The sequence below is a fragment of the Pteronotus mesoamericanus genome, unplaced genomic scaffold (assembly GCF_021234165.1).
Source record: "Pteronotus mesoamericanus isolate MK-2021 breed Mesoamerican mustached bat unplaced genomic scaffold, CSHL_Meso_final contig_347, whole genome shotgun sequence".
Lineage (NCBI taxonomy): Eukaryota > Metazoa > Chordata > Mammalia > Chiroptera > Mormoopidae > Pteronotus > Pteronotus mesoamericanus.
The window spans coordinates 13,163,458-13,307,636 of record NW_026555137.1 but is presented as its reverse complement, the minus strand read 5'-3'; the positions used below and the strand labels follow the sequence as shown (position 1 = coordinate 13,307,636).

The window sequence follows — 144,179 nt, the reverse complement described above, 5'->3', positions numbered from 1 at the left end:
TCCCCCCACACGCAAGTCTAACCCAGCGCACCTCCCCTGGATGGCGGCAGAACCCGAATCCCTCTCTCTCCGCTCCTTCAGGCTCCTCCTGAGGATGAGCTGAGATGGGCTCCCGAATGAAGCCCAGGTGCAAGGACGACCCTGAGTGTTCCTCCTGATGCCACCAAAACAAAGGGAAGTCCTGCACCTGAGAGCTCAGGCCTGCTGGCCGAGCCAATGCGGGACAGGAGCGGACAGTTATTCTTAAGGAAAACACTAGAAAATAATTTTACAATTGGAAGATCTTGTCATTTCATCAAATACTCATTTAACACTCAACAAACGTTTCTTGGGCACTGACCAATGGCGCAGGAGATAAGCACAGGCAGATTAGTAACACGCCCTCCTCGCCCCGGACCAGGGGACTATTCCTGAGAACTGAGCACTCTGTGTGGTACAGGGGAACTCTGCTGCTTACTCCAGCAAGACTTGAGCACATTACGTCATCCTTCTGAGCATCTATAAAATTGGCATCAAAAATCTCCCGGGAGCTTGTGAGGATTAAATGAGATGATATAGGAGGGGGCTGGGCATCGCCTCGCCTCGAGCACGCTGTAGAGGTCCTAGGCAGTCAGAACGGCGTTGGATTCCAGCCCCGGCTCCCCCCACACCTTGGATTTCCTCATCTGGAAGGCTGGCTATCGTGCCGGCTTTATCTACCTGCCTCACAGGCTCCAATCACATAATATGCACACACAAGAGCATCACTCAGATAACTCGCCTTATTAGGGCTGTCAAGTCGCCAATGGAAAGACATTAAGAATTCTTTTTTTTTTTTTTTTTTGCAGTGGGCAGAGACAACTGAATGTAAATACACTCTGCCCTTTGCTGAGATCTGGAATGTGCTGGAGAAGAACAAATCGGAGGCCGGAGACCGAGGTGTCTCTTGCAGAGGTCAGCAAACTTCGGCCCAAGGGCCAAGTCCAATCCTCCTCTTGCCCGTTTTTGGGAGTGAAGTTATATAAGCCCGTTCATCTCTATGTTCTCCGTGACTGTTGTCATGCTAGAAGCACAAAACTGAGTCGTTATGAAAGAGACTACATGGCCCACAAAGCCTAAAATATTTACTACCTACCCCTTTTACAGAAGAAAATGTGTCATCTTCTGCTCTACTGGATACCTCTACTCCTCTGTCATAAATATCCATAAGTCTGAAGCCAAATGCTGGAAGTTAAACTTTGCAGTCCTTGAGTCCTTTGAGGTTTTCAAGGCCTGATGGTTGGAAATGAGACACAAGTGAATCTGAATATTGGAAATAAGAGGCCTCCTTTCAGTCGCCCTGAACATATTGCTGTGGAGTCCCAAAGCAAACTGTCGATGAAAATAAGGCTTTAATAAAAATATGAGTGTTTTTAAAAGCAAGGAAGCAAGACCGAGTTGAAGCAGCGCTAGCCCGAGTTAACGGCCCTGTACCAGTCCCTGGTCGGCCGCCAATTAGAGGTCTGACTGAGACGATCGCTTCATTTCCCGGGAGCTGTAACTTTATTTGTAATATAAGGGGCTCGTCCATTCGTTGAACATCTCTCAAATGGCTCCTTTGAGGAGCTGGCTGACTCAGGAAAGTTTTGGACCAGATCATCTCTTTAGAGCTCAATTTAAATGTCTGGCGATGCTGTGGCCTCGGAGAGGGTGATGTGAGGAGCAGTGAGTTTGGAGCATCATCCTGTAAACCGAAAGGTCACGGGTTCAAATCCCGGTCAGGGTGCATGCCTAAGGTAAGAGTTTGGTCCCTGCTCAGGGTGCATTCAAGAAGCAACTGGTTGACATTTCTCTCTCACATAGATGTTTCTCTCCCTCCCTTCCCCGCTGTCTAAAATCAATAAGCATGTCCCTGGGTGAGATTAAAAAAAAAAAAAATTCCTGGAGTTCTGTCAGTTGGACCATGTGTTAATGATATTCAGCATGGTAGTCCTTCATCACGCTCTTTCCTTTCCCAATAGATACCACATTAGTGTAAATCCAGTCCGTCAAGCGAGATTCTCCCATCTGCAGAGGGAAGAGGCAGCCCCCGGACAGCTTTGGACAGGCCCTTGAACTTGAATCATGTAACAGTAGCAGGAATCCGTAGACTGGCCTTCTGAATTATGCCTTCTAGGCTGGCGTGAACGTGCGTTTACTGCCCAAGACTCTCCCCAGCAGATACCGCAAGGGCGGGCTTATCCCTAGAGTCATCCACCATGTGCCCAAAGGATCCTAAAGGCGCTGCCAACAATCTTGCAGTAACTGAGACCTGACAGCAAATAAATCCTGCAAGAACGGGACCGCTTTTGCTCTCCCAAAGCCCCGAAGTGAGGACCACCTTCCAAAAGCTCAGAATCCAAAGCCTGCTGATCCCCTTTTTGGAGAGCCCGTCGCGTCCTGGACCGCGCGCCCGCGCTCCTGCCCCGCGACACCCAGTCAGGGCAGTGGCCCCAGCTGGCAAGGCAGAGCCTGGCGGAAGGCAGGCAGACGACACCCAGATGAGGACTGCAGCCGATGGCCCGGCCTTTCGGGTCACTGGCCGCTGCGCTCAGCTCGCTCCCTGCCTCCTGAAGTTCACGTGCCAGCCCGATTTCTATCTGGAAGAGTCCCAGCCCAAACATGGAACAAAAGTTCCCTCTGACAAGCCCATTCCGGGCTCCAAAGTATGTTTTTATGTTTGTTGGCAAATAGAACTGTCACCAGCAACAATGACAACACTGTTCCCCCTCCGCTGGAGCTACTTCATTTCTTCGCGTTTGTTCCAGGGCTGGAGCTGGACAGATGAATAATGTAGGCCAGGCGGCTGGCCCAAGTCCTGACCTCCTGCCTCCGAAAACAAACACAGTGGTGAAAATGGAGACTTGTTTGAACTTTCAGGGCCTAATTTGAAAAAGAAAAAGCAGAAAGAAAAACAAACCTCCCACCACCCTATTTCATCAGTGCAGACACTGAAGTTTTATTGTTTTGTTTTGTTTTTCTTTTTTTTCTCTCTCTCTTTTCTTTTTGTTTGCATGTCTCACTTTTTGGAACAAGGAACGACAGCCCTCTACTGGTGTGCAGAATAGAGCCCGTGTCTCCATCGCCGAGGTTATCCTGCCATCTAGTGGCCATACGATAGATGCGCAGCTTTCGCTCAAGTCTCCCACGTCTAAGCATCATAAAACACAGGTTGTTTGAAGCACTCTTCAAAATATTTTGACAGCCTTTCACTGAAGACATCTCAAGGAGATAGATTGGACTGTTTGGGCGAAAACATAGATTGCATTTGGAGTCAGAATGCTATGTTCTATATTTAAGGCAATTATTGATGGTTTGAGCAAATTGTTTCACTTTTACAAACCTGTCTTCTGTAAAATGGAGGTCATAATAAACATTTGATCCCTAGGGTTTTGTGAAGCCTAAATAACATAACGCATATAAAAAGTGACCTTATAAACTTTATACATGACACACATAAATATATTATAAAACCTCTGGAGAAGTAGATTCCTTCATCATACGTGGTAAAAAATTTTCAGACTCAAAACCTGTTTGGCCGCCCAGGTCTCCTACAGTACAAAGCCCTGGCCTTCAGATAAGAAACGAGAAAGACTTCATCCTGTCACCTGCTTTTCTAAATGCACAGACCATCTGGGGTTTTTGCTGTTGTTTTTACACTTAAGTAAAAGCAGATTCTCCCGCCAATTTCCATAGGGCCCCTGAATGAATAAGGAACACAGGTGAGCCTTTGGAGGTTACAGTGTCCTCACGTAGAACCTCCAAGGGTCCACAGAGTCAGCGCTTGGGGACTTGGCCGCCTCATCTTCTAGAAGAAGCTGAGGCCAGAGGCAGCAGCTAAGGAGCCGCTCACCGTAGGACACCTGGGCCACACCCACTGGCGCGGGAGACTCATCAAACCCAAGCCGGGCGTGGCCGCTGCTTCTGCGCAGCTGTTTGGAGGGAGCCGAGACTGTCTGGTGCCACGCGCTGGACCTGGTGAACAAACCCAAATGTTGCTCAGTTCCAATCCTGCCTGGGTTGGCGGGCCAGCCAGCTCTGGGCCTACAGTGAAGCCTGCAAGGCACTCGTCTGAGCTCAGAGGCTTCCCACTCACCGGCTGGCCCTCTCTGTGGCCTCCAGGTACTCAGTTTGTCATGTGTCGCTGATGCAGGTGGCAGGCTTAGGGTATATTTGGAAGTAAGATCGATAGTTTTGCAAAGAGAAAGTAGCACGGCAGCCAAAGGGACGTCGCGTCCTTGGGTGAGTGCTGAGGAGGTACGACTCCGGTCGCCAGGCCAGCCTCCCCCGAGGCTGGCTCTGCCACATCCACACTCACTCTTTCCCAGTTGGCTCACCCAGGCCACTGCTAAGGAAGCTTCCTTTAGGATCCTGGGTATCAGGTGGGCATGTGTGTTTTAGCAGGTGAGGGAAACAGAAGCAGGCAGCAGGCTGTGTGTCCTGGAGGGTCGAGCAGCAGGGCAGCGGGGCAAAAGGGAAAAGTTACTCCCTGCCCTGCGGAATGAATACTTTATTTTGCCATGTATGATGCACACTTGTTGCCCAAATTTTTGAGGGAAAAATAAGGGTGTGCATTATACATGGGTATGATGCTTACATAATCCTGTGTATAATGCGCACCAAATGTGGGTGCACATTATACACCGCAAACCATGGTAGCTCCCTCCCAAGTGCCTGGAGACACACCTGAACTCCAAAACCAGGTAAGCCGCTTGCACCTAACTCTCAAAGGCTGCTCCAGAATCTTCCAGAAAGACAGCCTGTGGGAGGAGCCCTGATGCCTTCTCCTCCTCAGGCTACCTCCAAAGTCGCTGGTCTTCCATTCATCACTGGGTCTTTCTTCAGGAAGACACAAGAGGGTGAGGTTTTCCTTCCGAGCTTTTCCGTACCTTAGGACTACTTACATCAGCCAGAGCAGCGACCGAAGTTATGGGGCCAGCGCCTCTGAGCAGAAGTGCGTGCAGTCTGACAAGGCCAAGGGGATTGTGGGCACAAGAAGAGTGACAAAATCATTCCTTTTCTGGAATGTGTTGAAAAAGATAAGCTTTGGAAATTCAAGCAACTGAAGCTGAGTGCCAGCCAAATGGCCCAGACCGTGAGGAGGGTCCGAGGGTGGAGGGCGTCTCGGGCTGTGGTGCCAACCTGGGTGCTTCACTTCTGCAAAGTCCCCTGTGACTGGCAGGTGGACACAATGGAAGGCGGGGCAAGCCAGCTTTAAATACGGGCCAGAGAATTCATTTATTGGGATGAAAAGCTTTTGGGATAATTAGCTTTTGGGATAATTGGGATAATTTTTTGGGGGATAATTAGCTTTAGGATAATTTTTTTAGATTTATTTCGGGTACACAGGTTAATATAACCCAGTAGTTAAAATACTTATTCTATATATCTGATCTCGCAAAGGTTTAAGGAAACAGAGGAAATGTATTAAAAGTTGGTAATATGGTATGTGTTCGATAACAAAGATTGTGACCCTCGTTTGTCCACGATTGCCGGGAGAGAGCCCCTAGACACTTCACTTCCGGGGTGACGGGAGTTGTTGTTGTCCCCGGCGGGGTCCTGAGATGCCAGAGAGGCGCTGCACGCGGGCTCCGGACACGTTCGGAATGGGGACATGCCTTGTTGGAAAGACCAACCACGTGATTTCAGAGAGCTGGGACTGGGAGCCACATGCTGTCAGCCCAGCCTCTGGGGAGGGGGGCCTGGATTCAGGGACTGCGGTCAATGATTCCATTAATCACGCTGACATAACTAAACCCCAATAAAAAGTTCAGTCCCCCAAAGCTCGGGCGAGCTCCTCGGCTGGTCATCGCACTTCGACACGCCCACATGGTAACACGTCCTCAAGACACCAGAGCTGCACATTCAGGGCCCTCCGCGGCCTCGCCCTGTGCATCAGTCGCCTCATTTGGCCAGTCCTCAAGTGTATTCTCTACAATAAAACTGTCCCACCTGTAGTACTTCCCTGAGTTCTGTGAGCCATTCTAGCAATCACGGAACCTGGGGGTGCAGTGGGAACCCCCAAGTTTCAGCCAGTTGGTCAGACGTGCAGGGCCCAGGAAGCCCCCAACCTGCGGCCGGGGTCTGGAGCGCGGGGAGCCTCATGGAGGGGTGCGCCTTTACCTGTGAAACTGTCCACGGTCCAGGGAGTCCGTGTCAGGATGGCGTTGCTCCGTGCCCCCAATCATGGAGAATCCGGGGAACTCCCCGGAGTGTGCTCTGCTGCGGGCGGCGTGTTCACGTTTGCCTCCCAGTCCTGTGCACTGGTTGAATGAATGAGTTGGTCGTGTAGCAGAGGGTTCCATCCCGTGCTGGGAAAACATGCCCCAATTCGGGCGTGGGTAGAAGCTGCGCCGCTGTGAAGGGCCAGGTGTCAGGTGGCCTCACACCTGCCCAGGACAAGGTGGAGGCACTGCGAAAGCAAGGGGGAGGCCGGGACAGGGAGGAGCAGAGAGGGGAGGGAGGGAGGGAGGGAGGGAGGGGACTCCCCAGTGGCACCATCCCAGGACCCCAAAATCTTCAGCTACGTCTTCTAAACACGTGACTGCTTTGTGTGAGTGATTTTCTACTGCGATAGCCAAGGAAAGAGCTGAATCTCGTATCAAGGGGAACATGGCCCTGGGCTGAGATGGCCCAGGGTCGGCCAGACCCAGGACAAGGGGAGGCCAGGGACCCTGTCAAGTAGAGGAAACCTTCAAGATGTCTTGGGTTTCCACTGACCTTGGAATTGGGAGTTTTGAGACTATTTCACCCAGACAATCTCAGTTCACATCTGGCTTAATCGAAGATGTGAAGAGGATGCTAATTACAGAATTGCATATAACATTGGAAAATTGGAAACCTAAAGGTGCAACAATAGGAATCTGGTTAAATAAATTAAGGGAGAGTGAAATAAAGAAATAATATGCAGCTATTAAAAATTAGGTTTTCGAAGTCTACTTAATGACATGGGAAAAGCACCTGCGATAATGTCAAGACAAGAAAAAGATTCCAAATGTTACTGTTGGTACTAGTTCTTTTTAAAAAATAATAAGTGGTCTTTTCTTAAAGAAAAAAGACTAGAATTTTAACGCAGACCACTCCAGGCTTGGTAGGAGTATATGACTGTCTTTTCTTTGTTTTCCTTCCCTGCGATTTTCAGTTTCACCATAATGAGCAAAGTAATATTAAAGTCAGGGAAAAACAACGTCACCTTTGGCGCCTTGGAGTGAAACGTGTTTGTGTTGGTTGGTTACTTGGCAGAGACGCCGGAGAGACGAGCAAGAAGGATGTTGCCCTCAAGTGATGTCTGGTAATGATTCATTTGCACCAGTTTAGGGGGAGACAGCATTTGTTTAGCAGAGATGAGAAAGAATCTGACCATTTTTAGGGGATCTCCAGCGTTGTCAGGAAAAATAAAGAAAAAAGAAAGCAAGAAAATAACAGAGGGGAGAGACAGGAAATAGAGGAAAAAATATACCTAGGCTTCCTTCTGAAAAGTGCTTTGCTGGTAGGAGATTTCTTTCTATTTCACATTCGTGTGTTCCTGCTTCCCTTTTACCCAATGAAAGAGAAGAGAGTCGGCTGATGGAGTGCGGACAATCGTGCTAGCATGTGCAGGTGTGTGTGCACCCGTGTGTGCAGAGTGAGGACACTCCTTCGTCCCGCGTCCTACAGGAATTGTCTGGTACGAGCAACGACCATTCTCAGTGAGATCCTGACTCCCTCCCGCCTCTCCCAACCCCCACAAAATTGAGGCACCCTTGGCCATGGGGCACAGAAGATTGTGACGTTACAGTTTTCAAATCCCTGCTGCCTGGCTGAGTTGCATGAGGCCAGGCTGGACACACTATGGTCTCAAAAACATTGGAGGAAGAAGTGGAATCAGATGTTCCGGGTCTGCCAGATAATGCACCAGCCTCAGGTCCCATCCCTGAAAGACACAGCTCATCCTCTTGACCTTGACCCCAAGGCATGAGATGACACTCCCAAAGCATGTCACAACTCCCCATGGACACCATGACGTGACTTAGAACAGAGTACAAGTTATGTCACTTGTGCCTGCAGCAGGCCAGCCAAACCTCGTCAGCTCCCGGGGCCTCACACACCTCACCTGTGTAAGAACTCAGGCCGGGGGCATTTTCCAGGTGCCTTGAAGAGCCAGTGATTCTTTGATTGTAGAATTTGTGTACAAGAGTGTAAGTGTGAGCGCGCGCACGTGTGTGTGTGTGTGTGTGTGATGCTCATTTGCTCAAATGGAAGACAACAAAGAGCATAGATGACAATTTCAATGATATCTAACCCCAAGGGGGAAATGGAAGAAAATGTCATTTGTTAAGCAGCTTCTGAGACCCCGGGACTCCACTGGGTGTTTTTACCGCGTTATCTCATTTGATCCTTACAGTAACCCCAGAGTCTCCGTGACATCGAGCCACACCACGGAGCCACCTTGTGGTTCTGGAAACGGAAGCTCAGATGTGAAATGCCTTGCTCAAGATCACGCAGCCATCAAGATCCACACGTGAGAAATAGCGCCCTGGCTTTCCATCTCCAAAGCTGTGAATTGATCAGTGAATACGGTTCGGGGACCCCTTCCCTCCATGAGGGGCCACCAGTGTTGTGGGCATGGGTGGGACCTTGTCCCTGGGGGCCTTCTAGGTGCTGATGCAGCACGGCTCAGCTCTCGCCACTTCTGCCACTGGGCTGTCCCCGCAGCTCCTGACAAGGGCCGGCAGCCCGGCGGTAGCTACCCAGGGGGCCTTGAGGTTGTAGGGAGAGATTGCTGGCCAGGGACTCCCCGGAGAAGCACCTTATTTTGCTTGTAAAATGTGTGCTCCCGAGACTGGGCCGAAGGGCAGTTACCTGAAGTCACAGCACAGGACTAGATTAATCACAGCCTTCCCCACGCCTGACTCGGTCCCACTCACGGTGAGCTCTCTGCTTCCCCAGGGGACACGCCCCTCCCCAGTCCCCTCCCACCCCAAGGGGCAGGAGAGACTTCGTGACCCAGCCAGGCATTTCATTATTACACTGACAACCATCTTCTGGGGGAGAGCAGAGAACATCTTCTGGGGGAGAGCAGAGAATGGGCAAGGACCCAAAGACCAGGGCTCCAGTTCCTTGTTCTGTCCACCGCGCCGCGTCGCCTCTTTAAGCTACTTCTGTTTGCGGCAAAAAAGCACATTCCAAGAGTTTGTCATAGGATGTATCATGTAGGGAGAGTAAGTTAGAGAGTAGGAAATGACTAGTTGTCCTTTGCCCTTTAGCTGTGAGATTTGGGCATGCCACCAGCACTCTTTGAGCTGAGTTCCCACCGGTACAAAATTAAGGCATTAATTCCTTAATTTTATACCTCTTCCATCCTAAGAGTCCATGGTTTGCCCCAGACTGGCAGCTTTAAAATGGTGCACCCTGGCCCTGGCCAGTGTGGCTCCGTGGGTTGGGCATCATCCTGCAGACCGAAAGGTGGTTGTGGGTTCAATTCCCGGCCAGGGCACAGGCCTGGGTTGCAGGTTCAGTCCTCAGTCTGGGCACATGCAGGAGGCAACCAGTCCATGTTTCTCTCTCACATCCAGGTTTCTCTCCCTCTCTTTCTTTCTCCTTTCCCCTCTCTCTGGAATCAATAAAAGAAAAGAAATGTAAATAAAAGGGTGCATCCAAATTTAAGAGATTGCGTTCTGTTGAGTGATCCTGCGTTCACTGTTCCTGACTTTCCGAGCTTCCGCCCTCCTGGCATTAGCGAGCGCTGGCCTCCTCCTGGCGGTCCGTGAGGCTCAGGGACTGCAGCAGAGGTGGGACAGAGCCCACCCCAGCCACCACTTGCAGTAGGCACCCTGCGCCTGACACCGGGGCCGCCTGCTGACCTGTCCCCGCAGCTCCCGCCATTCTGCGGTCCTCCCTGGCAGCCCTCAGCAACGACTGGCAGGCGTTGCCTGCCGCCGACTCGCCCCCCATGGGCCTCCCAGACGCCACCTGAAGCATCAGCTGGCCCTGGTCCCTTTGCCGTTGGGAATACTGGCGCCAATCCTTCCGAGTGCGCCAAGCTGCTGTACCCTGGGGCCTTCGAAGGCGCCTCGCGCAGACGAGTCCCCACAGGGCTGACAATTTCACCGCATTTCACAGACGGGAACTGTGGCCCCAGGCCTGCCTCGTCTTCCCAGAAGGAACAAAGGCACGGCTTCAGCCAGGGCAGAAATGGAAGCCCCCGCTCTCCCCCGGAGCACTGTAGGCTTTCGTAATCGGTCATGCGTCTTTTACCTTTTGAAACTTTGTGGGATTTATATATAGCCTCCACCTTGTCCCTCTGAACTCGGCAGGGCGCATAATCAGTCACTGGGCTGAACACCTGGAACTCTGTGGGGACCATCATTAGAGGGATGCGAGGCCAGGTGTGGTTTTGGACCGGAGACCTATTGGAATAGGGAGGATTTCTCACTTTCCAAGTTTCCTCTGCTCAAGTTAAAACAATTAACCTCCTTTCCCCTTCAAACAACTGCTCTCCCCAGCCTTCCGCTAACAGCCTCCAACCCGAAGAGACAGATCAAAGCAGAGGCCCTTCGGACTCGCCGATGAAAAGGCCGTTGCACTGTCCGTGGGGCGCCTTTCTGCCGGTTACTCCCTCTTCGCTCCCCGGACTTCCCCGCCTCCCCCTGGACAGGGAACGTCCTGAGAGCCGGGGTTTTCCCGGGGCCGGGTCAGAAGAGATTGTAGCCAGAGGGGCCTGGCCTCACTGAGGCCTCACATTAGGCCCACGCTCGCCTCTGGAGGGAAGGACAGATGGCAAGGTTATTCCCAGCCCCTTGGGGTCTCAGTTCTCCTGACCCGTTGGCTGTCTGCCTGCTCCCCGTCTCAGGCCGCTGCGTCCCCAGAGATGTGCACCTACACACACACACACACACACACACACACACACTCACACCTTCACACCCGCCGTCTCTCAAAAGCATACTATGCACACGATACACACACACTCACATACTCTCTCGCACACTCATACATACTCACAAGCACTCTTCACACACACATATTCACAGTCTCTCACACACTATACACACTCACACACCCACATACACTCTCACACACTCACACATATAAGCACACACACTCTCTCACATGCGTATACTATACACACTCACACACTCTCTCACACACACACACTTACTCTTGATGACATTAATATTCTTAGGCTATTCCCACATCTCCTTACATAACACAATACCCAGCATGAATTGAAAGCTTGTTCCGCCCCGGGCGCTGCACAAGGTGGCTTTCACGCACTGATGGCCCGCGCCATCCTCACAGAAGCCTCAGAGGACGCGCCCAGGACAAGCCTGAGGCTCCAGCACTGCAGTGGATACCCAGCGAGTGAGTGGCAGAGCAAGGGCCTGGGACCCAGTCTCACCTGACAAGTGACGTCGCTGGCTGTCACCTGCGGTCCTTTCCATGATGTGGGGTATCCACAGCAGTTGTCAAGGAGTTGCTGGTCTGTGTGGAGCAGCTCCAGCGGCTCGTAGCACCGACATGCCCGAAAGGAAAGCTCACCCTGGTCCGCCTCACACAGACTGGTCTTTCCTGCGCGGACAGGGAGCGACGGCGACGGAAAATAAGTCGCCCTCTGAAACACGCCCGTGCCGGCTTCCCAAGTGATGGGAAGTCATTCATCATAGAAAATGAACTGATTATCTCGCAGAAATGATCTAACCCTGCGGTTTCCAAACTCATCCACCCACGAGGGAGAGTTTAAATCCTGAAGACCAGGCTACACCCCGTACCAATTAAACCAATATGTAATTGGGAGTCAACAATCCAAATTTTTAACAATTTTTTAAACAATTACAAATTGACAGAGAAGTTGCAAGCTGCTATGAACTGAACATTTGTGATCCCCAAAACGTATATGTTGAAACCCTAAACCCAAATGCGATGGTATCAGGAGATAGGCCTTTGGGAGGCGCTTAGTTCTTGAGGGTGGCACCCTCGTGAATGGGATTTGGGCCCTTGTAAGAAGAGACAAACACAAGAAACAAAGAATCACCCATGGTGATGGGCTGTGTGAGGCCACCCAAGGATGCTGGGAGGAAAAGCAAAAGTAGGGTTTAATTTACACCGTGGGTGGCGGGGAAAGGCTTTGACATGGAGATAGAAGCTGCGTCTATATTGGAGGGGAAAGGAGAGAGAAAACCAAGTGCAAGGGCCAGACCCACAGGGCCGGTTAAGACCAGGTGAAGTGTCTTGGGTTTCATCCTGAGGGAAGGAAAGCCACGGAGGGGCACTAAGCTGAAGAAAGGGAGAAACGTTATCTGGTCTGTATTTTACAAAAATCGCAGGGCCTGCTGAGGGCAAGGAGGCTGGAGGCGGGCCATCACGCACGCAGCGTCTCTCCTTGTAGCCCCAGAACAATAGAAAAGGTCCTTATGGCTGCACTTGTGAGTTTTGCACCTTCATCTGTCTTCACCTGGCTTTGCAAGAGTGTTGAAAATGTCTCCGTTTTTTTCCCAGGTTTAAAAAAGCAGCAGGGACAGAAGTATTAACGCGGCTCCCACTAATGGCCTGAACAGATGCTGAAAGACCTCTGGGTGCAATAAAGATTCCGAGCAGGACGGGAACAGGTGCGGCCATCTTCTCTGACCCCGTGAATAGTGACTTCAGGGCTTTGACGCCGCCCCTCTAACTGGCAAGAAGCCAGCTGGGATCTTCTGCTGAATGGACAACAGGCCCAAGGGCCAAACGAGGGCTTGAGGAGAGAAGCCGGCACGGTGCCAGCGCTCTTAACCAGTGAATTTATTCTGCTGCCCTCACGACTCTATCTGTTTTACACACGGGAGCCTCTTAAACGCCACGGAATCCCACTCAGGTCTGAGAAGCACTTTCTTTACCCTTTTCCAGGACTTGCCTGTGACCTGCTGGCCTCCTCATCGAAGAGACTGAGAACTGCGTGGCACTTCGGCCTGGGCTTCACCCTCGGGGTCTTTCTTCTCTCACGAAGCCACCCACCCACAGCCACACCAGTTCCTCAAGTGCAACAACCAACCGCCCGACAAACAAGGGGTACGACCTGGAGATACAAACCCCCTCTCGCCGGTGAGTCAGGACACCCAGACAGCACCGGTGGAGACCGGCGTTGCCAGGCAGAGGCGCAGGCTGGCTCTGCGGGCCCATCCACGTCCACCGCCGAGCCCGGCAGTTCCTAATCGTGGCTGCAAATACGACTTTCAAGTTATTCACAGTGTGACATTCTGTAAACGGCAAAACTATGGAACCAGTAAATAGATCAGTGGTTGCCAGCGGCAGAGAGGGAGGGATGAATAGGCAAAACGGAAAAGATTTGTAGAGTAAAATGACTCTGAATGATACCGTAATGATGAATCCGTGTCGTTACACATTCGTCCAAACCCACAGAATGAACAACACCGAGAGAGCCCCCTAGTGCAAACCTCAGACTCTGGGTAACGATGGCTGACAGTGCGGGTCCACGGGCTGTAACAAAGGCCCCGCGCGGGGGAAGGCTGATGGCAGTGCGGAAGGCTGCTCCTGCGTGGGGACGGGGGGACGTGGGAAATCTGTGTACCAGCCTCTCAATGTTGCTGGGAGTCTGAAACCGATCTAAAAAAATAAAGTCTATTTTTTTTTTAAATTATCCATTCTTAATCGATGTTATATCCATACAACGGAATATTTTTAGGACATAAAAAGGAATGAAGTGCTAACGCGTGCTACGCCGTGGAGGCACCTTGAATCCATCGTGCCAAGGGAAAGGAGCTGGTCTCGAAGGGCCACATTTATGAAATGGCGTCGCTCCCCTCCTCTAGGTAAAGAAGGCAGGACTCCAGGAGGAAGCAGGATTTGCCCACAGTCACGCAGGAGGAGAGATACAGAGCTAAGGGGACATCCCCTAGATAAACAATGTCCCAGCCTAGTGTCTTCACATTTTATCACACAGCTTCCCAAGGACGCAAGGACGCCTGGGAGAGCTGGAGAGGGGGGGAGAGGTCGTCCGCCTGGGCCCAAACACTGGAACAGCAGCATGATGACAAATAAGGCTACAAAATACGGGTAGGGCCTAGCCACGCAGGTTCTGAAGGACGGCTTTGCACCCATCTGGGGGACAGTGTTCCGGCTATGCCAGCTGCCTCAGCGCAGTTATTACTAGCGTCCTTGTCTCTCTCAGAGGGTCGCATTGTGCTCTCATCCCTTCCCCCACCCAACAATGCAAAGCCCAAAAGGAGCAAGATGAGTGGAGGACTTAGACCAAGAACTGTGACCTGCTGCTGCTGCTGCTGCTGGTCGGACTGCTGCTTTGAATCAGCTGCAAGACTAATGCTCCGGCTTTAGATTCAAAAGTGAGACTATTCCAGGTACCTGAAAACTTGGAGCTTTTGTGTCTGAAGGAGCTATAGGCAGTGCTCAGGACATTGTCCAGGAGTAGAGAAAGAGTATCTGGCCAAATACATTCAAAGGCAGTGGTAGAAAAAGCAAGTGTTTTCTAGTCACAAAAAGCAAGTATCCGGGAGGGACTGGTTTGCAAGAAGGAGGTTCTTGAGTTATTCAGCCATAAAACTGTGCAGGATGCTAAAGTACACAGCTGCTCCTATGGTCCAAATGTCTGTGTCCTTCTGAACACGTATGTCCAAACCCTAAACCTCCATGTGATGGATTAGGAGGTAGAGTCTTTGAGAGGCGATTAGGTCATGAGGGCGGAGCCCTCGTGAATGAGGTTGGTGCCCTTGTAAATGAGAGAGATGCTAGTGAGTTCCCTCACCCCTTCCACCATGTGAAGCCACAGCAAGAAGGCATCAGCCAGGAACCAGGAAGTGAGTCCTCCCCAGCACCCGACTACAGGATCTTGGATTTCCAGCCTCCAGAAGTGTGAACAACAAACTTCTTTTATGTATAAGCCCCCCATCTGTGGTATAGGACCCCCCTATGCTGAAACCGCCCCTCTGTCTCTCAGCTTCCAGGCGCTCATGGCATCCCAGCCTCCGCCCTTACCCTGTGTCATTGGCTCCTGCCCTGAAACTCTTCATTAAGGGCTTTTTGACGTTGCAAAGCCCTCTCAAGTGTTTGCGGGGCCCTGGGGTTTGTTTTGCATGTGCACAGAGTGCCCACACGGTCTGTGGCCCGGGGCCCTTCACTGTGGCCCACAAAGCCACTACAGGCAGCGCTAGCAGCTGCTGAGGCGTGCCTGGGGCCATCTGTGTTCCACCTAGAGGACAGGAGACAGTCCTCTCCCTCCCTCCCTCCCTCCCTCTATGTCAGCTTTTATCACTTGTGCAGCGAGCACCGAAGCATGAGCCCCCCTGTCCCTGTCCCGAGTGTCCCTCTAAAGAGGAGCAGGGATCAAGGAGACCTCCTCAGGCTTTGTTGTTTCAACTGAAACAATGGGCCAAAATGGAGTCACTTCTGCTAAAGCCATGTCACCAGACCAAAACTTAACAACTCTCTGGAGTGCAGTTTTAGCCTCTCCAGAGAGTGAGCCTGTAAACAAATCATTCTGGAATTCCCTGACCAACGCCTCCTAAGACACCTTGGCTTCCCTTATGGTGTCCTTGCCTGGAGTGACTCGCTGTTTTAACTTCTTAGTCCTACCCTCTTTCTACCTGTGGAAGCTCCTATTTTGTGCAACTCACCCACGGCCCTTCTCCTTGCTAGATGGGATGCTGCCCGATTCAGGAATCCCCTAGTAAAGCCGATTAGGTGTTCAGATTTACTTGGAGGGCTCGGCCCTTTCACACAGCTCTTTGCCCCAGGTGCGAAACCCCTCCTCCCTCTACTCCAACCCCAAGCCCCAGGCTTCCTTGCTCACCCTGTGCCCTCAGGCAAGACTGGATCTCAAGCTGAGGCCTCTGATCCTTCTGGCTTTTTCCAGCAGACTACAGGGAGCCCTCTGAGGACTTCGAGCAGAAAAGAAACCTTGTCATTAGGAAGATGAGTCTTGGCAATGGTTCCTCAAGTGGAATGGGTGGGCGAGAAGCTGATCTTGCTTCTGCCCCAGGGCCAGTTCAGGTGGGGACAATGGCACGCTGGCGCCACCTGGAGGCAGCCTGCCTCAACCGCAGAAGCACCTGCACAGAGCCGCGGGCTTCCCTTCGGCAGCCCAGTCTGCAAATGGGCAAGTCACAGGGTGAATGTTGAGCGCTGTTGGAAATCCGCCTGTTTGTTTGGTCTAGGCCAGCAGGAGCTAAGCCGCAGGGAGGCGGCTTTGCGGGAGGCATCAGCGCTAGAGGCGCCGGGGGCGGCCTGGGTCTGCACGCCTGCCCCCCGGGGAGCCTAGTTTAAAAGGGATTCTTCAGTTACTTCAATACTAAAACCTCCCTTGGTGGGCTGGAGCGACGCCCCACCAATTCCGCCTGAAACCTGCCCTGCAGCAGATTTGCAAATCGGCGTTTTGCCAAAAGAAAGTGTAGTCCTTGCTCAGAGTTGGTCCTGCTTCAAGTGACGCGTCCCAGGGGACTGGCTGGCTGGTCTCACTTCCTGAACAGTCCTCACCCACACTGGAAAGAGAGGGCGTCCCTGGGACAGGATGGGAGAGAGAGCCTGTCGCGAGGAGGATGCTGGGCCAAGCCTGTCCAGGGGCCTGAGCAGGTTTCCCCAGGAACCGTTTTTGTCTTCTTGGCTCTGTGACCCTCAGCTCGACCCAGGAAGTAAGCTACAAATCAGAAATACTAAAAATTACAGTGAAGCTTTTTTGAGAGTCAGGATAGACCTGTCTTTGAACTCTAGGGCCAGAATTCACCTAAGCACATATTTCAGGATATAATTCTTGTACCTCTGCACAATTTGTTTTTTCTTTGTTTCAAAACAGGAGGCAACTATTCTTATCAATTTTCTCCAGCTCAGCCACTCACCAGGAAGTTTATTATGGCTAAATTTCTCTTTGCCATTAGCTCTATCTCCTTCCCAGTTAAGGTTGTTGTTTTGTTTTGTTTTTGCTTAGTGTAGACAAATAAGGTCATTTCTCTGAGGCTTTGGCAAGCCTGCACTGGCCCTTTGCTTCTGAATGGATGGAACTTACCAGCCACCCAAGGTCAGCCCTCCTGATGCACACGGGAAGAAAGGAAAAGCTGCTTTAGTCCCTTAAAGCTCAGGCAGCCCTGGGAGTTTTCTGTTGTTATGTACTTTTTTAAAAAGTGAGAAAAGTAGGGCTTAACATCCTCAAGTTGCCTGCCTCCACATCCATCTTGCTTCCTACAGCATAGGAATTTATGAAGAGGCTGGAAGGAGACTTGACTTTGGCGGGTGGACATGCAGTGCACTATATAGATGATGTGTCATAGACTTGTACACTTGACACCTATATAATTTTATGAACCAATGTCACACCAGTGAATTTAACTTTAAAAAAATTTTTTTAAAAAATCATTTAGGAAGAGGAGACTCTAAGGCGTTCAAGATGGTCGGGGGAGCCCTGAGGGTAAGGGAAAGTGGGCTGGGTCTTAGGGGCTAGGGAGCAGGGCCTACGTTGAGGGTACCCCCCAACGGAGGGGCAGGGGCAGGGGGCATGTGCTGGGGAAAAGGAAAGGCTTGGCCAGGAGGGGTAAGCGTCAGAGTTGGCATGGGAAAACACTGGCTCCAATATCAGAGGGTTAGGAGGGGGTCCTAGGAAGGAATTTGCTTCCAGGACTTTCTGAAAAGCCTTCTCTCTGCCCCGGTGGTGTTTGAATTATGGAATACCTTTCGCTTCCCCCTCCCCTAAGAGCAGAACGTGTTCTCAAATCAAAGTTCACTTTCTGCAGTTGGCTCCCCAGAGAACTGAGCCAACTTGACTCTGTCTTTTCCACGTTTTCCTTTTAAACGGCGTTTCAGTTTTCCCTTCTTTTCCCTTATCCCCTGAGTGGTATCAGTGTCCAGGGGCTGAGCCACATGGAGGTGACAATGGGAGGTGTCCCCACAGAGGCAGCAATGAGCATGGGAGTTGGTTACACGGAGCAAATAAGTGATGAGCAAGTAAGTAAATGTAGATCCAGGGAGAAAGGAAAGGAAAGGACAGAAAGAACCTTGAGGTATTGGATTATAATTGGAAGTATAGTATGAACTCATCATTTTTAAATATATAACAATGAAAACATAAATATATACAAGGTCTGTCTGGAAAAAGTCAAGCCATTGTTAATATAACAAGAATGGTTTGCACGACATCGATGTAACCTGGCAGCCAGAGAGAGTGGACTGGAATGCACATGCGTGAACAAGGACGACTTCACTTCATAGTTAAGGGGGACAGTAGATGCTGTTGAGCGAGTATGTGTACTGTGTGGCCATGTATTCAAAATGAATGAGCGAGTAGAGCAACGAATCTGCATCAAATTTGCGGTCAGCTTGAACATTCCCCCGCAGAAACTATTTGGATGATTTAGAAGGCCGCAGCTATGGACAACTGGTGATTGTCAGCTTCATGACAATGCACCCACTCATGCATCGCACCTGGCTGCCAGGTACATCAATGTCATGCAAACCGTTCTCATATTAACAATGGCTGGGTTTTCCTTGGCTCTGAGAATGATCAATGCCATCATCTAAGAAAATCACTGTAAGGATCAATGGAGAAAGACCAGGAAAAACATTATCATATATAATTGTGATGGTACAGGTCTTTTCTCATGAAGACCCAGCCTCTCCTTTAATCATTGAGTTCCGGGTCTGACAACAACCTCAGGTCCAGAAAATGGACCAGGCATGGCACACAGATCTCCTGCCCTGCCCTATCCCTACTCTCCGACGAGGCAAGGACATCATGGGGAAGGACCAGGGATGGTCAGGAGTCAGAAATAGACGATGGAGAGCGCAACCCAGAGCCTTTATTGGGGTTTTTGTAGCACAGAATGGACGAGGCAGCCTAGGCACACTGAGGAGGTGTGAGATTGGAAAGTCTGAGTGACTCCAGCACCCTCGGGGCTGTGGGAGTGGTCCGCCGTGGTCTGGTATCTGGCCCTGGGAGCCTGATAAAGGAGTCTGGGTTTGAGATCGGCTGGTCTGCGCAGAAAGGCATGCTTGCAGGGGAATCATTTGCTCTCTAGGAATTGGCTGGCCCTCGGATCAAGGCCCCAATGCCAGAGCATTAAGAATACAGAAAACATGGTCAACACAAGCACCGGTCTCCTGCCCTATCCCCACTCCCCGAGTCAGCACTCTCAGAGCCCCGTCCTGGATGTCTGCCACGGGCTCCCTCCGATAGACGCTCGCCAGGTCCCGCAGCTCCTTCCCCACCTGGGTTAGAGTGTGACCCACGCTAGTTATAGGCAGGCGAGCACAGACCCTGAGAAGGGTGCCTGCTGCCTTGCAGAGAATGGCTTCTGCTGCGTCTTCAAGCAAGTGAGGTGAAGGCCAGCCCTTCCTGTGGAGGAGGAAGCCAACTCTGCAGGCTCAGAGCGTTCAGGTTATTGGGATTTTCAAGTACATCGACCCAGATGTTCCCACTTCATGTCTCCAGATGCCATTCTTCACTAATCAGGGGTCTGAACTGGGCAGAGCAGACCTCTCAAAGCTCGGCTACTCCTGGTCAAATGCTGGGGGGATCCTTAGCCGTTTCCGCCGCTGTGGCCGCAGGTGCTGGCGAGTCTTCTCTGTGCAGCCAAGCAGGCCTCTGACTCTCGTAACCACCTTGTAATATGTGCAATCGCTGCCCACCTTTCATTTCTCAAAATTGCCTCCTGCAACAGTTACCCAGTTCCATTGGCCTTCTGATTTCTCTTCCCCCCATTTTCCTCAAACACCTCATGCATTTCACCTACTGGTACACTTCCTCCCACCGGCATGCTATCCAAACTTACTACCAGCCAAAGTTTGAACAACGGCACTGCTCCTTTTACCAGAGCTAAGCTCTGCCCCAATCCAGCAGCCTGTGGTCGACAGTGCCAGCCAGACAGCAGGTGGTTCAGCTGCAGAGCCCTGTCTGAACGTCTGCCTCTTGGACTATTCCTGGTAGCAACAGGTACACGTTGAATCCCGGGGAAACAAAGTCTGAGACGGAGATGTGCATGCAGGAAGCTTGTCAGAGGTGCTCGTAGGATTAACACCCCTGGAGGCAGGGAAAGAAATGATGGGGAGAAGCTGGGCTGTGCTGTGGTCTCAACAAAAGCCTCAGCTCACCCCCACGGGGAGCTCTAATCCTAAGACTGCCCTCCAGAGTCATCATGATTTGAGCCTTTCACCCCTATGAAGAAGTTATTGAATACAGGCTGCCCCATGACAAGGAGACCTCTGCAACCAAGGGCAGTTTCTGGAGAGGACTGATGGCTCGAGGCTCCCAGCCAGCAGCACCCCCGAGTCCCTCCGATCTGCAGGGGACCTGGATGCAGACCATACCATCCTGCGCCTTGCAATCTGGACATGATTTATCTTAATGTGCTCAGTCCCCTATCAAGGCGCATTCTATCAGCTTGGGCATATGGTCTCTCGTCTATAATTATTTAACTTATATTTCTATGGCATGCTCCGTGACAGAATTATTTAACTTCAGGGCCTTAAATGCCAGGATCTGTGATGGGTCCAAAAGGCAATGAACGCAATGCGAACATCGTTTTCCCATGGGGGATATTTTGGAGGCAGATACACTAACCTAAATGGAATATTTTTTCACAGGGGATCTAGAAGTTCAGAATACATGAGGCTAATTAGTTGGCTTTGAAGTACTTGAGAGAGATCTTTGGACAACTCTTCCCGCCAGGATTCTGTTATCAGCCGAAAACAAAGGCACTGAACTTGTGGACTTTGATATTAGCCCTGTTTTGGTGAATTTGAATTCCAAAGACAAGGAAAACAAAATCAAAAGTTAACAACTGGTATTTCCCTCTTGAAACAGAATTCATTAGCAAACATTGCTCAATACAAGAGGGTCATTGGCTAGGCCCCAAAGGTATTTTTCACAGGAAGTCTTTGCCACAGAGGAATTCGGCCTGGGTTTTCATGGCCACCCAGCAGAGTGTCAAAGTTGCTTAGGTTTCCTGGAGCTAGGTCTTCTGCTGTGGATCAAAAGGGGCCGTCTCACGTTCAGCCTAAACCCAAGGGCGGGGAGGCCAGCAGGGGTTATTCTGATTCCAAGACTGAGGTGATGTCACATGGATATGGTATGGACCATGGCATGTGCGTGGTTAGGCTGATGTTGCCTGGGTGCTTGCTTTTAAGTCAGAAGAGCCCTAGCTGGTGTGACTCAGTGGGTTGAGCGCCGGCCTGCGAACCAAAAAGGTAGATCACTTTTTCAATTAAATGCTATTATAAATATCAACAGCGTAATCATAAGATGTTTGGGTTTATCTTGTCATCTCTCCCACCCCAGTATTCTTACCAGCCAAAGGACATTGATTTTTGAAGACAGAGAAGTGAAGGGAAACACAGGCCATGAGTTGGTCATGGGTCCCCTTTGCACATTACTTTACCTCTCGGGCAAAGAGGCACTTGTATGTCACAGTGACAAGATTTATCAAATAAAATTATGGATGCCCAGTTAAATTTTAATTTCACATACACAATATATAATTTTTTAGTGTATCCCAAGTATTATATGGCATCCTATAAAGTATGTCTCAAATAGTGCATAATATCCTGTGATTTACCCAGCAAGTTTATTGTATTTTGAGTGAACACTGTTAGATTATGCCAAGGGATGCCAACAATGCGGCTGCAGGTGACAATAACAATAAGGGTAGTGAGTCCAAGAAGTGACAAAGAGGCAACGAAAACTGAGTGAGACAGTGACACGAAATTGGACTGCCCAATTAAATAGAAATAAAGTTTAAGTGGAGCTTACACGCCAAAATAGGCCAGTAGGTTTGGCTTGGCGGACGGCTGAGACGAAGTGCAAATAACTGCTACAGTGAACATGTCCCGATTTGCAGTCCAAGAGGAAGTGGAGACATGGAGTAATAGCGTTGCCATGTTTTTTCCCAGTGGAAATGGAGAATGTTAATGTTGACCTGTGGTTTTAGAATTTTAAAAGGCAGGGCAAGGCTTCACAGTGATTGACTTACTCTCCGTGAAGAGGTTGGGAGGAAGATCTATTGGTCTTGGTCAAGCCAGCGCAACAAAATTTCCCCAGGGCCTTTTGTGGGTCCCTGTGTCCCAGGATCAGCACCAAGGGGCAAGTGCCCACAGGTCTCTCAGGGCAATAAATTCTGTCCATCCAGGTAATGAGGAGGCTTTGTCCTATAAAGCTGCAATAATTAAACCAGTGTGCAATAGTTACAGGACTGACAGATCAAAGAAATTGTATTGAAAGTCTCTTTCCACTTCCTGTGATAGAATCATATAAAAAGAAGTAAAACCTAAAGTATTCCATCAATGATAGTGGGATAAGCGGCTCACCATTTGGAGAAAAATCATGAAGCTGTCCCTTAAGGAGGATTAACGTAATGGTCTTTCCACTTGGTCATCTGAATGGGCAGAGCAGCGATCCTCCGGGAGCTCCAAGCTGCCGGCTGGCTCCTGGGAGTGATTCCTAGAAGGCCTGCTCTCCCCACTCTTTCTTTCTAACTAGATCCAAGGCCCCTTCTAGAGTGATGCTTCAGGAGCCGGGCACTGGCTCAGTGAGGTGGGGAGATGAAGAAGAGAACATAAAAGAAACATGTAGAGCCCTGGTTGGTGTGGATCACTGGACTGAGCACCAGCCTGTGAACCAAAGGGTCGCCAGTTCGATTCCCAGTCAGGGCACATGCCTGGGTTGCAGGCCAGGTCCCTAGTGGGGGGCCCGAGAGAAGCAACCACACACTGATGTTTCTCTCCCTCTCCTTCTCCCTCCCTTCCTCTCTCTCTAAAAATAAATAAATAATATCTTTTTTAAAAATAAATAAAAGAAACATGTAGAAATGACAGCCTACATTTGTCAGAAACCTTGAACTTACCTTCCTGGGCAAGCATATAAACCAACATATATACATTCAAACACATCAAGGGGTTCCCTGATTCCTAAGTCCTTGAAAAGCCTCGACGGTATCCCTAGCTCTACATGTGACCTGAAAAATTTCTAATGAGAAAATGAGATATGAAAGTGTTATTTCTTTTAAAAACTGTTACACCTCACCTTTTATTAGCTGCAAGGCTCCATGTCACTGTCACATTTAATCACAGAAATCCGATGCATAAAACAGTTTGGAATCTGACTCAGAAGACCAAGCTCTTTGACCTTGGCAAGCACCTGCTGTTTTCCTGGCTTCCATCTCTTCTCCTGGAGGGAGGGAGTGGGGGGCGGGGGCAGGGGGAGGCATCCAGGCTCCAGGGCTGACTCTGAGGTTTGCTTTTGTGAGTCTATGGTCACTAAAAATGCACTGTCTGATGACCCAGTCAAAAGACAGTCAGGCGACGCTGTTCGATCTCTATTTAAAAGAGAGCCACTATTGCCATGGCCAGTGTGGCTCAGTGGGCTGGGCGTCATTCTGCAAAGCGAAGGGTCGCTGGTTCAATTCCCAGTCAGGGCATGTGCCTGTGTTGAGGGCCTGGTCCCTGTGGTTGGGGCGTGGGAGAGGCGACTGATCGGTGTGTCTCACACTGATGTTTCTCTCCCTCTCTTTCTCCCACACTTTCCCTTTCTCTAAATAAATCAATCAGTTCCGCTATCATTAACATCTCAGGTTACCATGCCTGGGTCTGGGAAAACAGAAACAAAAACCTAGACAGAAACGAATCTTCTCTCCTCCTTCACTGGATTTCTCTTTCCCTGGACCTGGCTGGACTTTTTGGTTTTTAGGAGCAATTCAGAAAGACCAGGGGTGGTATTTCTACAAGACAACAGATTTTATAGCAATAATCGGGGCGGGGCGGGGGGGAATCATCTCCCACTCAGTTCTCCTCTTTGCTTCCTCTTGCACTGAGGGCCATCAAACGGGTTTGCTCAGCTTCAAAATTATTATAAAATTTTGACTGGTTTTTGAAAGGATGTTCAAAGAGCAGCGCCAGGACAGACTGCGAGAGAGGGCAGAGGACACCTGTCAGTGCAAGGGATGCCCAGTGAGCAAGCTCTGCCGTCACCCAGAGGTGACAAATAACCTCAGAAGCAATTTCCTTCGTTCAAACATTTCCTTGGTGGCTTAAAAAATAAAGTCTGTTTTCGGGTGGGAGAACATACCACAGGTATGACTCAGTCCTGACTCAAAACTCCCTGACCAGTCGACTTTCAGGAGAGAAAAAACAATCCAGGCTGTTTCCTGCGGAGTCACATCAACCAGCTCCCAAAGACTTGGATGGACCAGCTTCCCCGCGCCACAGAAAATGTGACTTCTTCATCATTTCCTCTTTTCTTTTTCCTGGCTCTTTTTTCAATTACAATTTACATTCAATAGTATCATTTCCTCTTTTCTTTTTTTAATAAACCCATTTTGGGGGAATTTGAGGACAGTTTCAAAGTTGAGCAAAGTGTGCTCCCTGTTTCCCTATCTATAAAAATGGTAAGAATTTAGTATCCTGTGTGAGGTACTGAGAATAGTGCCTGGAATAAAACAGCTGTTCAACCAGTACATGCCATTCTTATCATTATCAATATTTTAATGAAAATCTTGCCCAGTGTCTCTCTGCAGTCTCGTGTCCCTCCACATGTGACACTATAGGACCTCCATCCTGGTTGTTATGGGTTGAATTGTGCCCCCACCCCCAATTTATTTGTTAAAGTCTTAACCCTCAGTATTTCAGATTGTGGCCTTACTTGGAATGAGGTCATTATAGGCATCTTAAGCTAAGATGAGGTCAACAGGACAAATCCCTAATCCATATGACTGGGGTTCCTAATTTTTTTTAAAGTTAAATTGTATACAGAGACATCAGTAGAGAGAGAACAATTTGTGAAAATGAAGAGAGAGGGTTGATGTTCCTACAAGCTAAAGAACACCCAAGATCTCCAGCAAACCACCAGAAGAGAGAAGAGAAGCATGGAGCACATTCTGAACTGGCCCTGCCACACCTTGGTCTTGAACTTCTGGCCTCCAAAACTGTGAAACAATAAATCCCTGTTGCTTAAGCCACTCAGTGTGTCATATTTGTTACAGGGACCCCACCAAACTCCGAACACTAGCACATGGCTTAAGCTTTGTCTCCTCCATAACCTTTAATTAAAAAAGCCTCCCCCATCACTGCCGGTGGACAGTCAATCTATTGCTGTATCTCAAATACCACAGCTGCCCACTCAGATATCTGCCATCAGAATGAACCCATTTCCTGCTGTTCTTCTCTCTATATGTTCTTCCTCCTGAGTGACGAGGCCACACCTGTTCCCCAGGGATTGGCGGGGGCGCCAGTCTCCAGAGAGGCTGAGAGGCAGATCTGAATCAGCTGGAGTTCCCTTTCCTACTTAAGGGTATAGTTTTCTTGGATACTTTCTTGTTCCCTGGAGACAACGCGGGAGCCGCAGGAGAGAAGAGCAGGGATGGGCAACGCTACTCCCACGACTATGCGTCAGGGCCAGGCACCCGGACGTACTCCCTGGAGTGGATTCTGCGCATGGGATTCTACCACTAAGTTAAAATTTTCAACTGCCTCACCATGAATAATTCACTCAGGCCCTTTCTCAAAGCAAAGAATAACTCTGCAGGAAAGGCAGGAAGGGATTAGAGAAGAGGAAAGGAACAGTCTGCTTACCTTTGAGTCATCTAAGACGGGTTTTAATTTTGAAATCCACAGGCGTGAGAAAGACGGCTGATAGGACAGACTCAACTGCCTGCTTTCTCCTGCTTGCTCAGTGCACTGCGAGTCAGGAAAGTCCCCGTTAAAAAGGTTCTCTCTTGAAAGGAAGAGGAGACCATTTCCCCACAATAGCAACAACAGGTTGGAGCTTAGGAGCGGCTGGTCCTTCACAGGGGCTTGGACACCACCCCCTCCCCCGCCCCGATCCACAGGACACCTCGTTGCTGTCCTCTGACCACTTCCACTCACACACACACACACTGGCCCGGCTCCTCATTCAAGGCATGTGAGTTTTCTGACTCCTTAGAAAGGGGTTTCAAAGATGCCTTAATTCTTTTCAAGTCTTCTCTCTTTCCTCTCCTGGTCTCTTTCCAGGCTCCTCGTAGACATTGGGTAAACATGTTTTTTCTGTCCTGAGAATCTCATTCAATTGCTTTTTTAAAAAAATTTTATTGGTTGATTATAGAGAGACAGAGAGGAAGGCGGGGTGGGGAAAGGGGGGAAGAGAGAGAGACATGAATTTGTTGTTCCACGTATTTGTGCAGTCATTGTTGCTTCTCGTATGTGCCCTGACCAGGGATCAAACCCGCAACCTTCCTCATTTCCATCCTTCTTCAAACTCACCCTCTACCAAACGAATGCACGCTTCTGGGGCATGGTGCCAGAGCTGCTCAGAGCCCAGCATTTGAGCAGAAAGGAAAAAGCCTGCCTCTTTCTTTAAAGAAAAAAAGGTGAACGGGTTAAGAGTTGCAACCCAGCAGTGGATTTTCCTAGCACGTCTTTATCTGTCGGTCAACAATTCTTTATCCGTGTTCCCACCTGGCACACAGATACCATCTGATGGTGGGCAGCACCCCTGGGGCACAGAGGTTGAGTTGCTTGTTGACCTCTGGGGGTCAGTTAGGTCAGGCACTCCTGGAATACCAGCGTTAAGCACTTAAGCCTATCAACTATGACTGAAGCTAAGGTCTTTAACTCTTGGGTTCCCCTGTCAGCTGTATAGATGCAAATCAGACTACCCGCTAAAACCCTGACTTTAAAAGCTTATTTCTTTGTCCAGGAGCCTGGACTGATGGTTTAAATATCTTTGTTCTAAAGATGAGTTTAAAAAAAAAAACAACAAAACAACGAGATGGCCTTCGCAGAGGGCTGCACAGACGATACTGCTATTGAAATCACTCAGTTGCATTGTATACAAAATAGGCAATACTGGTGTCACTCTGCCGTCTATGAAGAACGCAGCCATTCGGCAACAGAGGCGCAGGAAATCGTGGCTTTCCGAACGGCCATCTCATCACATTGTCTCTTTCGGGGGGGCCAGGGGGGCGCCTCGCAACCACTACTGACAATTTTCTTCAGGCTCCATCACTGTTTTTCGTTGTTTAAAGACACACATTAATTTAAAGTCTCCTCCCATTCTCTCTGTAAATTACAGCATTCAGATGAAGTGGCAGCTGCGGTAATTAAGACACAGTTAATTGCCTATCTCCTTAATTGCAATGATAGGATTTTGACAGTTTGGTAAATAAGAATTGTTTGGTTTCCTCTGGCAATCTCAGCCTGGGTGGGGGGAGGGGAGCCCACCCTCACAAGTGCTGAGTCACCCAATTCCGAGACAAAGGGCTGCGTCTCTATGGGAGACGGGATGGGGGAGGGACTGTGAGTTACCTGAAGTCCCCTCCCTTTCCACAAGAAACTCCCTGATATCACCTATTCTTTCCCCCAATAAACTCCTCCCAAGAATTTTCTCCACATTAATCAGCCATCACATGAGATGACAAAATGGGAAGCCACAGAAGCAGAAGGCCTGGGCCCTGGGGCACTGATGTACGCGGCTGATGGGCACGGGGCTGTCACGCTGTCAGACGAGGAAACGGAAGCCCCGTGTCGACTCGCTCCGAGGCAGGGAGCTGCACACTGAGCGCCAGCCCAGCCCTCGGCCACGGCCACACGAAGGCTGCTCCGCACGGGCCGAGAAAAATGGCGGTTCAAAGCAAGGCCTTTGGGGCCACACAGACCCGGGTTCGTGTAACAACAGACAAGTGACTGAATGATTGCAGGTCTCATGTGCTTCCGTTGCAAAGTAGATTTTGCAGTGCCCACCCCATCAGATTGTGAGAATTAAGACAAATCATCTTAGAGACTGCTTTAGGACCATGCCAGGCTGGTGGTAAGAGCTCAGCAACTGGAAGTGATATAGCAAGTATGACCCTTGTTCCAAACTTATGTAAATAACTTTTAATATTTCTTTATCTTCTTATATAACTTTATCTTTAAGTTTTATGATGATCCACGTTCTAGGTTTCCATCTCAGGCAATTTTCTCTGGAGTCTTGCACATCCCCGTGACGCCATGTGAAGGAGTCAAGAGTCCAAGTGAAAAACTACACTCCGGCTCCACCAGAGCCCGTCGGGAAAACTGGACCGACTAGTTGGTAATGAGGAAAAGTGCAGTGAAGATTAAATGAAAACAAAAAGAGAAAAGAAAAACTGGACCTAATTTTCAAAGCCTCCTGGGAGGCAAGGAGAAATGTTTGCACTTGCCTGCCATTCCATATGTGCTGCAAAGAAAGGGAAGAGAAACAAACAAGTTCCCAACCGTAACACAGTACAAATGCTCACACCCTACCGCGGTTATTATTAGCGCTGAAGCATGGCTGCAAACTCCGGTTGCATTGGGACATCCATGTTGTCAGTCAGTCCTTGCCTCTCAGAGGCCACATTGGGCTTGGGGATTTAAAAAGGGCGTTAGTGACAATGACTTTTGACTCTTCAGTGCCCCTGGTTTTGTTCTCAAATTCCTGTCCATTCCTAAGTAAAAAGGGAAGGCACATTGGTATACGATACTTAACTTTTTTTTTTTCCAACAGAGGAATGAAGGAAGGCAAGTAGGTGGAAAAGTCCTATTTAAAAACAAGATTGCCCTTCAGAAAGGTAGATCTCGTCCTGCTCAGCACACATGTGGGTTTGGCTCTGCAGAGGCGGCTTCAACAAGATACAATCTCACTGCAGTTTTATTGAAACAAAGTCCAAAGGAGAACAGCCAAGGTTGTTCTGGTGGCTCCACAATCAGGAGGGAGCCAGCCCCCTTCAAACTCACCCTTCTACCAACCTAATGCACGCTTCAGAGCTGCTCAGATCCCAGCAGGGAGGAGAAGGCCATGCCGCTTTCTTTAAAGATACTTCCCAGAGACAGCACAAAACGCCTGCGGCTGCATTTACTTGGCCAGGATTAGATACAGAGCCACAGGCAGGTGTGACAAACGCTGGTCTGGCCACCCAGCCTGCTGCCACTCGTGCAAACCTCGCCGGGCATTGTAACCGGCAAGCCCTGGAGGCCAGCATCCCAGGCAAGGACCCCAGCACAGGCCTGCTCCCTGCCTGTTCCAGGCTCACCCGACTGCGGCGCTGGCAGAACCAAACGCCAGACGCCAAGATTGCAACAGAGAAATGCTGGCTGTTTCATTATGAATGGCGCCACCCAGGAGAACGGGAAGCTGATGCCAAAAGCCTTACTTCCCTGATAGCGTGTAGGTTGCAGAGTCTATAAGGCAAAATCACAAGACATCGTGAGTTAGAATCCGAGGTCGTGCTGGGAGCCGATTGGTCGGAGGTGAGGTCAGGCTGGTGAATCACCCGTTCAGGCCTTGAAGACGGCTCTGAGGTCCATCCCCGCATCCCTCTGCCTGGTCTCATGGGAAAGTAGCCAGGTGGTCGGTCCACCTTAGGGCTCGGGAGCTGAAATCTAACTTAGGTCCAGGTGGCCCCTCGAACCTGCCAGAAGTCCGGCCCCTGTCTCCTGCTCTCTCGGGCGGGGTTGGGGGGCAGGGGAGGGGCCGTTGATGAGGGGAAGGCTAGGTCTCTGAGGGGTGTGCACAGAGAGGGAAACGAAGTCCAGAGCTGGGATTTAAAACTAAATTTAATCAAAGTCATAAGGACACTCGGTTTCATGAGCAGCCAGCCTAGATGTCACTAGCCAATCAGCAGCCTCACACACCAATTAGTTCCAGCCCTACTTCCTCAATTCCAACTTGCCAAGGGCAGAACGCGCCAATCCAGCACTGTCCGGATTGTTGACCTTCCGTGTCCTTGGAATAATCTTCGTAGAAAAGGAAGCGCTAGTGATTAAATCATCTGGATTATTTGTCCACCTGGTTTTTCTTTCCACTCTGATTTCCACCTTTTCTTTCATGTGCAGCTGGGTTTTCATAGAAACCAAAGGACCCATACTCGTATTAAGCCCAAAGCCTGAAAGGCTTTACCTAGCAGAGCTTTCTTAACCCAGAACGCATCACAATGCCCTCTGAGTGATGTGAAGGGATCAAGTCCCAAAAGCCAGCAGTGTGCCCATGCTGCACAAGGAACACCAGGAGGCGGCCTGCTGTCCTCAGAAGACTGGTTTTTAAAAGCAAGAAGATCTCCACCCCCGGCAGCCCAAGCAGGTAACTGCAGCCCAGCTGCTGTGCCCATACCTTCCTCTCCTCCCACCTCGCGGCTGCATTACTAAGTAGCTGGTTGCATTTTGAATGTTCCAGAGACAGGAGCTCACCATGTCAAGGAATGTCGTGGCAAACCTTTTCTAAAGCCAAGAATTCCTTTACAAAGGGAAGATTCATTCTCAAATTTGAATAATTTGAATAGTTTTAGCTCAACGTTTCTTTTTTCTTAGAAACGGGGTGTACCTACATTAAGGTATCTGGTTCTCTATGATACAAACAGAGCAAAGCCTAAAAACCTTTAACTAGATTACTAAGGTATGGAGTTGATGGATTGATGGGTTTTTTAAATTTATCCATTCGTTCCAAAGGATGCACAGAGCCCTTCCTTGGAAGGGAAACACTTCTCACAATAGTGAGATAGGAAAGAACTGTGGGAGGGAAGCCAGTGATACGCAAACAACACAGGTCCAACATCTAGTTCACGCTGCGGCTGGAGAGGCAAGATACTGCATGAAACTCCTTTCTCCTTCTTTGGAGAAGCTCTAGAGCTTTGACCAAGCCTGGCCCCAAGTTGTCACTCATTAACTAGTTTCTTCAATGATAGAATTAATAAATGAATCCAGAAACCAATGAACCAATGACGAAAGGTCTTAGAAACCACTACGCAAAATACAATAGAATTCATCAAGGGCTCTGGGAATTCAGAGGCAAGCAACAGGCCATGTGGAAATCAAAACAGAGAAGCTGTGGAAGATGATATAGGACTTGAACAAGCACCTAAAAAACAGGTAGACTTTAGACGAGAAGGCGGGACGGGTGGACTTTAGACTAGAGAAGGAGGCAGCAGAATTCATAGTAGGATTGGGGGAGGGCGCAGGGGAGGAAGCGGTGGGTAACCCTCCTGCCTGAGCTGGGAAGATGGGCTTCCTGAGGAAACAGAAGCAATAAAGCGTTTTCAAAGTAACTCAGTTACTGACAACCCTTTTCTAACCACCAGTTCACAACAAAGGCAGCTGGGAAAGTGCCCTGCCCCCAAACCTTCTCAGCCATGTCAGGTCGCTAGGGCGTGGCCCTCCCCACAGGCCCAACTTCCCCAAACTTTGAGTACTGATGCCACACCTTCAAGAAAGGGGGCCCCCCAGGACCCCGGGTCTGTATACATTTACGAAATCAATTGTTTCTTCTCATATACCAGTTGAAATGCCTCTCTCTGATTATACCTCAAATTTTTCCAAAATTACTAAGTAAATAATATGAGAGTCTTGAGACCGTCATTCAGTATCCTGCCTCTGCCCCTTCTTTGGACACATTAAGTAAACGGTAACTTGCTAGTTATCATATCACTGAGGTTCACAAACTGATTACTAGGTAATTACTGTTGGTTCCATCTGATATGGTAGGGGGAGGACCCAACCTTTGATTAAACAAACATTATTTTTAACTCTTTCCTGGCGTAAAAATAGATGCCAATTTTGAAAAATGTTTTCTAAACCTGGGAAAGCCCATCTCCGGGAAGAAAGCTTCCCGTCAGGGACAATGTCCAGGTTTGCAGACACAAAGGTGACATCTGTTAGCAGAGCCTTTTTCTTTATAAGTCTGAAGGGGGCCTGGGGGCGTGCGAGACAGCCCCTCACCTCCCTGAGAGGGAACTTGCTAAAGGATTCTGCGGTAGCAGCTACTGAGCTTGCATGTCGTTGACTTGAGTGACTCTATGAGTAACGTCTGACCTCATCTCTTCCACTACATAAATAACAGGACCACTAAACGCTCTTTTCCCAGAGCCTGGCACAGCGCCACGTAATGGGAGCTGATCAATAAGTATTTGTTGAGTGAATCAATGCATCGGTGGCACTGCAGTGGGCTTTGGCGTCAGACAGCTCTGGCTTTCTTTGTTTACTGTCTGTGTGAGCTTAAATGTGTAATTTCACATCTTCCACAAATTCAGGATAGTAATAAACTCTCAGGACTCTTGTGAGTGTTACATGAAATAACATATAGAAAATGCCCGGTAGGTAACAGAGGTTAGCTGAGGGCTGGTTCTTTCCTATCCCCTACTTGCTGGGTGCAGTTGCTCTCCTTCAAAACTGTTTTAGCTATTTTAGTGTCCTTGCCTGTCCAAGTAAACTTTATTTTATTTTATTTTTAATTAAATTTATTGGTCAATAAAATTGCATTAAGTTTCTTTCAAGTGTACAGTTTTAATACACTTTAGAATAAGTTTATCCTTGTCTACAAAAAGTCATGCTAGAAAGTTGTACTGAGTAAAACAATTGGAGAAGTATCACTTTTACTATGTTGAGTCTTTCAGTCCACGGCATGGCGTCTCTCAGGTCTCCTTTGGTTCCTTTCTTCAGGATTTTGTAGTTTTCAGCGTACAGAGCTGTACACGTCTCATGAGATTTATACTTAATATTTATTTCTTTTAGCCACTGTAAACAGTTGTGTTTTCAATTTTGTTTCCAATGTTTTATTGGAAGTATAGAAATGTAATTATTTTTTATATGTTGCCCTTGTATCCTGTGATCTTATGAATAACAGTTATTAGTTCTAGTTTATTTGTAGATTCCTTAGGACTTTTTACATAGCCAATGATGTCACTTGCAAATAGGGACAATTTTCTTCCTTTCCAGTTGACGTGCCTTTTATTTCCTTTTCTTGTCTAACTGCACTGGACAGGACTTCTAGCGCTACGTTGACTAGGAGTCATGAGAGCAACATCCTTGCTTTTTTCCTCATTTTAAGAAGAAATCAGTCTTTCACCATTAAGTATGATGTTAGCTGTGGGTCTTTTCAGATGTTCCTCATCAGGCTGAGAAAGTTCTTTCATGGTTTCTTAAGAAATTTTCCCATCGATGGGCAGATTTTATCAGGTTTTTGACTATACTCTCGTATTTTATAGAATTCTGGTTTGATCCACAAGATGTTCTGTAATACCAAAAAATTGCTGAGAACATTGACAAAATAAATCTTATATATTTGTTTCTGAAGTCAGCATGTTGAATACTAACTCTGGGGAACTTTGTTGCAATGCATCTGTTACTCATTTACCTTAGTTCACCTTCTGAATCAGCGCAATAAAACATTCTGTTATTACAGTTTAATTTCAGTGCCCTGGGGGGTCTAACCGCAGTGGTTTATGAGCCAGCATTACTTAATGAAAGTGGCTGCAATTTCCCTAAATAAGAGTCAGGAGGATGCCCAAATCTCCCCAAATTGTTTTTTGTTTACTCTAATCATATTATGTTTTCAGGTCTTTTTTTAAAAAAAAGGAAAATGTTTAAGGTTTCCTGGTCTAATCCCACATGGAAGGATTTTACTTGGGGCACATCTGAGGAAGAATTGTCTAAGAAGGCAACTAAAAATGTACATGTATATATTTTCAAGGAGATGGAAGTTTTGGCTGCTCACAGTGGACAGAACAAAGGTTGTGGGGTGTTGGCTGTGGGTGCAGAGGCGATGGCTAGTTTAACGTCGGTTCATAGTTCTCACATTCAGAATTGGTGTGTGAATCTATTTTTTTCTTTTTAAACTGAATGTTTTGGGGTGACATAGGTTAATAAAAGTGGGTACTTGGTGATGCTTATGAATCTATTTTTTCAGCCCAACTTAAATAAAATGCCCAAAATAAAAAAATAAAAAAAAATCTGACTGCAAACTACATTTTCTTAGGTGCTTGAAAGATGGTAACTAATCAGAGGAAGTGAGATTTGGTGTTCCTTACATACGTGGTGGAGGAATTCTGTAAATATGCACAAGGACGGCTCTGGGGCCACTCCCAGACGGCCTTCCGATCCTGCCGGGGGCTCCCGCTTAGACTCTGTGGGCTGTTGTGCGTTCCTCTGAAAATGTTCTTCTGGCGTGGCCAGCGCATGGCGACCTGGGGCTGCGGTGCCGATTCGGAGTTCGTAGCCTCTGAGCAACCACCCTGTCATCAAAGGTACACTTGCTGTTGTCTTGGTCAGGAGCACACGTGTCCCAAATGTCTTGCATTCTTCTCTCCAGCTTGTTGCTGCTGCAGAGCTCCGTCGTGTCGGCTCAGGTTTTCTCTTTGGTTCTTTCTTCCTTTCTTTTTGGTTTATAATCATACCAGTGCTAAAAGCAAAAACACATTACATAATGAACAGGCTCTACTGGATTGCCACACTGTTCTGTTATAATGTAATCTTGTTTGAACTGTTTCCAGTTGCTTAAAAAACAGAGGTGAAATGAAGCAGCTAACTGGCCTGTGCACAATGAGTCCAGTTTGGGCTATAAAAGGGGAGAGAGGGAGGCATCACACCCTTCGTCCAATCCCCTCTTCCTCCTGGTTCCTGCTTCTTTCGGGTCATCCCAGTTTTATTTTGGCTGATGGTCTGGTTGTCCTGTGGTTCTTTCAATACTTTCAATATAACAATTGCAGTTAAGATCAAAGTTTCTGCAGCCAAGTGGTTTCACTCCTGCTTCTTCAGTGGCTTTGTACGGGTTACTTCACTTCTCAGTACTTCCTGTTGGCAAAATAGTGGTAATACTTCGCAAGGTTGCTAGGAGGTCAATGTGCATTAACACACATCACCTAATGCCTAATAGATGCTCACACGTAGAACACCTATCTCTCTTCTCAAAGGCCTTTTTAGATGGCAGAACACTCACATGTACATTATTGCCTCGCTTAACCCTCCAGGCAGGTACTGTGATTGTCAGGGGCCGCAGTACATTTGGGCAGTTATAACAAATCATCATAAATGGGTGTTTTATAAACAACAGGCATTTGTTTCCCATGGCTCTGGAAGATGAACTTCTTGCTGTGACCTTGCACGGTGGGACGAGGGCTAGGGATTCCCCTTAGGTGCCTTTTATAAGGACACTAATCCCATGCAAGACGAGTCCACCCTCATGACCTAATCACCTTTCAAAGGGCCCGCCTCCTAATACCATTCATCACATTGGGGTTAGGGTTTCAGCATATGAATTTCAGAAGGGACATGTACCTGCAGCCACAGGTCATGTGGGTCTCAATCCAGTGTGTTCCTGCTACGCTGTTTGCCCCGTTCATGTTCACCAGAGGCTCAGATATCTTTGTACGATCTTGCACCACACAATGATGTCTTGGTCAATGATGGACTATATACATGATGGTGGTCCCATAAGATCATAATGTCCTACCACCTAGTGACATTGTGGCACAATGCATTACTCACATGGTTGCGACGATGCCTGCTGTGTACAAGTCTAGTTCATACAGTTACAGTGCTGGGCTGTACCATCACGCCTGTATAAGTACACTCTATGATGTTTGTACAACAAAATCACCTCACCATGTGTTTCTCAGAACATATCCCTGTTGTTAGGCTGTGTATAACTGTATATGTATAATACATACACGTACTACGACATTTGTAAGGAGCACAAAAGGTAAACTGCAAGTGAGCAAAAAGTAAGGTTTTCTCCCTCTTTTGTCCCCCAGACACTCAGTTTCCCTCCCTGTTGTTGATGCTTTCAAGCGCATATTTAGAGGTAGTGGTTTTCTGTGACAAGTCTTCTTCTCCAGTAGATAATCATATGCAATATGAAATTTTGTACCAGAAAAAATATATATATTTAAGTTCAGGGTCAGTACAGAAAAGAGGAGGGGTTTGATGTAGATACTGAGATGCTCACAAAATCATTGGGAGGGCTGGAGAGGCAGACTCTGGGGAAGGTCTCCAAGAAGGTTCTAGAACATCTCCATAAACTGAACCATCATGGAAGCAGCTACTTATGCCCTAATCAGGAAGCTGCTTCCAGGACAACTGAATTAAAAAACCTGTTCCCAAAGCCACCACCACTGCCACTGCAGCCACCTCTCCCCACTCACAAACACAGGGCTCAGCTGCCGCCTTCCATGCAATTGTTTCTTGACACTTCCAACGCCGGAGATTGAGCAATGGAGTTCCGCTGCAAAAAAACGCATGCCCTATCTTCACACTCCAGCTTGCCAGTAGAAAAAGTTAAAACAGCAAGAAATGGCCTCAATCTCATTTCCACCTTCCAGGTCTCATTCAAGTATAGCTGATTGGAGAAATCTAATTCATATCAGAACTCTAGCTGCAAGGGAATCTGGAAAATGTAGTGCTCAGCCTGAAAGTTTGTGCAGTGGGAAAGCACCCTAACAAGCATGAGAAGGGAAGCTAAGTGCCCAACTGACACAGTTGTTGTTGTTGTTGTTGTTTTAAAGAAAAGCATATCTGAATGCATTGGCTTATGCTTGCCTTTTTTTTTTTTCCTCCTTTACTAGTCTATTTCTTAAAATAGTCTAGCAGAAGCTATGGATAGATAGTCTGCTACTTCCAAGAAGGTCTTTGTAGTTCTAGATAGCTCACACCTGGGGATGTGTATAAATTTGCTGTGTGACCCTTCGCGTTTTTCCCCCAGAATCCCATGCATCATGTCTGCCATCCAGCTACGAGAATTCGTTGACCGCCGCCCAGAGATCCCACCCAGGTAACGTTCTTCCAGGTGCAGACAGGGCCCTGGGGAACTGGAATCGCTCCCCCTGCTGCTCTGTGATTGGCAGGCGGCTGCTGCCAGAGGGGTCCAGTGATGTTTCTTTGGATTTAGTTGCTAAAAAGAGAAAGACAAATCCCACACTCAAGGCAGAATCCAAGCGAACATGCAACTCCAAATTCCCAAAGGACTGAAGGATATTGGTTTTTCCTGGGAAGGGCTTTAGCAGGAAGAATGGGGGGCCATTTTCACTGCCTAGACTCAAGCAGCTCTAATGCTTCTGCCATGTGGGGGGTAACTGCACAGGCAGAAACTAGGGACGAGTTTCGCCCTTTCTCCAAGTTCATCCATGGCCTAGGAATAACAAGCCCTAGGCATGTTTTATTGCCCTAGATTCATCTTGCTGGGAGAGATTGTATAACAATCTATAAGTTGTTATACACCCTTCCTTCACCACCAGCTATGGGATCTGCAGAGATTTACAAGCTATGAAACTGGGGCACACAGCAAGTGGCTTTGGGGTCAGCCCCCTGCAGTCCCGTTCACTTCATGGGATTGAGCAAGCCTCATGTTTACTCTAGTATTTAGTTCATTTTAACAATATTTAGTCAACAAAGATAAGGTTTTTTTTCTTCCAGAAATTACTGAAGAAGGGAGAGAGGTAAGGGAAGGATGCTTGGTTCCTAGATATTTTTAAGAGTCCCTTTCCCTCTGCGAGGCCACAAGAGGAGGAAGCAGGGTGGATCCCAGTGTCTCCTGATTTCTGTCTCCCACAGGCCTTGGGTCTTTCTATATGTGCGTGAGGTCTGTTTTGTCCACAGTTGGGCGTATTTAACTGTGGTCTCGTCTCCTGGGGAAACGGAAACAAACTTCCCTTTGTGGTTGTTGCCTAGGACTCACGGAACCAAGTCAGTCCCTGGGCCTGGCCTGAGCCAGCCCGTGGGGAGCCTGAGAATTTTGGTGGGACATGGCGTGACAGGCACTGAAGTCCCACGGCTGGGTTCTCTGTGGTCATTCATCAGGGCCCCACAAGGAGGTAGACTGGGCGCCCCGCCTTCAGTATTCCCTTTGGAGCAAGGTCTTGTCTACTTTCTACGTTGGCCACAAGAGTGGGTCCAACCCATCAGCAAGCTCCTCAATCCTGCCACCAGGATAGATCGCCCATGGGAATGACTTTCGCCATCTCCATCGCCACCACGTGGTTGAGACGGCCACACTGATCTATATGAGCCACCATGCCTGTCCCTGCGAGCTACTCTCCAGAGCAAGCTTCGTGAAATGCAAATCAGATCAAAGCCACCGCCTCCTTGCATAAAACCCTCGTAATCATTGCATTTTGCATAAAACCCAAACTCGTTGCCAGGCCTACAAAGCCTTCCATAGGCTGGCCGACCGCTCCCCCAAGTCCCATTGTCTCTCTTCCATTCCTTCAATAGGCCACACGCTTTCATAGCTCAGGGCTTTGGGACGTGTTCCTTCTCCCTGGGTTGCCTGCCCCTACCCTGGCCTGCCCTGTCTTAACCAGCCCCATGGCACCCAGCGGGCCTAGCTCATTGTCAGCTGCTCAGAGAGCTCTTCCTTGACACCCCTGGGCAGAGAAGGTCTTTGTCTGCCCACCTCTCCTCTTCTGTTATTCCCCATCTCACACTCTTTGGAAACAGGACGCCATGGCCATTATCACAACTTACTTTATTTCTTGTTGGTCTCACCCACTGGACTAATAGTTAACATTCATGCAGCTCTATTCTGTGGCAAGCATGGTGCTAAGTGCATATGAGCTTATTTAATCTTCCCAACAACTGTGAGGTACAGACGAGGAGGGACAACTAAGGCACGGAGTGGTTAAGCGACACCCCAAGACCCCATAGCCAGTAAGTAATTGGCAGCGGTAGGATTTGAACCCACCCCTTGTCTCTTTTTTTTTTTTTTTTTTTGGGTGTTCGGGGGCCGGGGTAGGGCCTTTGAGCATTTCATTTTTGTGCTGACCCCAAGCTACAGGCGTGTCACCCAGGGGCAGGGCCGGGTATCATATTGGTGTGTAGAGTCCAGGATGCTCGCAAAAAGATCACTTCTGGTGGAATGCACTCAGGATGGGGTAGAAGAGAAACGAAGAAAGAATCTGCGTGGGTGGTAAAAACATTGATTTTGAAGCTGTCTCTGAGAGGTCCAGAGGCCGCTCCAGGGGCAGCGCAACACCTGACGCAGACGGGGCACCTTGGGCAGCAGGGTGTGCCCAAGTGTCTCGTTGACCCTCTGCAACCACTAGCAAGATGACGACATGGCCGCCATGCTACCGAAGCATGCCCCCTGCTTCCTGAGAGACACCGCGGAGGCGGTTGAGGCGGTTGACTCTGGGAGACGAAGGGCCCCGCGTGGTGGTCTTCATCTTCCATTTTTAGAAGCTCATGACCTTACTGAGCCACTTCTTCCCCCTGAGCCTCAGTTTCCTGACTGGGGCCCCACCAACGACACTGTGTGTGATTAGTTGCCTGAGTACGGCTTTCCTCACCAGATTATAAACTCTGGAGTGGAGAGAAGATATTTATCTTCACTATATCCCTAGCTCCCTGCAAACACACCACAGTATGTGCTTTATTGAATTGAAAAAATGCACAGGTGTTGGTCAAATACATTGAGTGTTTGTTTTATTGAATCGAAAGCAGCTTCCAGCTAACACTATTGTGTCTTTATTTCTTTTCCTTTTCCTTTTGTACAATACATCTACTTCCTGTCTGCCCATAGGTCAGGGAATCACGGAGTTCATACAAAAATAGCGCTGAGCTCTTTGGAAAAAAGTAATCATATATACCTATAGGTGATTCTGGAAGCAATATGGGGTTGAGAGGTTTGATTCGTGGCTCTGGAGTTTATTAGATGGGTAATGTTAGAAAGTCCCCTTAACCTCTCTGAGCCTCAGTCTCCTCTTCCACAACCAGGTGTTAATATTTACCTGGCAAGGTGAGGTCATCTCTGCAGAGACACGTTGTAAAGCAGCAGGAGGCACAGGTAGTAGTGACCATGCAGAATTTTCATAGTAAGAATTATATTAGAATTTTCATAATAAGAATGATATTAGAATTTTCATAATAAGAATTATACTAGAATTCTCATAGTACAAATTACATTAGAATTTTCATAGTAAGAATTATATTGCATAGTCACAGTGACACAGCTACCTTGGGCCATGGGGCCAGGCTGTTGAGGGACAAGCACTCCTGACCGCCCCTGTGGGTATTGAATTTTGTCTGTGGCTGAGCCCAGATCCTGCTCCAGTTACATCCACCCTCCCAGGGGACAGGTTTACTCTTGTCTGAACTGAACACTTCACCTCCCAGAAGCAAGCTGTCCAGGACGGCTAAATAATATATGGTGAAATCAGACACAGGCGGACTCCTGCTCCCATCCAAGCAGAAGCAAAAGCCTTTCTACAACTGATACAAGAATCTTTTTCTTTCTTTTTTATTGAATTTATTGGGGTGACATTGGTTAATGAAATTACATAGGTTTCGGGTTACAATTCTGTAATACGCCATCTGTATGTTGTGTTGTGTCTTTATCACCCCAAGTCAAGTCTCCTCCCATCACTATTTATCCTCCTGTGCCCTCCTCTACTTCCCCCACCTATGATTCAAGAATCCTGAAAGCCAAGTCCATCCTTCGATGGGAGTGCCAGGCAGGGCCCCTTGGCCAGGCCTGGAGAGCCAGCGCGCGCTTTTCTAGTCATTCACCATTTTGGCCACATCCGCTCCACCTTGGGAGAGGGCGGGGGCTGACTGACATTCCCGCTTAGGACATAAAAGTTCTCTTCCAAAAACCTCTTCGTTGGAAGCCTTCTTCCCAACGAGGTGAAGGCCACATAGGAGAGGCTGGAAAGTCGGAGTCGGAGGCGAAGTGCGCCGTTCTTCATTCCCCAGACCTGCTTCCCTGGCCAGCCCCCCACCTGCTTAAACACGCCCCACTCTCTGTTCTGGAGCCAAAACCTGCCAAGAGACTCTCCCAAGGGACGGATGGTGGTGCTGGTGAAAGGTTCTTCCATCCTCAAAACAGCTCGTACAGACGTCTCATAAGGAGCAGTGCGAGGTTACTGCCTCTATTCAGCAGGTGTTTGTTGTGTGCACCCTACTGAAGAATCCGTGGTCTAGGCGGTGTTTGGACAAATAGCCTAGCAACCGTGAGAAGCCAGCGCCGTTTTGGAAATATCTGTTGGAGTCGAATGCACTGCAGCATGGCCCTGGGGTACCCATTGCAACAACAGTGCTCCAGAAACTGGACGGGCGCCTAAGAAAGCGAGGTGTCCACGCCCGTGCATTCAGACATGTCATTTGTTCCCTATTACTGTGCCAGTTCCTCTCTCTTCTTATGACTTAACCCCCCCATGTTATTTACTATCCAGGGCTCGGTCATATTATCCCAACCACTGGACAGGCCCAGACAGCCTGTGGGTTTTCTGAAAATCGGAGCTCCCTGAGGTCCTGCGAGCATAGACAAACAGACGCGCCCTGCTCACAGCACTTGCCTTTCATACCAGTAAACAGCCAGGACTTATTGGTCCCCACACGCTCCGCTCTGATCGTCAGTCTGTGCAAGTCTTGACTTCTGAAATTGCCCTCAGCTGGCACCTCTTCGCCATCCTATTTGCCTGTCCAAACCCTAGACACCTGGCTCTCTTCTCAATCCATTGACCTTTATTTAGATCACGATTTCAACACATAGTGAGCATGTTGAGGACAAGAACTGCTTCTGAGTCAGCCAGAACCTCGCAGGGAGCACAGGGTAGATTGTATGCATTCGATACAGGAAGTTTGGGCTGGAGGCATAGTTTAAGTTTCCATTTATTATCCAACACGTACTGGTGAGCTACTTCATGCAAACCTGTGCGCTGCCTTCCGCTGACTCTCCCTCTTGAATCCTTACGGCGCCCACTGAGTGCTCAAAATCTGCAGGGGGTCTCAAAACACCGCACATGTCACACATTCTACAAAGTCATCCTCCCTACAATGCCGTCTTCCTGTGTGCCCTCTCTTGGGGACGGCAGCATTCTCCCCGGTGCCTGAAGCCTATGCTTGTCTTGGCACCCCAGCTCCCCATCCTTTCCCTCAGCCCTCCCCCCACCCTCCCCAACACAGAGCTCACAGCTCTGCCGTGTCTCACCTCAGTCACTCTAATCGTCTCCTAACCCGTCTTTCTACTTCGAGTCAGATTGTCCTCGAATTTGTTTTCCTCCACCACCTGCAGAAACCGTTCTAAAATAAAACTTGTCTTATGTCATTTATCTTTAAAAATATCCTATAACTCTGACCAGTGTGGCCCAGTAGATTGAGTGCTGGCCTGTGAATCAAAAGGTCATTGGTTTGATTGCCAGTCGGGGCACATGCCTGGGTTGCGGGCCAGGTCCCTGGTTGGGGGAGGGCGAGAGGCAGCCTAATGATGTTTCCCTCACACGTCAGTGTTGCTCTCCCTCTCTTTCTCTCTGCCTTCTCCTCTCTCTAAAAATGAATAAATAAAATATTTACCCAAAAGAAAAAAAATCCTACAAAGATTCCCTATCACCTACATTGGTGCTTGTCAACAGTTCAGATGCAACAGTCCCTTTTTTATATAACAAATATTTCGTGAGTGTCCCTACCGCTCTTCGACATAAAATCTATAAATAACAGAAGGCAAGTACACATAGTTTTAAAACGTCCGTAGAACGCACAACTACAATCTAAAAGGAAGAGTAATTCATCCTAAAATGAGACGTATTTCAAAACGTAAGGCCTGGGCGCCCCTCCCCCAGCCCCCTCTCCCCGCGCGGCTGCGTTTCCGCCCTGCGCACCCGGCCGCCCATCATGCCCCGGAAGCGCTTCCGGCCCTTCTTCACCTGATGGTTCTGGTTTGCGCGTCACGCCTTCCTCCCGACCCAGCCCTTTCGACTCACAAGGCCATCGCAGTGTTTCTTCATTTTTAGCCCCAATATGCTTAAAATGAGCAGATTGCTTTTTAAAAAAAAAAATAACTTGTGAAAATTCGTAAATATATCCAAAGTAGAAAAAATAGTATAAGAAACCCCCATTTTTCTTTTCTTTAAGACACCCCCCATTTTTCAATTCCCACTTTTCAACAATTTTCGACATTTGCCCCACTGGTTTTAAAAACCATCTTTTTATTTTTTTCCTGATATTTTGAACTTCATACCTGAACTGTCAAATATTTCCTTATGATTCCTGAAAATTGAATCCTGAAAAATGGATGAAAAAGGCACTCCTATGAAGAAGGTCCGAGAGTATTCAGCAAAAGGAATATAGTCAATAACATTGTAGTAACTATGAGTGGTGCCCAGTGGGTCCTGGGCTTATCGGGGAGATCATTTCATAACTTATATAAATGTCTAATCACTATGCTAGACGCCTGAAAGTAATATAACATTTAATGTCACCTGTAATGGAAATAAATAGATAAAAGTACATCTTGAAACAAAACATAAATTGATTCATTAAAAGTGGAAAAAGAAATCCAAGGGGTGCTGTGCCAGGCAGTGGGGACAAAGACCAAAGACCGCAGCCGGTGTTCTTTTGTACAGAATGAATTGTAATCGTTGCTCTTCCCCACCCCTTTCCTCCTCCGCCAGCGTGTTCATTGGCCGCCAAGGGAAGGACCTGCAGGGCTACCTCCCTGCGCAGCTGCTGAGGGTCCATCTTGACTACAGTGCGAAGAAACCTCCCAGGTGAGACTCCTCCCGAAGTCTTCATTCTCAAAAATTACACTAAAGTTAGAATGATCAATTTTTTAAAATAGGAATCACATTTTCTAATAATACAAATGAGAACAATAATAATTATTATGTAATGAACACAAAAAGTTTAAAAGGTAATACACTAAATTAACTTACTTGTGAGTGGTGAGATTATTGGTATTTGCATTTTTTTTTTTGTTTATTGTCCAGATTTTCTCTAAAGAACATATATTTTTCTTATAATCAGCACTCAATGTGGGTGTTTATTAAATTATCTAAGACATTTAAACATCACGAGTTTTGAGTTCCAACTTAGCCAAATAAGTTAACCTTTCTGAGTCTCCATTTCCTTCTCAGTAAAATCACAAATTTGGCCTAAATGGTTTCTGCCTTTATGGATGTAATTTTAACAAAAACAAAGGTACTTCAATGCTGTATTCTAGTTTGCAGAGACTGGAAACCACAGTAGTTATAAGTAGCAATTTGAGTAACTTAGGAAATGTTTGATCTTGGACAATTTTCATCCCTTCTCTGGGTCTCAGTTTTCTTATCTGTTAAACAAAATAAATTGATATAAGATCCCAGAGCATAGTAGGCACTGAACATATGATTGCTATTACTTTGAGTTTATCTGGTATATTTACAAATTTCCCTTTCTCTCTTAATTGGGTTCAATATAGTCAACTCCTGGTTATCCTCCATGTAAATAAAGATAAGGGAGCCATGGCATCTGTAAAGCAGCGTAGAGTCCACATTGAATAGATGACCAAACTGGAAGTAGTTCTAAAGGTCATTCTGGTCCAAGTAGATGAGTAAGATGCAGCCCAGGGGAGCAACACATCTCGCTTGAGGTCCAGCTGGTTAGTGTAAAAGCAGGGACTGGAGTCAACCCACATTTTCTGATTTCCAGTTCAAAGCCCTTTGTTTCAACTCAAATATGTACTCTGCCAGAGGGCAGACAAGAAAGGAGGGGACAGACCCCCACTGCCAGGCCGCTCACAGCCAGCTCCACAGGGCACCGTCCACGTGGGTTCTGTGGATTCCGGCGATCCCCCCAACTCCCCACCTTGCACCCAAACGTCAGCCCTCCCACCGCAGGACGGCTCAGCCAAAGGGAAGCTTGACCTACTGTTTCGGCTCTGATGAGACTCGTGCCTGCCCAGGATTAGCCTCAAGGGAAAACTGAGTGCAAATGTCTATCAATGGCTTTATTAAGAACTCTAGGGAAGAATAACAAGGAAAAGCAAAGCCAAAAATAATTTTTTTTTAATTCAAAAAACAGAATACAATGCAGTTCTTTGAACCAATCCTAACTTCAGTTTTTGTAGTCATGGTATAAAACTTGATAGGTCCCTGGTGGCTTACTCTCTCCAGATACATTCCTCTACCAACATAATTTGTTCAGGATTAGAGACTCTCCTTTGAGGGAAAGTCCTGTCTTCAGAAGGACACCAATGGAGAATATTCTGGTTCCACGGAAACACCCAAAGCAAAGGCAGTCTAGCAGGATTAGCTCTATCAGCAAATGCAGCAGGATTAGCTTTAACAGCGATCAGCAGGATCTGGCTCAGAAGCAAGCAGTGAGCACAGAAGTGACTAGACTGATAATGAAGGCCACACAGAACCCAAACTCACAAGATTCTACTGGCAAGTCCATCAGACAACTCCTGTTTTGATTGACAATGGGAGCCAAGCTTTTGTAAGGAAAGGAGTGTTCCCGCCCACCATTTAAACACAGCCACTTGAAAGGACCAAGTACCTATTAAGCATGAAATAAGATAAAGTAGAAGAAGTGGGTGGGAATTCCTGGTGCTTCCCCATGTCTCCCCACCCAGCGCCTGTTCCCCCCTAAACGGCACACATATGGTCGGATTATGTTCTTGCTTTTTCTGAACTTTAGTCAAGCTACTCCACGGCTGCTAATGTCCTCTCTTTAAAGAAGGCTCGTTACAATCAAGCGTTTACCCAAGTGTGTAAACATCATGTGTTCTGACTAAGCAGTTTCAGTCACCTCGTTTAAGTAAGAATCACGGTGATACCGCCAAGCAAGACTATGTCTTACTACCAAATGATTGGATTCTGATGTTCCTAAAGCTCCCCAACATTGACTATTTTTACACCTATTCTAAAGCTCACCTCATCTATTTTATAATTTAAAAATACACATTTATTAAAATATTTAGAAAACATTTATAATCAAAAAATTAAAAACTGAAAAACACTTATAATGTCCTCACCTGGAGACAGATAATCATGCAGAATCTTCCAGATCTACATAAAATAGGATGTGATAGGATTTTGAAACTCCTTTTTTCCAGTTTTATTGAGATATAGTTGACATATTACATTGTATTAGTTTAAGGTATATAACAATGATTTGATATATATGCCATAATGAGTTTAGTTAATATTCGTCACCTCATATAACTACAAATTATCTTTCTTGTCATGAAAAGTTTTAAGATATACTCTCTTAACAGCTTCTTCACCCCCAACTCTACCTCTGGCAACTACTATTTTATTCTCTGTTCCTATGAACTTGATGTTTTTAGGTTCCACATATAAGTGCAATCATACAGTATCTGTCTTTTACTTATTTCACTTACCATAATGCCCTCAAAGTCCATCCAAGTTGTCACAAATGGCAGAATTTTCTCCTTTTTATGGCTGAATAGTATTTCATACTTTTTAATATCTATTTATATCCATTGACAGGTGAATGGATAAAGAAGATGTAGTACATATTTCTATAGCATCACTTTTAACGTTGGCACAGTATCCCTGTATATGTATCATTTTCTAAGTAATTTGAGTGTTTTTTTCCCATGAAGATTGTTTCCACTCCTTTTATTGTCATGGAAATATTTGATGAGCACTGTTAGAGCTGTCTTTGTCGACATCCCTAATTTCTGGAGTTGCTGGGACAAAACATATGTACATTTTGAAGGTAGTAACAGCCATCTCCAATTGTCCTCAAACGAGTTGCACAGTGGATGTATATGTGCACAGAGCTATTTCACATTACATTTTAGTTCTTCTTTACTTTCACTCTCACGGGGTGTTCATCTGAGTCGGGGTACAAGACAGTTACAACTGATCCCAGGTTCATCAGACACCAGTATGCACCAGAGTGGTTGGTCTGCTCAAAAGAAAGCATTGGTTCCTTGAGGAACAAGACAGCAGAGAAAAATTTCAGTAGGAAAGGGCATGGGGAAGACCGAGGGTACGGGGAGCAGACCCAGTGGAAGATTAGGTGCAGGCTGAGAGAGGAGAGGGCTGCAAAGGAGGAACAGGGAATGGATCCCTGAGCCACCTCCTGACAACTCGGGTAGGGCTGGCCCTGGACCTGGGAGTTTGGCCAACACTGTCTTGGTAGCCTCCTGGCTACTTGGTGGGAATGGATTTCAGCCGATGAGAAAATGGAATGCTTTTCTTCAACAGGGTGTTCAGCAAGCTCTTTCTATTTTCACTTAGACCCCTCACAGACTTGGCAATTCCTCCCGAGAGAAGAAGTCAATGTCAGCCTCAACTAGACCAGCAAACCCTCATTCGGTATATTTGTTTCCGAAGACATTCAAAGCCTGCCGAACCGTGGTATAAAGAAACCACTTACCAAAGAGACTATTCTCTCCCGTTTTACAAGATTGGTAAGTCAGGTCATGCTGTTATTCTTTGAAGTCAACCTTGCCTGGGTCACAGAGAAGCAACCGTGTCTGGGACCAGTCAAGATCGGGGGAGGGGCAAGCGTGGGCATGTATGTGTCCAGGCACATGAAGACTCTAGAAGACGGTCCCAAGGGCTGCTTCCTCCTTTCCTAGCTCCCTGTGCCGACTTCAAGAATGAAAATGCATAACCGTCCTTGGTAGAAAGCAGGTGCAAGTCTGCTTGCTCCTCACATATTGTTGAGGAAACTTGATTTCCTCACTCTCCTATTTTAAATGGTTTTATGGCCATGATTTGACATTTGGCAACATCTTTAAAAATTCTAAATTCCCTATGTAGCACTTCTCTGCGCAGCACAATGTGCCAGCGGGATAAGGGACCGGGCAATGGGCCGGAGGAGCAGGATGCAGACCCAGGACATCTCAGACCCAGAATTCAGACACAGGCCAAGCTCTGCACTTGACCTTGAAACAAGATGACCTCTGTCACAACTGAGAGTCTCGTGTACTACTATTTGGCTAGTAATTTTATTTAATCACTTTCTATTCACTTTTAAAAAATTAAAAAAACTTCTAGAAGGAAGGGGAGTTTGAGAAGGAACTTCTCTTCCTTCTTTTGTTGCCTGAGAAAAGATCTCAGCCCCTGACGGATGCCAGTGCGGGGCCGGGACTCAGGTCCCGGGGTCGGGGGGGGGCACAAACAACAGCTATTAGGAAGAGGAGGAACAGAACAGGACCAGGCAGAGTTGGGGGAACTGGGAAGGGACCGGGGTGGCAATAGACGAAGCTGCGTTGGGGACGGCGATTGGCCAGCAGAGTTTGGGATAAGAGGGCCAAGCTGGGTTCTGGGAGGTGATGGAGGGAGCGGCTCGGGGGTGGGGAGGAGGCTGGGGTCTGCGTCGTTTGGGGAAGGAGATCCTGGGAAGAGGTGCAGGGTGGTAGCAGTTGGGGTCCCATCGGAGGCCTCAGGAAGGTGGCCGTCCTAGAAGCTGGGGTGGGGTGTGGGTGGAGGTGTGGAGGAAGGAGGTATGAGGTTTGGGAGAACAGAAGCTGCCAGGGCTGAGGAGCAGGTGGAAAGGAGAGAGGTGGGCAGGGCCGCTCCCTGGAGAGCTCCTGTCCCCACAGGACAGGCTCCGTGGTTTGTCTTTTCAACCCTGACCCAGCGTGAAATCTGCATCCTTGAAATGGGAGCATCTACGCGGGTCTCTGGTTTCCAAAGTGATAGATAGTAAACCGGACCGTTCTTCCTCTACTAGGAGGAAGTCTTGTTAGAAAGACGGACACAAAAGGTTTTTCCCTTCCTTATAATTCTTTCCAAACCTATAGAACCAGGTGAATGGTTAGCAAAGCAGTTAAATATTTACCCTCTACTATGCCCCTGGCATTGGGCCAGGTGCCACGGGAGGAGGCGGAGGGAAGTCCAGGCCATGACCTTGGCCCCAGGGAGCTCACCTTCTAATCGGGAAGGTGAGGCAGCCATGGGCTCATCAGAGGACAGTTAAGCACCAAGTAGGGGAAAAAGGTTCACAGCTGAGATCACTGGGGCCTGCGACACAACAGCCGGGGGAGCAGCAGGCACCCGCGGGGACCGAGCTGGGCCTGACAGGTACGGTGTGCCTGGTGGAGAAGAAACGGGGGCACCGCTCATGGGGACAATGCAACTAGACGCATGGGTGGGAGTAAGGATGGTGAGGTACGGGGAGCCGGGCGGACTCCAGCGTTGAGGACAGCGGCCTGCGGGGCGAGGCAGAAGGCGGAGATGGGAAGTGAGATGCACGTCGGCGGAGTAGGAAATGCCTGGACCGGAGGAAGGCGCACAGCCAGCCGGGAAGCGGTGTGAACGCGGACTGCACAAGGCCCGGACACCGGGCGCGAGAATCGGGGCGGCCACCTTGGAAACTGGCAACCGTCCGGTCACGGTGGGATGCCCCCGTGAGGATCTGGACGCTGGGCCGCCTGCTGGGGGTCCAGGGACCCGGGGAGACAAGCCAGCTGCTGCCCTGGAGCTGGCGCTCTGGTGGGACACATTGAACAGAACCAAGAACATTTTTTAAGAAATTAGAGATGGTAGTGGGGCTGTATGGGAACTGCGCAAGGCGATGAGCATGGTTTAGGGAGGTAACTTTTTTAAAAAATTGTTTTTATTTGTTAATATTTAGAGAAAGAGGAAGGGAGGGAGAAAAAGAGGGAGAGAAGCACTAATGTGAGAGAGAAGCGTCGGTCGGCTGCCTCTCGCAGGTGCCCCTGACCGGAGACCTGGCCCCCTCGGGCAGTCGAACCGGTGACCTTTCCCTCGGTGGACCGGCGCGCAACCAGCCGAGTCACGCAGCGCAGGGCCGGGAGGGAGCTTCTCCCAGTGCCGTCAGGAGGGCCTCCCTGCTACCTCCGCTGAGCCCCGGGAAGGAAGACGGAACCGCCAAAGGCAAGAGGAACGGTTAGGGTGGAAGCTTGAGAGCTGGGGGGGGGTTGGCTTGTGTAAGGGGAGAGAGGAGGTCAGGGTGGCGTGGCGGGCGGTCGGGGACGGCACGGGCACGGTGCTCGGATTCTCTTCTCGGATCAAGGGGAGGGGTTTTGAGCAGAGACACGATGTGTCTGTCGCCCCCCGCTGCTTGGTCAGACGCTGTTTGCAGAGGAACAGGAGGGAGGCCACGCGCCGCGCCAGGAAGCCCTTTCGTCGTTCAGACCAGAGATGATGGCGCTGGGCCCCGCAGGGAAGACGGACAGGAAGGAATGGATTCCAGGCGGATTCTGGAGGCGACAGCCGTTGGCCTCAATGATAGACTTGATGTCGAGCGCATCTGTGTTCCTTCCTCCGTAGTCCTTCCGTGAAGAACGAAAGCCTGCCTGCAGGCCAGTCCGTGTGCCAGGGTCTGGCAGACACGAAACGGCTCCGTGCAGGGCGCTTCGCCGGGAGGCAGCGCAGAAATACATTTCGGCGGCCGTAGAAGCCCTGGGGCCGAGTCGGCCTGAGAGGTCCCGGGCTCCCTGAGGCAGCCGAGGCCAGGGTGGGCGCGCAGGGGCCCCCCGAGAGGAGCACGCGAAAGAACTAAACAGAAATAACAATAAGAGCCTGCTGGCTCCCGCAATCAGCGAGGGCGGAGCAGGGTGTGGCCGGAGCTGGCAAGGTCAAGGGCTTTCCAGGCCATTTTCAGGTTTGGGCCTCCTGTCTGAGGTTAATGGAAAACTACTGAAAGGTTTGAAGGCAAGTGGAGCGGGCAGGATTAAAACTGTGGAGGAGAAAGGGGGGGCACGGGGGAGCGGAGCGAGACCAGGTTGGGTGCGGAGGCAGGAGGCAATGGCCGTGGTCAGGCTAAAGGTTCTCGCCCTCCGCGCCTTCACTTTTAAAAACCCACACGCCCAGGCAGGACGTACCCCGTATGGATTCAGTGAGACTCTCCTGGGGGGCGGGCGGGCGGGGCTGGGGCGGACACAGGCATCCGTAATTTCTAGAACTCCCCAGGTAATTCCACCGCGCAGCCAAGTTTAGCAACCAGTCGGTGGGAGCAGGGTCCGCCAGAGACTTAACAGAGAAATGTTACCAGTCTGGGCATGGACAGAGAAAAGAGCAGGGACCGAACTAAGCATTTGTTTAAATCAAGAAGCTGACTCCTTGGAGTCTCTAGAAGGGCTTTACTATTAAGTTTATGAAGGTGTAAGCTTTTGACTAATCTTTGCGATCAGGTGTAAGGACAAAGCATGTCTAGATGAGCAATGACTTGCTTTTTATGTTCAGTTCTTATTTGGGAATTGTTGAACAGATTATAGATTATTATAATCTATAGACCATAACATAGATTATAATATTATTTTATATATAATACAATCATATTATAACATCATATATTATTATTATCGTGGTGATTGGTTAAGAAATTCTTTCTAGGCACCTACGGACTCATCTATTGATTTGGGAAGCATTTATTAAGCCCCGACTCTGTGAGACACAGCGGAAGATAGGAAGACCGTTCTCTGGGAACTCACACCCTAGGCGGCCCCTCATATGAAGCTGCCCCTCATATGAAGCTGCCCTTGTATCACTAACCCTGGTGCCAAATAATTCAAACAACTCACTCTTCCAAAATAGTTTTATTTTGCACTTGTAGCAATGTGACCCTTATATTCTTTGACCTTCGGTTTTCTCACTTGCAGAAAGAATAAAAACAGCTATGTGCCTTGTACAATTGAGATATTCATATAAATAATTTAGAATTACTGAAGCTTACAATGACTAAACCTTCAAAAATGTTTGCTGTTATTCTTGATCAAGAATGAATGTGTCATAATAAATATATTTTTAAGAAACCTAAAACAACAGAATTGCATTGTATACTGGGATTAAGTTCTAAAATGAATGCATAAGGTAATTATCACATATAATCAAAGTTATCCTTGAAAAATCTCTTAAATGTTCAAAGTGGTAACATTAAATGATAATAAATCATTAAAGTCTTTAGAATACATGGGATTTCTCAGCAAATGGGCTGAGTTTTCTCCATGGTTCTCAATTCATTCATTTTATTTTTCAACGACTTTCAGAGAAGTCACCACCACAAATCCACATGAATGGTAATTTCACTTTGTCAAATGATAAGGGGATTTTTAAAAAATCATTTCACACGTTCTTTCCACCCCCAAACCTGTATAATGTATTTCAGGCTTGATAGCACCCACAGTCTGCAGGCATATATACTCACTAAACAGAGTGTCCGAAGGAACCCTCAGCCCCGAGTTTGTCGTGTGTTCTGAGAACCTTTACCGTTGAGTTCTCCTGGTTAAATATGGGTATAATTCAGCTCCATTGTAACTCCTACAATGAGGGTCACTAAGGCTGTTGGGCAGGATTCCTCTCACTTCTAAGCTACTTTATTGTATTTCCCTGGAATCCTCCGTAATCCTCAAGGTCAGAGTTGCTGTTTAATTAAATCTGCAACAAGCCTTGAGAAGTTGTGTGGTTACTAATGGCAACATAGAGGGTCATGCAATTAAAAGGGATTTTAAAAATCCTCCCGAGATGGTATTTCTGGTCATACTCCCTGGGTTAATGAAATGTTATGCATTCTTCATATCAAGAAATGCTTATTTCTTTAGATGCTTTTGAAGTGCTATGGGAGGTGGAGTAGAACTGTGAACAGATTAGGGATTTAGAGGCTTGATAATCCTGGGTCAGATGTGGGCCCCTCCTCTTCCCAGTCCAGTAAATTTGGGCAAATCAGTTCCTCTCTTTGAGGTGATGGTAATGTCAGTGGGCCTCCCAGGGTTACTGAGAACATTACAGTTAATGTAAGCAAAACACCCAATACAGGGCACGGCGGTGTACATGTAACGTTCTGTTACAATGTTGTCATAGAAACGGTTTGGTCTTGGGTGTAGCATGATCATTGTGATCGACGCAAACACTCCTTGAACCCTGCAGTTTTGATAAGCAGAACTGCTAGCAGTACAAACGAGGATATAAAATATGACAGAACTCCAGTGGGTATGAACTTAGGGATGGTAACGACTGCAGTTTGATACAGAGAGGATGCAAAGTGGCTCATTTAAAATGTAACGCTTAAAGGGTTTTTGGGGGGGGGTGTCTAGAATTTATGTGATTTATTTTATTTATATTTTTGCATAATTCAATAAATATGAATCAGAGATTGAGCCACACCTTTCGACTAACCTTTTTTTCATACCTTTACATCATATTCCTTTCTCGTAAATCCCATCCATTCTTTTGTTATCATACACAATTGTTGAAATGACAGTGGGTTAAAATTTAGAAGAGTCTTAAAATAAATGATTCATTTGTTTCATTCCAGATTGGGACCAGAAATTAGCCACGGTCTCGTCGAATCCTAGACCACTTGCTGCGTCGCTGCCAGAGTTCTGCTGTCACCGAAAGAGGTGGTGCTGACGTGACAGCTTTCAAACCGAGTTACTGTGGCGACCCAACAAAACATGTGGCATCCTTAGGTGACTCTTTCGATTAAAATGATGATAGCAGAACTGCTTTTAATTTAAGTGTGTATCCAGATGGCTCCCACCCTAAAATATTTGCATAAATTGCAAATTCTTTGCAGATTAAGTTCGTTGACCTGGGGCAGGGAATGAAGACCGAGCCGGAAGAGACTCGTTACCTGTTCTCAGCCCCAGTACTAGTCCTACTGCCGGGGCTAGTAAACCGTCGGGCACTCAGTCCAATGGTTTGCGTGGCAGCATAAGAGTATAACTGTGTCTGTTCAATAACTGCATCACTGTTGAGAGAAAGAGACAAAACAGAAAAGCTCTTGGGGCTGTGGCCCAGGAGGAAGGCTCTGCGGGCGCCCTGGGCACAGACACCCAGATACGGCTCTGGGCTGCAGGGAGACACGAGGCCGGTGTCAAGAAATAAAGAGAAATAAAGCCAACAATTCATATATGAAATAGGCCCTCCTCTCCCCTTTGAAATACCTTGTCCTGCAATCCAGAACTTTGGAAGTTAGAGTGTGTGTTTCTGGTTTCAGCATTTTCCTGTGCTCTCATTATGCCTCCTTGAGCCCATGTCTCACGCTTTGGCCTAGTCCTCTCCTTCCACACGAAACAGATTTAGCTGTTGGGTTTAGTCTGCAGCCAATTTCTTGCCATACATCAGCCTCACTAGTCCCTCACTCATTTTGTTCAGTTGCCTCAATTTTCCCAGTTTTTTCCAGCCTCTGGGTCTTGATGTCATGTCCCTCTGACTATGCATCCTTTTGGACTGTTTCCTTTTTTTAATTTTTTTTAATTTTTATTTATTGATGAAAGAGGGAGAGGGAAACATTGATTTGTTATTCCACTTATGTATGCATTCGTTGTTTGATTCTTGTATGTGTCCTAGCCGGGGATCGAACCTGCAACCTTCGCCTGTGGGGGAACACTCTGACCAACTGAGCTCCCCAACCAGGGCTCCTTCTCGACTGTTTCAGTGTATTCTACTAAAGGCCTTCTCTGACCGTCCCCAAATTTAGGTTACGTTCTCCTTCATAACAGCCTGTATGTTTCCACTGTAGCACATAACATCCCTTACCCACGTTTAACATGCCATCTAAGCTACAGTGCATTTCAGGAAGACTGTGTCCTTGTCAAAAGCACCTCCGTCTAGCGGAACCCAGCTTACAGTAGACGCCCCCCTTACTCACTCACAGTTTCACTTTCTGCAGTGTCAGTTTCCCACAGTCAGCTGTGGTCTGAAAATATTACATGGAAAATTCCAGAAATAAACAATTCCTAGGTTGTTACATTGCATGCCGTTCTGGCGCTGTGATGAAACCTCTCACGACCCCACTCCATCCCGGAAGTCAGCCCTTAGGCCAGCGTCTCCTCCTCACTTCATCTCATCGCATAGGCTCCGTGTTCTCACATTGTCGCAAGGAGGCCAAGGTGGGTGCAGTACAGTAAGATAGTTGGTGACGGAGCCCACGCTCACATAAATCTCAATGCGGTATATTGTTATGATCATCCTGTTCTATTATTAGTTATTGTTGATCTCTTCCTGTGCCGAACATGTAAACTAAACTTGCCCATAGCTCTGTATGTATAGGAAAAAAATATAATACATGTAGGGTTTGGTACTACCTGTGGCTTCATGCACCCACGAGGGTCTCAGAACACATCCCCTATGAATAAAGGGGAGACTCCTGTATATACTTGCTCAATAAAGATTTATTAGTTTAATACAGTCCCTTATTATTTTAAAGACCGAATTGTATCTGAAAAACATACCTTCTCTCTTAGTCAATTTAATCAGCAAACAGCTCATCAAGAGAAATGAGAGAGAATCACTCAAACTGGTCCAAAATGAGTAAATAGCAAACAATAGGAAAGTTACATTTTTTGATTACAAAAAAAAAATAGGAGCACTCCTGACTCAAAGAATGGGTTCTTTATAAGTGCTTTTGGGCCAGTGCTAAAAATGTCTCAATAAGGCTATGCTTATAGCCAGATAAGAATGTGGTCTTTCCCATGCTTGCTTCTGGGTGGCTAAAGTCCAAGTAGGAAGATGAAAGAGTAAAAGGAATAAAATCCTATTCAACTCCCATTAGAATAAATAAAAATTATTTATTATATATTAAATATAAATTATTATTTTTAGATGAAGATCATTATTGATCAGTAGAGGGCTTATAAGATCATCTGTACTATTATTTACTGAATTCAACAATGCTGCTCTAATTTTAAATTTTTCCTTGAACTGTTAATAAAAATATGTCCAGTGAAGATAAAAAATATTTAGATGTTTTCAAAGATTCTGCTTTTGATCTCTTCCCACCCTATCCTGACATTCTGCAGGGATAAAGTTCCTTCTTATATGTATATCAGTATTACAGTTATTTCTCTCAGCAGAACAAAAACACAATACACAAAGTATACTAGAAATATCTGGTTCTTTTTAATCAGCTATTGATGGTATAATAAAATAAATTTAAGTGGCACCTAATTTAAACATTTAAAATAGTTCACTGAAGGATAATCTACAACACAATATGTTAAGCCTAATTGTTAAAATAACACCTCTTTTTTCCCCAAGGAAAGAGAAATAAAGGCATGAGCAAGAGTTTGAGTTCATTTGGACACTTACAGATGATTTTGTAGGCATACTGGCAGGCACAATGCTGAAAAATCAATCCACTAGATTTAGAAATAATGGTAAGATAAAATAGGAAAGCTATACATTTCAGAGTTAAAGAAAAATATTCACCAAATATCACAATAGATCTTTTAATGACTATTTTTTAACATTAGGAGTATTGTTTTAGGGAACATCTTTTCCCTTTGAACATTTAATTAAATGCTCAATGTATTAAATAATTTATAGAGAGAAATAAGTTTTGTGTTCTGTACAAATTAAAGGACCCATGAATATATCCCCCCACCCCCGCCAAAGCTCAAATTTGCAACGGTCTTAGCAGAAAATAAACAGTTCACAATTTAAACAGAATTTATAGCATTACAAAGGTTTACAGAACTCCCCTCTTATCATTTTTCCTAAGAGCAAAGATTACAATAACTGAATGATCAGAATGTAAAAATATTTGTGCAAAACTGCATTAATTGTTCTTACCATTTAATAGAGGTAAAACCTATGAACGCACATTGACAATAAGGAAGAAAAACTACATTGAAAGTAATTCTATTTTAGATTTCAAACCACATGGATTATACTATCACTAAACATAAAGAAGATGTGGCACCATGAGCAGCAGGAGCAACAGATGATTCCGGCGATTCTGACAGCTAAGGAAGCTGACACTGGAACATGCCGAAAAGCTTATCCGCACACCAGCCTCCACCGTAAGAGACTGGAAACAACGGTTGGGCTTAGAACTCACGTCAATGTCTTCACACTTGAAATTTGGAGAACATAAATGACATATTGAAGTCCTTTCTCCCCTCTCTCAAGGAGTGTTGCTTGCATCACTGGAAATCCTTAGAAGAGCTGAATCATAGACTCTCTGGATTTCCCTACGCCAATCCATTTAACTGGGAGGGGAAGAGAAAAGGTACAAGGTATTAATTCATTTATAATGTTCAATCTTTGAAATTAACAGATCCCCCACTTTTCTCATTGTCACCCATTAACGTTGCCATGTGTGCCTCTGTTACCTGTTGTTCTATCTGTTACCGACTGTGCCGACTCCTAAACCACGGCGACGTGGGGCTGAGACCCAGCACAGAGTCGTCGCCTCCCATTCCTGATTTAATTGCATGATACTTACAATTCCTCAATTCCTAATAATTAGGATGAAAAAAAATGGGCCCAAGCCAGCAGAGACCTAAAGAACCTTTGATCAGCCTCCTAAATAACTAGACAGGATAAGCACCTTTGATGCGTGGATGATGCTAAGAGGGTGCTGGTGTCACTGGAACCTTTACATTTCATAAAAGTAGGAACATCGGGAAGAGAATGCCGTTTTAACGTGCACAGCCTTAGGACGCGCCTACCATGCCAGCCTATGGACATCACATCTCTCATCATCTGCACCTCACGAGTAAACCTTAGGGCACATCACAGACATCATTGTTAAGTTCACTGTTGTTTATATTTCAAAAAATACTAAGAGGAGTTCACTGACTTGGACATCAAGCAGCTGGCAATATGGAAACCAAGATCCATGTTTGAGATGAACCACAAATAAAATGAAACACAATACAAAATCAGAATAATAATAGATTATATGGAGGATAACCCCCGCCCCCACTTCATTTTCTGTCTCTCAAATCTCCATCAGTGCAAACAGAAGGGAAAAAGCAAAGCGTTAAAAGAAAGACATCACATAACTAGTCACTGAAAAAACTTGGTTATGCCTAATTCCCTGGCCAGCTTACATTTGTTTTTTAATAAAGAAGTTTTATTCTTTATTCTTATGTTTTTACAAACTATATTTCCTATTTTCATTATATTTATTCTAAGGAACAAAAGTATTTTATGTCTTCCTAGGCATCTATGCAAACCATAAGCACTCTATGAGTAATAATCTTTAATCCTATTTCAAAGGTAGACAGTTAAGTCAAAAGTAGAAAAAGTTAAGATAGTTGTTCATAAAGTTTATACATACCTGGAATTTGAAGTTCATCTTCAATAAATCGAACATAATTTTGTGCATTAACAGGTAGTTCTTTAAACGTCCTTGCATTTGATATGTCTGTGTTCCATCCTGGAAGAGTCTTATACTGAACTTCAACTTTATTTAAGACCTCTTGGTTTGCTGAAAGTTAAGGAGTAACATACTTGGTCATGGTGTACACTGCTTATTGCCAAGCAATTTTTAATAGGTCATAGGTTCACAATCTCTCATAAAAAACTTTGAACCCAGACTGCATTTTGGAATTTAGAAAGTTTCCAAGTTTAGACAATCTGGGGTAGCATTTTATAATCAAACATATTTCTACAGCACACAGGATTATTCGCTGTAAGCAGGTAGAGTGTTAGTTTCAACATCAGCTCAAGTCACGTTTTGCTGTCAAATGAGTTTTGGTGCCAAACTTAAAACTTCCGATTCTTAGAGCTTTCTAGATTTCTACACTCTGGAGCCACGTAATGCCAGCAACCTCACAGAAAGAAGGCCTGCGTACTTGTTCTCACCTGGGAAGCCTGTTGTTTTCATGACCATGTACAAAAGCGTACGTGGAATGTTCCTTCATTATCTCAGCGAACCATTTCCCCTGTGACTCCTAACAGAAACTGAAAATGTACTACAACCAGACCAACCCCTTTGACTACAGCTAGGGTGGTAGACGCTGCACTGTGCCTGGATTTCCCTCTTCAGGACTGAGACACCACTCCCCCAGCGGGGGGGCGCTGCTTGCTGACGATTCCTGGTTTCCAGTGTCCCCGGGAACGCCCTCCACTCCAGGGAGCTGCCTGCCTGGAGCAGCCCGTGTCCAGTGGCTTATCCCTGTAAAGATGTCAAGGACCAGGCCACTTTCCTTAATTTGGGACAACTCTGAATGGTCACTGCAGCCTCGGAGCCCCCCATGGGACCGAGGGCTTTTTATGTAACTACTTTGCCACTCAACTTCTCCCTCTGCCTAATCCTGCTTCTCTCACTGCCTCCCAGGCGCTGCTGCTCAAAGCACTTAGAACAAACCGCCTGCACGGGACTCCAGCGGAGTCTGTTTCCCAAGGGACGCCAGGAGGGGTGCGAGGAAGAGGCCCTGACTGGGATCTCCGGGCTGGAGCTCGGCCAGCCGGTGGGGACCCCAGTGGTGGCCGGCAGAGCACGGGCAGTCTCGGCACGTGGCAGCCGCGCAGTTGTTAAAACTTCCCTGGGAGGTGACCTGGGACGCCGAGCTGTAGGCAAGTACAGCGGAGGCCACATCCGAAGCGCTGAGAATTACGCACAGGGGCCCACGGACCAGAGCGCTCCAGGGGAGGGCCAGTCACGAACTGGAGGAAGGTGACGAAGACTCAGTCTCCCTCGTCGGCTTACGGCAAGTGTGCCGGCCAGGACCTCGTGGGCAGCAGCTTCTGGGGAGAATCTCATCTCCACGGCAGAGGGCGGGAAAAGCTGGGGCTCGGCCCGGGGCTCCGCCACACAGGCAGCAGAATCCAGAGAAGCCGAATTCTCACATCTAGCAAATCTGCTCTGAGGGGGCCGGAGCCCTGCTGGGAAAAGGTCGGGCCCGAGACTGCGGATGGGACGTCCGAGCCCACACGCTGACAAATCCCGCACCCCGGTTTGCTGCGGGCCTGCAGACCGGCCTGCCGCTTCCTGCTGGAGGCCAGGGCTTCCCCTTGCTTGGGGGTGCGGAGGAGGCCTCTGCCCTGCACGGCAGCCCGTGCCCCGCTCAGGACCTATCTTTACGTCCCCTCCTGACCAGCAAGCAATACCCGGGGGCAAGTCAAAGCGTAACTTGGCTAAGGGGGTGCTGGACCTGCTGAGGGAGGAAAGAGATGACATTCTGGAAGAATCTGCAGGACTGAGTCAACGATCGCCATTCAGAGCCAAGGAGCATGTGTCAAACTGGAGCCTGGGGGAGGACTGTGAGACACTGCGGGTGCTGGAATATAAGTCCAAGGAGAGAGTGCCCTGCAATAGGGCACGCCCGCCCGTGACTCGGCGCCAGCCAGGTGAGAGCGCATGATAGGAATGTTCCTGGAAGAGGAGAGAAAGTGAGGAGCCACACGAAGGAGATAAGTCAGAACGGCTCGAGGGAGGTGGCAGAAGGAATCAAGACAGCCGGTGGGGCTTCCGCTTCCTGCCACAACGGAGTGCGTGGTTTCAGACGAACTCCCAGCATAAACCGTGAAAGCGGACAAGATACATGACAACCCTTTCCAGGCAACGGATAACAGACGGCCCAAAGCTGCAATTCCTGTGGGAAACCAAATTCACGTGCAAGTGTCGAAGCTACGCAGCCCTCCACCTAGGGACAATTTCCTGACCGCCGGAGGTCGGGACACCGGCGTGACACTGGAGCCAGCAGAGAAGTGGGCCCATTGGCCTGAGCAGGCAGATGTCAGATTTCAGCTATAACCAAAGTCCAGCCTCAGGAAGGAGGGAGCTCCACCCGGGAGGACCCCAGGCCTCCACCCGAGAGGTCCATGTCAAAGTCCCACGGCTCAATTTCAACTGTACATGCAAAGAATGGGACCAGCAGAGGATCACAGGATGGCAGCTGTCACACAGTTGAGTGGGACAGAGGCTCTAGCGGTGCTGGTAGAAGGGAAGGGACAAGGCACATGCCAGCTCCAGCACTGCCCGACGAGAGCTCCTTACCCCTTCTGTGCTCCCCAGACACACAGCTGAGCCACCAGAAAGGTGCTCACTGAAAGTGAAAACCACGCTCACAGGCAAAACCTGCCACGGACGCTGTTAACGGAGCCCAAAACCCAGGTCTCTGCCAAGATCCACAGAAGAGGCGGAATTTGGACACTGGTTCACACTAGGTGAGAGAGGTTTGGAAAACACCTTGGGCTCTTCACATGACTATACTAACAAAGCATAAAACCAAGGTAAAAAAGTCCAAGATGATCAGCCAGTGATACAATTGTCCCCTAAAACGAGAACCAATATTCTTCACAGGAAGTATGTAATAGGATCTGGGTCTCTCCAACATATTATCCACGATGTCCAACACAGAAACAAAGTCATTCAACATTCTGAAACAGTGATTCAGAACCAAGAAAAAGAGTAGCCAAAAGAAACCAAACTGGAGCTGGCCCAGGGGTCGGACAAACAGACAATGACTTACACGTTTCTAAGAACTTGAAGCTATCTTCAATTCCAAGGACTGGTCATCATTAGCAAGTCACAAAACCTACCAGCCTACCGAGCTTCATTAAGCCAGTCGATATTCCTTCACTTGGCTTACTGCCAGCCTTGTAGGATGGCTAAACACATTCAGAGTTCCTGTTTCTGAAAGCTGGAAACATTTACAGAGCTTCTTGCGTAACTGAAGAAATTTTACCTAAAGACATGTCTGAAAAAACATATTTCCTGATGTAATAAATCTCCCTACATCCATCCACTTTAGACAGAGAATAGAGGTTAGAGAAAGTCATTTACGTGGCTTGCAGGACGGGGCGGGCTAATGCACAGAGGGCCTGCCTACCCTAACAAGCAAGGCTCTTTCAGCACACTTCTCAAGGGAGGGAGGGTCGCCTACGTGAACTGAGGAGGATGCGAGAGCTCGCCTCAGAGAAACCAGCTTCTTCGTTTCCATTCCTGAGTCCCGTGCTGTGGCCCTGCCCCCAAATGCATAGCAGCTGTGAACCAAGTGCCCATAAGAAGTGAATGTACTCACACTGTTCACAAGGGGCACAATGACCAAGTGGCCATGTATCGGAAATTATCCAGAGGCGCTCTATGAAACTGCTCTAATGCACAGTCACCTAATAATATTCTTTATACATATCCTTAAAAAAAAAAAATACCTGGGAAATGAGGTATAATTTCACCATCTAACTTGTAAGCAACTCCAACTTTAATTTCTGTAAACATGTCCAAAATATCCAATTTGGTAAGTGCCAGCCTATTTTTGGGGAACAACAAAAAGAAAAAAGAGAGACAATGTTAAAATAGCAAACTCTGATAGGCCCTAACGTAACTTGATGAGGGGCTAAAGGAAGATTCATGCAAAGCTAAAAGTTCCAAAGCCATTCTGAAAACTGGTTAGGATTTTGTTGTAAAGCATCCTACACATGAACCACAAAGGGACAACATGCTGATGAATTTTCCTCGTAACGAAGAAACGACCTGATTCTACAGTAAGTCCCTTTTCTGTACTGATGGTAGCTTTGCAGGGATGGATCCGCACCCTCTTGCGTAACTTTCCTAAGACCCGCACATACTTGTGGGCCGGCTGCCTGCCGTGACCCGGGGACCGTGGGACACAGTGGAACTTGCTGTCCCACGGGGGCGACGCGCATTTATACACGTCATCAACCCTCCTTTCTTCACTCTGGTTACAGTCCCCTCCACCCTTCTGGTCAGAAACTGTCACAGGAGAGTGAAGAAAACACACCCAGGACCTCTTCATGACACATCGAAATCTCCCAATAACAGGACTGGAAAACAGAGCTTCAAGGGAGAATCTGTGGAAACTAGATACAACACTAATTTGGGATTCTCATCCACAAATTATTTTATTACCCTTCACTCTGTTATTTGCTAGAAGTTAAGCCTGACAAATACAAGCATAAATACATTCACTTACATTTGTATGTCTGCGTGTATGAGTAACTTGCCGAGCATGTTCAGGGAGTCAGGCACCGCGCTACATGTTCTCACTATGTGTCTCACCTAATTTTCAAAACTCCCCTGTGAAGTAGGTAATACTAGTATCTAGAGGATGATTTTTTTTAAAAGGCGCAGAAATATTAACTTGCTCGAAGTCATAGAGCATAATGCATAGATCTGAGATTTAAATCCAGAAGTCAGAGAAGAATCAAGCCCAGGCACTAAATCGCTGTTGTATGGCCCCTACTCTGTATATGTACTCTACCCTTGCTCTATTTATCTACCTACCTATCTACCTATCCATCTATCGACCTACCTACCTACCTACCTACCCACCTACTATCTTAACGTCCCCCTATACTGTGCCTGACTCTTTCCTTCTAACCTTGGCCGCCTAGGAACATAGCCTGGGGTCCCTCTCCTTGTGTCCTTTCTCCTATATCTTGGTCCACTTCTACCTTGAACTAAAATTTCACTCAGAGGTTAAAGAGAGAAATTTTTTGATTGGGGTACTCCCTCAAGTTTGCATTTCACAAAATTTAACCTGTGGTCATGAACTGCCCTATTATTTCCCAAAATAAACGTTTCTAAGAATACTCACGCAGTAAATCCATTAATCATGTGAGCGTATTTAAGCAAAACGAGGTCCAACCATCCACACCTTCTTTTCCTTCCAGTAGTTACACCAAACTCTCTCCCCCTTGTTTGCAATAATTCTCCAATTTCCTAGGCAAAAAAGAGAACTTGAGAATTAGAATACCAATGCGGTCAATCTAGTAGAACTATATGTAAGGTCATATAACAAATTAGAGTCCCTTTGAGATAAATGTCTTTCAGGAAATAACTAAGTTGAAGAAAGAGAGGATGGATTCTATGTGAGGAAGGCATTATTTGAAATAGATCCACTTGTGGTTTCATTTTTTTTTTTTACCATATTTTAAAACCAGTATTTTTTATGATGTTATATAGATCATTTCATGAAATTTAGATTAATATATAAAAAAAGAAATGCTACCTAGTAAAAACTGAGTTGTTAGTACTTAGTAAAACAGGCAACTTCAGCCAATCGCTCAAAGAACAACTGTAGTTTGATAATTTTCCTGAAAACCATTAGGCAAGCTTGCATCTAGTAATGACTTACTGATAGCACAATGCCCTTTTGAAAAGATTAAGGTTGAAGACAATGTTCAACAATCTAAGCTACAGCCACTTCCTACAACCTAAGATTCCCATCTAGGAGCTATCTGTTCCATAATTTACACCTTTCTGATTAAAGCCACATTTCCTTACCTCTTATATTGACATTATTACAATTACATTAAATTTTTAAAAATTTGCTCTGCCACGTTGGCTTCCCAGCCCTATGTGTGTGGCCCCGGGCACGTTACCTCAGTTCTCTGTGCCTCGGTTTCCTCACGTGTACAAAGGGGCCAGTGGTACTACCTGAGCCGCAGCGAGGCTCCACAGAGCTTCTGGGTCAGCAGCCCTTCAACAGGGCCTGGCCTGGTCACCGTCACCATGGAAGTGTCGGCTACAATTGCACAATGTCCAGAGATCACTTTCCTCACTCACCCTTGTCTCCTTATAATCTCTCGGTGAAAGGTAGTCGTAATTTTTAACAACTTCCTCCACACTTCAATCCCCTTCATAAACCTACCTTCCTTTAGCCTTGCATGACAACGACCTCTAAATACCCTCTAATCCCTTCTCTTTTGTTGCCAACTTGCTACCAGCAGCCTTAAAGGTGTGCACACTTTTCTAAAAATGTTCCTCTAATCAGTATTGCAAATTAAGTGAAATGCATGGAAGACAAGAATTCATTAAGGAAAAAAACCATGAATTTTAATTTTAAAACTTTTGAGTTAGATTAACTGGGAAAGAGGCTTACATTGTCTTGCTCAGTAGGGAAGGCACCAATACCGACTCTGGTTGTGTACGCTTTCACGACACCATACACTTCCCCAACATTTTGAGGGGGCATACCCAATCCGGTACAAACGCCTCCAACTGTACAGTTTGAGGAGGTTACAAAAGGATAAGTTCCTAAAAATAGAAGCAAATGTTAAATATACACACGTAGATATAGATGCTTTCAAAACAGGACTACTAAGAAAATTCTGCATTGGAATGTATTCCAGGTATCTGACAGGCTTGCCTCTGACCACAAGCACCCTCTCAAGGGCTCCGTGCCTGGGTCCTGCTTCTCTCTGCCTGAGATGTGATGAGGACAGAGGCCATCGGGGCTATACCCGCAGCTCTGATGGGGGCTGGGGTGGGCGGGCAGGGTGGGCAGGCAGATCCCTGGGTGTGAGCCCAGTCGCTCGGCTCTGCATGGCAGGGACAAGCCACATGGATTGCTGAATAATTTAATGCCAAAACCCTGGTGTTATTCTACCCGTGTCGACTTAACATCTACATATTTTAACACACTCCTGTTAGTTTAAACTAAGCCAAATTTCTTTTGTTTCCTTGATACACATAAGGTACAGCAGCAACCTGCAGTGACAACGGTATGCTAAAAAAATTGAGGTATTTTAGCATTTTCTTAGCTTTTGATGCCTATTCAGGGAATAATTCCAGATATGACAAGGGTATAAGCAAAGAGTGGTTACCCCCCGACCCAAGATCCTCTTCATACTCAAAATTATTCACTAATTAGATACTCTGCTTTCTTTCCAGATTGGAAAGGCACCTTATGGTATCAAAAATACATATCTACTACACAGAAATATGCTTTCTTTAATAGGTTTACTTGGAGTTAAAAGCCAATGAAATGTCAATAAGAGTTGAAAACAATCAGACTTATCCTGAGCGATAGTGTTTAGATGGAAAGGCCAAGAAACTAATAAGGCAACAGCCTGAAGGCACTAAGCGCTAACTTTTTCAAGATGGAGAAATGTTCTAAATCCACTCATAATTTCTTGCCCAAGGACTTAAACAGACTTCCATAGATCTTAGAGTAAACATGCTTAATGACAATGCATATTAGTCCCTGATATTAAAAAAAAAAAAAAAAAAAAAGCCTGAATTATAGACAAAGACCTTTCCCTAGCATGCATCTAACCATCTTATGGTTCTAAGAAAATGAGGTCTGGAGTTGAACCATGAACCAAAGAAAAAAAAAATCACAGTTTATAGTATTTCAAACCCACTGATCCAAATATTAATTTGACTTTTCTAATGAACAACAAAACTTTAAGTATGCATTGTGTTTTCCACAATATTCCTTTTAAAACAAAGATGAGTGTAAGATGATGAACTTCCACCACTCCTGAATATGTATACAAGTGAAAAGCCTTGTTTTACAATCCCTTAATGCTAACATTAACAATTTATATCTTAAGTACTTTAGGACTCAGTCAAGCTCCACATAAGTCACATCTCACTTACCAAAATCAATATCTAGCAGCGCTGCGTTTGCACCTTCGACCAAGATTTTCTTTGGTGGTCCATGTAGGGCCTCATATAGGAAGTAGACTCCATCTCTCACCATTGGTTTAACCCTTTCCATATACCCCTATGTACAAAGACAAAGACCAATTTCAATGTATACAAATAAATTTACAATATAACCAGTACGGTAAAAATGACCTGACTTGATGAGAGTGGAAACTGACAAATGCAAAGTAGAGAGGGTATATGACGGCTCCCACCCGACTGTGATTACCTCGTGGAGAATCATGCCGATTCTCCAGAACCAGGGATGAGACACCGGCTCAAGGAAAGCAGACATACAATGAATGCAGAGGCACTACTTTAACCTCCCTGCAAAGGAGGTCACAGACTTCCGGAGAACCAAGCACTCATACTTCACAAACCAGCTTTCAAGAACATTAAAAGAACTGAGTCCATTACATTACAATGTTATATTTTGTGAAGTATTTAAAAAGCTGCATTTATAATCCATGTAACCATGAGTTTTAAAACTTGCATCTCAAAATGGAGTGAGGGCCACCAGCGACACTGCGAAGTATGTAAATGTATCAATAACTGATTACCAAGATTCTTCTTCCATTATATTCCATTACGGTAAAATATCTCAGTGGTATTACTAGTAGACAATGTCCAGTACTATTTACACATGAGCATTATAAACTTTCTCAAAACATACTTAAGTTAATACCACTGCTTAATTTTGGAATTCAATTAAAAATGTAGTTTAAACAAGAGTTGCCCCAATGTCTATAGTATAAGTGCAATAAAACCTAGTTTCAATTATGTTTAAATATTTAGTCAGACCAGTACAGAAATTCCAAGTTCCACTTATGATTCACCAAAGTGGGTTCTACCCACTGATGAAAGTATGGTCCCCTCTTAGAGGGCTCTAGTCTCCAATCTCATGCTTACTCCTGTTTTAGTTCTTTTTTTATGCCTAAAATGACCAACCCACCATGACATCCCTTGTTCCTTAAAGACCTGGTTCACCTATTTTTAATTTTCTTACCCATTTCTGTTCATTATTATTCATCTACTTCCTATTCACATGGAACATGTACAAAATAGAACTGAAAAGCCATATCCATACTTTAGTACATAAATATTTCCAAGTTGCTAATAATAAATTTAAAATGATTGTTGCCATGAGAGAATAAAAAAAAATAGCAATCTATTCTAAGCAACCCATCAATACACTGAAATGCAATTTAGGTTGTTCTTTGGAAGGCATTTTTTTTTAGGAGCTTACTAAGTGGGCAGACCTAAGGTCTGCAACAATTTTAGAATGGCATATTAGGTTTATAAACTTCTATTCAGTTCTGGAATAGATATTTGTACCTATTTATAGAAGAGAAAGGGTAACAATCAAATACACAGGAAGCAGCTCAAAGTTCACCGAAGACTGTGGAGGAATGGATAGGAGACTTGACTGCTAACTCAGGTACCACTGACACCTACTAGTTGCTACCTTGGGCCTAATCTTTGACCAATTACCTTATTTGTCTCTTAAGAGACTGGCCCAGTGGGGTATCACTCCTAACCGGGCCGGTCGGCTTTCGGGGCTCTCTCTCCCTTGTCCCCTTGTTGATTATCCTCCACGTTGCTGAGTGATTTTTGTTTACAAAAACTGCTCAAAATTGTTCAATAGCTTTTTTTCATTATCTCCAGGATAAAAACTCCCTTTTAAGTTCTTGGCTACAGACACGTAAGACCAATATAAGACCTATGATTTGGTCCCTGCTTGTCTAACTTTATTTTTAGGTACTTTACTCCTATTCTCTGCTCCCCACTCAATATTTTGTTTAAGACTTGTCATGTGAAGTTACTCAAACATACCATGTCCTTCTAGGTTTAAAAAGGGCAAACACTTCGCTTTACCAGTTCTTATCTGTAATAACTGTGTGGCACTTACTATACACTATTTCATGTGTAACTTCTAAATCACCATATATTCTTCATTCTTGTATTTTCAATTCCTAACACAAGGCCTGAGTAAATAAAATATCTAGATGTCAAGTTGGCAAACAAGTTTTTAAAAGGACATTAAGAAGGTCAGAAAGCATTACCTTGAGTTTTTGTAATTCACCCTCAATGTCTATTTCCAAAGTGGGGTATATAGATTTGTACTGGTTTGCCAGAACTTTGAACCTAAGAAATACAGAAAAATCAAGACATCAGCTATGGCTAAATCAAGGCATTAGCTGTCTTTAAAATATTCCGAATAATAGCATTAGATTCAAATGGTTTTTGTAGGTAAGTGCTCTAACAAACTAACCCCGAAACTGAAATGACATTCTGAAAATTAAAACCTAATAAAGGAGATTAGTTATATAAATAAATGTTACACTCGAAGTATTTTTTGCTCAAGTTTAAGAATATGAACAATACAATTAAGGTTACGTGTGTGTAGGGGGAAAATAACTGAAATCTGTAACCACAAGACTTATATCCGAATTAACGATATTATACTGTGTATAAAACAAAAGGGACGATCTACATGATGCTTTTAAAAGAGACAGAGGCAGACATTAGCGATCGGTCCCTAATTTTCCCAGGGGAGGGGCTCTGACAGCGCGGACGAACCACGGACGGAAAATGGACAGAACACATGATGCCTCTCGGGCCTCCCGTTATTAAACTCAAGCACTGAGTCACCACCGTATAGCCTTCTGGTGATTACTAGGTTCCCCTGGGAGAGTTTTCCACAGAGTCAGTGTCCGTGTGTTATTTCTGTTTTTCAAGGTGAGCTTGGTGCACAGCAGTTCACTAGTGCCTGAGAGGCCACTCACTTCTAGATGAAAGGACATGGAGCGTCGGACCTGAAAATCCCAAGACTCTGGGATGCGGTGACCACGCCAAACCACGCCCCCACCCCGGCCGCCGGGAGCAATGCCACCCCCTGGAAACATCTGTTTCTCAGCAAACCACTCCAGGCTCCAATCCTCCAACATAATTTTGGTTTTGTCTCCTTGGGGTACTGCTATGATAGCATCATTTTACTTTTCATAAAGTTAACCTGAAATTAAGGATCAATTGAAATATAATAAAAATGACTTTAATATGCTATATAAAACAAAAATGCCAACCACCACTCCTCAACCAGAACCCCGATTTTCTCAGTCTGTAATCTGAGTTTTAAACATTCTACAATTCCATTTGCTCTTTCCATTTTGAAACATAAGCCAGTCAGTTACCTCTCAGAGAAGCCATCGAAATCAGAAACAAGGTCGCACATCCTGAGTCCACTCCGAGCAGCTTTGGAAGAATAAACGGGGCCAATGCCCTTTTTTGTGGTGCCCAAGCTTAAAAGTAAATCAAAACAAGCTTTAAGTTAGACAAGAAAGATGCAATTCCTGTGGTCAGATTGACTGTTTTCTGTTTATGCTATTTCCTGTAAGTTTCTTTTCACAATCCTATTGATTTTCTCTGAAATCTAAACTCAATAGTTTAATACTTATTTTTCTTCAACCTCTGGCCTAGAATTTAAGCATAAGAGTCTAGGTTTGCTTCAACGGCACCCAAAACAAAAAACAAAGAGAAAAAGCCGTACTTCTTTCCTGCTTGCTCTTGTCTCTGCTGTTCCTGGATGCCATCAGCTGCTTGATGAAAATCAAAGACTGTGGGGAAGCAAACAAATCACAATATTTGTCCAAACAAAGATAATATAGGAAAGAAAAAAATACTGTATTTTAAAAAACTGAAGTTATAAATCCCTTCAGTCTAACTTCGTGTGACAAATTAGATACATTTTTAGAAGCAACAGTAGCGGTGGGAGTAAAGGTTACAAATGCCAACTGGTATAGTAATGTAAAATATGCCCAATTATTCATTCCTATTTATTGCAATCTACACTATTTTAAAAATGAATCATTAAGCCCTGCCAACGTGGCTCAGTTGGTTGGAGCTTTGTCCTGTGCATGGGAAGGTTGTGGGTTTGATTCATGCCTGGGTTACAAGTTCCCTCCCCAGTTGGTGCACATAGCCAATCGATGTTTTTTTCTCTCTCTTCCCCTGACTTCCCCTCTCTTTAGCGTCAATAAATATATATATGTATGTATATACATTTTTAAATGAGTCATTAAGAGGATAATTTTGGAACACCCTACCCAACAAATCCATAAAGCTCAGTTTACTAAGATACCTTCTTTTCTTCAAGTTCTGGACTCCAGAAATCTAGGAATTATTTTGACACCTCTCCCTCCCTCACTAGTACCAAGCTTCCATCATTTTCGACGAACACTGCAGCCTCCAAATGCCTGTGCCTATGGCCACTCTTGGACACCTCTAATTCATAATTTTTAACATAGCCAAAGCCACATGTCTTTCCAAGACACAACTATCATGTCACTCTTTGCCTTAAAAACACAATGGCTTTCTATTTCTGAAAAGAAATGATATATCTGATAAAGGATTAATATCCAAAATATGTAAAGAGCTCATACAACTCAACATCAGAAAAACAAATAATCTGCTTAAAAAATGGGCAGAAAATCTGAACAGACATTTCTCTAAAGAAGACATACAGATGGCCAACAGACATGAAAAGATGTTAAACATCACTAATCATCAAAAAAAATACAAATCCAAACCACAAAGAGATATCGCCTCACACCTGTCATAACAGCTATTATCAAAAAGATAACAAATAACAAGGTTGTCAGGACATGGAGAAAAGGAAACCCTGCTGCCCTGTTGGAAGGGATGTAAATTGGTGCGGCCATTATGGAGAACAGTGCAAACATTCCTCAAAACATTAAAAATAGAACTACCATCTGACTCAGAAATCCTGCTTCTGGTCATTTACCAAAAAACAAAAGTCAAAACACTAACTTGAAATGATATACGCACCCCTATGCAGCATTATTTACAACAGCCAAGATATGGAAGCAATCTAGGTGTCTATCAACAGATGAATGGATAAAGAAGAAGTGGTACCTATATGCAATGGAATATTACTCAGCCATAAAAAAGAATAAAATCCTACCACCTGCGGCAACATGAATGGACCTAGAGGGTGTTATTCTAAGTGAAATAAGCCAGAGAAAGACAAATGCCATATGATGGCACTTAGGTGGAATCTGAAGGTCAAAACAAGCAAGCAAGCGAAACAAAACAGAAACAGGTTTATATATACAGGGACCCAACTCATGGTCGCCACAGGGGATGGGGGAAAAGGTGAAGGAGATTAACGGGCGCAAATGTCCAGTGATAGAACAAGTTTAGTCATGGAGATGTAGCGTACGGCGCAGGGAATACAGTCCAAAATATTATAATAACTGTATGGTGACATAAGGTCACTTTAATTGCCATAGGGACCACTTTGTAAGTTATATAGATATTGAATCACTGGGAGTACAGCTGGAACAATACCATATTGTATGCCAGCTACACTTTAATAAAAAAAGTTGATAAAACAAAAGATAAAGTGGGCAATTTAACCATTTTTAGAATATTTAGCCATGGATTCTTTTCACTGATGATTGTTGTTTCCAAATAAATATGCTGAAGTTTGTAAACGTTAAACAGAACAACCGGTATAATAAGGTCCCTGGAACTAGTGGCAGTGGCGCCTGTAAAGGAGCTATTCAGAAGTATCAGAAGACTAGTATTTTAGTTACATGCGGTACAGCTAGAACAATTCCAGGAAACTTGACATAAAAGCCACCCTCTGACTACCTCCAGCCCCAAGACAGACGTCAAGGCGCTCACTGCCTACGCGTTCTTCTAGGAGTTTTATGGTTTCGGGCCTTATGCTCACGTCTTTAATCTCACTGAGTTCATTTTAGTCTCTGGTGTGTGACAATGGTCCAGTTTCATTCTTCTGCATGTGGCTGTCCAATTTTCTCAACATCATTTTTTGAACAGACTATCCCTTTCCCACGCATAGTCTTGGTTCCTTTGTCATATATTAATTGACTTTATATGCGTGGGTTTATTTCAAAGCTCTCTACTCCATCCTATGGATCGATACCATACTGTTTTAATTACTGAAGCTTTGTTTCAGTTTGAAATCAGGGACCATAATGTCTCCAGTTTTGTTCTTCTAGCTCAAGGTTCCTCTGGATATCTGAGGTCTTCTGTGATTCCATACAAATTTTAAGATTGTTTGTTCTATTTCTGTAAAAAATGCCATTGGAATTTTGATAGGGATTGCATTCATAGTATAGACATTGTAATTTTAATTCTTCCAATACATGAGCACAGAATAACTTTCCATTTATTTGTGTTTTCTTTCATTTCTTTCACCAATATCTTATAGTTTTTGGTGGTATAAGTTGTTCACATCCTCGGTTAACAGAGTAGCTTTTTGGGGTACAAGGAAGGCTCTACATAATAAGGTAGACGCTGATTAAAAGTGTAAAATATATGTATCTTTTTGTGCACCTTGCTCTACCATGTGGTATGTTAAAATGTTTACTCACTTCTAACATGTGGACTCTAGACCTTTGGCCAATAAATAGCTATCATATATTATAAGGATTAATCTACTACCATGTTCTTAGTTTGGTATACAGCCAATAGCTTTTCTTACCTACTTTTTAGGTTCCTATTTTGGTAACAGACAACAGCCTTCCTTACCTACTTTTTAGAGACTGGAATGGTTCTTCAGAGCAGTTTCATCAAACCCTAACTTTGCAAATGACTTATGACAAGATTGAAATCTTAGTTAAGCCATCTCTTTTGAATAAAAGAGCATTGGTATTTCAATATTTGTTTTACTTTCTATGTTCACAGAAGTTACACAGGCAACTGGCAAACCATAGATAAGTGGTTGACGGAAAGCAGATGAACTCTATTTTTCAGAAAGTAGTTTAGTACCTTGCCATGGAGCCAATGTTTTCCTAGGTTCTTCTAGGCCACAGGAAGCTATTAGTGTAATCAAAATAAACGTTCACAAAGCTTCGCTGTGGCACAGAGCCTTAATACCTCCACTATTACCGTTTTTGAAAGAACAGTCTTTGAAGTTGCTTTGAATACCCTTCCATTTTCTACAGCATAGATATTAAAAACAAAAGTGTATCACCATGGGGGTTTGGTCTAATTTTTAAAATGAAAGGTAACTGTTCACTTTCAATAGTTAAGTCTTAGCAACACCATCTTGCTATTTATTTTTTATTCCCAGAGCTAAGGGCTATTAAAACCACTCCTGTTGTGCTGTTCGCTGTCCAGTGTGAGACTCAGCACTCGTGTCACCCACTTTGCTTGCTTCTCGCACCTCCACAGGTCTTTTTTCTTAAATTGTGTCCACATGACGTGAGACCTACCCTCTTAAGCGATTTTTGAGTCACCATGTAGAATTGTTATCTGCGGCCTCAATGTTGTGCCGCGTATCTCTAGAGCATCATTATGCTTCATCTGCTTCAGGTCTGCGAATTCAGCGTCATCTCCTCAGGGACACCTCCTTGGCCATTTGTCTACTAGGAGAGGCCCCGCCCACCTCCTCCATACGGCCCCACACTGCCCGCCGCCTTTCTCTGGTTCACTGTTTCTGCTCAGAACTTATCACTGTACCTGACTGGTGTGGCTCAGCGGACTGCGTGTTGGCCTGAAAACCAAAGGGTGGCTGGTTCAGTTCCCAGTTTAGGGCAGAGCTTCCCACTGCTGGCGATGATACATTTACTGCTTCTTTATCTTGTTCATTATTGTCTTCCCTACTATACTCTAAGCTGCACTAAGGGATTTTTATTTTTCGTTTCTACTGTTGAAACATCAGTGCCAGCACCATACCTGGCACAGAGTAGGCACTCGATAATAGTTGTTGTATCAGAGGATCGACACTCAACAAACCTGGATTTCAAATGTTTAAAAAAACACTGAGAACTCAGCCATTTCTCGGCTCTCTTTCCCTCAATGAGCATCTTGTCTACCACCGATTGGTGATGCGAGCCAACGGGACAGGACACAATTACAATGTAAGAGTTACTTGCGTACAGGCTTACATATGCTAATGTAAAGATCTGGCCAACAACATACTCATTTTTTAAAATTTTTTAAAAGAAAATTGACTGTGTAATGTAAAACTTTTAACAATGTATTGTGGAGTTTACAGTAATAGACACATTAAATGTATGACATTTAACAACGCAAAGGATGAAAAGGGGAATGGAAGCATTTTGTTGTAAGGACCTTAGGTTAAATGTTTTACAGGCTACTACCTCGTTTTACTGTGCTTTGCTTTATTGAGCTTCACAGATGTATTGTTTACAAATTGAAGGCAAGACCTTCTACTGGCAATAAGATTACAACTCACTTTACTGTGATACTTGCTTTATTACAGTGGTCTGGAACCAAACCCACAACTTCTCCAAGGTACACCCCTATTATTTTAAGATAGACCACAATAATTTAAAGATGTATATTATAAATCCTAGAGCAACTGCCAAAATTAATAAAATAAGAGGTATAGCTAGTAACCTAATAAAATGTAAACTACAATTGAAAAATAATATTGAAAAAAATAAAAAGAAATGTAAAAATATCAATATTAAATGTAAAAGAAATCAGAAAAAAAATACAAAGAATAGATGGAACAAACAGAAAACAAAGAACATTCAACCATAATGATAACTATACTAAAAGTAAAGGGTCTAAACAATGCAATTAAAAGGCATATTATCACAATAAATAAAAAGCAAGATCCAACTATATTTTGTCTATAAGAAATGTGGCATAAATATGGACAATGAGAGGTTAAAGATTAGTAGAGGATGTAAAAAGATACACCTTGCAAATAGTAATCTTAAGAAAGCTCTAGCAGCTATAGTACTGTCAAACTAGATCTCAGAAAAAGGAATACTACAATAGGTAAAGAAGACATTTTATTAAGAGTTAATTCGTCAAATACATAACTTTAATATAAACACATCTAATAGAGCTTCAAAGCACAGATAGCAAAAACTAGCAAAGTTCAAAAGAAAAAGAAAAGTCCATAATCATTGCTGGTCTCAACACACCTCTCTCAGTAAATGACAGAGCAAGTAGACAGAAAACCACGATATATAAGGTTTGAACACTATAATCCAATTTGACGTAACTGACATATAAAGAACACTCTCCTCAACAATAACAGAACACATATTCTAAGTGCATGTAGAACATTAACCAAAATAGACCATATGTTGCTCCATAAAACAAATGTCAACAAATTTAAAAAGATTGATATCGTACAAAGTATATTCTCTGCCCACAACAAAATTAAATTAGAAACAAATAACAGAGAGAAATTGGGTAAATTTTCCAAACAATATAAATATCATGTCTCAATAACTCGTGAGTCAAATAAAAATTTAAAAATCACAAAAAAAATTACAAAGTAACTCCCACTAAGTGGAAATAAGCATATAAAATGTCAATATCTGTGGAATATTGAAGTAGTGTCTAAAGTAGTGTTAGAGAGACTAAGAAAAGAAAGTGAATTAAAACCAAAGAAAGTAGAAAAAATTAAACAATAAGGAACCGAAGTCAATAAAAAAAAGAAAATAGAGAAAAATCAACAAAATCAAATTCTTTATCTTTGAAAAAAATCAATAAAATAGATAAAGCTCTAGTTAGACTGATCAAGAGAAAGTGAGAGAAGATACAAATTACTGACACCACGTACAGCAGAAAGACCATCGCTGCAAACTGTACAGAAATTGAAAGGATAATATACAAATGTTAAAATCCTTTTGCCAATAATCTGACAAATGGAGTAAAATGAATATAATCCTGGAAATACATAAATTACCAAGACTGATACAAGAAGAAACAGAAAAACCTGAATATCTCCGAACATCCCCACAAAGATTCTATGCAACATTTAAAGAAGAAATAATACTGACCCTACATACACTCTTTCGGAAAAATGAAGGTGCTCAAACTAAAAAACAAGGCACTAAAGCTAAAGAAAACTATAGACCACTATCCTTCAGGATGGGAAAATACTAAATCTGGGCCAAGTGGGTAGGATAGAGCACCTGAGTTAGGTCCTGGGCAACGATGTAAGTAAGACAGATGAAATTCTTTCCCTCATAGGCACAGCCTGTGTGTGACGTGTGAAGTGCCTGTTTTACTGATGGGCCTAACAGATGACTTACCAGAGGACACACAGTTAACATTTGAGCCCAGATCCCTAAAATTCAAGAGTCTATGACTCCCTTATACTGTACTCCATACTGCACATGCATCATTCTGTGCTGACTTAAATGCATGACTTTATGGGAAGTTTTTTAAATCCTTGGAAAGAAATAAATTAATATTTTTAAGCATCTATGGACCAGTTAGGTCCTGTGCTTAGTTCTGAAATGAGCATTCTATTGTCATAATTACAACGGAGCTTACAGAACTGCCTTTTCAGTCCTATGGTAAGAGAATCTCTGAAAATTTTAAGTGTTTTCATAGCAATGATTCTCAGCAAGCTTCCAGTCCATTTTTTTAAATGACACTATTTACTTCTATTAATTTTATTCATTATTCATTTATTCATTTTTTAATTGGTTGCACTAAAAATACTTGTTTCTTATAGATATTTTAATAACATATTTTAAAGCATACATACACGGAGTAGGGCAAAAGTAGATTTACAGTTGTATATGCAACACAGTTTATTCTTGTATTATGTATTGCTGTATTATTTTTCATACTAACAACTGTAAACCTACTTTTGCCGCACCGTGTGTTATTACTACTAATATCTAAGTTTTAGTTGGAGCTTTCCTCTCTGGACTTAGTCCTCCTCTACCAGAAAAATTTCCCTTTAAGGACATACATGTATAAGAAAGGAAAAATCATTATTAAAGAAGTATAATAAAATTATAAAATTAATTCACATTTGCTATAATTGAAACCACATTACTTCCCAATTAGACTGGTCCTTTGATCCCTCCGCATGACTATTTTCTTTGGTTTTTGCAGCCTAAAGTAGTTAAGTAAACTTGCTTAACCACTGTGCTATACCCAAGGATGCAAACTGTCATGTGGCAGAACCAAAATGTTCGCAATGGAGAAGATGAAGAATCCAGGCAGGAACCCAAATCACTCTTAACAACACTTCTTACCACCAGCATGTGTGTATATCTACGCCCAGCGGAACTCTGAGGACGCACAGGAAGCTTATAATCGACTCACAGGGCACATACTCGGTATTGTCCCATGTCCCATTGTGCAATCCCAAACTGTGGCGCTCAGGTTACGATACTGGGTTTCACACAGCAGATGACAGAGGACCGTGAGAAAGTTCTGACCATCTAACACAGCACCTTCCTTTGTCCACAGAACAGAGACAATGAATACCGAAGATTATATGTATAAGCCATGCAGGGGAAAGAAGTTAAAGGTGGTAGCAGAATATTCATGATACCAGAATACGTATAAGGTTAGTAATTAGTGAAGGTAAACAGATAAAAAAATACTATAAAAGTGATGAACAAAAATACATTTTTCATTATATACCTAAGAGATTGTCAGCATGAAAAAATATCAGTAATGACACAGTATCACTTTCTATATTACGGCTTTATAATGACTATATATGAAAGTTGAAAATGAAATTTTAAGTGATAAACTAAAAATATGTTTTACACAGGTGACAGGCTGAGAGTACTTTTTTTTTTTTAAATCAGAAGCTTAAAATAGCCAATAAAAATGACTTATTTACAACTTCCTTGCTTCCTTCCAGAAGGGTTTCAATTTGCTAACTTGGCTGCTACGAAAACTTTGACAGGGCTGCCTCTTCAATGAAGGTCAATGTTAAAACTGGAGCAACTGCTGCCTCAGGAGAAATATATATTTAGGTAGCATTTAAGAGTTCGATCACTCACACAGAAGTTTCTTACAAGATTTATAGTTCTTTCTCTGTCCTGGTTACTGTCTCTGAGTCATGTCACTGTTAATAAACAATTCTATCACTTCAGCGACAGGCTAACAACAGGGAAACAAACCTCAAATTTATTGGTGGTGGCTGAATTCATTTTAGCACCCAGTTTGCTCTAAATAATGGAAGAGAAAAGGCTAGTCATCTGAATCATTTTAAAAGCAGTATTATTACATTTGAGACACACAGAGCCACCCTCGAGGGCTGCTGGATAGATGGCAGACCTACTTTTACATGAGTAGGATCGCATGGGGTAAGTTCTCTCTGTCTTTGGATAGGCCCTGTATTTTAGTAGGACTAGAGATCCTCATGAAATGGGGCATATATTTTTCACTTGACTAGCTAATTCCTCCTTCAGAAATAGCTTAATTTTAACCTAGCCCATATCACCTTATCTAAATAAATATTTTATGTATTTGGAACCCAATTATTATAATCCGCCCTATACTGTTTTCAATAAAAGACAAAATTGGTAACAGCAGGCTTTCTGGTGATAAGTTTCTAGTAAAAAGATAGTTATAAATCAATGAATTATGTCCCACTTACCAATATGGGCTCTGTCAGATATGATAAGCCTTTTTTCCCAGCCTTCCAGGCCTAGAGAAAAGGGGAAAAAATACATTTAATTGAACATTTCGTATAATTCTTTCATCTCAATTTCTTTAGAAATACAGTGTTTAAAAGTGTTTTTCACCAAAGTAATCACTTTCCTATCTTTTCTTCTTCACAGGAAACATGTTTAACAAGAATTTTCTCACCTGTCATTCAGTATATAAACAAACTCACTCACACATTCTTTCTAAATGTTTTGCTCTGAAAAGCTCCACACACAGCCAGCTCTATGTATCTCCCCATTTAACTGGGAGAGCCTGAGAGCGGGGGCAGGAGGTTTCATGGCTTGGGCCAGTCATCCAATAAATGTTCAAAAACATTGCTGAATGAGTAGATAAAATGAAGCTGAAGAAATATATTTTTTAAAAGCAGTACACCTTCACAGGCTGTATGCATTCCTTCTAAGGATAAGCCGCCAAGCTCCAAACGTTTTCAAAACTCTTTTGAGATATTTAAAATTAGTTGTTCATTTGATAATATCCGAAGAGTTATCTCAAAATTATGCCTGACAGACTTAGAGGGGAGGACCTCCTTGGTAATATGCTAAAAGATAAATTGAAATAGCTAGCCTCCCCCTCCATAGCTGTTTTTGACATGTAAGGATGTATTCTGAAGTTAGCTTCGGGAACATTATAAAGAAAATATTACAAAGGAACTCAGTCAAGTGGACTCGGCTGGATCCGATAGGCCAGAAAGAAAGAGAAAGTAGGACAAAATTCCAGAGGGGATGAAGGCAAGCAGAGAGCAGTGTGGGAAGCCCCAGCTGGCCGATTTAAAAGGCTGCCACCACCGCACAGGTTAAAAGGGCAGGGAGGACAGCAGCAATGGCAGCAAGACAGGGTTCTCTCATGTGAGAGTTAGTTGTCACAAACACTTGAGGACAGATTGCTGCCTTTAAACCTGAACGGTAAACTTAAATAACGTAATAGCGTTGAGTGTTTTAAATTCAAGCTAAAGGGAAACTACACGAATGATTTCCTTCAATTGTGTATTATTCGCATTGCTGAATTCCCCAAATCCCAGCAAAGCAGCCACGTGGAATGTAAACAGACTTCCAAAAATCCAATGAGACTAGGAAAGGCAGAACACCAAGCTGTTTTTGTTTTTTTTAAAGGAGCTGGAAGGATACATAGCACTGAAGGGACATGTCTGTCATCCGGAGAGAGCGACCTCAACAGCCTTCTCCTGCCCGTGGGCTGGGGCAGCCACGGGAGCCCCAGGCCTTCAGGAGGCAAGAGGACAGAGTGCAGGGGACTTCTGAGTGCGTCTCGACTTCCCTAAGCAAATTTTCGGTTTGGGCAGGGGGTATGCTAACTTGAGTACAAATGATCAGATGAACTCATCCATTTCCTAGTTTTGTAAGTAATTTTGACTCCCTACAGACAGACAAAGTTTAGGGATGACCCATGTGTAAAATAACCAAGACGTAAACAGTGACCTTACTATGTTTGTCTTTTGTTTAAATGCTGATTATAAGGAATGAAATTTAACAACTGACATTTAAGAACTTGTCCTACAATAACCTGCCAGTTTGACGTATAAGATGGAAACGTTAAGTGGCTGACTTGAGATCCAAATAAAACTTTACCCCAGAATAAAATAATAGCTGGTTACCAGACACAGCAGACTCATTCTTTCCTACCTTTTCCTTTTTTAACATTTTTTTCTGCTTCCTCAAATAATCCAGGTAGATGGATTACCACACCATTTCCTAAAAGAAAATAAATGAATCCCAACTGTAAACATCTATACTTGTAATACAGACACACATAATAATGTTAAAACATAGACGTCTATAATAACTATTTAACTAGAACGGAAGATTGAAGGACTTTTATTCATTGGACGTTCTGATTTATCATCACCTCAGAAAGGATTCCAAGCTTTAAACAGTAAAATATAAATACACAATAAAGCATAATATACAGAATATAAATACCCTAAAATTATGTTCAATATAATTTAAAAGTTCTTTGAAACAAAGTGAAACTGTTATGTACACATGTTTCAGACAAATTACACCAGGTCACAGTGGACTCTAGATCAATGTCTTTCAAATTGGGAACCACACCCTATTAGTGGGAATAAAATCAATTTAGTGGGTTGTGATTAGCATTTTTAAAAGTAAAAAACTAGAGTAGAACATACCAGATTGCATCATGTTATAAGGGTTCAGAATCAATTTATAAAACATAAACTTCTTGTTTTTCTTACTGTGCCCCACAATATTTCAAAAACTGATCTGATGACCGAATATAATGGTTCTTTCTAGAATTAAGATTGCCGATGACCACAGATCAATGCAAAGCAATCATTCCAAAAAGTATTTGTGCTAAAAGATGTAAAAGAGTTGTAAAATAGCCCAAGTTAGATATATTCCAGAAGGTACCAAGGTCAAGATTAATCATTTGATTAGTGAAAGATGAAATCAGTTTGATAATGAAAAATGAACACTATCATCAACTAGGGGGAAAAATTCCCAAGTGGTTCACTCTATACTTACCAATGAATGCAGTAACATTTTGATTAATTATTCCACTGGGTAAAAGATGAAAATCATATTCCACAGAATCCACAACAACTGTATGGCCGGCATTATTTCCTCCCTGAAAAAAAGAAAAAAAAAAAGATGGAAAAATTTAATCTAACAGTAAATTTGACAAGTAATATATCTCCTTCCAAAGTGAATTAATGATGTCCTGCTAAAATGTCAATATAGCTTAAGAAAATCCAACCACTTGCCATGAACACTTATTCTTTGAAGCTTTACAACAGCTTTGCTATGCCCTCTCCTTCCTCACCAGAGTGTGCTTGAGTGAATACTCCTGACAGGACCTAAAAATCGGGAGATTTCAGGTTTCTCGGAGATAAGAAGAATAGCCCCTCTAAAAAGACATAAAAAAATGAAAAAGCACAAGGGACATTTAGTTTATTATTCTGTTTTTGGCACTATGTAACACATGTAGTAATCTAATTAATTGTCCAGGATATTCTAAACAAACAAAAAAATCCCTAAACTAGGAAGGGGTCATCTATCCAGCTACCCTAACTTGATGTAAATATTCCTGTAATTTTCACTGTCCTAAGAGTGTGCCAAGCAACTTTGTGACCTGAAACTTGTACTTTTACATGGAATTATCAAGTAGAAAATCTCCCAAGTAAATCCCTCAAATAGTGGTTATTCTGAGACTTAAATTTTTAAACTTATAAATTAGTCTTGTGAGTTTGGTTACTAGTAGATCCCTTGAACCCACCACCCAATGTCCAGATAAAGGAACGCACTGGGTCGAAGAACCTCCACAGCGAGAGCCGCACCACTGACCCGCAGCGAAACTTCCGCTCTGTGAGGCTCATGCCCAAACAGTCAGTAACAGCAAAATTGGAAGTCAAACGATAAAAGTCAAGCAGACAACATTAAGTGACCAGATAATATTTCTAAGTTTAAAGGGATCGGAGAAATCACAAATCAATTAACTATAGGTTTAAACTTCTATACAATATTAACAAAAAATTTAAAGTAAACCACACACTAGAAATATATTTGCAACAAAAAGTTTACCAACATCTTCAAGAGACATTTAAAAAAATGTATCTCCTGAGAATTAATTTGATCACAAGGCCATTTTTGTCAAAATGAATGTTATTTACATGTCACCAAATCATTACCAATCATGAATTCACAAAAACGCCAGGTAAATACGTCCTACAAAAAAGCAAATGCCTATTTACACTGTTTCACACTGTACAAAGCAAAGAATTCCCTGTTTGAAGGCTACCGTATGTCATGTATGTTTTAAAAACCCCCGATTGACAGTGGTGACCTATAGTCTACAGGGCGACAGCTGGGTGGTGAGGCACAGCAAGACGGAAGCGGGAGTGTTAAGCAATACCTCCTTCACGTGGTACCATCAAGGGCAAAGGTGAGTATTTTTTACTATTTATTTTTAATAGGAAATATCTGCATAGGATAGATACGCAGGCACAGAGGACGCGCAGAAAAAAGTGGTCTTTCTCATATCCACCCCCCAACCTGGCCCAGCTCCCTGCTACAGGCAACCAGATACCAGTGTTGTGTCCTTCCAGAGACAACTGTGCATATATACACACGTATTTATATACTGTTTAATTCCACAAATGTTAGCAAACTACATACACCTGGGCAACTTGCTTTTTTACTTAACAACCTTAGAGCTCATTCCATAATCTTGTGTAAACAGAACCATCTCATTTGCCTACCAGCTGCACTGTACTGCATTCCTTTCTATATGCACACATCATCTATTGAATTGGTCTCGTAAGAGAGGTATTCAGGTTGTTTCCAATCTTTTGTCATTTTGAACAATGTGCTACAGTACACTTCCTGGTACATTAGTATTCTCCATTTGTGCTAGCTTATTGAAAATTCTGATAGAAGAATCCTAAAACATGTATTACACACCCAAAGAACATGTTGCTCTTAACCTTTAAAAAATTTCTGTAGATCCTAGAAAAATGCTTATTTGCTATTATAATTATTTAATTCTAAATGATTATAAGTCACTCAATTTAATCAATGCTTACTAAATTGTTATAAGGTTTCGTAACTCTGAGACAACCAGAAAAGCGTTTATTATGGCTGAAATGTCTGTCTGAGGCAGGAGGCTGTGATTGCGGTCCCCCCAGATCACTTCAGGAGCAACAAATTGGTTTAATTCTTTAAGTTCTTCCAAGTTTAGAGGTGGTGCTTTAGGCTGGAAATGTTCAGCTGCAAAAGGCTTGAAATCATATTTTAATGAACAGTTTGCTCCATCATTACCCAACAGTTTTCAATAACCCATGTCTCATTATTAAGGATAGCAATACAGTTTAAATCTCATTTAAATTCCATTTGATTGAATATGAAAATATGGTTAGATATACCCAGAAGAACGCTGGATTATCCCACTAAGGAGCTAGGGGAGAAAATGTAAGTGCTTATCAGTGTATTTGGTCCCAAGCGCCCCATGAGGAAGGCAGGGCTTGATAGCTTCTAATCAGGAAACACGCTGTGCAGACAAGATTCTCCGGGTGAACTGAGCAGGATCTAGTTAGCCATAAGGAGTTTCTTGACAAGGTAATCTATACAGAAGATAAGTTTGAGTATAGTGTCATATTTCACAAAAATGCAATGGGTAAAGCTTCAAATTTGAAGTGCCTATTTGGACGCTAACCTAAAATACAAAATTCTCAGGATACAGAGGATGCTGGTCCAAGGAGAGCCACCAGTGTTAGCAGGTAGCAAAACCAAGACGCTTCAACGAGCACCGCTGCCCACTCCCACCGAAGGACTGCAAGGGCCGCAGCTCTGAGCTGGATGCGGGTCTGCCCTTGTGGCAGTGCTTCTCACGCGGGCACCTCTCTGCGTGTGCGCCGGCGGAAGTGGCAAGGACACACTCATTTAATCATCTTCAGTGACTAAGCATGACTAGTCAGCACTGCAGGCCAAAGGTACTACAGGAATGATGGAAGATAAATGTTTTTGTTCTATTTTTAACAGAGGTGCACTATTCTTCTCTCAGTCCAAAATTTCCCCGAGCCAAATTTGGCAAATTATCTCCCCACATATAATTATTAATCATATATTCATATTCAGGTACATGTAACTATCTCTTGCTGCTTTGCTAAATTCCCAAAACACTAAGACACCAGTCACTCATGCAGCATTTAACAAATAGTTGTAATTACCAAAGCTGTATATTATATATTATTTAACTTTAAAAAAAGAGTATGCACAATTGTTATGCAAACAGAGGGTTGCAGAATAGCAATTTGATTCTGACCCTCTTCTCCCGACCCTCCCCCTAATTTGCATATCCTAGTCGTCACCCCTTTGGGCCACAGTTATTTGATCTGGCAGGGAAAGATGTCCCAGAGAGCAGATCAAGCTCCCCTTTCTTGGGTATTTGATTTTGAATAGAGAAGAAGGTACTTAGGAGTCAGAGCTGTCTGTCACCTAAGGGAGCATCCTCAAGAGAAAGGCCGCCACTCCTGGCTGCTGAGACCCCAGAGCTGCCTCTGTCTGCGGCCCCTCAGAGGAGAGTTGGCCTTCCTGCTCTTTCTTCAAACAAATCCCCATTTTGCTCAAGACCAGCTCTTTCCATTGTTTGCAAAGAATCCAAATGACTCCCAAAACAAACTCCTGGGGACAGTGCCGCCTATGCAGCTCGTCTCTGAATTCACAAGCTGCACTGATGATGATGAGTAAACATAACAACGATTAATTTCTACATTCGAATATTTATGCTGTCAGGAACAAAACTCTGACACGTGGTACTGCAGGACACAGGGATGATATCCTAGTATTTAGTTACTTTGTACTGTCCTCAGTTTTCCCATGTATGCCTTTGCTTCTCCATTTGATTTTAAGCTTATAAAAGTCAGAAGACAAGTATTTTTTAATTTTTTCCCATGGCTCCAAAGAACCAGAGGCTGTCAAGCCCAACTGTGGAATAGAAGTTTAGACCAGGAAATGTTGATACATGTAAATTTCTAACTAATAAACTCCAAAGGTCCAGAGGGGATTAAAAAAAAATTTTGGAAGGGAATAAAATAACATTAATCGCAAAACTGACTCCTAATCCTTAACTAAGTGTGTTACTATGTCTCTTCCCAAAAATCACTCCCCCAACAAAGGGACTTCCTGATGGGACAGTGTTATAAACCTGAAACGATGGTCTTTTCCAGCAGCATTGGAGGCCCCAGCACCCAGGGCTAACAATTTCATGCACGTAGCCCAGATGCATTTCCCAAGCCTCTAAAACAGGCACTGAAATAGTCTATGTATTGTCTCTTTTTCCTTTTTGCTCTAATACATGAGCACTGTACTGGAGTCATACAGCTCAAAATGAACATCACTCAAGAGGTCAGTTTTAGCATAGTACTGGCATAAAAACCGACATATAGATCACTGGAACAGATCAGAGAGCCCAGAAATAAACCCACAACTATATGGTCAATTAATACTTGACAAAGGAGGCAAGAACATACGATGCGGTAAAGACACTCATCAATAAATGGTGCTGGGAAAATTGGACAGATACTTGCAAAAAAGGAAATTTGATCACCTCCTTAAACCACATACAAAAATAAACTCAAAATGGATTACAGACTTAAATGGAAGACCCAAAACCATAAAATTCCTAGAAGAAAACATAGGCAATAAAATCTCTAACATTTCTCTCAGCAATATTTTTTTTTGATACATCTTCTAGGGCAAGAGAAATGAAAGAAAAAATAAACAAATGGGATTATATCACACTAAAAAGTTTTTGCACAGCAAAGGAAACCACCAACAAAATGAAAAGACAACCTACTAAATGGGAGAACATATTTGCCAATGATACATCTAATAAGGGATTAATATCCAAAATCTATAAAGAACTTAAACTACTCAACACCAAAAAAAACAAACAATCCAATTTAAAAATGGGCTAAAGACCTGAATAGACACTTCTCCAAAGAGGACATACAGAGGGCCAATAGACAGGAAAAGATACTCAATGTCAGTAACTGGCTGAGATATACAAATTAAAACCACAATGAGATATCACCTCGCACTTGTCAGAATGGCTATCATTAAATCCACAAACAACAAGTGTTAGTGAGGATGTTAAAAAAAAAAAAAAGGGGAACCCTCGTGCACTGTTGGTAGAAATGCAGATTGATACAGCCACAGTTAAAAACAGTATGGAGGCCTTCTGGTCAAGAAGGTGGCACAGGCAGACACGGCTTACCTCTTCCCACAACCACATCAAAATTACAACTAAAATATAGAACAACCATCACGAAGAACCATCAGAAATCGAGCTGAAACCCAATAGGGCAATAAGATATATCCAATATTTGTCATAGGAAAAAAATCAGTTTTTCCAATGAACTACGGTGGATTGTAGCGGAGACCAGCAATGCCTCATACACAACGCCTGTGAACTATTCCAGCAGCAACAACAACAAAAAGCCTCCTATTTCTTGTCTAGAGTCTTCAAGCTTCTTAGGAACCTAACAATCTTTTGAGTCAATCATTACTTGTGCTGCTTTCTTGTTAAAAATGGTAAGACTGTGTCTCTCTTTCCAGATAGAACATTTCACTGTTGGCAAAACTAACTCTTGTCAATCCACAGCAATAAAGTAATTATAAATAAGGATGACTTCTCTTTTGTGAAAAACATTCAGATAATGGTAACTAGCTTATTATTTTAAAGTAGAACAGATTAAGTTACTACCAGTAAGTTGATCAAATTAAACTATTTAACAGTAACCAGACACACTGGATAGGAAAACATATACAGGGTATCTGAATTTCTTTTTAGCAGAGACATTCAAGTGCGCTGCTCTGTTATCTTTTAAAGGCTTGAGATAACCCCTTTCCCTTACAGTTTCATACACAGATGAATGTCTCACAAGCGATAAAAATCTCATGTATCTGTATTTTGTACCTTAACTCACCACTACGAAACAACTCACAACGGAAATGGGCAGGGGCATTGCCTGGAGGACCTCACATTCCTAATCAAGAAGGTTTAGACTGTAGGTTCCAAATTCTATTATTAATAAATACCCACTGGACGAGGATCAGAGATGACCAGGGTCATGGGTGGGAGGATCAGACATGCAACCAAAAAAGTGCATACACCAACGGCACCCAGCAGCTCTTTGTAAATGCTTAATAAACTCACCCAATCATTACACATATGATGTTTTCTTAAAAATGCGCTGAAATTGAACGGCACATGTCAAGTCAAAAAAAAAAAATCATTTTCTCTCACAAATAAAAAATTTGATACAAACTTTTTAAAAGTTTTAAAAAATCCGTTTTTAAAAATTTCATGGGACCGCCTGTTTTTTAAACAGGAGTTACACTACATTGAATTAAGTATAATTAATTAAAAGTTGGTTCAGTGTAAGAACCAGCCCATCTGAGGTCCCAGTAGCCACGGGTACTGTTCCCCACTGACTGTTCTCAGTCGCCTCCACCAGGCAGTACTGGGCTTCCCACTGATGAAAGTGTCCTAACAGCCACCAGCCTCCACGAATCCGTATGCAGCTCACCCTCACTAACATTGGGTGTCAAAACCTGACATAGTCCCCAAAGGGCACTACAACTACATTTGTATCCAGTTACAATAAGGAAGCTGTTAAGTATGTATCAGTTTACCAGTTCATTCTAGATTTGTTCTAAATAACAATTTTTCCTACAGATGCTTGAAACTATTCAAGTAACCCACGCATGCCTGCCAACATTTAAAAAACAAGTAATATTGGTCAGACGCCACTGAGATGATCCCATATAACTTAAAATTTCATGCCTTAAAAATAGAGACGATGGTAATATTAAAATAGGCTTAAATAGAAAACACCTGGGGACATCCACATAGACCAGGCTTTATGATCTACCACCCTCAGCAGAGAAAGACTGTTTACTATAATTGCATGGTATTCAACTGACACATGCTGAGGAAATAGGCCAAAAGAAATGATCAGTCACCTATTTTCTCTTAGATGCAAGAGATGAGACTTTAATATAACTATTAAAGCCTTTGAACATAATAGTACAATGTAAAAAAAAAAAAAATACTAGCTCAAATACTAAATTCATCCAAGAAATGTGGGAATCCTTAAACTCGTTCTAACAGTCAATGAACTTGTCCAGGAGGTGTTAAAATAATTTGCAAGACAGGGTTAAACTAGTGATTTCAAAGAAGTCTCCTGGGGTGATCCAGTTACCCAATAAATGTTGAATATTTACATTCTGCCTCACAGTACTAAGTGCCATGGAAGAAAACAAAAAAGAAACAAATCCTCTTTTTGAGAAAACTTATGTTACTAGTAGGGAAGGCACAATAATCCAAGAAAACAAGTTTTAACCAAGTATTAAAGAGAAACTGGTGTACACGTATGTACTTGGGAAATACTATAAACTATGTGTATAAAAAGCAACCCTGACAGTCAGTAGATACAGAAATAGCAATTATTATAAACCCAGAATAATGGTTTACCTTCAATGGGAATTCCCTACCATCTCCACAATAACGGTAAGTGGTTTGGGAAATAATGATTTTAGCTGCATATCGTCAAGGCATTAAATAACTTTTTTAATGTTTCCAATTATTTCACGGAGAAAGTCTGTTTGCTGCTGGTTGTCTCTTACAATTCTTTATCACCTATTAAAAGCGCCTTCAGCAGATACTAGCCTCTAGCTACAAATTAACATTTTTTCCATTGAGTTTACTTTTATGGGAAGCTTTTATATATACCTAGTGACAGGATACACTTTCCCTTTGTAATTAAATTTAGTTAATGTTTTCTCTTGGTATTAACTTTAAAACCCTGGGGAGTGGGGGAGGACACAAAGAAAGGAACACTGTTCTAGCCATTCCTGATCACAGGCAACTTCATGTCTGTATTGTAACCAAGACTACGAGGTTTGCTTTCTCCAAGAACAATAAACAAGCCCTTGCTTAAGGCCTGGTATAAACCACAACGGTTAAAAAATCTCTGCAGTTTCTATTCAACAAAAGGAAGGAAATGAAGTGTAATAGTTTACTTTGAGAGGACTTAGGGCAGAAAGCAGCACTAGGCTTCCTGACAAAACTACTTTTGTGCTATCAGAAAGAGGCCTTCCTACTCTCTTACTACAACCTTGTGAAGCGCCTGTCCTAGCAGCCTCCTCCATTACTGTACTACCTACTCCCATAACACTTGTCCACTAGACTCTACGCTCCATGTGGGCACCTTCCTACGTTGTTGTAACATGGATACATGATGTACATACCCCTTCTAGAGAAACAATCTGTATAAAATTTGAGTTTATGGGATGAATATGACAAATATTAAATTCTAACAAAGTACATGTGTTCAACAATACACAAAACTTGAATCATCAAACAAGGCGATAAGCTCAAACTACGAGCTCTTAAAAGGCACTGGAAGAATGTAAAGACTTTCGAATTACAGAAGGAAGGTATCAAGTCCAAAGTTTACAAGTGAGGGAAGCCTGCCTAACAAGTCTGTTCATATGTTTCTCCTCTATCTTCAGCTAACATTTTAGAGCCAAACTTGGCTCCTTCTCAATGACTTCTCCCTAGACTTCCCAAGGGCATCAGAGCAGATTGGTCCATGACCTCCTTCAAGACTACTTCCACAGTAACATGGCAGTATCTCCAATCTACAAACTAATTCTACTATTTTTCAAAGGGATAGTAATAAACGTCACAATGATAACATCCCCACCACCTTCTTACGAGCAGTAACGTAGCTCAATCTGAGTCCTAGTATCCCCAGGTAAGGATGACGATCAGGAGTGAGCGAAGAGGAGACAGACAGGCCCTCAGGCTCTCCCCGCTTCTGCCCAGCAGGAGAGCATCCTCACACTTCTCTCCCCACAGCAGGGCCCGATCTAACGTGAAGACAAAAGGAAGGTGAGGGCTGAGCTCCTGCTGCATGGGGCAGCGGTTCAACGCCAACACCTTTAGGTGGGTAACTAAGTCAGGGAGCTGTGTTGCTGCAGGGGTGGAGGAACAGAAGGCTGCAATGGAGGCAGAGGTGCTCCTGGCAACACCAAGACCCACTTGGGCAACTGCTCTCTTAGGTGACGAATGGGCAGGGTGGATTTCTGGATTCAAAAACAAACAAACAAAAACCGAGATAAGTTAGAATATTTGTATCTAGCTTTTTACTACCTTGTTTCTGCATGCTCAAATGGTATTTATTCAATTTTAGGTAGAAAGCTTCCCATCAAGTGGGCCTACTAACTTGTTAGGACATACATAGCACAGCATCCTCATACTGTGTCATGTTTGCTCATGAAGAAATATTTTGCGAACTAAACAGTGGTTAACTTCAAACATTACATTACAGTGGCTGTTTATTGCTCAACTATTTCTCGTTTTGAATTTGGTAATAGTTATCTAAGAGCCTTTACAAAGGCCAGGCCTCCTAGTGCCTCAAAGCAAAGGACAAATAGGAAGAAAGCTTACACTGAAAACCACGTGTCTCTCGGTAGGAAGTGCATTACCATTCTATTTCCCGAAACTTCACTTTCCTTATGAGTGGAACAATGCAAATATTTCTAAATAACAGATCTGACATCCATGTACTGTTTACTCGCCTCGCTCGTAAAAGAACTCAGATTCCGTCCTCTGGGACAAACAAGTAAAAATAATCTGCCCCTAATGTTAACATACAGGGTACGGAGTAAAACAACGGGGCCATTAAACAGCCCAAAGCCCAGGGATGGTTCTCATGTCAACAAAGTGGACGGGAGGCAGCTAAGATCTGCTAGCTCAGGGCCTGCAGGTGGGGGCAACGGCGAGCCCGGATTTCAGCGCGTCTCGGAACCGTCCACTCCCGCTGGATGCCCCCGGGAGAGAGATGCGGAGCAGGACGCCGCCCGCCGGCTCTCCGCCTGGAGTCAGGACCAGGCCTCGGGCGGTCGCTGCTCCAACTCCGACCGCATCCATCCCCACGCCGGCCCCAGCCCTGGGGCAGAGCACCGGTCCCCAGACCGTAAACTGCTCCTCCCCGGGCGGCGCGCATCTCTCGCAGGCTCCTGGTCAGCCGATCTCGCCTCCAGGCCACCCCGACCCCGCCACCCAGGACCCCAGGTCAGGGGTCTCCGACCTCCCGCCATTTCTCCTCGTCGCCGCGGCTCGCAGCAAGAGTAGAGACGCTCAAGGTGACACCTTGTTTTGGACAGAGGATCCGGGTTCTGGGCCCGACATCCCGGGCCCGGCTTCCCGGCAGACCCCCGTCGCCTCACCTGGCAGCGGCACACGATGTCGGCGTCCTGCGCCAGCAGATCCACCACCTTCCCCTTGCCTTCGTCGCCCCACTGAGCGCCGAGCACCACCGTCACCCGGTTCCCTCCGGGCCGCGCCCTGGGGCGGCCGCAGTCGCCGTTGGGCAAGGAGGATGCCGCCGGGTTGGTCTCGGCCAACGCCATGGCTCCGGTGACGCGAGGAGAGCCCGAAAGAGACGCGGGCAGCAAAGAGGGCGCGAACGGAACTGCTCCGCAGCCGCTAGCCACATGCAGAGGAAGGAGCCCGAGCCGGCCCCGCCCCCGCCCCCGCCCCCGCCGGGCCACCGCCCTCCGGCCAGGCCCCGCCCCGCTCCCCGCCACAGTCCGCTCAAGGAGGGACCATGACTGCCCCGCGCAGGCCGGCCTCGGCAGCACCGCCCGAGGAAGAGGCCCTGGTGGCGGCAACCGCCGCCACCCGGGACCGAGGCCACGCCCCTTCCATGACCTAGCGCGCCGCTCCTGGACGAACCTGGAGAGCGGAAGGCGCGGGGGCGGGGCTTCGAGCGCGCTGCGGCCTCAACGCTCCGCCTACCCTCCCTGCCTCCAGCTTTTCAAACTGGAGAGGCGCGGAAGTGCGTGCTCGAGCGTCGGACTACAACTCCCAGCATGCAACGCTCTGGGCTAAAGTGACCTGTTCTGGGGCCATAGCGTCTGCTCTGTGCAAGTTTCAGTCTCCGAAAGCATTCATTTGTAAATTATTCTTTAGTGATTTGTTTTTATTAAGAAGAGTGTGTACAAAACACAAGGGTAGAATTTCATAATACAAGTGGGGTGGAATGGGAACATACAGGTTTCGAATAGGAAAGTAAAGGACCAGAAGAATAAAGATGCGGACATGGAAAGGGACCAGCTCAAAGGTAAAGCGATAAGGTAGAGGGTGTAAGACCTGAAGACCTGGAGAGCAAGTAGAGTCCTAACGCTTCCCACTTTACACTTTAGTAACAGAGGCTCGAGGAGGAGGAGTGTGTTACTGATGTCGTATACCAAATGCCAGATACTATGATGCACTTAGGTCTTTCAGTTCCCACAACCACATGAGGTAGTTTATACTATCTTATCCTTATTTTAGAGGATTTAAAAGTGACCATGTTCTAGTGCGGGCTGAATTGCTATCTAGGCAGTCTGAGTCAACAGCGCAGCCTTTTTCTGGATGTACATTCCATTCTTATTAGCGCTTCAGGTGCGGCTAGATTCGGGAGTATATCTACTGCTGATCTAATGTTCTTCCAACTGCAAAACAAATCAACTATGACATATAATTCTGATATAAACTTGTCTCGGGGGGGGAAGTGGGCATAGAATAGCATTAAAAATAGTGTCTCCCAAATAACAACAACAAAGAAAATAATAAATATATATTTTAAAAATAAAACGTAGTGTCTCCCAAATCAAGTAAATGCAATCACTTTCTCCATTGGTCTCCATTTTATTATTTTTGTTCAATGATTTATTAAGTCAGTAAACACTGAGGATCTGCTATGAACGGAGACTGTGCCAGGCACTGATAACAGAAGGAGGAATAAAGACACAATTGGAGCCCTTCGGGATTCAGATCATTTGGTCTACCGACAAGTACACATATAAATTATAAAACTTTGGTGTAAACCAGAATGCTCTCCTACTTCTTCGTACTCAAGTGCATGAGATAGTGTCAGGCATACAGTAGGTGCTCGATGAGCACCTGTTACCGTTCATTTCTGTTCAACTTCGAACATGGAGTGCCTGCGCCCTGTGAAGCCCTGGTACATGTGTTATTTTGCCATTGCAGAGGTTATATACAATTACAGGGAAAATTTGGGCTAAAAGATAAACTAACTGAAAAGTTTTATCTTCATTCAGCCAACTCGTATTTTCCGAAGTGGTTTTGCTAGTCCACTCCAAAGAAACGAGCGTGGTTCTGCCTTACCTAAAATCTGGCTTAAATTTTCCACTCCAGCATCCAACTCCCAGGCTCGCGGGAGTGGACAGGCAGGCGCACCCGCACTGGCCGGGCTCGGGGGCACTGGCCGCACCGAGATCCTCAGCGCCGAGCCCCCCAGCGCCTCCCGCCGCGGGCTCCGCAGGCGCCCCCGGGGAACGCGAGGCAGGGGCCGGCGAGGCCTGGGCGGTTGAGCGGAGGGTCCCGGCGCCGCCATGGCAGCCCGGGGAGTGGCGGTGCTGCTGTCCTGGCTGAGCTGCTGCGGTTCCGCTCTGTGGAGGTAGAGGCGCCAGGCGTGGGCAGGGACACCGGACGAGGGCGTCCCTGGGGCCGAGCAGGGGACCCACCCAGCGCCTCAGTGTCCCGGGAACACCGCCCGTGCAGACCACCCTCTCGTCCCGCAGTTCCCTGAACACTCGCACCAGCGCCCCGCCGCCCCTTCTGAGAGTTTTCAGAGAATGAAGGCGGAATAGGAGGCGACGCCGCTAGGACTTGGCTGCTGGAGAGTCGCGGTAACGTCCCAGTGCTGTCTGTCCTCCGGCAGCTGAGCTCCTATGAATCCTTGAACCGGTTTCCTCCTACTACACTCTGCTTTTGCCTGAGAGGAGAGGGGCAAATGAGAACCCCAAAACTGCCCCCAGAGACTGGGGATGGGGGCCCCCTTCACTAGGATAATAAGGTCGTTGATGGTCAAATGATTTATGAGAAAGTGCGTTACAAAATGTAAGGAGATGTGATTCGCGTATAAAGTGAGTGGATTCGAGGGATGAAAACTTAAAATTCTGAGAGGTCCTCAATGCACGTTTGATTTTTGTTCAGTATTAGGTAACTGCTGGATTGGAAAGCGGACCAAAATATTTTAGAAAGATTTTCGACGTAGGTTAAAATACGGCTGGTTAATCTGAAAAACCACACTCTGCGAACGTTCTATTTAACGGAGGTTTTTCTATAACAATAATTATTGCCCTCCGACATGAAAAAATGTAAGAATACCAATAATAAACCCAACCTTCAGAGGCTTCGAATGGAAGGGACCCAGAGCACCTCACTAGGCCCACGCAGGTGTCAAATAGTGAGACGCCATTGGAAAGGTGAGTGAAGTAGTGAGAAAGCAAAAATGTGGTTTCTAATTGAACTTTGTAAGTCTTCGTTTTCTTCTCTAAAAGAAGATGAGAAAACCTCTCCCATCAGGTGGTTGTGATGCTTAAATTCAATGTGCTCTCAGCACATGCCTGGCAAACAATGGATCAAATAAATCATGGTAGCTGATATTATTAAGGATGGCCTGTGAACTCAGAGAGTTTATCAACTTTCTGTGTACATCAGAGGTCATCAAACTGTATGGTAATATTTTTTAGGCATTTCAGGCTATACAATCTGTTTGAATTCCTCAACTTTGCCACTGTAGGGGAAATCATACAACAACAAAATATATTATTAAAGTCAATTTCACTTGTTTCTTCTTGCTTTTGTAATGTGACTTGCCTTCTATTTATATTGGACAATGCTGCTTTACATAAATCATATAGACAGAAATTTAAGTACCTGAATAATAGAGGGAAATGAGAATGATTAAGGACTCACAGAAATTTGCTCTTTAGTGTTTCAAGCAAGCAATACTGCTTTATGGGCTTTTAATCTTTATTCATTTTATTTTAACTCAGTTTATAAGTGAAGGTAATGCAGCCAATATTCTTCAACAGTTTTCATCTTAAAACAAAAATAAGATGTAAAAGTATTTACATATGGTCCCCAACATATTATGGTTTCACTTATGATTTTTCAACTTTATCTGGGTATAAAAGCAATATGCATAGTAAACTACATGAGATAGTCAACATATTATTATAAAATAGGCCTATGTCAGATGATTTTTCCCAACTGCAGGCTAATGACAGTGTGCCGAGCACGTTTAAGGTTGGTTAGGTTGAGCAATGCTGTTTGGTAGGTGCATTAAATGCATTTTCAAATTACAGTATTTTCAGCTTACAGTGGGTTTATTGAGAGGTAACCCCATCATAAGTCGAGGGGTATCTGAGCTTCTCATTCTGGTGTCTTCAGATACTGAGAAAACCCTAACACCCCTTGAGTGGGGGTAGGTAGAGTTCACCAATATTCGCAGTTTTATCCCTGACTATGCTTTGCAGGAGGGTGCTCGGGCAGACATGCAAAGCTCTTGGCAGCCCAGACATGCTCTGACCAGGCATAGAAACGTTCTCCTTTGGAGGAGAAATTAGGTTAAATATTTATATCTGATTTTTTTTCCTCCACAGATATTCCACTAGCAGCCCAAACTACCGCATTTTTAGCACCAGGAGTACTGTAAGTGTTTTTATTCTTTTTAACTATATTTAAGTATTTTTTTTTTACTTTAGAGCAGAGTTCATTATACTCAGTTGTACAGCACACTGTCATTCTTTTGTTATTTTATATCTTTCATTTCATTTATCTTCCTAATAGCGATCCCCCTCTACGGTAATAGTCCTTAAATATGTAAGTAGCAAAAATAAGTAGTGTTGTTTTGAGCGTTTTGTTATTTAATATTCAAAAACTTGTGTCATGATTCAGACAGCATGACTATGTCTCATTTATCTTTTTCTTAACCCTCAGAACCTACTAGAGAACCAGTCACTGCCTAGATACTTAATATATTATTTCTAAAATGAAATAAAATAAAAATCTTGTAATTCTGGGGGGAAGCTACAAGTGTTTCAGAAAAGTTTCTTTTCCTTTGTCATATGACTGCGTATAATTTCAAAGAAGTCAAATTTTAATTATTCTTTCTTTAAATAATGACCCAGGAAATTGAACCCTACAGCTGACCAATGAGATGAAAATTGTGGAGTAAATATTTTTGTTTGAACTATTTTATCTTATTTTTTAGATTAAGTTAGAATATGAAGGAACATTATTTTCTGAGTGGCATGTGCCAGAAACTTGTTCTGTGAAAGATAAAAGGTAATATTTTTGTCATGAATGTCAATATATGTGCGTATTTACATGTAACAAAGCATCCATGTAGTGTGAACATTCAGATTCCAGGCTTTGATTTAATGTAAATTTCTTCCCATTAAATAGATGTGAAAAGAAAAACAAAATCACTTTGAAAATAGGATAGAAATCAAATGTTGCTATATTTTTACTTTTCTTATTAGCATACACATGAAGTTTTTAGGCTTAGAGAGTAGTAGGACAATTTTTCTAATCTCGCATGCATCTTTACCCATATCTCCTTTCTTGTTCTCTTTAAATGCTAGCTCACCCAGCACAGAACTGCGTTGCTCTTCTCCTGGTATTCAGATTATAAGACCGATTGTTACAGGCCCGGTAAGTTGATTTTAATGATAACTTATTAAGACTTACTACACTTGAATAATCATCCATGTTACATTTTACGTTGCCTTTTTTTTTAGCTTTCAACCTATTTTCGCCTGTTTTAAATAGTGTAAGGTGTAAGTGTCAATAAGTCTTTATTTATTTATTTATTTATTTAAAGATTTTTATTTTTTATTTTTAGAGAAAGGGAGGGAGAAAGAGAGGGAGAGAAACATCCCTGCGTGGCTGCCTCTCACGCGCCACCCGGTAGGGACTTGGCCCCCAGCTCAGGCCTGCGCCCTGACTGGCGGTCCTTTCAGTCTTTGGTTCGCAGGCCGTAGCTCAGTCCACTGAGACGCACCAGCCGGGGCAATAAGAAGTATTTTTAAATTATTGTCAATGTCATTAATTTCTAGATCTATCTCTGCAAATTATGTTATTAAGTGATAGATTTTACCTTAGTCTCTTCATTGGCATGTGAAAGCCCGGGTTACCGCTGTCTTGCAGCGTAGCCTCCTGTGACAATACCCAAGATTAAGAGCCCTTTTCAGAAGGTGTGTTTTTTTTATTCCACTCTATTTTCTTCAAGAAAGCATATGTGAATGCGAACAAATGAAAGTGATGTTGAATCCTCTCTAGTTTACCAGGACAGCAAAGCATTTCTAAACCTCGACACCTTTTTAATTAGTAACAGAGCACCGGCCCGCACCTCACAGCAGAGGTTGCCACACAAGTGGGTAAAGCCATTGCCATAGAAATTCCGTGTGACTAGTCCTGCCTGTACTTTGGGGCTTGTGCCTTCTTTTTAATTAATAGTCTTTATTTTCAGGAAATAGTAGAGTGATGTGGGAGAGGCCAGATGAGTGTTAATTCATGTTTTAACCCCTATAGATTGAAACATATTTGAATTTGGCTTTTTAAGCTTATGAGTGAAGTTTCATGAACACAATTTTCGAGGAAGTAAAGGATTTCTTTCCCTTTTGTTGTATGTTGGAAGCCCATATAAACATTACAGAATATGTTGTATAAAAAAACGCACACACAAATACATGCACATATAGGACCATCTTTGTCATTTATGTATAGTGTCATCAGATCTTACAACCTTTAAGGGAGGATGTACGACTTTTGAAATTCGAGGACATTGCCAGGCATTGCCAAATGTCCCCTGGTGAGGAAAACCGCCTCTGGTTGAAAGCCACTAAACAAGAAATTAACTGAATTGTGTTTCAGTAAAGAAAACGGTAGGAGCTCATGCCAGACACTCTTAACATTCAGGAAATTATGGGAGTTTTCTCTGCATCAGGAATCGTAGTCAAAGACTCAGGAACCAGGGGCAAAGACATACATATTTCCTCTTATTTCACAAAGTCAAATATAATGGAAACAATAAGCCATCTAAATTTGCCACCCATGAGAGTAAGTTCTTAATTACAGACAGTAATTGAAGAATTGAACTAGTATTATACGAATACTTATTAGTTCTATTCTGAAATTTATTCATTATACTTCATCTCATCTTAGATAATTAACTTAGTTCCTCTGTGACTTTGATACCTGTATCTAAATTTGTCTTTAGTTTAAAGTTAACTTCTTATATTTTGCTTTTTTTTTTTTAGGATTTAGAAGAAGAACGCTATTTATTTGTGGGCAGTTCTAATACTTGCTTTCTGTGGTATTACAGAGTTAAGTAAGTAATGCCATATTGAATACAAAGATTATTAATGCTTTTTAAGAGTATTTAGTTTAAGTTCTAATTAACAAATAGGTTATCTACATTACAGTTTCCATATAAGCTTTCATTCCATTGAAAAAGAGACGCAAATACTGGAGCCTTCAATAAAGCAGGGTTATTTGCTGACAGTTTAATTGTCCTGGTTCACATGGCCCCGTAGAGTCCGACAGCTTAGCAGTTTATGTGCAATTTTGGATTGAAAGGCCTGATAACCGCATTTCACACGCCCCTCCAGGAGTACACATTGAGCCGTTCCTCTGAATTACTGCCACCTTCCCACAAAGCAGAGATGGAGTCTTTCCTCCTCACAAAGCTGGCAGGCATGTGCTCTTGGTGGGGGTTTCAGAGATACCAATCAATCATCAGCTTCCCCTCTGTGGGTTTTGAACCAGTTGAGAAGTAGACATGGGAAAATCTGGGGGGTAAATTTCTGGTATGGCTGAATTGGAGAATAAACCTGCCTCTGTGGTCAAAGGAGCTACTTGCTACTTCCTCCAAGGAGAGACCAGAGGACCCATCAGAGGGGTGAATCCCGAGAAAGCACTTGTAGCCATTTCCATGGGTTTCCAATCTCAGTCACATACGCTGAGCCCCAAGAGCTGGCGGGAGAGACGGGTCCGCAGGCTGCCCTGACGCAGGTATGTTTCCCTCCATGAGGGAAAACAGAAGGAGCTCCGACCCCCACCGACCGGTCAGCCCGAAAAGGAGACCTCGTGGGAAGCTAAATGTTTTTGGTTACATAGGTCAGAAATGTTCACAACCTATTTCCTGTACAAACACCTTTTAGAATAAAAATGAAACTAATACCCATGAACCCACCACACAGGGCAAGAAGCATAACATGACCAGGACCTTAGAATATGCTCGAGGCCCATAATGGTCACATCCTACTCATCCCCCAAGAGTGAACCACCATCCTGAATGGTGTATGATAAATGCTCCCTTGCTTTTTTATAGTTTACCAATATCTGATTCTAAGAAAGTGTTTTGTTTTGTCAGTTTTTGAGTGTTATTTAATTGAAACATATATTCACCTGTGACTTGCTTCTTTCTCTAAACATTATGTTTTTGAGACTCGTCCATGTTCCAAACAAGAATCTTTAGTTCTTGCACTGTGAATGCTCAGTGATTCCGTGGTACGAGTATTTGTGGCTCACCCTGCTGCCAACGCATTTATTTGCAACACAGGTCCTTGCTACTCAAAGTGTGGTCCAAGGACAGGCAGCGCTAGCACCACCTGCAAAGTTGTTAGAAATGCAGACTCCCAGGCTTCACGCCACACCTACAGGATCACAATGGACATTTTAACAAGATCCTGAAGTCACTTGTGTGTCCATTATTGTTTGGGAAATACTGCCCTAACACACAGCAATGGAAGTTTCTCGAAGATGCACACTTAAAAGTAGAATTGCCCAAAATTAGGACATGTACTTGTTCAACTTTACTAGGTAATTTTGTGAAAAATTGCCCAAATTTTACATCTACACCAGAAGTGGACAAAAGTTCCCATTTGTGCTACATCGTGATGAACACTTAATGTTATCTGACTTTTTAATTTTTTCCAGTCTAGTAGGTGTGAAGTGATGTCATTGTGCTTTTTCTTTACATTTCCCTGATTACTATTAAGCATATTTCCATGTTTTCATGAGAAATTTTTCTTTCCTTTCTATTAAATGAGCATATTACCCATTTTTGAGTTATTTTTGTTTCATAACATAGTTTTATTATATTTTAATGACCAGGACATTATCATACATTTTTTAAAGTATTTTATCCCACTTTCTGTAGCTTTTCACTTTTTATGATCTCTATTGACAACAGAGGTCCTTAGCTGTGGTAAACGAATTTATAAACTCCTCTGTGGCTTTATGCCTTTTTAAATCTGTTTAAGAAATTTTACTGTACCTGCAACTTCATAAAAATCACCTCCTATATATTTTTCTAAAAGTTGAACACAGTTTCTCCTTCCACAATTAAGTCCTTAATCCACGTGGACTTAGTTTTTGTAACATGTTTCAAGATAGGGACCCAACTTTATTTTTTCTACATGAATAATTAATTTTTCATATCCATTTATTGAATAATCAATTTACCTGTAATGGCTGCTCGATCATAGGTCAGTTTTCCATGTCTGCATGGATTTCTTTCCAGGCTGGCTATTCTGTTCAGCTGATCTGTTTGTCTCTACTCAAATAAATTCTACATTATCTTTATTACAGTAACTTTATGTTAAAGTCTTGATAAATGGTAATGCAAGTACCCATCCCACTCCAACACCAATTCTAATTCTTCTTCAGGAGTTTTTAGCTACATCTTTTGGACCTGCTTTTCTTCCCTATGAATTTTTGGAATTGGTTTATCAAATTCCAAAAAACCCTATTAGGGATTTTTATAATTTCTCTAAATATTTTAATCAATGTAGAGAGTCTTTCTACTCAGTAACAATATAAAACTCTCCATTTATTTATATTCTTTTACATGTCTGCCAATAAAATTTTGTAATTTTTTGTACAGGTGCCTGGACATTTTTATTAGATTTATTTCTAAGTACTTTATATTTGTGTTGCTATTCTAAATAGTCAATTTTTTTAAATTGCATGTTTGAACCAGAACCTCCTGTTGTATATAATACAGTTTACTTTTGAATATTGATTTTTATATTCAGCAACTTTGCAAAATTCTTGTATTCTACTAATTTGTTTATATATTCTCTGGGAATTTTTACAAATCATATCACTTGAAAAATAATGTTTTTGCCCAATAAGTATGCTTTTTATTCTTTTTATTCTTACTGCACAGCTGGAACACAATGTTTCCTGGGGCGCTGGCAGGATCCCTGGTCTAATTTCTGATCTTAAAGGGAGGCTGGCATCCTTTCACTGTTTCCCGTAACATTTGTTACAGGTTACAGGTTAACCTTTACCTAGTTAAGGAGGTTTCCTTTTATTCCAAGTCAGCAGCGAATTTTTCTTATGAATTGGTACTGAAATATATTTAAAGTTTTTTCTGCTTCCACTTAAAAGTTCATATGGCTTTTCTCCTTGACTATGTTAATCTGGAGAATAAGAGTCAATAATATTTCTGCATTAAGCTGATCTTGTATTTCTAGAATAGTCCAACTTGGTGTTGATGAATTACCTTTCCTATAGATTGATGGATTGGGTTTGCTAGTATCTGTTTAGTTTTTTGTGTGTGAATATTCATGAGCGGGATTGGCCTGTGATTTTACTCCTCTTATAACATCTTTTTCTACTTTTGGTAGCAAGGCTATGCTAGATTCATCATATAAGTTAGCTCTCATTTTTTTCTTTCCTCTGAGAGACTTTGCGTAAGATTGGAAATATACATTCCTTGAGTATTTGTTGGAAACGTGCATAGAAACCCACTTGAATCTAGACTCTCTTGTGGGCGAAGGAGCAGGAAGATTTCCAACCTATTAATTTATTTAATGGTTATTGTACTAGTTTGGAATTCTAATCCTTGTAAAATCCGTTTTCATCCGCAGTATTTTTCTGGGGATTTATCCATGTCTTCAGTTGACGATGTCAGTGTAAATTTCAAAGTCATAAAGTTGCCCACAACATCTCTTATATCTATTTCATCTCTGAGGTAGTTGTAGTTTTGTATCTAAACATTTCTAACATTTTTATTTGCGCCTCCCTTCTGTTTCCTTGTTCTTCTTCCTAGGGATATTTCTATTTCTATCTTACTTGTCTTTTCAGAGAACCATCTTTTGGCTTTGGTGAGCTTTTCTATTGCTGTGGACATAGGAAGACACTGTCAGGTTTTTAAAGATCAATCATGCATCTGGCTACGGGAACTTGGACTGTTGTTAGAGAGGCGTGCAGATTCAAGCCGTCAGCCTCCTGGGACGGCACTTGAGACTCCTAATTATATTTAATTATAAACATAGGTAGCTTTTTTTTTACCATTTAGCATTTAATGATTTATCTATAGTGGAACATAAAGAAAATATCCCAAGATTTAGAGACATGTATATTGAAAGTAGAATATTCAAACTCATATTGAGCATACTGTTTACTAAAGTATGATTCCTCTTTTTGCCAACAGAAATTTCCCTCAAAACTTAACCCAGGTAAGACATTTTTAAAAAATTTTGTATATCCTTCGTATATGACTACTATAATAGTTCCAGGTTATATTCCATACTTCCCAGAAGAGGAATTTTCCAAACGAATTTTTCAACAAAATTTGCTTGGAGCAATGGCGCTCAAGGTATGGTCTGAGGACTGTTGGGGCTCCACGGGCCTTTTCAGAAGGTGCACGAGGTCTGCCCTTCTCCAACCTTCTACCTGCGGAGGAAAAACACCTTTATGAACAAGAACCTACTAAGAATAGTTATTTGTGGGGTGGAGTGACCTTACAGAAATGAGTGATAAAATACAGGGTGGGAAAGACAATTGTCACTGTATTTTTAATACAATGTGTTTTAACGGTGTGACTAAGATGTCTATTCAAGAAAAAATAAACAAGAAAGAAAAGAATTAGATCCACACCTAATGAAATGGCCATGACCTAACAAGTGACAAAAGCCAGTTACAAAGAGCCTGCGTAGTGTGATTTCATTTTTGTCAAATGTGTGTGGGGGCAGGGGCCTGGGGGTGGGGCGCTGTGTCCATCTCTGAATGCAGAGAAAGCTGGACGAGCGTCCCTACGAAATGTTAGCAGTTACCTCGGGTGTGCAGAAGAATATCACTAACTCTTCATATGTCTTTGAGTTGTTTCACTTATTAAAAACAACACATTGTCATGGTTTTTTAAAATGGGGTAGTCAAAATTTTACAAAAACATTTTTATGGTTATATCTTGTCACAACTGAAAATGAAATGTGTCCAAAATTTAAAGAAATGCAAACGTTTTATGTTATAGATTGTCGTCATATGGGTATACGACCCAGAAAATGCAGACCTCAGTGAGCTGCTGTGGGAGGCAGATTTTCCATCACTAGTAGGTGGAAACATTATTATCATAGATAAAATAATATGCTATATTTCTTTTTGAAGGGCTGTGAATATTTTAAGTGGCACAGAACTAACTAAATGCATTTTAATTATCCACTAAGTTGAGTTTAGTCATTATAGTGATTTTGAATTTGTGCTTGCTTTCTACAATTATAAATTTTTCCTTAGGATTGTTTTCTGAGCATTTGTTGCATTTTCTCAGAACCTCATTATTCATGAAGAGGCTGACCTTTATCAAGTGTTTTGCAGCTCTTCCTTGAGCATTTATCTCAAAGTCATCTTTCAAAAATCTGTCCATCTCCTTCCTGAGTCCTTGATCATGTAGAGACTAATGAATTTCTTAAAGGTGCAACATGGTGAATAAACAAGTCTTTTCTTTATTTGTTGCAAATTTACCTCTTTCAAGATTTTTCTGCCTTCAAATACAATAAAATGTATTGAAGAGAAATATAAAATGAGCAGTTTTAGCTTCTCATTAATATGTATTAATGAGTCAAGATCTGTCTGATTTTTAATAGCATTATCATAATGCAGGGTAATCAGATTCACAAGAAGGAGGCTGATAAATCAGAATGACAATGAATCAATTGTTTTATTTGGCAATCAACTTTAGAGAGAATAAAATGAATTAACGGTGATTAAATACTTTAAGCATTGCTGTTACTTAATTTCTAATCTTCTTAAATGAAAATATGCACATTTTAACATTATTTGATCCACACATATGTGATAATTTGCTTTTTTGCTCTGTTTAATTTTCATGTTTATTCATGACCATGTCATTTCCTTAAAATCTTTCTATGGCTCTCTATTACAAACAGCATGGACCCTGACTCTTAGACTGTTAACACGGCAGGTGAGGCCCTGGATACCCTCTCTCTGCCCCTCTCCTCTGGCTCTGTTGATCTGTGTGTTTTTGTCTCTGCTTATACTGGTGTTTCCTCCATAGCAACTGCTCATTCACTCCCTTTCTTCTCTACTTACATTTTAGGTCTCAAGTCAGGTATCCAAGATGCCTGCCATGATCAAATCAGGATGTTTTCCCATGGATAGTTTGAGGGAATTATTTTAGTGCTACCGTTTTGATAAATCAGGAACGAGATAGTTCCAGCAAAATGTAAATGATCTGTTTGGGTTTTTATCAGTCAAAGTGTAAGGTGCTGAACAGACCCCCAAACCCTCCCTCTCTCTGACTCTTCATTCCTCATCCTCTTCCTTAACCATCCCAGACCGAACTCTAAATAGTGCCTAATGTTTAATGCATTCCTGTATTATTTTATCTTTGAACCTCAACCCACCTCTGTATCTTGTCACACTGACTTCCTCTCTGAACCTTACCCTGTTCCCAACGCCCACACCAGGGAAAAGAGGGCCCCCAGCACGATGCAGCTCGGGGATGGGTACATGATAACTTACCTCTACAATTTGGTGAAAAAGTATTAACACGTTCAGAGTTTTATTTTACTTGAGATTTTCCTCACTGAGCGGGCAGAGGGTGGCAGGGTGATTTTTCTTCGGGTGTCTTAGAGAAAACGGGCTTTGGGGCAGAAACTTGCTGTTATTTCCAAAGACCTTGGTGATAACAGTCAGCACGGTGAACACGTTTTTGTTTTTGTGTTATTTTCAGTTCTTGCACCTAGGTGGTAGTTGTAATGACAAGTACAGGATCCGGCAGAAGGAAGGCCTGCTTGAGTGTGGTTGGTAGGGTAATAATGTGAGTGTAGTAATTTATAGTTTTAATGTGACCATTTCACCTAAAATGTCATATGGTGTGCTTGAGTGTAAAATATTATGTTACAGAATTGCATGCTTATGATTTTGTAATAATAGATAGTGTAATAAAAATGGGGCATTATTTGTGCCGGACCCTGTACTTAAATAGCTATTTTTGATGTCATACTCTGACTTTTCCTTTCTCCTTACTTTTGTTATGCAGATATTTTAGGCAGACTCTTGCCATTAAATAAAATATTCCTTTCTTTTCCAACAAACTCTGTCTTTGGAGATTTGCCTGGTAGGCAATGAGCTGTAGGACCCCCCTTACTGGTTGGGTTCAGTAACAATTTGAAACCTTCCTGGAAAGAGTGTGTTGCTTTGAAGGCAGGTTCATGTAGAAATAATTCTAACAGATTAGTTTTAGAAGTTCCATTATGTAGTTCATATTATAACTAAGGGTATTTTATTTAAGGGTCCTCATAGCCTCAATTCATTCAGGATTCTGATTGTGCATAGTATTTTCAACATGTTGAAACTGTATTATGACAATTATAATTCATAAAATTCTCATGGGGAGGATGCCAAATGGTAGGAAAAAAAAAACAAACCCAAATCTTGAAAATGTGGTAAATTTATAAACATAAACAATGTCTTAGTTAAAGTAATACACTCAATATAACATAATGTAATTTCCAAATAAGTTTGGCTATGAAAAGAGTAAAAACATATTTTTTTTTTTTACAGAATTCCATTATGCTTAGCAAGCAGTTGGCCACTTTGGGACAGGAGCCAGTCTTATATACGTTTCTGAAGAGAAAAGTTTACTTTCCACAAAAGAAATTGGAAAATGGGTATTTAATTTTTAATTTTCAAATATAAAATTCGTCTTTAAAATTCAGTAAAAAAAAAAAAACTATCGAAAAACTAGCAAAAGAGATTTTAAAACCCTAGTAGAATTTCATGGAATATCTTATGTGTAATTTCCAAGTAGATTCTTTTATGCTCCAAAAGAACCACAAAAAAAAACCCAGTTGTGATGATTAGAACTAGTTACCAACCTAGAGAATGCTAGTCAGAACCCTGGACTGCAGTTTCACAGTTTGCATTAGTAGCTAAACCTCAATCCAAGAGCCTCCTCAGCGTGGTGGCAAATCATGGCAATGTGTTAAAATGTTTCTTGCTGATTCATAAAAATGAGACACATGGGTGGACTGATGTTACCGGTGCACAGGCGCATCCACACACATCACAAATCCTACCTAAGAAGTGGAGCCCGTTACTGTTATGTTAATAAGTTATCACGGGGCTTAGACAGCCTTCATTTACTGAGCACCTAGGCACTGGTCAAGATGCTTGTAACTAAAAGATACAATACATACTTCCAATATGAGGTTGAATGGGAGTGGTGAGAAAAGACATTTTGTCGTGTTCCTTGTTCTTAGAAGGAAAGGAGCTAGTTTCTCATCATTACGTTTTTTTTGTATAGATGCTTCATTATCAAGTTGAAGTTCCCCTCTGTTGCTAGTTTGCTGAGAGTTTTTATCATAAATGAATGTCAGATTTTGTCAAATGTTTTTTATGCCTTTATTTTTTTTAAAGATTTTATTTATTTATTTTTAGAGAGAGGGGAAGGGAGGGAGAAAGAGAGAGGGAGAAACATCAATGTGTGGTTGCCTCTCACATGCCTGCAACTAGAGACCTGGCCTGCAACCCGGGCACATGCCCTGATTGGGAATCAAACCCATGACCCTTTGGTTTTCAGGCTGACACTCAATTCACTGAGTCACACCAGCCAGGGCTTTTTATGCATTTATTGATATGATTACATGCTTTTTCTTCCTTAAGCTGTTGATGCAATGGGTTACATTAGTTGATTTTTAAATGTTGAACCATATGTGTGTAACTGGAGTAAGTCCCATTTGGTCACAGTGCATAATTATGTTTACACATTGTTGGATTCAAAAGGTCTGTAGCTTTATCTGTAACATGTTCATCTCATTTTGGCATTAGGATAATATTGGCCTCATAAAGTGAGTTAGGAAGTGTTCCTCCAACCTGATGTCTCCCGGGCCGGCCTGCAGAGAAACACTCCGCAGAACCTGCCCTAGCTTGAGATGTATGTCAGACGGCTTGTTTTAGCTAATTCCTCTGTGTGTCCACTTCGAAAGACCAGACACATGAGTGGATTGATGTTACCGGTGCACAGGCACCAGTTTTAGCCCTGTCAGATTTTAGCATGCCAAGAGAAAATGGGGAGATCCTAACATCTTATGGAAAGGCAACCCATTTAACTAAACAAGAGTCACTGTCTCATTCTCATTAGTCAACCTCAACACAAAGAGACTAGAGAACATGCCCTCAAAGCTCTGAAGTCTCCTCCTAGCCAAATACTCAAGAAAGCGTGTTAAAGACATTTTTGGATTTCAGGACCTCAAAAAATGTATGTTCACTTACCCTTTGGCAGAAAACTTACTGAAGAATGTGCTTTAGCAAAACAAGAAAGGTCCAGGTATTGGGTCCAGTACATGATGGCATCAACCCAGACAGTAATAAAAGGAAATCCCTGGAAGCAAGTACGACACTCCCTCCGCATTTGCCACATGGATAATATTATGGGTGCTATTTCAGTTCTCTATTGGAAAAATCAGAAAACTAAACACATTTTTAAATAAATAATTATTAACTCTAGGGAAAATATTGTAAATAAATATATTTAGAAAAGAAAACAATCATAGTACAATAATTGGCTCAGTAGTAAATGACATACACATTATTAATAACAATATAAACACTATAGACCTAGCTAAACATCATGACATTAATTTGAGAGAAAAGAAGATGTATTGGTAGGTATAAGCTATGAGATACATCTTCATCTGTCATATAAGAGGCCAACAGATAATGTATAAATATTACATAGTAAGAGAGCAGTATGGGAATATTTAAGGAGACTATGAAGACACATTGCAGAAGAAAGAGTATTATGAGTCAAGATTACTTCCATTTGGAAACAAGAGTGAAGAATGAGGAGAAATGGGTAGCATTTTAATACTGTTTGATTTATTTTACCCAGATTTGTTAATAAAAATTGTTTAAAAGTTTAAAAGGTGATAAATGCCAGCACTGTATGAGAGTCCATGGATAAGAGAAAAGAAATAGGCCGTTTTATTCTTATATTTTCTATTTTCCTCTTCTAAGGGCCTGGAGCATCTCCATACCAATGGCAGTGGATGATGCGCTGAAAGAGATTAAAGGAAACCAGGTGGCTTTTCAAGATTGTTTTGTTGCAAATTCTTTTTTCATGCTGACTTTTCCTTTGCTGACAATACCTGAGCACCCTAGCTTTTTACCCATTTCTTCACCACGTGGTAGTCAGCTGATGTCATCCTGGCAAGCCTGTGTTCCTTCTTTTGCTGTGGTGGTATCCGACATGGAGACCTTTCAAACCAATGATTCATTTCGTACTTGGACCAGAATCAGAGTGCCTCCAAACGCCCTCACGGACGACGAGAGACACAGTGTGTCTGCTGTGATCCTATCCCGCGATGGAATTTTTTTTTTAATAAATGGTGTCCTTTATGTAAAAAGTTTTACTGCATTTACAAGACTGGGAAGCAAAGAAAACCTTCCCGAAGGTGGAATTGTTGGCATTACATCAAGAAAATGGTGTTGGGTCAAATATTTATTGAAGGTTAGTAAAATATTACATATATGTATATCACACTTACACATTTTGATATACTTACCATACCTTTTAATTCAGCGATATATTACAGACTATACTATGCAGTTTCTTGGCAGTATTTTATTCATGGCTGTAAAGAGCTTGGCCAAAGGACCTCTGACAACATAGAATAAAATGAATGTTATATATTATTATGCAGAATCACTTAGTCATACTAGGGGAGTTTTGTTTTACCTTGATGTGGGCAAAAAGTCAAAAAAGTTACTTCCTCCAAACAAAAACTCCATCTGCTCTCAAAAATGAGTTAACTCTTTAATTTCTGACGATATAATGAATAAGATATCCTTAAGCTATAGCATTACCTAAAATGCTGCATAACAACTTTAAACCTTCTTTTAAGCTCATAGCTGGACTTATATGAAAGTAAGGAAAATTCTGAGAGGAAAGATGGAGTCCTGGAGCACTAATCCAGAAAGATAAAAGGCAAAGATTGTCCAATTGGACATTTTAAAAAAGACCAAGTTGTATGTTTTCCATAAGAAGCCTACTTTAAATAAATGGTATAGTTGGATTCAAAGTAATACATTGGAAAAGGATATACCGTAGAAGCACTTATTAAAAGAAACCAAGAGTAACTTTATTAGTCTCAGACAAGCTAGGAAAACAATCAGGGATATAGAAGGACATTATATAATGATAAAAAGGTCAATGCATCAAGAAGACATAACAATCCTAAATGCGTATGCACTTAAGGGAGCTTCAAATTAGAGCCTTGCTTTTTCTCCAGAGTAGCAATATCTGCCTTTAAATTGTAGCAATTAGTCCACATAGATTTAATGGACCTATTGCTATGGTTGGGTTTAAGTCTACCATCTTGACTTTGTCTCCTATTAATCCCAATTTTTTTTCCTTCCTTTCCCCTTTCCTGTCTTCTTCTCGATAAAATGTGTATTTTTCAGTGTTTCTATGTTGTCTCCTGTATTGACTTTTTAATTCAAAACAATTTTTAGTGGTTGCACTTGACTTTACAGTCATCATCTTTGACTTATCAGAGTCCAATTTCAAATACTATATATACTTCACAACAGTATAAGAACCTTGTAGCTGTACGATTCCATTTATACCCCATCCTTTGTACTCTTGCCTCATATTTAACTGCTAAATAAGCTATAAATCCCAAAACTATGTGACTAGTTCTGCTTTAAAAATCAAGTTTCATAAAGATGTATAAATATAAACTGATAGCAAAAGAAATCGTTTATGTGTTATCAACTCCCTGGTTATGCTTTATTTCTGTCTGCACGTCCGTAGTTCCTCCTGGTTCCATTTCTCTTCAGCCTGAAGTATGTCTTTAAATTTTCTTGTGTGGCAAGTTCTCTCAACATTCCTTGCATAAAAGTGTCTTTATTTTTGCCTGCATTTTTGAAGGACATTCACTGAATACAGAATTGTAGAATGACAGGTGGTTTTTGTTAGGGGGTTTTCTTGTTGCTGTTTTTAAAACAACATATAAAGACATCAGTCCATTATTTGCTGACCTCCATCATTTTTTGATAAGAAGTCAGCCACTATTCATATCATTATTCTCATATATATAATGTGTCTTTTTAACCAATAGCTGATTTTATTAGAACTTGCTCTCTATCTCTGGTTTTCAGCACTTTCATTATGTGACTAGGTGTGATTTCCTTTATACAGGTGAGGCAAAAGTAGGTTTACAGTTGTTCATATGGAAAATACAATAATTAATGAATACTAATATAAGAATAAGCTCTGTATTTTGCATACTCACAACTGTAAACTTCTTTTTGCCCCACCCTGTATTTATCTTGTTAAGGCTTAACTGAGCTTTTCCTCTCCTTCTAGGATTCCCAAAACACATACGTGAAACCATTTAATATTGTCCCATGGATCTCAGACCACCTGTTTATATTCTTTCACTCTGCTTTTCCCTTTCTACTTCAATGTATATACATGCTGTTAACTGTCTTCCAGATCACTGCTCCTTTCCTCTGCTTTTCCCAGTTTACTCTTAAATTTATCTAAGAAGGTCTTTATTCCCAATATCACTTTTTTTTTTTATTTCTAGCATTTCCATGTTCCTCTTTCCCATCATGTACATGTCTCAGCGGATCCCCATCTCTGCACTCACATTGCCTGTCATCCCCAATAGATCCCTTGGCATTTTTATCATAGTTATTTTCCCTTTAGCCATGCATGAGATCTTAGCACTGACAAGATTCCAGAGATTCTCCATGCTTTGCAGCCGAGCCACAAGCATCCCAGACTGCGAGAGAGCCGTCTCTGCTTTACGGCCTGGCTGTCAGCCTTTTCCCTGCTGAGCAACTCTCTGTTTTCGCTCATCTGCCCTTGGATTTTTGTGCCTTGGCAGATCTGTCTCTCTTTCTCTCTTGCTTCCCTGTCTCCAGTCTAGGAAGGGAGACTGCTTTGCACTTTGGGTAAATGCCACAAACGTCTCAAAGGGAGGTTGCTCTCAGCTCTCTTAGCCCACTCCCAGCCTGTGAGACCTAAGAATCCAGGTGCAGGTGGGTTTCTCTCCGCTCTGCTGCCTGGTCACCTGGCCACCCCCACCGTCTTCAGAGGCTCACATGCCACGTTTGCGAGAGGCCCCGAATGCTTCCGGGGGATCTCCCAGCTCCCCTGCCTTGCCCCAAGAACTTTGGTTTACTACACCCAAGCACTAAGTAAAGACCTATGGGAAAGGGTGTTTCAGTGAGTGAAAACATCGCGCACCTAGGGCTCCCTGGAATTCCCGTCTGTCCCATTTACAGCACGTTCCTCTTCGCATCCCCCTGCCAAGAGTGAGAATAGCTGTATCTTTTCTGTGAAGAGCTCATCATTTGTTGCCCGTTTCCTTTTTGAGGGTTGTTTCATACTCTGTTCCAGCAACATAAGCTCTAGACTTGAGGTGGAATCTTCATTTGATAAAAATACTTTTTATACTCAATAGTCTCTTTCTTTGGTTACCAGTGTGGTATCTGTCTATTTGAGTACAGACTAATATTTGCAAATTAATTAAAACAAGGGAGACAAGACGTGCCCAAAAGACTTCTTCTGGTGGTCATAGACATAGAAGTTACATTTTAAATAAAAATCTCTAATAATTAGAAACAGCTGGAGAAGAGGGGATGTGACTCTCTAAATGAAATTAGGCCCATAACTGAACTTCAGACATAGGCCTCTCTGAATGGCCTTTTTTTCTAACAGCCTATATCCAGAAAAGGGTACTGTTGATTTGTTTAAAGTTTGAAGTGTTCTTTTCTCTTTATCTGATAACCAATGAAGCTAGAATTCCAAAAATAATTTAATGTTTGAAGTGTCCTTATAGCTTGACCTTAGTAAACATCAAGTTCAAAGGGGTATTCCTGGCCCGAGTAAATAAATACGTAAGAAAAGAGAAGATTGATGCTCTTTGAATATGTAAAAGAGAATTAAGATTAATTATTTCTAGTGATAAAACAATATATAAAAGAATAAAATTTTGGAGTAACTTATTTTTATGGTTATATGTAATATGACATACTTCTATGTCATGTATTTCTGTATTTGAAGTATTTTTCAGGCATCGAGTGAAAATAAGACCTTACCGGTGACTATATTTTACTTTTAAACACAGCAAGTTACAAGGCAGGCATCGATAGGACTACCCCTCAAATTGAAGATTTTCTAATTATTTTCAATTTTGTCACAGGCTAGTGAAAGAAGAAGCAGCATGGCAGTCTGGACAAGAAATGAAGTTTATCTTGGATATACTTCTCTTACATTTGTCAAAATAATAACCACTAAAAAACTGGGGGAAATCCTAGCTATATCCCCAGGTGCTACTCTGACTATACATAATGTGGAGTACACAGGACATCCTTTGGAACTTGGCTTGTTATTAAATTACTGCATTACATGTACTGTCACTAAAAAGATTCATCTAGTGTTATATAATGAAGACATAAAAGAGTGGGTGCTCCAAGACTTTGAGTTAAATGTCATGATTGACAGTTCTATAATTCTGCGTTTTCTACATTCAGCAATGCCAGAATTAATACTATGGGACAAGCATAGGATCTACTATTCTTACTACAATATCATTAATGCTGGAGTTTTACAAACACCTACAAAATTTGGAAATCTATCGGAATTATCACACAACAGTATTATTCACGATGTTTTTATAGGTGAGGCATTCTCGCTTTGCAAAAAGTATTCGACTTCATAACAGGCATCTTTCTTTATGAAGCTGCAGCAATTTTAAATGCACTAAGAGATGGCGCTTTTGATAGGAAAAGGTGCACTTTGTGCCACCTAAAAATGGACTCTACTAACATTAACTATGATCTTCCATAGAAAAATGGCCAACTCAAGTTCTTTTTGTCACAGGTTCATTTTGGTCAATCAGCAGATACTAACTAAGCAAATCACGTATGCGTTTTTAGTGTAGGAGGTTATGTGGTGTTATATTAACCTCCTAGGGTTCCCATAAGAAAGTACCCAACCTGGGTGGTTTAATATAGCAGAAGTGTATGGTCCCAGAGAAGACTGCATTCAAGGTATTGGCAGAGCCATGCTCCCTCTGAAACCTGAAGAGGAATCTTTCCTTCCCCTTCCTAGCTTCTGGTAGCTTCTGGTGGCTTCTGGCAAACCTTGCCATTCCTTAGCTTCAGCCACATTGTTCCAAACTCTGCCTTTGTCACCACATAGCATTCTCCCTGTGTCTCCGTGTGCCATCTTGTTATCAGGACAACAGGGCCCACCCAGTATGAACTAATCACTTCTGTAATGACCCTATTTCCAACAAAAAGGTCCCATTCTGAGGTAGTACCAAGAGTTAGAATTTTAACATTTCTTTTTTCGAGGAAACACAGTTCAACCCATAACAGGTATTGTACAGTTAAACAGAGCTGTATTTAATCCATGAACAGGTCATTTAAATTTCCCAAGCCTCAGTTTTCTGATCTAGAATATAAGAGAGCTATTACAATTAAATAAGGGATTGTATACAAAATGCATAGGATAATACTTGGCAGGTGGTAAGCCTTCAAGGAATTGAGCGAGGATACCGTGTTTTATTGCACCTTTCTTTATAAGCATCACAATATTTTGTGTTTTAAAAATTGAAGGTAAGGACCCTCCCACCAGCAAAAAGCCAGAATTTGCTGAAGGTTCAGATGATAGATAGCATTTTTTAGCAATAAAGCATTTTTGAATTAAAGTATGTAAGTTTTTAGACATGATGCTATTGCATACCTGATAAACTACAGTAGAGTGTAAACATGACTTTTTTCTATTATACTTGACACACGATATTATATTAGTCTGAGGGATACAACATGGTGATGAACGCTTGTACCTGACAAAGTAATCATCACAGTAAGTGCAGTCCCCGCCTGGTACCATACATAGTTAGTACAATATTATTGACTCTGTTTCTTAGGCTATATTTTACATCCCCATGACTACTATATAAAATCTGCAAACAATATATTTTTGTGAGGTTTTACACTTGATGTATCATCATCCTGTGTATCCTGCAACTTTTTCATTCAACAGAAATATATTTTATGTTACCACCCACATCTTTCTCACCTTCCACCGTGTGAAATTTCTAGAAACACACACAAAGCACAGCAGGCCCAGAATGTGGTAAGCCTGGGTGGATTTATTGCCCAAAGTAAACAACACAGAATTAAATGTGTAAAGTTATATGAGAAAAATTCCCTGGTCACTGTAGGGTCCCCATAATGTTGGCACCACCCTAACCCAAACCCCAACCCCAACCCTAACCTTAACCCTAACCGCACACACAGCGACAGAACCAGGAAAGCACCTGTGTCGCTGGCTTGGCATTAAGAATATCTGACCTTACAGCTTCATTAGGATGCTCTGAAAGATACTCCAGGCTTCATATTAACCTCGCCTATCAGCATTACGATTTCAGGAATGTTATTATATTGTCAAATCCCTACTGATAATGTTATAATGATGTGGGAGCTTCACTTTATAAGGAGATGTATGTGGAATAAAGTATTCTGATCCTAAAAAAATGGCATTTCTGATTTAGGAGTTTAGTTAGAATATAGTTTATGGTGGTTTGCGAAGAGGTCGCTTATTCATGCAGATTCTAAATGTCAGATGCAGAAGCACAATAATATTCTCTAAACCTTCCAACCCTGAATCCACTTTCTCCTTTCAGCCAGCCCTCCCTAAGTGTTGCTTTATGGAAATTAAAGAAAGGATACCCCTAGAAGTGGTCCACAGAGAGTGCTGAATCTGAACAGAAAGCCATGAAATCAGTTAACTATTCATTTACAGATACAACTATAGAACCAAAGAGATTAAGAGACTTATCATCTATGAACCTTTATGACTTAAATATAAAACTTCATTAAGGGAAGAAAATGTATTATTATTTACAGGATCAACCTGAAGAGGTACCAACCTCACCCCATTTCTTCATCCCGATTGTGTTCTTCTGCTAGGCCTGCCATAACAAAAACACCACAGCCACAGGAATGTATTTTCTCATGACTCTGGAGGCTAGACGTCCTCCAAGATCAAGGTGTCACCAAGGCTGGTTTCTGATGAGGACTTTTTCCTGACTTGGAGATGGCAGCTACCTTCCCCTTTCCTATATGGCCCTTCCTCTGTGTGCACGCCGCGGAAGACGGGGCGGGGAGGGGAGCGCGGGAGAGAGAGCTGGTGCCTTTTCCTCCTCTTACGAGGACAGCAGATATATGGGATTATGACCTCATTTAATCTAAATTACCTCCTTAAACACTATCTCCAAATGCAGTTACAATAGGACTTAGGACTAGAACATGCGCATTGGCCGTTGCGAGGCAGGGGGCAGGCGGGACAGGACACATTTGAGTCCATAACACAGTTCTTCCTAATGATGCCATTCCTGCGGTGCTCCTTCTTATTTTTATTTAATACACTAATTCAAGCTTTTTTTTCTCTCTCTCTCTCTAAATGATATGACATATAAGCGATAGAATGAATGCTAGGGTAAAGGTGTCCAGGGGGTAAAACTGCTTTCCTGTGAAATGGAAGAGAAGTCATCCCACGCTGTGTAAGGCTGCAGGTTTGTGCCTGCTCACGCTGATTTTCTCCAAGTACATTAATAGTCAATATAAAAGAAATTATTTTGGTTAAAAGTCGACCTATATCAAATAGCATGGCTGTATGGTTCCTTAGAATAATTCAAACTTCTCTCTCTTTTTTCCAGATTATTATGGAAATATTGTGGTAAAGATGGAAAATAATATGATGTTTTTTTTCAAGATTAATATTAGAGATGCAGTAAAGCTACACGTATGGGCAAATAACACAACAAAATCGTTAATTTTCTTGAATACATCTGGTGGAACATACCTCGTGTATGTTTTTAAAAATGGCACAATATTCCCACAGGAATATCCCTTAAACCTGGAAGCACAAAGTATAGCTTTGAAAACAAAAGAAAAATGCCCTTTTGTAGCATTTCATAGTAATATTCTTCATATTTTTTACATTTTGGACAAGGGACAGAACCTGACAGTGTGGGCACAAATAGTGTACCCGGAAAATATCGGTCTGCACATTATCGTGGAGTCCTATGGCCCAAAAATATTACAAAAGAAAGAACAGGTTCACTATGAAACTGCCTTAAGATATTGTACTAAAACCACGGTGAGTTAATATTTTAAAATTTTAATTTGATTTTAATACATGTAAAAGTATAATGTTAATACTTTTTAAAAGGATTTTTCCTTCTAAGTTTAGCTTGGAAAACATTGAGAAATAGACATGTTTTTAATAAATAATACAATAATATGATAAGCCATTAATTCCCGAGCCACAAATTTCACTTTCAGTATCTAAGGTCTCTTTGCCACTTAAAATACATTCCTGCAGAAGTATCTGTCAGTTGTATTGTTTGCTTCCTTTTTCTTTTTTTCGTACCTGGTTTTTCTCTAGAGCTCTTTTCTGCTGTCTATTGGAGCGTAATACTACTCCAAAACCCAAGGACTGCAACCAACCAACTCTATGCGTCAGCAGTTTGAGTTGTGAGCATCCGGGCATTTCAGCTTATTTCATCTGGGTTCATTCATGACACTGTGGTCACCCGGTGGCTTGTCTGGGATAGGACGGTCCAAGACGGCCTCATTCACAAGTCGAGTGGTTAGCACAAGCACGGGCTTGTTAGTATAAGGCGCTCCAGCCGGAGCCCTCCGCTCTGCCCCACGTGGCTTCTGTGCCGCACGCTAGGCTGGCTTCTTGGCACAGCAGTCTCAGGGCAGCGCTCCAGGACGATGAGCGGAGCAGTGACAAGGCCTCTTGAATCCCTGGTCTGGCCCCATTCTGTTCACCAAAGGAATTCACAAAGTCTGCCCTGATTAATACGATGGGGAAACAGACTCCGCCTGTTAACAAGAGAACAGCGAGAGTGTACTGTAGCTCTCATTGGGGGGCTCAGTTGGTTGGGCGTCATCCCACAAAGGGAAAGGTCTCAAGTTCGATTACCAGTCAGGCCACATACCTGGGTGGCAGTTCGGTCCCGGTCGGGGTGCATACAGGAGGCAGCCAATCAATGTGTCTAACTCATATCAATGTTTCTCTCCCTCTCTTTCTCCTCCCTTCCTCTCTAAAAATTAATAAATAAAATCTTTTAAAGAGTAAATATACTGTAAAGGACATGCATACATGAGTAGAGGAATTGTTGCAGCCACCTCTGCAAACATTCTATCACAATTGGTATAAATATCCTGGATACATTGTCTTGTATACTACTTTTCCAATCAATATTATAGCACAAGCATTGTACATGCTACTTTGATGTCTTCTCAAATATTGTATATTCTATTCCCTACTTCCTCTTCTAGGCTCAGCTCCCTCAAGCCTCCACAGTACAGTGGAATAGAAGTGTTCAGTGAACTCCAAAGCCAGTTATAGCAGAAAATCATTTAAAAACATATATATATGAAACTGATATATGTGAAGCATTTTACTTAAACATAAAAAAAATACATATTCATTAGTCAATCTTTTAACATAGGACCACAGACCTTTCTTTGAAATAAGTCCAGTTATTGGAGTTCTTTACAGACAATATGATATCTGTAATCATTTAAAACCCTCAAAGAAGAAATAAACAGGTCCAGAGAAAAGGTTATTAGAAAACAGAAGCGAAAAATCTGTTATGCTCAAGATATAAGTGAAAAATAAAGATAAGAATATTGTAATTACAAAAGTCAAATGAGAAGGGAGAGAGAAGCAATAGGAAAAAAAGAACTCTGATATAAAATTAAAAGGAAAATGTAACAGTAAATCTAATATGTACAGAATTGGAATTTCTGAAATAAAAAAGAAAGTAAATTGAAAAAAATGCTAAATATATTCTTTTTCTTACCTAAGAAAGATTTAAATCTGTCTTGAAAGTATCCATTGTCCTCATTCCCAATTTTCCTGTTTTGCATAAACTTTTTTATTTTCTTTTTCAGACCATAACGTTTTTTCAGAATGTGAATTATGAGGCAGTAGATGATTACTTCGAGTTGCAGTTAAGTATTGACTTTTAAAAGAACCTACTCATGTAAAATATGCTATCCAGGTTTTTGATTTGTAACTATTCTTTTATTTAAATGGCCTCATATCCTTTTAAATATCCAGATTTGGAATTCCTTGAAGTGTCTGGATAGATGTGAAATTAGTCTTGTGTATAGAAATGTAGGGTATTCCTTGTGATTAAATGGAAACATGGCCTATGGGAAGGTTCTCACTCACCCAATTGAAGATGCAAAAAACAACAACAAAAAACCCAGAGGGCTATTTCTGGATTCAATAACTTTTGAACATCTTTTATGATTCATTCCCATCCCAAAGTCTTTACATCCTCTCCTTAAGCAAAAACTAAACTCTAACACGCCCAAAAGTCTTCAGCGACGACTAGAATCAGGTACAATACCACCTTTGACTCTTGGAATAAGGCAGACAACCAACCTGGCACTGGGTCTCGAGGCATTTCTGTGGTTATCACTGTGTGATTCAATATATTTCCAGGAAAAATAGCACTGTTTTTCAAGCCAAAGTCCATTTTTCTCTAGTCGGCTGCTACGCCGAGTGAGTGGAGTCCCCACTGGATGCCAAGCACATTCTAGGTGCTCAAACTACCCGGTAAAGCAAGGAGCGTGAAAAGCACGGTGCGGCAAGCGCTCCAGTCGATAAACAAGACGATGCCGGAGAGGTCCGAGCGCCAGCGAGAAAGCGCAGCCGCGAAGCGGGGTAGCGGGGAGGACACGCGACGCCGGCCACACTCGCCGGCCCTTCCCCCTCGCCCGCCGCCGTGTCTCATTCTCAGGCTGTGGTTGAGAACGTTTGCGTGTGTTAGTGGATGTTTACTCGGGATTCTGTTGCTGTAGAATACATATCAAATTGTCCAGGATACTTCAGGTCAGTCTGATGCTTTAGAAAAAAATACCCAAAGTTGTGAAATCAGCCACGGTAGGAAAAAAAAAAAAAAAAAGTGCCTATCAGGAAACCTGTGTAGAAAATTGAAGATGAAATGTTTACTTTTGTGTCCTTTAGAGGTTCATACTATATTACTGAACTTATCATATCGAAAATGCCATCAAATTGAAAAAAGCCACAATTGGCATATAGTTCATTATAAGATGCTTCCTAATTTCAAAGCTGTTTAAATGAGGAAAAAAATATGTATTTTAGAATTAATGAAATATATGGCACAGTGATTTAAAAATATGAAAATGAGCTATTTGTACCCTGATTTAGTATATTTTATATCAAATACATAACTAAGTAAATATTAAAACGTAATAAATATTGGAAGAAAAAGGGCATTTGTTCGTGGTTAGCTTGTTCGCATTTGTTTTTCCCCCAGGCTTTCCCTTAGCAGTGAGTGGAGAGGTTTTGAAGAAAGCTTTCTCAGTCTCCTCTGTGATTTTTTACTTGTTTTGCCTGAGTACAAAATGACTTGGGTGCGTTCGTGCGCTAGGAGGGCCTTGTATCTGATCTGCCTTTTGATGCCAGTCAGATCATAGTACGCAGCATAGTGGGGTTCAGAAAACTCCTCTCGTGACTTCCTCGCTGTCGCTCTGAAGGTGGTGATCCATGGGAGGGGAAATCTGGAGACGTGGGAGAAGAAACCCCCGCAGTGGCTTCTGGCTGCGGCAGGACAGGGGTCCGCCCCCGGCGGACCTCCGCCCTCCGGGTCCAGCGGGAGTTAGTGGCACAGGGGTTTGAAGTGCTGGTAGACGCTCTCTTCTATTTCCCATTGTGTCGACCCCACACTGGTCAAAATAGGGGATACGATGAGGTGGCAATGGCTTTCGGGTCTGACCCCAGGCACAGCTGCCTTAGCAGAACCCGGCGCAGCGGCCAGCACGCCCTCCGGACGCTCGCACGCCTCGCGAGGGGTTCGGCCACCTCGGGTACGTGGGCCGTTTCCGCCGCTCTACAGAAAGGCGGGGTCACGTCTACCACCCGTGTGACTCTCTAATTCTGCATGTATTCTTTCTCCTAGATACCGGAAAACGGGGCTTCTGCTTGTTCAGGTTAGGCCTAGTGAATATGCAAAAACATGTCCAATATCCCCAAAGGTAAGTGTACTTAATGCATAAACACAAGTTTCCAGGTATGAAAGTCGCCATGGGGATGTAAAGTATGGCAACTTACTACAATAATGCATAGGCACAAATTTCTAGTTGTAGTTGCGGGGATGTAAAGTACAACATAAGGAATATAGTCAATAATGTTGTAATAGCTATGCGTGGTGTCAGACGGGCTCTAGATTTATTGGAGGGATCCTTCGTGAGGCATATAAATGTCTAAACACGATGTTGTGCACCTGAAACTAATATAGTATTGTATGTGAACTGTAATTGGAAAATAAATTTTAAAAAAAGAATGCATAGGTAGTAAGCTCAGTAATACATATAACCTCCATATAATACCACTCCATTAATACTGAGCAATGTTTCGTAATGTTTCATAATGTTTCACTGTTGAAATAGCCTTAGTTTACTTGGGAAACAAACAAACAAAAAAAAAATCAGACTTCTGTCTTCCGTGAGTTTACCATCTAGAGGGAGATGTATAAACATATGTAAAAAAAAATGTAAAGGCATTCATTTTTGAAAATAAAGCTGTGTAAAGGAAAACTGAAATTAATGGAGACAAATCAAGCAGGATACAGTTTGTCAGAGAAGGCTGCCGTCCTGCATTAGTTTATTCAAAAATTTAACCATGTCTTTACTCAAAAGAATTTATCGTGCGCCTCCTATGTGCCTAGGTTTCCATCTGCGCGCTGGGGCATGAATTACGAAGGTGAAAACACAGTACCTTCCCAGGGGAGAGCATAAGCTAGCGCAGCTGAACGTGGGGCACAGTTAGCCCCAATGAAAGAGTGAGCGCTTTTGATTGAGAGGAGAAAGGTGCAAAGAAGACGATGCATAAAATGACTGTTGCAGAATGAGGAGGGGCTGAGCAGGCAGAGGGCAGCGAACTCCAGGGAGAGGCAGATGCTAAGCACAGCAGCGGGGCTTAGCCACAGGCGCTGCACCATTCATGCAACGAAGACATCCTTCCCACCACCCGCTCCTTGCGATCTGTCCCACACTGAGGGAGGCCTCCTCTCTTCACTCCTTCTCAGCCCAGCTAACGATCCGTAACGTATATTGAGCACCTACGATGTGCCAGGCGTGACACAACAAGGAATGCCGACGCGAAGAACGCAAAGCTCAATGAGGCGTAGTCCCTGTCCTTCAAGACCCCGTACAAGGAAATGGTTCCTACCAGGCAGCGGGTGCATGAGCTCAGAGGGGCCCTGGACAGGGGCACACATGGTCTGTCCATGAGCACGGTGCACAGACACTGCCTCCTCGGGAGCTTGCCTGTGGGTCCATACCAACCCTCCCTGTCGGCCCGCCGCGCTACCTACCCAGCTTAGCCTGCAGAGGAGGAAGCAGGAAATAGCAACCTCCTGAGTTCCTGCCCCGGCCTAGGTCTGTGTGTGCTCGGTCTCCAGCCCCACCCTAGTCCAGACAAGACACCTTCCTGAAGCCCCCCCCGGGTTCCTCCATCCCTCTCCTTGTCTAATCAATAGATGCCTTAGGGAGGGATCCCCATTCACTGTGCCCTGCCCAGCCCAGGCATTACAAAGCGGGTTCATCTCACCCGAGTTCTAAGTTCTACCCCCTACTGGCTTGGGCTCAGCGGCCTCATTTGTAAAAAGGGAAATGGAACAGCTATCTCACAGTGCTTATCCGCTCTGCAGAGAGTATTAAATGAGATACTTTATGTAAAGCGCCCAGAACCGTGCCTACTGCAGAGTAACATTCTAATATGACTTTCCTCCTTGGGACGCCCTGAGACATGGACAGGTCAAACCAAGCTGCCCCCTGCACCCGAGGTAATTTGTGTGGAGCCGCCCCCTGACACAGAATGAAGAAATATGCAGTAGCCCATCAAGCAACAGGAAACTGGGGCCTTGTATAGGCAGATCCTCCAGCTAGCCAAGAAAATCAAAATCTGTGCACAACGAAAAGGGATGCCCTCAACCACAGACCCTTCTTTGCGGTCCTGTACTGACCAGTGAGCAGGTCATCAGCCTCACAGATGAACACACAGAGACACAGGGCCCAGCTCTGTATGCACATGGAACCGCGGCCCGCAGACTTCTCTCCCTGGATCATGTGAGGCCCTGGCTGAATCTGCTGGACCGGGCAGACCGTGGGCTGAGCCATGGGAACAGCAGCCTGCTCTCTTGCCACTTAGTGTTCACATCCGGCAGCAGAGCAGCAAACAGAGCTGGCAGCTCCCACAGGGCCCCGTCTGCCTTTAACCACGCACCAAGATCCGGGATGCAGGGAGGCTGCCTGAGTAAATCGGCCCCCGAGGGCCCCCAGAACCCCTCCCAGGTTGAATGTCCCCAGGGAGAGAGGACTACACTCTGCCTAATGCATTGTCTACCATCATTTCTGCATGGAGGGCCCTTGGAATTCCCGTCTCGGTTCAGGTCTTCTGTCCAGTTCCAGGGAATACGCAGTCTGGGCCTGAGCCGCCCTGCCCTGGGTCTGCACCTAAGAGAATGACATTAGATAAGACCGGCGCACTCCCTGTTTTCACGGAGGCTGTCAGGACCCCTCTAATTAGCTGTCCAGCCCTGGGGACACACGCCAGCCCTGCAGCGGCGCTTACTTGTGCTGTCCACGCTCTGTGCCCACGCTTACGTTCAAGATCCACCTGCAGGTCACCTCCTAGTCATGGATGTGTAAACGAGGCCCCAAGAGAAACTTGATGCTACACATAAGACCATTGAGCGATGGTGGGTGCCAACTAGGAAAGATTGGAGGACTTCAGTGAGCCCTGTGCGCCACGTGGATAAATTTGTAATGGCAAACAGCAGGCCTGTGCTTGTGGAATGCATTTGGTAGGAAAATAAAGACAATGATGAAGGACAGCAAGGACTGCGGGTACAGCTGTGGAGCGAGCAAAACGGGTCCTATAGGTGAGGTCAGGTGGTTCAGAAAATAAAATCCATGAGCTCTTGCTGTCGTGCATGCCTTTCAAGTGAAGCCCAAAGGTCTTGGTTTAGCAGTACAGGTATCTGAACCCACCAAGCTTGACCCTCATAATCCCCAAGCCATTCTTCAGCGTAGGAAGTATCAGGCGTTTTTCAGATTTGCCTTGTGCAAATATGCAGCACAGAGGACATGTTTAAGACAGCATGCAAGTGTCTAGATTGGCTTACAAAGTCTGGGGGGTTGGGGCGGGGTCAGGAGAGACAGCAGGGAGGCGGGTGTCCGCGGCCAGGTAGAAATACATAGAAGTAGTCTTCCCAGTCAAGGAAGAACCAGGATTCTGGTTAAAAAGAAATCACGGTAAGAACTAGACATATCGTAGACTCCTGCCCGCTGAGTCAGGCTCAAACCAGAAGCACAGAGTTGATCGCCATGGTTGTAGAGGTGCTGGTGAGAGAGGAGACCAAGTCAGCTCTCTGAGATACTGACAGAAGAAAGCAGAGAACTAACCTTTGGGCCTCATGAGCGGTAAGTAAGAAATGAAACAAAGAAAGAGAAAAAAGTGATCAAAGAAGTAGGAAAACAGCACATTGAAAAGGTTATTAATGCGCTTCTATAAAACATAATTGCTTTTTGCTACAGAAATATTTTAGACCGTGTGCATCAGAACCACTGAACTCACCATCTAACGCGCTTCATTGTAGGTGTTCCAAATAGCTGTTGGCTGTGATCCTAGTAAATACATTGCTGTTAAAGGGCAAGTATATTTGCATCTGACCTGTCTTACTCTTTTAGCTTCAAAACAAATGGGAAACGAAATGGTAATTATTAGTGATAAATTTAGCCTAATGACTGACATGTTCACAATGAAATCCAAAATTAAATTGACAATTTGTCCAAACCAAATTTGTTCAAACTTTTTGCTGAGTCAAATGTCACATTTGATCATTACGGAAAGGGAAAAAGAATTAACTTCTTTCCCTATCACCAGCATTTTTCTCCACCTCCCTCTTTAATAAGCCAGTTCCCATCTTTCGCCTTTAACTCTCTCAGCTCTGCAGTCTACAGCTCATTCCTGGGGGAATGAGAGGGAGAAACACCTACCTCTGTTTTCCATCCTACTCCACCCAGTAATGATTTCACTTCCATCAGAGAATTGCTTACATCCACATCAAAGACGTCTTGGTTTACTGCGCCATTTTTTATGGGAAATTTTGAAGAGCAAACCTAACAGAAGCACCGATGTTCCCACCAGAGGTGTGCCTTTCATTGACCTGACTGTGGTTCGCAGTGATGCATGCTGGGATTTGCGTTATCTGCTTGCCACAGCTCTCTTTCTTCTACATGGGAAAGTCAAGGTCAACATACAGAGTCCGTTTAACTGAGGTTAAATGTATAATGGAGAGAGCAATGTATTGCGATTCCTTTCCTGTGGTTAGAAGTGGGGGTGAGTCTCTTTTTGAAATGATTTGCTCTCATCCAGAACAAATGTCTGCTAAATGTCTGTCATCCTAATAATCTTTTGAGGACTGAGTTGCCGTGATCAGTTGCTGGATTGATCCTTAAGTATTCTCATCTCATTCAGCAAGGAATTTGCATTTTTTGGAAAGCCTTTTTCAGGAACCACAAAGGCTAATTGATTTATACAGCCTATAGTATCCTATTTCTGGGATGGCCTACATACATCCTTGCTCATGAGAGTACAGCCTATGAACCAGGCATCACCTGGGAATTTAATAGAAATGCAGAATTCCACTTCTGCTGAGTCAGAATCTCTATTTTTTAAAAATGTCCAGAAGATTAGTAGGGCCATTAACATTTGAGAATAGCTGCACTAAACAAGTTACCAAAATCAATTCCCAGTATGCAGTCTTCCTGCTTCAGTGAAACGCAAAGCAGCCTGAATCAACTACTTGTGGGAGGGTCTAGATAACAATCGTCAAGCTTCACTACTCTTCGGAATCGCAGGGAGAGCATGTTTACAAAACACAGATTTCAGGAATAAGATCCAGGCCTCTCAGTCAATGACCCATTGCTCTGGAACCCAACAAACAACTCTAACACCTTGGATTTGGGTTGTAGTTGTGGAGGAGCCTAAGGTTTCATAGTTACCAAAGGAGACACGTGGGACTCAAGGTATTGTACTTTTTTTTTTAATGTAAAGAATGTGATACTATCTTTATTGATCAACTACCATATTTTGCTGTGTATAATGCGCGCACACGTTTTTGTGCGCATTATACATGGGACTTTTTTTAAGTATGTTTTATTGATTATGCTATTACAGATTGTTCCATTTTTTTCTCCCCTATATCCTCCTCTACCCTGCACCCCCCTCCCTCCAGTATTCCACCCGTCCCAGCTCAGGTCCATGGGTTGTACATATAAGTTCTTTGGCTTCGCCATTTCCTATACTATTCTTAACCTCCCCCTGTCTCTTTTATACCTACCAATTATGCTTCTTATTCCCTGTTCTGATGGGAGACTTGTCAATGAAGGAGAGCATCTCTTGGGGTCTAATTTGGGTTTGGGGTTAGGAGATGGTCCAGACTCCTGATATCTATCTAAACACAGCGGTGATTAAGGTTCCTTATAAGGTACAACCAACAAAAATGGTCAAATGAATCATTTAACTTACTAAAAATACTATTATTACATACACTATGATATCCTTATCTCTGCATGAACCCAAGCTAGAAATTATGTGTAATCTTTAAAGCAGTTCCTTACCTGCGCAACTGAGTCTCTAGTAGAAATTAGAAATCTGTGGTTTAAAAAAATGTGTGAGGAATAAAACCATCCACAGAAATTTGTCTTCATTTTGATAGGTTTTCTATCAGTTTTTCACATGTATCAAATATAAGAAGGAAATCAGTAGATTTCAAATTCTAGTGTCTTCAGAAATATTTGTAAAACTGATTTGTAAAAAGAGAAATGCTAGTGCAACACACCAACCCCACAGATTATAGCTCAGTAAGTGATGATCCTGTGATACTCTCAAGTTTGAGAATTAGTTAAGTGAGTCAATGTTTGTGCAAGTATTTAAGAAATGATGATATTACAACTTCATTATGTTTTATTTTTATAGATTTAATAACAAAAGATGTACTCAGCATGATTTGTACTACACTATTGAAAAGTAAGAAATATTTTAACATAAGCACTGAGTTTTTATTAATGTACTACCAATAATTTAGAGTCAGTATTCCTATTAGCATCAATCTTTTATAATATATGCATTCATTGCTTATAGGCACTGCTTTTACTGCATGTAACACATTTTGAAAAGTTGGATCTTCATTTTCATTTGGTTTGAAATATTTTTAAATTTCTTTTAAGATTTCTTCTTTTACCCATGTGTTACTTAGAAGTGTGTTGTTTAACGCCCACATATTTTGGGAGTATTTTGTAATTATGGTTATCTATTTGACTTCTGTGATACCTTCCTACCCAAACAAAGTAATGGTTTTAATGTTTAAGTTTGAAAAGAAGAAAAGATAGGTAATGAAAAATGTCTTTTTTACAGGTCATACCTGAGGGATCGACCACTTAAAAACTTGGTAAGAAAACTATAATTGTATCAATCGGCCTAATATAGAAAATAACCAAAACATTTGGTCTTTTCTAGAAAGTAAAATATAATTGGAAAAAATACGGCTGCCCACGGAGGCTTGATTTCAGAGAAAAGTTTCACCCTTTGATTCAGTTGTAAGTATACCCCCACTAAAACCTGAACTTACTTTGCAAGGTTCAAAATAAAAGATGACAAGAAGGCTACTTAATCATGCACTTAATAATAAATATTTTGGAGCACCCAGTATATGTGACACCAGGTTTTCAGTACAGGTTAACCAAGGGACAACTCATGGTCCCTGCATGTGAGGGAGGTGACAATTTAGCAGCTGACACCTAAGTGGGTCAGGAAGCTGAGCTTCTTCTAGAGGATGTAGGCAGAGCCCCTGAACCCTCCTCGCTTTACCCTCTCTACTTCGCCCCCCAAGCTCTGCTGGTGCCCCCATCACACTGACGGTACTTCGATAGGAACTACTTTTCCCAGGTGACCTGTGACTCCTTTCCATGGGCCAGTAATAATTGAAAGCAAGGCAAGGAACCATGTGTACTAATAAGGGACCGGGGAGATTTCAAGAATGTTATCTCTAACTTTTAATTCTTATAAACAATATTTCATAATAAAAATATGAATAAACATGCTCTAAGGAAGGCTTTTCCAAGTAATTCTGTATTCATTTGCTTGCTTTTCTGACTTTATTTTTGATTTTTAACTATAGAAGTTCCACACCTTGCCACAAATTTTAAAATATAAGAAAAGAGGTAAATGACCTGTATTTCTAAATTTTTTTTTTTTTTGCTATTATAAATAAAATTGTGGTGAATATCCATTTACGGACCCGTTTGGACACTAGTCCAGATATGCTATTAGGATCAATTACTGGAAGTGAAATTCCTAGGCGTAAAACATCAGAACTTTACGCTAGCGCTCAGTGTTCTGGGCCCCCTTAGGTTCCTGAGCTCCCACAGTGTGGGGGGGTGTGGGGGTAATGAATCAGGAGCCCCAGTTCACTTTCGCCTTCAGGGCCTCCCCTATGAGGGTCCCCAGGGCCTCTGCTGGGGCACCCTTCCCCCTACTCCTCACCGCACAGCCTAAGGCTCCACGCTGCCCCCGCCTTACACCACCCTCCTCCCATCCCTCTGTCGGGGGTTCTCTTGAGCCAGCAAGCGGGTCTGCTACCCGGGTTGCCTTCTGATCTTCTATACAACTAATCATGCCACTGCTCTTCCTGGGCCCCCAAGCCCTCCTTCCTCCCGCCGAGGCCTAGTTGTCTTTGTTTTATGTAGGCCTCGTCCTCATGGGTGAAATATCTTAATGTTCTCTCCCAGAGAAGTGCACTCTTCCGTTCAATCCATCATTATTAAACAGCTACTCTGCACTAATTACCGCGCCAGGCACTGGGAATTCAAAGATAAATAAGACAGGATTTCTGAGCTCCAGGCCGCAAGAGTCTGATGAAATAGATAAACATAGGAGCTGATGATAAGCTAAGTGGAATGATAGAAGGCAGTGGTGTGGGTGGTTGGTTGGTATTGAAATGCCAAAGTACCCAACCAGCTGTGGAAGGAAGAGGGGCTCTGGGAAATGCTGCTAGAAAACACGCATTCGAGCTGAGTCATTGAGTCTTAATGGATGATGGATACTGAGCTGAAGGCAGTGAACTCCACTGGGCAAGCCTCTTCAGCAGACGGTAGAACGTTGGTGGGGCACGTGGTGAGAAATGAAGTGTCAGCAGAAGAGGCTGGGGAAGGAGTAGGTGGGTCCCCCGTCATGGAGGGCTTCCTCCCATTCCTACGGTAGAGCCGCATGACCACATATTTGCTCTAGCAAGTTCTCTCTGGGAAAAGTGTAGAAGAGGGATTTCAGGGAAACAAGTCTACATAAGGAGCCCAGGTGGTGAAGTATACTGGGAGTCTAGGAAGGATGTAACCAAATTACCGAAAGAGCAACAAGTGCAAAGAAGAGGAATCATTTCTGAGAAAAATGAGCGATTATAATAGGCAGGGATTGGTAACTGATAGATGTGAGTGGTAAGGAGAGAATGGAGAAGATAGAGGAGTCAAAGGTGACGTCAGTCAGAAGAGACTCCCCCACACCCCCCAAACCTTCACCTTCGACTCACCTTCAAGCACCTGTATCCGTAGCTCTGTCTTCCTATCACCATGCATGAACTACACAGGAATCTAAGGTCTATCCCTCCATTTGCGAACTGTATCCCCAACCCTTTCCTAATTAAGAGCATTGCTCCAGAAATTGTCGCTTCTTTCTCCTGCATCACCAACTTTACCCTCTCTATTGGCCCATCATCCAAATACACAGGCCACCTGGGACCACACAGGGAGGTACCAGGGCCAGGCAGGAGGTCGATGGAGCGAGGGGAAAATGGGGGCAAGAGCCTTGACTGCGTTTCCCGTGGGAAGGAATGGAGACGGCAGGGTAGAGCAGGCTTAGGACTTTTGAAAAAAGGGTGAGCAGGCCCTGGGCCTAGGTGTTGTCCCTGGATGTCTGATACCTGGCCTTTCCGTTGGAGAGCCCGGAGTAGGAGAGCCAAGAAGCACTCGTTGATTTGCATATGAAAGGCACGCTCCAAGGCCAAAGACTTGCTATCTCTACAAATTAACCCCGGGAGGGTCAGTCCCTGTTGGGTGAGCAAGGCCCCAGGTAGTAAAGCCTCACAGCACAATGGGACATCCAGAATGGTCACACGGGATTGTAACCTTGTGCCTAGGGGATCAGCAGAGGTCTCTCCTTCCCGAAAGTGGAACGACGGTGGTGAAGTTGCAAATTGTAGGAGAGTTAGTTGCCAACTAGTGGCATTTCTAAGTTTCTCAGGTTTAATTATTGGTATATCTTCTATTAATGAACATAATGAAAATAAGCCATGCTCATTTAGGCAAATATTTTTATCCCATAATCTCAATGAAATAAATAAAATAATATCAAAGATCCTTATATATCCAGAAAGTAGGTGCCATGCGATTTATCCTCATTGCCACTAGATGACACTGTAGCTTATTGCTTTTTGTGAGTGTCAAAAGATGCCAGCTCACAGGGTTCAAGTAAGATCCGTTGTATTTAAAGAAAAGATGGTTTTGCAACTGGTCTTAGTCCTTCAAAACTCTGATGGCTTATAGGAGATGCAATCAAGCTTGCTGTGCCTTCTCAAGTTCCTAGAATGAGAGCTTTGCTTAAGCCTCACCCAAATCTCTTAAAGTGTGTACAAAATTGCGCGGATCCGCATGCACCAGTGTGTTCTCCTGTGGGCAGCGCCCCGAGCTCTCAGAGTTTGGCTCTCTACGATCTCTTTCCGCCCAAGAAAGAAGTCAGGGTCCGCGGCTCCAGTCCCTAGTTACTCACACCCGAGTTCCTCTTTACCATTTCTAAAAACTAATTAAGATGCAAGTGAAATCGCTTCTCACAGACCACTTTCTGACACTTAAAATGTTCCTGCCCAATTTGTGAGAGTGGGACAACATCAATGTTTCACCATCAGGAGTGGAGAGAAGCAGTTTGCAGCTGGCCTGGGAAGCCAGAGAGAGGAATGCCTGCGAGGCCCGCGCGCAGCAGTCTGGGCGGTGAACGAGGAGCCGCTGTCAAGGACCTGGTATTTCCTATGAATCAACACAGAGATGGGAAGCAAAAAACATGTCAGACACTGAGGCGACCTGCCCGAGACCAAGGTCCTATGTGAAATTTCCATCCAAGGGGTGCAGGGGACAATTCCACTTTTAGGAGAAAAAAAAAAATGGGCAATAACTGATGGAGAAGGAAGACGTGTGTCCCTCTTTAAAACAGCCACAAGTTCTGGTTAGCAAGTGTTTGACTTTATCAGTGCCTGCGCTTTAGCTTCGGTCTCAAGTCCCTATTTTCTTGTAATAGCAGGAAAAACGCAATCTTAACAATGTGAAGTAACGCACCTTTTTTAAACTCACTGAGTTGCGGGTAAATACTCTAAACTCAGCGGGGCTGGGGTCTCAGTCGGCAGCCGCCCACGCTGGTCTGCGTGCTGGCGTCTGCGGCTCGCAGGAGTCGCCGCGTGGTCCCTGCGCATGGCTGTGCGCGACCCTCACGCCGGGCCTTCTGATGACCTCTGCTTCTCCGCCCACCTCGGTTCTCAGGGCAGGCGCTGCTGATCCTCCGAGCTCCAGCCCCACCTTCCATCGCCGCCTCCGGGGAGACCTGCCGACTCCCCTCATCACAGTCGCTCTGTGGCTTAATGCTCAGTGCGGAATAGGCCCTAGTGGGCCTTCGTCGATTAAGCGACACCAGATCCTTGCTTTGACCTTCCTCGCTTCTCATCTCTCTCCCTGCGACCAGACGTGAGAGCTGGGCCTCAGCTACTGTCCCCTTATCAATATGTAGTTCCCATCAAAGCAAAGAGAAGTTATCCAGCTATGCAAAAAAAGCAAAACAAAACAAAGAACCCCTGCTTCATGACTATTAGGTTTATTAGGAAGGCTATACAGTGAGTACTGCGATGGTGTTACAAAAAGGAACACTGAGGCTTACAGAGTTTAACTAACTTCCCCAGGGTCACAGAGCTGCTAAGTGATAGACAGGATTTAAACCTAAGCCCATCAGACTTCAAAGCTGGAGCTCTTGATCCCTCTGTTCTACTGGAAAATAAAACCAGTCCACTGTGGGTAGGAAAAAAAATTACCTGCAGAGCCTATGACTACCAAAATTAATATATGGAAAAGAAGCCACTGTCCTATGGAACAGATTTAAAGGGGTCAGAAAAAATAAAATAATATTTATAGTAGAATGATGCAATTATTTTTTGTGCTTGCTGTTTCAGATACGATGAGGACGGCTTTATTGAAGACGTTGAAGTAAATTTCATAGTGTGGGAAATACATGGCAGGGACGACTATAGTTTTAATACCACTATGAAGAAGGTATGGCATCCTAGAATTAAAGAGGATGAGCATGCAGTTAGAAATGTCTTTCTATTTTAAATCTATATATAAATTATCGCAGGAAAATAAAACCGGTCCACTGTGGGGAGGGGGAAAGAAACATTACTTCTATATCCTATGACTACTAAAATTAATTTATGAAAAAGAAGTCATTGTCATAGAAAACAACTTAGAGGGGTCAGAAAAAAATAAAATTATATTTATAGTAGCATGATGCAGTTATAGATGCATATTTTATTTTCTCTCCACACTGTATTTAATGTTGGATGATTTATGGGTCTCTCTGGCTGCCTTTGGCTTTCGGCCATTGATCACATCTGTGTTAAATCAAACAGACACTCTCTAGGCTTCACCTCACTTGACTTCTTTGCATCATGTGACCCGCTGACCTTGGCTTGACTGTCCCCCATCTCCCAGTTTACCTTCGCGTTCTATGACAGGTCGCGCTTGGCCTGCATAGCGGATCCCCGGTATTCTGCCCGTCCACGGTGCAGGCCACAGCGCGCGGCCTTACGCTCCCACCGCCACTCCATTCCCAGCCACCTCCCTCGCCGTGGGGCTTCCCGCCCCTGCCTGGGCTTCGGGATGGAGCCCCGCTAGAAGTTACCAGCATTGATTCCTGAGATTCCCCAGAGGGCTCCTGCTCAAACAAAACCAAAGTGACGTGCTCCTTCCGAAGCAACTTTCTCATCTACCAGAGACCTTAATTCTCCACGGACAACCCACCCAGATAGCAGCCGAGTGGCGGGAGCCCAGCTGCTATCCTCTCTGGAGAACTGCAAGCACTCATTGTCCTTGAATTATGTTCAAGGACAAACCCGTCCCACCGCACACTCCTCTCACATTTGTTCACCACTCAGCGTGCAAGCCCTCTTGGCCTATGTCCGCCATCTCATCCTGAAGCTACCGTGTCCCTCCATACCTTGGCCCACGCTCCCACTACTCTCTGCCTGCTCACACCTTTCCAATGTACCTTGGGGTTAAATGCCCTTAAGTCCTTCTTCCATAAGTGTGCTCAGAGGGTATCATTTTCCCTATTTTTCTACCAAATCCTATGTTTCTCTCCCTTGAGGCTGAGCTGTGGAATTGAGGTTCTCCCTAATCCACAGTATTATTTCCAGATCGTTAACTCCTCACCCTCAGGAGAATGCTATTTGTCATCTAGTCACCGTCTAACCCATCCTGACCTGTTCCTGTCATATACTCAGAGTTTAATGAACAGTCACAGTGGACTCCGGAATTCTGCCAGCTGTCATGTAGGGTAACTGCTGGGGGAAGATCCTTCAGAACGGGGACTGCGTTTTCCAGCCCCTGTTGTATCTAACTGGGGCCACGTGACCGGTTCTGACCCCTGGAGCGTGAGCAGAACTTGTATGTGTCATCCTCAGGATGGAGTGTTTTAGGGGGGACCACGTGAACTTCCGTGCTTCCTCTCTCCCTTCACGTGTCAGCATGTGACAGCAACAACGAATGACAGAGTAGAGCATGCGGGACGAAAGGGCCGGGGGGACTTCAAGGGGCCACCAGACAGAAAGAGCCGAGCTCCTGATTCACGTCTTCGAGGAGGGTCATCCATAAGAGCATCAACCCAGGGACATCTGCACTGAATTATGTGGGATCGAGGTTTAAAATATTAATGGGTAAACCTCAGAGAGCTGGGGTTTATTATTGCAGCACACAGAGAGGGTCTCAACTAATATAACTCACCCTATTAAAATTATAATGAAATTCAAACGGTTCAGTCTCTGATCTCAACCCCTAATTCTTTAGTTTTTTCTTTATTACTCCCACTATTGCTCTGCTCCTCCTTTCTACTCACACGATTGAATGTACATCACATCGAGCCCTCTGCTTTCTCCCTCTCTAGTCCTTCCACTTGTCTTCTTTTCTTTCCCTAACTTGACATAGTTCAGTTTTTCAGTCAATTTTTGTTTTGCCAGTATCTTTCCCCAATGTTGTTCCTGTTCACTCTTATGGGCAACTTTAAACATCTAGTCTTTCTGCCTTATCCATGCTTATATCTGTGCTGCTGATCACTTCTAGAAAAAAATAAAATTGGAATAACTGGAATTAGGAACTCAGCTATGGAGAGTGATGGCTGAAAAGAGAATTAGTCAACTGGAAGAGCGGTCGGAAAGAAATATACAGAATTATGCATAGAGAGATAAATTGATTTAAAATAGAGAAAAGAACGTTATGGAGATGTGATGCTAAGACCTAAGAACTGGAGTCCTAAAAAAAGAGAGAAGAGAGCTTCTTGGCCAGAAGCAATATTTTCCAAAGCTGGTGGAAGACATCAGGGCACAGAAAGTAATCTGCATCCAGAAACACCACTGTAAAATATCTAAAGTCAAAAACAAAGAAAAACCTTAAAAGTAACCAGAGCAAAAAAGATGATACCTTCCAAAGAGAAATAAAGCTGATTTCTCAATGGAAATAATAAAAACCAGAGAACTTTGAACAAAAATATCTTTAAATTACTGAAAGACAATGAAAAAAGATTTGAGAGAAAGTGACAAACATTAAAGACGGGCAAAATATAGATCCAGTTGATGGATAAATGGAATCCCTGAAAAAGACAACCAAGTAAAGGAAAAAAACCAACACTAATAATTCAACAAACATCTCTCCCCTCATAAAAAAGGATTTGAAGCTTCATATTGAAAGAGTATGCCATAAACCTGAGGATATAAAATCAGAACAGCCAACTCAAGGGGACATCCAGGCAAAAAGCAAGCAATTCATAAGAAAAACAAAACTAAATTATCAGCAGACATTCTATAGCAATGCTTTATGTCAGAAGAAAATGGAGTAAAAGATTTAAAATACTAAGTGTAAGACAAGAATTTTTATATGCAGCAAAGCTGATTACACTAATAAAAGGTACAAATTGCCATCAACATGTAAAAAACTCAGATAATATTGTTCCCATGAGCCTTTCCTGAGTAACTTATTAAATATAATAAGCATTGTACAACCAAAATTACTAAAGAGATATCAAAATAAGAATTAGAAGAAATTATACTATATTTAATATAGTATAGAGTTACTTAAAACTAAAACAAAATGAGAGTGAATAGGAAAAGAGTATAGTATACAATGGATGTACTTTCTGACAATGTAGATATAGTACAATTGTAAAAATGGTAGGCGAATGTGAAGAGCCTATGCAAAGGAAAAAAATATAACCCCATTTACTAATCATGATAGTGGTAGTAATATTTGCATTGCTATTCTGAAGCTGTGAGGTTGTATCACGTGAGATAAAGCAAATGTGTAATGATGGGATATTCTAACACTATCATTCTTCCACCAAGTGTTTTTTGGTAAAAGCAAGGAGATAAAAATGTAAGATAGAAGTTAGTCAAAAATCCTGAATTTGCATAGAACTCAATATAAACACATGAGGTATTGTAATAGATATTGGTCTGCATATACAATATAGGAATATAATGTTTATGGAGAGAGATAGAGAGAGAAATAGATAAATTTTTCCTGCTCTATTAAGATCCCTGGAAATGTAACTAATCAGTAGCAGTTAAGTATCCTTAGTACCCAGATTATGACCTTGAAATAGCATTTACCACTGAAATTCTTAGATGAATGGCTGATTCCAAGCCTGAAGAAGGAAATGTACAGGATGAACTTGGAGTCGTTTGACATACCCAAAAGCAAGGAAGCATCAAAGGCTGCTCGGGCCACGTCAACAGTAATCAGAAGTCACCATGAAGACAATCCTACCGGCCAAAGACGGGACAGGTTGAGCTACTTTAGGTTAGTTACTGCAATGGGTTAAACTCATTAAATATGTTAAGTCTGCAGTCATGATGATTTTTTTTTAAGTTTACCTTTGGAGAATGATAAGCAATAAGAAATAAATTTCTTATTTTGAAAACAGGCAAAAAAAGAAACAAATATTTATCCTACCTCCTAAATAAATTATACCAGTGGGTAACCAAATAGGTGACAGGAAGCATCTTTTCATAAAATTATTTCAGTTCACAAATTTAAAAAAAAAAAGAAGAATTTGAATATCATCACTTTACAACTAAAATTATAGAGGCTATTATGAATAAACTTATTTCAATGAATCTGACAATGGACAAATGGATAAAATGAGCAAATGCCTTGAAAAACACAATTTAACTAAGTTTCTTGTATTCCTAGAAAAAAAATAGAAACCTCTAATCACAGATGGCTTTGCTGATGAAGTATATAAACATCTTTTACTTCAGCCTTATAAAAACCCATCCAGATTATTAGGGTAAGAGGAGCATGTTCCAATTCATTTTGTGAATCCAGGAGGAACTTAAGACAAAACAGAATTTTGAGACAATCTAGCTCATGGCCATTGATATAAAACACTGAAACAAAATAGTAGCAAATAAAACTCATCAATATATTAAAAAATAATATAGCCAGACCAAGTTTTGTTTATTTCACAAAGAAGAGCTGGGATAACATTTGAAAATCAAAGTAATACACCATATTAACAATAAAAAGAAAAGACATGATTATTATAATAGTTGATGAAACATCATTTGATTAAAAAATTATCATCCATATGTAACATTATTTTTAAAATAAATCTTAGAAAATTATAAATAGATGGTAACTTCCTTAACCTAATAAAATGTAGATACAAGATAAAAACTATAGAAAACATTTAAGGTGAAAATCTGAAAATCTGAAATTAGGAACATGAAATAAGGGTGCCAGTTACCACTATTTCTGTACAACATTGTTTCTGATCTTTGTGATGAGGCAAACAATAGGCAATAAAAATAAATTAAAAGCATACGAGTTGGAAAGGAAGAAATAAAGCTGTCATTCACAGATAACCTAACTGTTCATGTGAAACAGTCCACATGAATGAAAGAGCTTAAGAGTTCTCTCTGTACAAGGTCAATATACGAAAGTCCATTGTTTCCCTGTATGTCAGCAAATATTTAAATAATTAAACATTTTTTAAATACCTCATTTCCAACGGCACTAAAATATATGAGGTTCTTATGAATGAATTGATATACTATCTACATCTTTTGACAGAGCGGCTGTTTAAATGAAGCCCAGACGTGGAAGTCAATGACTGAGCTCAACAAGCACCTCCCATTAGAAAAAGCCTGGGGGCCAGAGGTAAGAAAAACAGCACCTTGCAAATTGCTTATTTATAATAAGTAGTTTGAGATTTCAGTATTAATAAAGCTTGATGCAAACACTTTGGATTCTGTTTGATCTTCTGTTGGTCCTGTTACTAAAAATTTTTTAAAATTATTTTTTGTTACTAACAATTTTGTCTAATTTTATCTGCTGAAAATCTGTGTTTAATTCTCTAATTTATTCCCTCTCCCCCTCTCATAAATAGCTAGTGTATACTCTCTCATCTCTCCTAAAGTTTCCAACACTTCTTCACCCATCCTGATTCTTACCTAATAAACTTGCTTCCTACTTCACCAAAAAAAATTATGGTAATTATCAAATCTGGTGTTAGATCCTGTTATTTAAAGAAGCAAATACTTTTAAGTGTACAATATGGTGCCTTATTGTTTTTAATATTTTGTCAACTATAATTCTTTGTAACTAGTTTCCCTTGTAGTATAACTTGTTTTATATTGTTTTTAAAAACATTATTCTAAGAAGGTACCCTTGGTTATCCATAAGCTTCATCATATTGACAAAAGGACCCATATAAAAAGAAAACTTTTACACACACACACGCACACACACACACACTCTATGAGCTTAGGAACCCCCGATACAGACGTTGAAAAAGAAACACTAAGCCTTCCGTCATTCCACTATTTAGAGACTGGGGAAATGAGGAGGAGCAAAGGAGATTAAGAAGAAATAACCCGAGAGGCTGGAGGAAAGCCATCCTCCTTCAGGTCTTTATTAAAAATCAACTAGTCAATGAAGATTTCCCTCGACAGACTCTAGAAAAAGTCACCCTCGCCCCATGGCAGTCCTTATCTCCCTTCCCTAGTTTCTTTAATGTCATTACCATTTATCACTCACTGACACATTATATAGTCTGCTTATTTATCCATTTTATTATCTGGTTCCCCAACTTGAATGTAAGCTCTGTAAGAGAAGGAAATTTTGTGTGTTTTGTTCACTGCTCTGTCCCCAACATCTAACCCATTATGAATGCTCAATAAGTATTTGTGGAACTAATTAAGTGTAGGTCACCTACATATTTAATGAGCATTAATTCCACTAATAAGAAACCATAAGGAATTAAAGTAGTAATAGAATCAGTTAAAAATAAAACTTACCCTCCTGTTTGTTGAGGGTTCAGGGTTTGAGGATAGGTGTGACCCTCTACTTGCCAAAAGCACACAAAAGGCCCCCAAATGTTCTAAGACTTCACCAAAATAACATATCCCTCGAAACAATGGGTCCCCTGCTAATTAACAGTCACGAAACTTGCCTCAATAGTAGGACATAATGCAGTGGGTCTCAAATGTTAGGGTCCACGAGAGTCACCCAGAGGACGTGCCAAAACAGGCCTCCAAGGTTTCTGACTCAACAGAACTGGGGAGGGGCCCCCAAAATTTGCATTTTTAACAAGTGCCCAGGCGATGCTGGTACTGCCGATCCGGGGGCCACATTTAAGAACCACTGAAATAGTGGCTTCCATTCTAGAAAGATCTGGAGTGCCCGCACCAGGCCCTAAATGTCCCATTCTACTGCAAAAAGACACCAAGCTCTCCCCTAAAAGGGAGAATTCAGTCTGGAGTCTGAAATGATGGAAGGCGGGTACCTGCAAAGACCAGCTCTGTCCTGAGGATAAAGCTGCTGTCGCTGAAGGGCGTGTTAAATGCACGTAACTGAACTGTATGTTAACTGAACATGGCCATCCCAGGTGCCCTCTCCCTGGAACGCGTACCTGGAATGAGGCAGCATTCCTGTTCTGGGAGCTGTGCTGACTGCTGCCCAGTTTTGATGCGGCGGGGATGAATACCCTGCATGTGAGGTCTGGGAGGGTAGCTCGAGAGACTGTAAATTCTCAGGAGAAACCCTGAAGGACTCAGATGGAGAAGTGACATTTTCACAGGTTCTTCCAAGTTAATGTTAGAGCTCGGGAAGGAAAGGGCGAACGTGAGCACTGAGTGGTTGGCTACACACACGTAACGCAAGGCTGGATTCAAATCTCTGGACGAGGCTGACATGCTATTGGGGAAAGTCCTTGGCTAGAAATGAAGTGTAAATTCACAAGGCTAGGGAAGATTTGTTTTCTCAGAGACTAGATGGATTGATTAAGTGGGTTTTGTCTTTATTTCCTGTTTAGAACTATAAGCACTGTTTTTCTTATGCTATTGGAAAACCGGGAGACCTGGAGCAACCGTATGAGATTATGAACAAGTCCAACCGTAACCATTTAGTTTGGCCCATGTACCACACTGGGATGTATGTGTTTCAAGTGAAGATCCTGGATCCAAACTACAGGTAAATACAAATGTTTCATTATTAATAGTCTTAGCATTACTCCCTCAAAATTCAATTTTTATTTGAATTTATTGGGGTGATACAGGTTAATGAAATTATGTAGGTTTCAGGTGTACGATTCTATAGTATATCATCCATACACTGTATTGTATGTTCACCACCCCAAGTTAAGTCCCCTTCCACCACCATTTATCCCCCCATACCTCTTCTACCGCCCCCAAGTCCCCTTCCCGCCTGCCGTTGTCTGTGTTAATTTAATTTGATGTCACCTAGATATTCAATTTTTGTGATTATTGACATATTTGCTCTTTCATTTTTGTAGCAATCACATGAAACAGTCTATAGAGGTGGGAGATGGACATTAATTAAGTTAACCAATTCACAATGACTATGTTCCTTGGCTGTGATAGATGCAAATATAACATAAGTACAACCTCAGCCTTTGAGGTACTTATAAATAAATGGGTTGGGGAAGGAGAGGTGGGGTCCGGGGCACACACGCAAACCACAGGAGGTTAAATCAGAACAAATGCTGAGAGAGTTTCCCAATTGTTTTATTGGGGAGCAAAATAATAATTCAAAGATGGGAAAGATCCATGCTGTTTTGAGCATCGGCAGAAAACTTCCTGGAGAATAAGGAACACTGGTAGAACTGGCATTGCCAGGGGGCTGGAATACACCTTTCTGATGAAAAAAGTCACACGAATACTGAAATGTCCATGGCTTGCGGAGTCACGGAGGAAGGTGGGAAATACCTTGAGTGGGGAAGGCAGAGAACAAAAGAGAACTTTGTTCTAATTTAAGGCACAATGTTGAAGTCAAGTTCAAACCGTGTCCTTAGAGGGCCTCCTTCGCATCTTTACAAGGAATTGTTGCGAGGACAGTGTAGTTCGTCAAAAATCGACCTGGGAAGAGCATAAAGAATGGTATAACAGGAAAATAAACTGTCCGCAGACAAATGAGAAGGCTGCAGTTAACGAGGCAAGAGCTCAAAGGAAAGCCTGGCGGCTATAAAAATAGAAAGGGAAAAGTCTTACAAATCTGTGTCTGAATGAGGGATTATATTGCTCTAATGTGGCAAATGAAAGAAAAGAAGGAAGTGATATGGTTTCCAGTTTTCTAGTCTAGGTGATTGAAAAATCATGGTCTTTTCTTTGACCAAAATAGCTAACGGGGTGGTTTTGCTCTGGAGGAAGTGTTACGGTGAGAGTCCTGACTCGGCACTGGAGGGGAGAGTGCAATATCTCAGTGAAGACGTCCTGCAGACGGTTAAAAATTTTAATCTGGGCCTTGTGTTGGGGGGAATAGCGTATAATAAAGAGGTGAAACTACACATGGGGGTCTCCTCCATAATGATTCCATGAGCACACGTACGTTTACTGATTTCTATAAAGAAAGAACAAAAGGGCTTTAGAGAGCCCCGCAGGAGAACTAGCACGGGTCGCTTGGTTTGGGGACATAGGAACAAAGACTATTCCTAATACTCATCTCAAAATTTCGAAGGTGAGAGGCTGCCTTCAGGCACACCAGCGCAAGGAAGGCTGGAGGGTGACCTGGTGGATGGAAATGGGTTTTCACCCACGACGGGGGTAATGTGGGTACTTGGGTCCATATACCCAAGTGGACTCCAGGAAAGAGAGCTTTATCCAGGGGCAGGAGGGAAAAATTCCACGGAGAGTTTGTTTAAAGGAGTAACGATGAGATAGAATAAAATGTCAATTTCACTCTGCAAAGTCCAATAAATAATGACACTAAGGCATGTCAACATCACTAAGTCAAGAGGGAAGGAAATTCCTAGCAGGAAGAAGAAAAAATGTTGGTCCAATACAGTAGCACCCAGTGGACATGTGAACTGTAAGGAGTTCTCCAAGTTCCAGGATTTATTCAAGGTGATGAGGACGCCTGATAAAGAACAGTACAAGATTTAAACACCACGGTTCCAACAGCTTCCTTGGCAGGGAAGAACTGAGGCCAGCCGAACCTGTAAATAGCTTTATGAGTTTGATGGAGGCCCATGCCAGTAGAGAGTCATAAAAAAATTGTACGGCTCACTCTTCATCAGTAGTGAAACACATCTGAGAAGAGAGAGAGGATTTGGATGGTTTAACTTTATGAAAGCAACTCAGAAAAGAGTTGAAATGGTTGCAGTCAGAGCTGAACGTTGAAGGAACAGTGAATGGCGGGAGCTGGGAGGCGTTGAATTGAACGCTGCCCAGTTCAGTTCAAGCCTCCAAAGAAGGAATTACAAAAATACTTGTTAAAAAAGGACCGTGTCATCTCATAAGCACTAAGCATGACAGGCATCAACAAGGGGGGCTTCCTAGGATAATTTCTGAGCCAACAGTCCAAGACCCTCTGTTGATTTGAGACCCACTTAGCCAAGACCTCAAGTATAAATTATTCTGATAATTATGGAGAAATCAACTGCTATTTTATACTGATTCTGGGGAAAAAAAGATGTTTTATAACTATTAAAATAATTTTCTGACAAAAAAAAAAAAAGAATGAAAATGTCATAGAGTCTAGGGTCACCATTAATGTTCCACAAAACATTATCTCAAAAAGATCCCTGCACCTCTGTGTTTATGGCAGCATTGTTCACAATAGCCAAGATGTGAAAGTAATCTAAGTGTCCATCGATGGATCAATGTATAAATAAGATGTGGGATATATAGGTGTATAAGTATATATTAGTCATAAAAAAGTAGAAATCTTTCCATTTCAACAACATGGACGGATGTTGAGGGCATTGTGTTAGCAAGTCTACTTGGCTTTGAATCTTCCTTTGCCACTAGTAGCTGTGCAGTCTTAAGTATATTGTTTTGTCTCTTTGAGCTTAGTGTTCTGTAAAATGAGTCAATAACACCTATCTTATCGCACTCCGAAGGGTAAATGAAGTACCTGGGCAAAAATCCCAAACTTTGCTGGTGCTTAGAAAACACTCAATAAAATTAAGTTCCTTCTTCTTTCTTCCTCCCACATGGAGGTAGGTGAAATTATATCACTATTGTTTGTTTAGCTATATCCTGCCTCATTCCAACCAATATGCTAAATTATAAGAGATAGGAACTTTAGAAATAATAATAGCTTTATACGTAGGCTTTCAACATTCTCAGCTTCCTGAAGGAGTCAGCCTATATCAGGTGAACATTGCATGCGCTTTACACAATTGGAAAACCCAGCTCTGCTACTTACAACTTCATTTCCTCATCTAAAAGAAAGAGTTGCTCTAAGGATTAACCAAGATAATTCATGGAGAGCATTTGGTACATTGCCTGCTCCATAGCAAATGCTCAATTGGTATTATTTTCAGTAATGCTAACAGTCAAAAAATGCTAACTACTTATTATTTTTGTCAATACTCATTATTGTTAATTATTATTAATATCATTATTGCTGTTGTCTTGGGAACCGTTATCAAACTGGTGTAAAATGTGCACAGGGAGGTTGCAGTAACCAGCTCTTGGAAGTTTGTAGCAAGCAGCCTAAGTCACACACACAGAAAAATCATCACCGCTATCGTGTAAATGTATCTATTCTCTCCCTTGTCAAGAAAATGACACTTGAACTACGATTATATATCATTTGATCAGTACCATAGAAGTGTGGAGACAGCCTTAATATATTGTACTTCATTTAATCTTTAATATTATTTTTCTTCTTTGCAGTTTCTGTAACCTGTCAGCTATATTTGCAATAGAGATCTTTGGAGTGATTCCCAGGTAATAATTGTGCCTAATCAGGCTTTAAAGAGAGAAATTGTAAAAGACACAGGTAGCAGCTAAAAAGGAAAAGCCCCTCTCTCACTTTCCTGGGACCCGAATATCTCTGCCCTATATCTGGTGTCCTAAAATTGTATGTATCTATTGTATCGGGGACATGATAGGAGGGAATTCCTGAGGCTCGTCACAACAGCTCGGGTGCCTGTTCGTTCCATTCCACTCAACAGCTGCCGTCTACCCATGAAACATATCTTCCGACTCCACCGAGGGGGCAGCCAGCGACAGTGGGACTGGAAGGGGACCGTGGCTGTGCGTGCCCTGACCCTGCGTCAGCCCTGGGCCAGTGGCCACGGTGCCAAGACCTCCGGGAACTGCTTGTGAAAGCATTTCCCTGGATGGCACAGCAGTTTCTTTGGAGAGCAGATTAAAAGTCCTAATATTAAAGTTGGGACCACAAATGACTTTGCTTCTCTGTTCTGGGACTGCTTTTGTTTTTGTTGTGTGGGGGGGGGTTTTGTTTGGGGGTTTTTTTTTGATATGTTAAACAAACATGTAAGACAAACCATTATTTATGGCCCTACTTTCAATATTACTGACTCCTCAATTTGTTGTACTAATGGGAGGTTAATGATGCGAATAATCAGCAAATGAGATAAGCCATGTGTTGTTTCTAAGTAACTTTGGGAAACACACATAGCCTTTTTGCAGCAACTTCTCTCATTATATTGATCATACTGTCTCTTTTCCTGCCTGGTCAGCCTCAAACACTAAAAGGTAAACATCTGAGGTTAGACAAGTATGTCCTATTAATCTTTGTTCTCTGTCAGTGGAATAGTAGCTAGCCATTCAGAAACTGTTTAACTAAATAAATTAACAACCAAAGTGGACAATAATTTTTAATGACCCTGCTTTCTTTTCATTTTAAATTTCAGTCCAAGCGGCTACCTGGTTGTTTCTTTCCTCTTCTTCCTGCTGCTACTGTTCTTCAGTATTCTGGTTTTGAGTTACTTCCATTACATGAGGATTTATAAACAACATGTTTATGAACCAGATTACAAAATTGAAAGAAAACATAAGAATAGTTAGAAAAAAATGCAAGCGTGTTTACCACGAGTGTATGTATGTAGGAGCATATACGTATATGTGATGTCTTAGTGTTCCCTTTTTGTCTTTTTAGGCCTCTTATACCCAGTTTACAACTTCTTTATATTACATCTTCTTTGTTAACATTACTAGTGTGGTTTCTGTCTCCTGATAATCACCCCAAAAAAGGCTCCCTGTTATGTTCAACTCCCTCTTGCCTCCTTCCATTTAAATGATAAATTTATGAATAAATATATACTTATTTTTTCTGTCTCCCATTGGTTTGTAAGCTTCACAAGAACAGGAGTCATGTCTGTTTTATCACAAGGTACTAGTGATACACAGTGGCTGGTACATAAAAGGTCCTCATGACATACATGCCCCATGAATGAATGCCGAGTAATTTCAGTTATTGGCAGATCAATACCTGAATTATATGAGCAATACAATTTGTTGCCTCATCAGACAGTGAATTCAGTTTTGTGCCTGATGAATTTGAAGTGACCTTGGGACATCCGTGGGGTGGGCAGGACATCAGCTCCTCAGAGTCGTCCACATCCAGTTCCCCCGGACCTGTAAATATGTTACTTTGTTTTATCTTGCATGGGAAAATAAGACTGTGCAGACATGATTAGTTAAGGATCTTAAGATGACAGTACCCTGGGTTACCCAGGTGGGCCCAATGCAATCACAAGGGTCCTTTTACTTAAAAGGAAGACAAAAAGCACAGAAGATACGGTGATGGAAACAGAGGTGTGGGCGATGTGGCCGTGAGCCAAGGATCAGAGCAGCCTCTAGACACTGAAA

The 144,179-nt window shown here is 43.2% G+C and overlaps 3 protein-coding genes and 1 pseudogene across 3 annotated transcripts; 3 read left to right on the top strand and 1 right to left on the bottom strand.

Moving 5' to 3' along the window:
* Positions 1-30,693: 30,693 nt before the first annotated feature.
* On the top strand, positions 30,694-52,944 carry SPMIP3 (sperm microtubule inner protein 3). The gene is made up of 5 exons (XM_054576471.1): positions 30,694-30,801; positions 36,404-36,472; positions 43,086-43,181; positions 46,665-46,837; positions 52,654-52,944. Exons 2-5 carry the CDS (start codon positions 36,417-36,419, stop codon positions 52,746-52,748), a joined length of 420 nt encoding a protein of 139 aa, XP_054432446.1. The 5' UTR covers positions 30,694-30,801; positions 36,404-36,416; the 3' UTR covers positions 52,749-52,944.
* A 2,225-nt stretch (positions 52,945-55,169) lies between these two features.
* Positions 55,170-90,978, bottom strand: ADSS2 (adenylosuccinate synthase 2). Its single transcript, XM_054576691.1, has 13 exons — positions 90,708-90,978; positions 80,436-80,538; positions 79,575-79,643; positions 77,867-77,917; positions 69,020-69,086; positions 68,664-68,771; positions 67,536-67,617; positions 65,425-65,551; positions 63,923-64,077; positions 62,636-62,760; positions 61,230-61,327; positions 57,409-57,558; positions 55,170-56,332 (listed from the first exon to the last, which is right to left on the bottom strand). The coding sequence occupies exons 1-13, from the start codon at positions 90,888-90,890 to the stop codon at positions 56,280-56,282; spliced, it is 1,371 nt and encodes a 456-aa protein (XP_054432666.1). The 5' UTR covers positions 90,891-90,978; the 3' UTR covers positions 55,170-56,279.
* A 1,901-nt stretch (positions 90,979-92,879) lies between these two features.
* CATSPERE (catsper channel auxiliary subunit epsilon) lies at positions 92,880-143,375 on the top strand. Its single transcript, XM_054576685.1, has 22 exons — positions 92,880-92,944; positions 94,938-94,986; positions 95,549-95,622; positions 95,922-95,991; positions 97,599-97,669; positions 101,786-101,810; positions 102,605-102,682; positions 105,157-105,263; positions 107,611-108,103; positions 111,810-112,287; positions 115,338-115,780; positions 117,592-117,650; positions 119,631-119,706; positions 123,333-123,385; positions 125,717-125,767; positions 126,155-126,188; positions 126,257-126,336; positions 130,998-131,097; positions 136,168-136,254; positions 138,410-138,567; positions 142,236-142,289; positions 143,222-143,375. Exons 1-22 carry the CDS (start codon positions 92,880-92,882, stop codon positions 143,373-143,375), a joined length of 2,859 nt encoding a protein of 952 aa, XP_054432660.1.
* LOC129072907 (protein MIX23-like) lies at positions 140,313-140,851 on the top strand (annotated as a pseudogene).
* Positions 143,376-144,179: the final 804 nt, after the last annotated feature.

Coding starts and splice junctions, on each gene's coding strand:
- ADSS2 (XM_054576691.1), bottom strand. CDS start 90,890: ATGGCGTTGGCCGAGACCAACCCGGCGGCATCCTCCTTGCCCAACGGC. Junction 69,087..77,866: donor ATCTGACAGAGCCCATATTG/GTAAGTGGGACA, acceptor GCTTCCCCACAG/TCTTTGATTTTCATCAAGCA. Junction 67,618..68,663: donor TTCGATGGCTTCTCTGAGAG/GTAACTGACTGG, acceptor TGTATTTCTTAG/GTTCAAAGTTCTGGCAAACC.
- CATSPERE (XM_054576685.1), top strand. CDS start 92,880: ATGGCAGCCCGGGGAGTGGCGGTGCTGCTGTCCTGGCTGAGCTGCTGC. Junction 108,104..111,809: donor GGGTCAAATATTTATTGAAG/GTTAGTAAAATA, acceptor ATTTTGTCACAG/GCTAGTGAAAGAAGAAGCAG. Junction 142,290..143,221: donor ATCTTTGGAGTGATTCCCAG/GTAATAATTGTG, acceptor TTTAAATTTCAG/TCCAAGCGGCTACCTGGTTG.
- SPMIP3 (XM_054576471.1), top strand. CDS start 36,417: ATGTCTGCCATCCAGCTACGAGAATTCGTTGACCGCCGCCCAGAGATC. Junction 36,473..43,085: donor CGCCCAGAGATCCCACCCAG/GTAACGTTCTTC, acceptor CTCCTCCGCCAG/CGTGTTCATTGGCCGCCAAG. Junction 46,838..52,653: donor TCTCCCGTTTTACAAGATTG/GTAAGTCAGGTC, acceptor GTTTCATTCCAG/ATTGGGACCAGAAATTAGCC.